The 144,179-nt window shown below is 46.5% G+C and overlaps 1 protein-coding gene across 1 annotated transcript; it reads left to right on the forward strand.

Moving 5' to 3' along the window:
* Positions 1-18,193: 18,193 nt before the first annotated feature.
* On the forward strand, positions 18,194-108,813 carry TMEM263 (transmembrane protein 263). Its single transcript, XM_086921823.1, has 3 exons — positions 18,194-18,404; positions 67,685-67,753; positions 106,632-108,813. The coding sequence occupies exons 2-3, from the start codon at positions 67,690-67,692 to the stop codon at positions 106,916-106,918; spliced, it is 351 nt and encodes a 116-aa protein (XP_086777949.1). The 5' UTR covers positions 18,194-18,404; positions 67,685-67,689; the 3' UTR covers positions 106,919-108,813.
* The last annotated feature ends 35,366 nt before the right edge of the window (positions 108,814-144,179 follow it).

Below are 144,179 nucleotides of genomic sequence, written 5' to 3' on the forward strand. Positions count from 1 at the left end.
GCAGTGCCGGTTCAGGGGTCAGGAAGTACAAAACAATTCCTAAATGTGTGCAAGTAAGAGATTTCTAAACACAGCGTGCCTCTAATTATCTACCACGGAGCAATATACTTTTTAAAAACAGTCTTAGGGGTTTGTGACAAGATATTACAAGTGCAGGGTAATTTTAAAAAACGAACTTAAAATGATTTCCAGCTCTCTTAGCAATATTGTAAATTAACCCAGTGTGGCTATGTGAGGTCAGCGCCAAGTGGAGTTAGAGTAGCTGCCACCAACTCCTTGAGAGATGTGCCCTCAGCTCTGTCCTTTCCCGTCCACTCTCCCTGCTTGGCTGGGATGTAGATGGCCCTGCGTCGTGCGATGGGTCAGGCAGGGTGGCACAGGCAGGAGTGGTGGTACTGGTGGTGGTGAAGGTGGTGGTGGTGGTGGCTGCACAGCTCACTATGGCAGGTGTTGCTGGAGTGACACAGGCCAAGGTTGTGGAGGCAGGGATGTCCTGTGAGCCTGATGGCCCTGGGAGTCTGCTTGGGCCCCTTCGTCCTCTGCACCGGAGCTGGCAATGGGATCGTCCCCAGAGAGTCTGTGCTGTGAGTGGGGTGACTGTTGCAGGCGGTTGCTGGTTTAGCCAGTCAAGTTGCGATCACCTGAGGGACAAGATTTTCATGATCAATGCTGTGGACAGGATATGTTTTTTGTGCCGACATTACATATCACTGTCCTCTCACTCACCCCAGCACCCTCCCTGTGGACATGGGGGCCTGTTGGGAGTCGTAGTGCTGGTCTCTCACACTCCCCACCCACCTCTCAACACACCCCACCACCCTACCTGTGGACATGGGGGCCTGTTGGGAGTCGTAGTGCTGGTCTCTCACACACCCCACCCACCACCACCCTCCCTGTGGACATGGGGGCCTGTTGGGAGTCGTAGTGCTAGTCTCTCACACACCCCACCCACTACCACCCTCCCTGTGGACATGGAGGCCTGTTGGGAGTCGTAGTGCTGGTCTCTCACACTCCCCACCCACCTCTCACACACACCCCACCAACCTCCCTGTGGACATGGGGCCTGTTGGGAGTTGTAGTGCTGGTCTCTCACACACCCCACCCACCATCACCCTCCCTGTGGACATGGGGGCCTGTTGGGAGTCGTAGTGCTGGTCTCTCACACACCCCACCCACCACCACCCTCCCTGTGGACATGGGGGCCTGTTGGGAGTTGTAGTAGTGACCTCTCACTCACCCCACCCACCTCTCACACACACCCCACCACCCTCCCTGTGGACATGGGGGCCTGTTGGGAGTCGTAGTGCTGGTCTCACACACCCCACCCACCACCACCCTCCCTGTGGACATGGGGGCCTGTTGGGAGTCGTAGTAGTAACCTCTCACTCACCCCACCCACCTCTCAACACACCCCACCACCCTCCCTGTGGACATGGGGGCCTGTTGGGAGTCGTAGTAGTGACCTCTCACTCACCCCACCCACCTCTCAACACACCCCACCACCCTCCCTGTGAACATGGGGGCCTGTTGGGAGTCGTAGTGCTGGTCTCTCACACTCCCCACCCACCTCACACACATACCCCACCACCCTCCCTGTGGACATGGGGGCCTGTTGGGAGTCGTAGTGCTGGTCTCACACACCCCACCCACCACAACCCTCCCTGTGGACATGGAGGCCTGTTAGGAGTTGTAGTGCTGGGTGGTTTGCCAACATGCATGGCTGGGAAGGTATGAGGCGACATTTGTGTTTGGTCATGGTGGGTGCATTTGGGCACAGGCCTTCACATTTTGGTGAGTATGTGACCCACATGCATGGATTGGGGCCTGGGAGATGTGTCTTCTCAGTTGTAGAAGGCAGAACATGTCGGTGTGATAGTGGTGCTTGGTTTGTACTTACCAGCCTCTTCTCCCTCTTCGATTCCTTCCAGGCTCTCTGGGTGCAGTATGCCCAGCACCTTTACCTCCCATTCTGCATACGGTATGGGCTCCGGGGGTGTGCCGCCACCAGTGTGGTGTGCCCGCAGGTGTTTTTTTGCATAGATGCCTTTGACCCTTGTTTTAAGGTCGTGCCACTGCCTCTGGATGTCGTACTTTGTTCGTGGCACGGTCCCTGACGCATTCACCCGATTGACTATCCTGTCCCACATGTAGTTTTTGCTTGCCAAGGTGGTCTGCTGGACTAGTGTGCCGAAAAGGTGGGGTTCGACACGGATGATTTCATCCACCATGACCTTCAACTCTGTGTCAGTGAATTTCTTTTTTTTTTTTTTGGTGCCATGGTGTGTGATGTTCAAGGTGTGGGTGGAGTGGGTTGGGATGTGCAGGTGTGTGGTGTGTAGGAATGGTGTGGTGGGTGTTTGTGTGGTGGGTGTGTTTGTGTGCAGGTTGTATGTGTACATTTTGTGTCTGCTGTTCGTCGTATTCAGCCTCTTGCTTGCAGCTATGCTGTGATGCAAAGGATTGTGGTAGTGGGTGGGAATCATTTTATTCTCTGTGTCGTGGTTGTGTCCCAATGGTTGTTGCCAGTCAGGTGCTAGGTGGGTGTGTTGACTTGTGTGGATTTTTAGGTGCTTGGGGGGTGCCATTGTGGCTTGTGATTGGTGTGGGTGTTTCAGGTGGGTGGGTGTCCTGTTTAGTGTGTTTTGTATTTACTTCCGCAGCCATTTTGGAATTGGTTTGACGGTAGGGATGGTGTTCGTGTTGTCCTTCTGCTGGGATGCTCCGTTTATCGTTGCATTGTTTCCGCTGCGGTCGTGGATGGAGGTGAGTTCCGTAGGACTGGCGGCGTTATCCTAATCGCGGGCACGGAGCCTCCGCAGGTATTGCGTGGCTGTGCCTGTTCCCGCGGTCATGTTCGTCCGCGGCGGACGGTGTTTCTTAGGTTCCATCCGCTTGCGGCGGTCTCAGGTGTACTCCGTCCGCCGCGGATGGAGTTTGATGTGGTCCGTCCGCCGCCGTCGGAGTTTCGTGACATTATTATCCTAATCGCAACGGCGGTTTATCCGCAGAGCGGTCGGGAGTATCTTGGCCGCGTCCTTGGTGGACGGGACCCATTTCTGTCCGCGGTCCTAATCGGCTCCTTAGTGTCTGAGGGGAAACTTCAACTGGCTACCTGAAGCATGCAAAGCAAGGGACTGGTGGCTATAGGACCCACAGGTTCTCTACAGAAATTGATTCCACAGGAAGACCCTGAGACTTTCCTCCCTAATTTCGAGAGAGCACCACGAGCGAGTTCATGACTCATTGAGACATGGACCCACTACCTCGCCCAATTAATAGTATGAGAGGCCAGGCAATTTATCAATCTGCCAATGCTAGAAGGAACACTCCCTATATGGACATCAAAAAGGTTATCCTTGACAAACTCTGGATTAATGAGGAAATGCAGTGGAAGCTATTCCGTAAAGAATGAGGAGCACCTGGAGATACTCCTAGAACCCATTCTTTAGAATGATGGAGCTGCCCATATCAATGCAAAGGTGGTTAAGACAACACTCCGGCCTTACATTGGAACATATAAATGGGGCTACCACTTTTTCTCTTGCGCAACCACCACAAAACGTTCTTGAGCCTGTAAAAGGGACAAAACTTATGCCTTGTACCCCTGTAAAGGTCCAAAGAATGCCACAGAAGAACTAAACAGGGTCAACCCACCCAAATGGAAATCCCACATCCTGCTGGTTCTCAATGTTATGAATGCGGTGAATGGGGACAAATCTCCCGGTTTTGTCGAAACAAGAAGATGGAGGAAGAACCCATGGAGATAAACTACCTACCCCAACCCATTCTTTTACGAAAGAACTTGGACTTATCAATTATGTGAGTCGACAAGTTAATCATAAATGATTTACAGCTTGGTTAGACTCAAGGTGTAGGCATTCCGTAATCAAGAGTGATCTGATTCTTCCCCACCAGGTTATTCCTAACAAACAACTATGGATTAGTTGTGTGCATGGAAACCAAACAACTTACCCCATAGCTAAAGTCAGTGTGAAAGGTATAAATGGACAGGAGACATGGGTGGAAGTTGGAGTTCTCTCTACCTTTCTACAAAAAGTGATTTTAGGTATTAATATTCCACAATTCCTTAAATTGCTCAAGGATGTACTATGAGAGGAGCAGACCTGGTTAAAATAATCTTTTTTACACACGAATATTGATGCATCAGAACCCTTTAATGAGCCTAAATACAAGAAACAGAGACATAAGCAAAATGCTTTAGTCGTACGAGAGAGAAGAGAATTAAACCAAAACTTTCGGGAAGCCCAACTAATTGATCATACACCTCAGTATGTCTGGCATAGGACCAGAGAAGCAGAAGGAAAGCTTCCCCAGGTATAGCCGTTGTTTCAGATAAAAAAAATCAAGTTTTTGTATTGTGTAGGAAAAAATGATAACTTTCCACATTTTTTGGTTCTAAATAGATTTAGGAATCAAATCTTATTTTTGGTCATTCTCGTGGAGGTGCATTTTGAGGCAGAAAATACAACTTAACCAATAGTAGAGGAATTGTATTGTCAATGGATTCTAGCACACATAAAACAAAAACTGCCAGGAATCTGAAATATGTTAAATGAAAACCTCTACCAATCCCCAAAGGTACCCTTAACAGAAAATGCCTATCATTGGGAAAACCTTTGAAATAGGCTTAGACCTAGCAGTAACATTAATCTGTTCCAGTAAAGGATATAGATATGTGTTAGTCCTTCTTGACCATGCCACCCAAAGCCATCCTTCTTAGAGAGAACAATACCAAGATTATAGCACTGGCCATAATTGAGATTATTTTCTAGGATGGGTGTCCCAACCCATTTGTCTTTTAATTAATTAATCAAATGTGCAAACAATTTAATACTAAAAACCTAAGGACATCAGTATACTACCTCAAAATGTATGGGTTAGTGGAAAGGTATAATAGGACCCTAAAACTGACCCTAAATAAAATGCATACAGGAGAAGGGGAAAGTTGGGACCAACTACTGCCCTTGCCCCTCTTCTTAATGTGAAATCAAAGACAAAGTAGCCTGAGTTGTTCTTCCTTCGAACTACTATTAGGGTGTAAACCACAAGCCTTACTCAAAATCACCAGGGAAGCATGGGAGAAAGTTCCCCAAGAGGAAAGAAACATGCTAGATTATACAGTTCAATTAATAGGCCCAGCTGGGTAAACTCTGTGAATTTACTCAAAGTAATTTGGAAAAAGCTCAGCAGAGACAGACATTTTTATAACAAAGGTAAAACGTGGAGTGAGTTAAAAGTCAGGGAGTGGGTGCTACTATTGCCACCCACCTCAGAGAACAAACTGAGTTCTGAGTGGCAAGGATTCTATCATATCATAGAAAGAATTGGCCAGGTTACCTACAAGTTTCAGCTCTCAAGCGGATGCACATACATCATGTCATATAAACTTGTTAACCACTACCAACACTACATAGATAAAGGTTAAAGACAGTACCCTTGAAGAGATTACTGTATGAGACATTTTAACCTCAGACCAAGAGGCTGGACTCCATCATTGTTTATTTCCTTTTCCAGAGTGACCTCCGACCTTTCCGGGAGAACCCACCTTACCACGTATGCCATTCATACTAAAAAGAGAACAGTGATAAAACAGTGCTTATATCGAATATCGGAGGCAAGGATGAAAACTATACAGGAGGAAATACAGCAAATGCTAAAACGTGGGGTAATTGAACCCTCGACCAGTGAATGGTACTCCCCTATTGTTCTTGTGCCTAAACCGGATGGAATTATCAATTTTTGTATTGACTTTTAGGCAGTGAATACGATGTCTAAATTTGATAATTACTCCTTACCAGGGATAAATGTACTGATTGACCAATTGGGAGAGGCCCAGCACATAACCACTACTGACATCACAAAAGGATAATGGCCAATTCCCCTGCGTCTGGAGGATAAGGAGAAAAACGCTTTTTTGACTACCTACGGGTTGTTCCAATTTACAGTCCATCCCTTTGGGCTGCATGGGTGACCTGCCACCTTGCAATGTTTAATGAATTATCTTCTTAAATTTCACAGCCATTATGCTTCCGGATACTCGGATGTCATTGTTATATTCGCTACCAATTACGGAGACCATGTTAAACATTTACAGGCTGTTATGTCAGACTTACAAACGCTGGTCCTAATCACATCAATGCAAAAAATCCAAATTTGCTCAAAACAAGGCCTGATATTTAGAATACATACTTAGTGGTGGGCTCATCGACCCCAAGAGGAAAAGGTAAAAGACATCACTAACATTTCCTTTTTCCTGAATAAAAAAGACAGGAGAGCCTTCCTAGGTCTCCTAGGTTATTATAGAACATTCATCCTGAGCATTGTAAAATATCTGCTCCACTAACAGATCTGCTGAAAAAGAATACATCAAAGGGGGCCTTTATACAACCCTCTATTGCAGTTCTCAATGCTTTTGACCAACTAAAAAAAAAATTGCTTCCAAGCCTATCCTACAGTCTCCAGACCTTACTAATTACTTTTCGCTCCAAACAGATGCTTCTGAGCAAGTTATCGAAGCTTGATTATCTCAAATAAATGATGTAGAGGAGGGGGAAAAAATCTGTTCCTTAGTCATTAGCCGTTCCCAGGGAGATGCTCTATCTTTTTACTGGCCTTCAAATGGGCGGTGGCAAAACGACAGTTTTATCTAGAGGAACGTCACTTCATTCTCTACAATGACCATGCCCCTCGACCTGGTTAAGCTGCAACAGGGGATCCAATGCCTGAGTTATCCGCTGTTTCCTGTCCCTTCAGCCCTTCCAGTTTGAGGTTCGGCATCTCCATGGCAAAGACCTGTGTAATGCAGACTTCCTCTTTAGGTATCCACTTTTCCCCAATCAAGAAAATCCATGGGGAGGGGATATGTGAGAGAACAGGAGGGTTAGAACGGGTAGAGACAGAGGGGGGGACTTACCGGCTATTCCTCTTCAAAGACATCTGACTTATAGGCGGAAACAATCAATTCAATTCAATTTAAAAATTCTTTATTTCGACCGTCCAGGTCATAAAAGAGTGCAGATTAAGACATTAAAAGGAGATATTTACAAAGCTGTTGCATGGAGACCATAGATTACATTATACACATATTGACCGTATTTACAATAAAAAAAATATCTTTCAATTTTTTTTAAAAACTTTTAGCATTAAATTAGAATTAATTTGCGCCTTTTAGTAGACATGGCTAGCAAAAACTTGGAAAGTGCAAATACGATAAAACTTGATGTGTTAGTCTTTAGAATTCTAAAAACATATAAACAACTTTTGAAACCTAGATTTCTACAGAGTGGTGCCAGCCAATACTTCCTAGATTTACTGTAAGCAGGGCAAAAAAAGAGCACATGTAGTTCATCCTCAGCAACACAGTTACATCCTGGACAGGACTTGCCGGCTAAGGCTGACCATTTGCTTGTAAAAGCTTTGAGTGGTAAAGTACCATATCTCCATTGAATAAAAAGCTACCTTGCTAAAATCGGAAAGACAATATCCATAAAATCCTCAAACATATTAGAATTTTTGAAGGCTAAAAAAGATTCAGTCAGGGTGCCAACATTAGAAACACAGACAGCAGAGTTCAATTTTTTGCCCTTAAGAATCCTGGTAAGGGACCTGCGCGATAACTCGAGATAGCCCCTTTTCGGGTTGTCCCACATGTCAGACAGACCCAAGCGCAAAAATTCATGCTTGACAAATGCCAACCAGGGAATTTTGTCAGTACTGTTAAGGCTCAATACCTGTTTCAGCTATTGCCTGTAGTATAGAAAATCTGTGGTTGTCCATAGCCTATGCCAGAACCTGAGGGGTTTTAATGCTAATTTGTCTTCCATAGGAAAAAGTCCCAAATCTATCCTTTGGGGTAGTACCGGGGTGCTTTGAGGAAGTGTCAACAGCCGTCTAATAAAATTTGTTTCCAGCCTGGCGATCTCAGAGCCACCAGAGTGACCCCACAACTCTCCGCTGTAGAGTGCTGCAGCTCTGGCTTGGGTCTTGTAAATCTCCAAGACTGGACTCACTGGCTTAAGTGTTGATGTATTTGAAACCTTAAAGATATCACCCATAAACTGTGACAATTTTAATCGAGATTTTACTTGTTGGGGTCCCCAGGAGAGGTTTTCATGCAATGTTACCCCAAGATATTGAAATGTCGTGACCCTTTCCAACCTTACATGACCCAGAGTCGGATTTGGTCGTGTAGATGCCGAAGGATTAAATATCATATATTTTGTTTTGTCGGCATTTATCTCGAGGCCACAAGATCGGCAAATGTCCCCAAACCCATTCAGCATCCATTGTATCCCCATAGGGGATTTGGAGAGCAGGAGGGTAACATCGGCAAACATAATCGCCGGGACCCTCCTGCCCGCCAACCTTGGGGCATCGTTGTTGGGGACACTGTCCAGATGTGAGATTACACCGTTAACATAGAGGCAAAACAGGGTCGGTGCTAAGACACAGCCCTATCTCACCCCTCTGTCAACTGGGAACCTAGATGACAGTGCCCCATTCCTTCCACATCTGACCGGGGCGAAGTTCCCATCATGGAGCCTTGTCAATACATTCAATATTTGGGACGGAACACCCAGCTCCTGGAAAACCCCCCACAGTTTCTCCCGTGGCACTAAGTCAAACGGTGACCGGAGGTCTACAAACACCATGTAGGGGCTGCCACCCTCGATCTTTGCTGTTTTCCAATACAGGAGAATAAGGCGAAAGATCTGATCCATGGTGGATGTGTTCCTCCTGAACCCCACCTGGAAGGGACTTAAAACCTCATGTTCCTCCATCCATCCCAAGAGATGGTCCAGAACAAGCCGTACAAATTTTTTTTTAGGAACATCGATAAGGCTAATCGGCCTGTAGTTGACTGGGAGCAGAGGGGAACCCTTCTTAAAGATTGGGACTCTCTCTGCTCCCAGCCAAGTACAGGGAACCTCCATACCTCTTAGAACTGCATTAAAAAGAATAAGCAGATAGGGGGCCCAGATCCTGGGTTCATGCCTGAATAGGTTCCCAGGGAGTTTATCAAGTCCTGGAGCCTTACCCACTGCGAGTCTCCCTATCACGTGGGACACCTCACCCAGGGTGAACTCTAAGGGATCGTGCTGTGGATTTAAAACTAGAAGACCGACCGTGTTATGCACGGTGGATTCATCAGAATATAAGGCTTTAAAATGGGATTCCCAGACTGAGGCATCGATATTGGGTTCTATTACGGATTTGGGTTCCTCCGAACCTATATTGACTAATGACCTAAATCTACATGCATCTCTTACTTCCAGGGCAGTGGTTAGATTATGCCACCTATCCCAGTCCCATTCACTTTTTGCATAGGCCATTACTTCTGTGTAATACAGCCTTAATTCACGGATTTTGTGTTTATTGGTCCCAGACTTGAGCGCCAAGATCAGCTGTCTTTGCCTTTCTGCAGGCAGAATTATACCAGGATGAGGCTGGTGTTCTCTTCTTCCTTGGGGGGACCAAGGGATTAAAAACTTCTCCTAAACCGGAGACTAGATCCACACGGATATGGCTTAGCTTCTCATTGAAGTCTGCAGACATAGGTTGGGTGATCAAAGTATCTACCTCCAGAAATTGGGGGAGGACCAAATCATACATTTTTGCCAGTTTCTCTTGGGAATCTACTATTTTGCCCCATTTTACCCCTCTTCTGTTATTTGAAAGTGTCATTCCTGTACCCAAGTCATCCGTCTCTAGAGTAGGGGTTTCTTGTGGTCCTGGGAAGACCATTTCCAGGCAAAGTGCATTATGGTCACTGTCAACCCTAGGGATCACTCTAAAGTGAATGACCTTTGACCACATCCTGGTCTTTACCATAATATAGTCAAGACGCAATTCATGGCCCTTTTTGTTAAAAGTGCACATCGATGGAGTATCAGACGGTGTGCGCCCATTACAGGCTCTCAAGGAATTATTTAAAATGAGGGACGTAATCTAAAAAGCCAGGGGAGACCACGATTTAGGACGTGGCGATTGGCACAGTGGAATACCCCAGTAGTCATCCTCACCCATGAGGGCGCCCTCTCTCGTTCCTAGGAGGGGCTCAAAGTGACAGTTGACATCTCCTGCCACCACAAGATGGCAGTCTTTAGGCAATGTGCCCAGAAAGTGGGATAAATCATCTATAGTGGGAGATTCCAGGTTCAAGCTAACTGGGCGTGAGTGTACATTCACAATAGCTAGTTTGTAAGAGTTTGGCCATTTAAGGAGTATACACTGAACATCTTCAGAGTACGTGACTTTAATCTCTGCTATGCAACCCAAATCGCAAGGCCACCTGACGGTCGTCCTTTCCCACCCCACCTGGCAGGTACATGGAATGTGGCAAATCCCTCTGTCGAGTGTTCATCCCTGGCCCAAATCTCCTGAAAGAGACAAATATCCTTATGGTCCACCAGGGAACCCTACTCTGAACAGTTTAACTTGTCGGATAGACCTGCCACATTCTAGGATAGTATTGTCATCATCTTTGGTGTCACTACTGGCTTTGGAAAAACAACGCTCCCCACCTGCACTCCATCCTCAAGAGAGCACTGTGTAAGACAGAACTGCACTCCCCAATCCCGCGAAACCCACTTCCATAGTAAGCCCCTGAATAGGTCTATGGGAATCTATCGGAAGACTAGAAGGAACACTGTTGGACGACTCTACCACTCCACTTGAGTCGATAGTGTGCCTAGATTGAATACTGGACACTGTGTCCATCTTGATATGTTGTAGTCAATCTACGGATTCCAGACTGCTAAACCTATTCTGCAGGGTTAAATAACTCTGAGCAAGCGGTTGACCATGCATACCCCTCTCCGCCCTGAGCCCACGACGGTGTGATACTAGGGATCATTCGCCTGCAGAGTCTAACAAGTCTGTTGCAGGATAGAAAAATGACAGAGGGTGGGGTTGAATAGTTGACCCAGTGCTGTTATGATTCCAGTTACAAATGTGCTCAACACTACGGGGATCCCTAAAGTTTACAAGGACACAGTCACCTGTGATGGTTTAGGGCTGCGGCCCACCCATGAAAGCCTACGTACCATCAGTATTTCACTGGTGATATACGAAGGTAGTGGTCTATTATAATTGCGATTCTCCTATTAACATGACCAGAGAATCTGGATTTTATTAAAGACACAGAGGCTGACATTATGCATTATCCTTTAATAAGCAACTCACACAGCCGCACTACATCATAAAGGATAAGGTTCTAGAGTTAACAGTGAACAAAGGATGTATCCAGGATATGATCTGCCTCTTTTAAAAGAATCGCAGCAGGAAAGAACTTCACCAACGGAGAGATCCAAGAAGAGCTTGAAGAACATCATGGAACAAACTCCAGTATCTCAATGGAAAGCTTCTCAATGGACAGCCGGTATAGCAGAATTGCCTGAAAGAAAGAAATGATTAAGAATCAAGAGCCTAGAGAGCTATAAAACCCCATCACAATTAGGCATAATAACAATTAGGCATAATAAAAGATTAACAACAATTGAAGTAATCGATAAGTTCAATATCATAAAGACACATTTAAAGTTGTAAAAGGGAGGAGGGAGGGATAATGTCAGCCTCCGTGTCTTTAATGAAATCCAGATTCTCTGGTCATGTTAATAGGAGAATCGCAATTTCATTACAAGACCGGTTAGAAATGTCTAAGCTTTTGATGTCAGATACTCTTATACAGGAGACTAGACACAAGAGAGTGGCGAGTTTGAAGGAGAGAAATTTTCTATTAAGGGAAGAGTTATCTGGCCAAGAACAAAAAAGGTCTAAAATACATTTGACATCCCAAAGGGTCTGATACTTAGGTCTAGGAGGTCTCCTTAGTCTTATACCCTTGAGGACTCTACAAATAATAGGATTTTTACCTACCGATTTACCGTTGATAGGGGAATGGCCCGCGGAGATTGCGGATCTAAAACAATTAATAGAACGATAAGAAAGGCCTCTGTCAAATTGTTCGACCAGAAAATTTACGATATTGACGACAGGAGCCTCCACGGGATCGAGACTCCTTTCCAGGCACCAATGAAACCATTTCTTCCAAATGTTGTTATACCTAAGGTGTGTTCCGGGTACCCAAGATTCTCCGAGAAGAGAGAGAGCTGTCGACGAAAGTTCAGACAATTTGTTAGATTGCCTGACACTTTCCAAGCAAGAAGGTTCAAATTCCCCTAGAGAATAAGATGATGATCTTCCCCGTCTGCGTTTGAGACCAGGCCTGGAGAGGCTGGGATCATAAAGGGAATGTCGCATGCTAGTTCCAGGGCTGTCGGGAACCAAGCTTGGGACAGCCAAAAAGGAGTAATTAGGATCAGAAGGCATTGTTCCAATCTGACTTTCTGGAGGACCCTCTGAATCATGGCGAAAGGAGGGAAGGCATAACCCAGGAAGTGAGACCATGGTTGAAGAAAGGCGTTCACAGCAAGCGCGCCCGGGTCTGGCATCCAACTGAAGTAGTTGGGAAGCTGGAAGGTAAGCCTGCTGGCAAATAAGTCCACGTCTATGGGACCCCAAAAGTGGAAGAGGGTATTGAAGACGTTCAGATCGAGTTTCCAGTCTGAGAAGTCTAGAAGGAATCTTGAATTCCAGTCTGTAGAAATGTTCGATTTCCCTGGAAGATATTCCGCCCTGAGGGAAATTTTGTGTTGCAGACAGAACATCCAAAGTTTCCTGGCAAGATTGGAGAGATCTGCAGATTTCGTTCCTCCAAGACAATTGATACAGGCCACAGCAGAAATGTTGTCCATTTTCAGAACAACAGACCTCCCTTGAATGGAGTGTTTGAAGCTCATAAGAGCGTATAAACCAGCTGTCAATTCCAGAAAGTTTATGTGTTGAGAAGATTCCGTCAGGGTCCAAACCCCACCGGTGTTCTGGTCTTCCAAACGTGCACCCCAGCCATGAAGACTGGCGTCTGATTCTAGGACAAAATCCGGGGATGAGCCAAAGATAGCTTTGCCATTCCAGGCGTCTAAGTTCTCCAGCTACCAAAAGAGCTCTGCTCTGGCATCTTGGTCCAGGGAGACAAGATCCCCATACCATAGACCTGAATTGAGTGCTTTTCTCTTTAATCTCTGAAGCGCATGGTAATTCAGAGGACCGGGGGAAATGGCCTGGATGGAAGAAGAAAGAAGCCCAAGAAGTCGGGCTAGTTCGCGGAGTGTTAGAGACTCTTGTTTCAAGACGGACCGGATCTCTTTCCGGATCTTGGCAATCTTCTTGGCAGGAAGGAGGAGAAGACACTTCACGGTGTCTAGGGTGAAGCCAAGGAAATCTATGGTATTGCAGGGAGAGAGAATGGATTCTTCTCTGTTGATGATGAATCCTAGACTCTCTATTAATTTCATGGAAGTTTTTAGATCTCTTAGGAGATCTGAGTAGGATTGGGACATGATAAGAATATCGACCAGGTAGATGATGAGACGGATACCCCTTTCTCTTAGAATTGTAACGATACACTTCATGATCTTGGTAAAACACCAAGGGGCAGAAGAGAGGCCAAAGGGAAGAGCTTGAAATTGGTAAAGGCGTTCTTTCCAAGCAAATTGAAGGAAAGCTTGATGCTCCTTGTACATAGGGATGGTGAAGTAGGCATCCTTCAGGTCTAACTTGAACAACCAATCTCCTTCGAGAAGGAGATCCCTTAGAAGGTGGATACCCTCCATTTTGAAGTGACGATAAACCAAAAATTTGTTGACTTCTCGAAGGTTTATTACCGGTCTCCACCCTTTGTCCTTTTTCTGGACAAGAAAAAGTGTGCTTATGAATCTTGCATTGGACCAAGGAACTTCCACTATTGCGCCCTTTTTTAGCATAGAAATAATTTCTTCCTCCATGATCTTTTCCTGATCCTGTGAAAGGACAAAGGGTTGGGGTAAGCGTGATTGGAAGGGGATCTCTAAAAAGTCTATTTTGAAGCCCATGACGGTTTCTAGAACCCATGGGTCTTGGGTGATTGAATTCCAAACATGATAAAACTGTTTTAGTCTGCCCCCTACTATGGGAGGAAAAGAAGAAGAAGGAGTAGTACTTACTGGTAGAATTGGAGGTGTTGGGAGTACCACGACCTCTGGAACCACGGTTTCTTGGACCCCTTCCTCTTTGGGGAAAGAAGGGTTGTCTAGGGGGGTAGAAGCCCCTTCCAGTTCCTCTGAATGATGAGTAGGGTCGTTGATTGCCTCGGCCGGAAGGGCGACCCCTTCTGCCGGCCTGACCAAAAAGGTTTATGTTAAACACTCGTCTCAGGTTGTTCTGAGCCCTGTCGAGGGCAGTGAAGGTAGGGACGTATTTACCAATCTCTTTGATTATATCCTCCCCGAAAAGAAGGTCTTTAGGGTTTTGGGAGGGTTCCTTCTCTGCCATATCTCCTAATTTTGGATTAATTTTGTTTAAAATGGACCTCCTTCTTTCAACGTTTAAACTGGAGTTAGCGTTGCCAAGGAGAACAAGCGCTCTTTGGCTCCATCCTCGAACGGATGTAATCTCCTGTTGAAGGAATTTCTTCAGTGAATTGCCAATAGGTGCAGGTGAGCTTGCAGTGGCGTCATCAGAATCCATGTCAGACATGGTGTAGAAAGAATTCAGAGGAAATTAGAATGATATTAATGAAGTAAGTAATAAAGACTCCTCCTCTCTTTCTCCTCCTTTTTTTTAAATTTTTTAAATAAGCTCAGAATCTAAAAAATACTCTTTTTTATGCAAGGTAAGGGTGGGTAGGTTATAGTAAGGGAAGTTGGAGTATTATTATCAGTATCTATTAGGGAAGTAATATTCCTATTCAAATCCTATTGGCTAAATAGCGTATTTTGATGTTAACAAAAGCATTTGTAATGAAATCAGAAGGTATCGCTAAAAATCGCGATGGGCAGGGTGTCTCCGATGGCTGAGGACAAAGGTGAGGGACAACCGAAAATTGGGAGTCCATGGGAGGGGGGTTGGAGTGGGATCGAGAAACCAGCGCCACCCACGAGTAGGGAATCAAGCTAGTGAGGCACAGGTCAGGAATAATAACGCAAGGTAGTCAGAAAACGGCTAAAAGGGCAGAGTTAAGGCGTCACAGGACGAAGAAAGAAGCATGAAGGCGTAGCAAGGCATCATATTGGCATTAAAACGTTCAGAAATTATAAATATACACGAAATATAAACCAAATTGCTTAAAATTAAGGAGAAATAAGAAGTAGTGACATCTGCTGGCGAGCCGCTTTAAAAAGAGGCAGATCATATCCTGGATACATCCTTTGTTCACTGTTAACTCTAGAACCTTATCCTTTATGATGTAGTGCGGCTGTGTGAGTTGCTTATTAAAGGATAATGCATAATGTAGCCTCCGGTCTTGTAATGAAATTAAGCCAATGGGTCACTTTATTTTTTAGGGACCTATATGATTCCTGACCAAAATTGCTTAATTCAGGAATACCTGTTAAGACCACCAAATATGGACTGGTTTCAGGGGGTAAATCAATTCTAGAGTCCACAAGAGCTGCTGCTACAGATAGAGTCTGTCCACTCTCTCTTGGTTTCACTGCGGTGGAAGGGTTGCACTTACTCAAATTATCAAGGTGAATGGGGCGGACATCAGAAGTTTGGGACAAAGATGGTTTACTAACATCTGGGGTAGTTGACGCAACAGAGGGGGGAGGGAGATTGTGTATTAGAGCACCGTCACACACAGAATTCATTGAGGCATTCCCCAGTTCCAGACCATTAGGCTTTGTTGTGACCGTAGAACCCCGTAAGTCCAGTTCCAATTGGGAAAGCCGGTGTTCAATGCGCCCAAGTCTATCTTCTATTGGAACAAGGGAAGATCTAAGTAAATCGCCCAGTTTTGTTAGCAGGGAGTCTTCAACTGCACTTGTGCCCGCCGGAAACTGAACCACATCCATTAAGTTTTGGCCGTTGCCCAGTCCAGTCGTTGTCAATGGCCCCAGGTTAGCCAGATCATTCGAATTGTGGCACCCCTTGTCTGTAAATGTTGTATCTCTATCACCCAACCCTTTAGCGCGCTTTTCTTTTCTTCCACCAGCAGTAGTTGCCAAAGTTCCTGTAAGCTGACCCCTAGTAGCCATAGTTTTATTCCTCAGTTCCTGAACAGCTATACTATTGCTGTACACCGTCAACCAGACCAATTGAGTACTTACTGCGAGCCCCCGTGGGGGGTGTATGTTCTCCCAAAATCGTAAGAGGGATGGCCCGGTCCGGTCTCTCCCGGTCTAGAACGGGCTAAAACGGGCCCGGGCTTCGCCCGGCACGTCCCGCGCCGCGGTGGGAGTGAGTGAATTTATATACACAGGAGGAGGATGGGCGGGAAGAGGCACACAGCGTTGAGCTCTAGAGGGCTGCTGGTCCTTGCAGTCCCAACACGGTTATCAGCCCGCAGGTAAAGCGCCAAGTAACAGCCCGCAGTTACACCAACAGTCCACTGCTGCGAGCGGCACCAATCAAGACCACTCACCACATTTTTGCTGGGTCTGAACCACTAGCCTTCCATGATCACCCTTACACTTCCAACCATGACTATCTTGATTACCTGTTCTGACTTAAGCTACTGTAACAGCTTTGCACCTGATAATTTACTATGTGTTTATTCCTGCATGAGCTTTGAAGAGACCTTAACAACATGTCAGTATGCTACAAATATAATAAATTATTACAGAAATAAAATGAATGTAAATTCCTCTTTACAAAGACTACTAATTAGTGACCGATCCAGGTTTGTACATTGTTATACTGACTATAATTAAAATGCAACAGTGTCTGTTAATTTTACCATTGGTGCAGCTGTACCTATTTGTGGAAGAAGCAAACTGTCTCTGTACACAAAGGAAAAAAATGAGAATGATTAGTTACCTCCTGGGAACTATACCCTCTGGACTGTACATGTATTTTTGCCTATTGGGCGAGATGGCATGTAGATTCCTAAAGGAATATAACTAGTCAAATAGATAATTATTCTATTTTTTTTACTCCGGCTAGAACGTTTTTTTTTGCTCCACCTAAGCTTAATTCACATTTTGTAAACTAGGTCGTCTGAAAGAAACATACTTTTTTACCCGCCAGCAGACACGTAGTGCAGATTGAGCACCATATGGAGAAAAAAAACATGTGTACTTGCTCCTTGGTTTGCATTTTTATAGAAACATATACAAGGGTAAATAAAATGATACATTTCAAAAGGTTTTAAGATAAAATAGAGCTGGATGGGCATACCCAAAGCCATCACTACTTATGGCAACATTACTGGTAGCTACAAGTGAGAAGGAATTATTAAGATCCGCTGAGCCGTCTGCTGCTTATAAGATCTAGGGCAGAGTCACAAACCATTTTTGACAGATACTGTTACATATCCTTGGTAATCAGGCAATGTTTGATGCAAACACCTTTTAGCACTGTATTTTGAAAGCCATAGATGCCAACAGACACGATTTAGACGGAAGACTCGCAATTTTTAAAGGCAAAACTGGCTTTATTTTAAGTTCTCACGATCCTTCAATATAATTCAATGGACGAAATAAATACTCCTGTTTCCAAAAGTTTTCTTTCATGTTTACATAAGTTGTCATGTATGGAAAGCAGACGTGTGGATCTGTAACTGTTGCAAGAATATCTGTACTGCATGGTTGTGATTGTGGTGTTTGGTAGTCTGCAGAGCTGTATGTTATAGAGTTGGGTTCTGTTTTTTTGTGTTCATTATGTTTTTCATTGTATCATGATATGGTGTCGTGCTGTGGATTTACTTTACAGATGTCAACAAGTGCTGCCACATTATTTACAACCAAAAGCATGTTATTTCTCTAAAGTTCCAATGAGAACCATAGTCACAAAGACAAGTAAAACACGGCAGTTGCAGCTTCAATTACTTAAGATATCAGTTAACCCAAAACTGTGGGAAAGAGCCTGTCTTAAAGTCTTTAAACAGCACTTCCTGCTTAGAGAAACACTGCCCTTTCGGTTTGCGCCTGCTTACTTCGTGCCAGACAAGACACGCTGTGCAGAAAGGGCGCCAGGTGCGACCCGAACAACAACCCCCACCTCACCAACCCTCCGTCACCCTCCAAGGAATTAACGGTAAAGCCTCTCTGAGACTCGCGCGCGCGCAATCGCGTATGAGGAGCACCACGAAGTTTGTGACGTCACTTCCCTCATAGCTGCGCCTATTGGCTAAGCTGCGGCCGTCGGAGCTCTACGATGATGCGTCGGACGCCACGTCGGCAACAGTCAGCATCCGAGTAAAGTCTGTGGACCGAACGCCGGGAGAGCCACGAACGCCACTGATACCAGGCGCCTTCACCAGTCCCTGAGGGAGAGCACCGCCGCTGCCCTTCTCTGCGGCCAAATCAGCAGTAGAGCCCTGGCGTCGCCGCAGGGAACTCTGGAAGGTGGGTATCATGCTCAGGCTAGTTGCTGGGGTTGTGGCCTGCTAAAGGGGTGGTCTGCACTTAACCCGTGCACAAAGTCTGTTGTCCCCTCGAAAGAGCGCGGACGTGGTGCAAGTGATCAACGCTCATTTTAGCTTCATCCTGGGGTTGCTTGCTGTACGGTCGTGCAGACTGCCAGCGATGCACGCAACCTACTCATCTGTAGTACATGTTATGCTCGTTGGCTGCTCAACTGCTATGATCCGGCGTCCATCCTGCACTGGTTGTTTAGGTAGCACTGCTGCCTGAATGTAGGTACTTTGTCATCTCGGCCTGCCTTTCGGGGTCTGATGGTGTTCTTTATCACTACTACCCGTCATGCATGATTCTTGCCCGTCAACACTTTAGAGTAAGAGAGTCCTACGAATACATTGATCGGGGCATTTAACTTGGAACGAGCCACATCTCGCACAGCATGTCCCTGTCCCTCCTGCCTCGCGGTTTTCTCTGTCTGCCTGTTGTAGCTGTAGAAACTGCACGTTCGCCCTGTTGTAGGTGTGCGCGCTTTAGAAGTCCTAGCACAGAAGGGATTGTGCGTGGCCATGGTGAAAGCCTCTGTCATGCCAGAAATGCTGATTTACACAGTTCATTTCTTGCCACGGTCCGAAGCTAGTCCGATGTTATGGACTGTATGGGTGAGCGCAGTCAGCAGGAGCTCTGAGATTTAATCTCCTTGCTCTGCTGCCACGTCACACCAGCACAAGGAGTCTTTACCATCTCCGTAAAACCGAAGGTGCTTTGTAAACAGCTGTATTTGACTTTCTGCCAACTCGACCTTTTCATACAAGCTACAAATGTGGTTTTTCTGTGACAGGCCAGACTTCACATGGAGTTGGAACACTTAAGAGGGACACGTTTACATATTGACAGATGTGTCCCTTCCAGCTGTGCCGTAACTTTGAAGTTGGTAGTAATCCTTTACTTTTTGTTTTGTTATCTCTGATAATTAAACATTATTTTTTTACTAGAAAAACGAAGCGAAGGACGATAGTCATGTTATAGGTATTTAATTAACCGTGAGGTCAGTCCTTAGCCCAAGCTTCTTGTATTTTTCCTGTGCTGCTGTTTGCCAACAGTTGTTTGTTTGGTGAAAATCCCCCATCTCTTCTTGTTTTTGTTGTGTGATCTGACATTATTGTTATATAAGCAATGTAAACATAACAGTCGGTTGGCTCTGTTCGGTTGCAGAAATGAGATACATTACCAGTGCTCAAATTCTTGTCTCCCTCCTCCAGCCCAGAAGCCATGTCCACAGGAACACATACCGGGCGCCAATTACACACCCCTGTAGGACTCCAGGGTGCAGACACTTCCTGTGTGTCTTTTGACATTGTGCGTTCTCCGGTTTCCCCCCTTTATTTTTTCAATTGTCGACGTTTGGATGGTATATCACCGTGTCTTTTAGGATGTAGCAACTTTTCTATTCGTTCTTGTGGACTGCTATTACATTCTAACAATTGTGTTGCATGCTACATTTTAACCTAAGAATCGCAGTAGCAAAATGCATCTAAACCACTTTTTTATAATGTATTTTTTCATTTGAACAAGTGTGTGTGTGTGTGTGTGTGTGTGTGTGTGTGTGTGTATGTATGTATGTATGTATATATATATATATATATATATATATATATATATATATATATATATATATATATATATATATATAATGTATTTGTGTTCCATGTCTTTTCTGAGATGTGGGAGATGGAGCGCCCTCTGCTTCAACTCTGGTAGAAGCAGGGAGTATGGGCAAGTGAGAAGGGAGGTGGAGCATAGTCTTCTTGATGGTTCATCTAGGCAGGCCCTTGGTTGTGTTGAGCCTTGTGTGCATGGGTCAGCAGCTTGAATTGGCATACTTTCTGTACAGGTGACAAGTGAAGTTGCCTGAGGTGGGGTGTGATGTGGGTTTGTCAGGGAAGGCTGAGGATGAGTCTGGCTGCAGCATTATGTATGGTCTATAGTCTGTCCCGAGTGTGCAGTGATTCCTAAGTAGAGGGCGTTGGTGTAGTCCAGTTGGCTGATGAGGACCTGTGTCATGTTTCCTCATGTGTAGGGGTAGCCACTTGAACAACTTGATTTACAACCACTCAGCGTCCACCGTGTACATGATTGTGTTTTCAGTTGTCCTGTAGACCTCATATCTGCACAACACAAACAACTTACAGGGGCACACATGATGGCATTTTTAGATCTGGCCACACCAAAAAAGTTTCCCCAGATCATGGTGCATAGACATAAGGAACAGGGCACAATTTGATATCAGATTAGACTCACTGTGGATCCAGTTTTAAAAGCTTGGTAATAATGAAACTTTAGATACAACATGTCAGTCATCGTGGAAGTATAGAAAATGTAGTTTCTAAATGGCTGGCTACCACTGTTGACCGTAGCCATGCTGGTGCAATTTTATAAGCATTGGTAACCAACAAGCATTGGGAAATTGAGACGGATTGGCTTTGCCAGTATTTGTTTTGTTTGCTGTAAATTGCCCTTTACTTACCTCCCTCCTGCCTATGCCAGTTCTTCAGCAACTTTGAGGTCCTCTGGTATGTGGACAATATTTTTCAGATGTTTTAGTTCTGTTCCTGTTTCCAAAGTCTATGACTTAACACTTGGGCGTATTGATACTTTGTTTTTGCTTTTAAATCACAACTTGCATTGCCAATTCCCCAATGCCTGTCAAACCCATTTGAAGGCCTGTTTATCTCTTGTAAAAGACACGCTTCATCAACCACATCCATTTTTGTTCAAAACCTTAATTAAAGGAGTGGACCTTCCACAAAGCAACAGTGTTTAAGTGAGTACAATTAGCATTGCTATTTACCAGATAACACATATTTCATTGGTGGGACATATTAATATATTGAAATTCAGTATGCTAGTAAATTATAGTTCTTTGTAGTAGGACAATTGTTAGAAATGGGATCTCTAGTTGGCTAAGGCTTGCTCCAAAGCCAGGCAGAGACCACCACTCTAGTCAGGGCGAGGGAGTTACACACCAAAGATAACCCCTGCTCACCCCCTTGGTAGCCTGGCATGAGCAGTCAGTCAATCAATCAATCAATCAAAGCATTTATATAGCGCACTACTCACCCGGAGGGTCTCAAGGCGCTAGGGGAGGGGGATCCGCTACTGCTCGAACAGCCAGGTTTTGAGCTGCTTTCTGAAGGCGAGGTGGTCCTGGGTCAGGCGTAGGTGGGTCGGGAGGGAGTTCCATGTTTTGGCGGCGAGGTAGGAGAAGGACCGTCCCCCTGTGGTGGCTCTTCGGATTCGGGGGATGGCGGCGAGGGCGTGGCCGGTCGATCGAAGCTGGCGTTTGGGAGTGTAGAAGTTGAGGCGGCTGTTGAGGTATCCTGGTCCTTGGTTGTGTAGGGCTTTGTGAGCGTGGGTGAGGAGACGGAAGGTGATTCTCTTGTTGACCCGGAGCCAGTGCAGGTCTCTCAGGTGTTCGGAGATGTGGCTGCGACGGGGGATGTCCAGGATGAGTCGTGCAGAGGCGTTCTGGATCCGCTGAAGTCTCTTCTGGAGTTTGACGGTGGTTCCGGCCTAGAGGGAGTTGCCGTAGTCTAGACGGCTGGTGACGAGGGCCTGGGTGACCGTCTTCCTGGTCTCGGTGGGGATCCACCGGAAGATCTTACGTAGCATGCGCAGGATGTTGAAGCACGACGAGGAGACGGCGTTGACTTGTCTGGTCATGGAGAGGGAGGAGTCCAGGATGAAGCCTAGGTTGCGTGCGTGGTCTGTTGGTTTGGGTGCGCTGCCTAGGGCAGGGGGGCCACCAGGAGTCGTCCCAGGCGGAGGGTGAGGATCCCAGGATGAGGACTTCCGTCTTGTCCAAGTTCAGTTTCAGGCGACTGTTCTGCATCCATTCGGCTACCTCTATCATCCCTTCGTGGAGGTTGGCTCTGGCGGTGGCGGGGTCGTTGGTGAGGGAGAGGATCAGCTGGGTGTCGTCGGCGTAGGAGATGATGTTGAGGTTGTGCTGGCGTGCGATGTCTGCGAGGGGGCTCATGTAGACGTTGAAGAGGGTTGGACTGAGCGAGGAGCCTTGAGGAACGCCGCAGATGACTTCGGTGGCTTCAGATCTGAACGGGGGGAGGCCAACTCTCTGTGTCCTTCCGGCGAGGAAGTAGATGATCCACTCCAGTGCCTTCTCCTGGATTCCGACGTTGCTGAGTCGCTTCACTAGTGTGCGGTGGCAGACAGTGTCGAAGGCCGCGGAGAGTTCTAGGAGGATGAGGGCTGCTGTTTCTCCGTTGTCAAGCAGGGCTCGGATGTCATCGGTGGCTGCCATCAGGGCGGTCTCGGTGCTGTGGTTGGCCCGGAAGCCAGACTTCGAGAGGTCGAGGGATCAGTTTGTCTCGAGGAAGGCGGCCAGCTGCTTGTTGACGGTCTTCTCGATGACTTTTGCAAGGAACGGGAGCAGCAAGATGGGGCGGTAGTTCTTGAGGTCGGTGGGGTCGGCTGATGGCTTCTTCAGTAGAGCACTGAGTTCGGCGTGTTTCCAGTCAGGCTTATCCCGGAGGCCACGTGTTAAGCATTTGCACACGCACACAGAAACAACATCCCAGGCACATCACAAAAGGAACTCCACACAAGGCTATATCAAAAATATCCTTTGTATTCTCATAACACATTAGAATAGTAAACACATAATATGCATGGTGCCACCTGGCACTGGGTCATGTATATAAGGGATTATTTACACCTTACAGGGCCCACTGGACCACTGTCAGAACCATCACAAAGCGAACTTAGTAAAAGTAAAACAGATCATAAACACACAACCAGTAACCACTGGTAATCACTGTACTTAGCATCAGCCTGTAACATAAACGACATTATGCACAGTATCACCTCAGGCGTGAATTGCATTCTGCGCCAACCTCGCCAGCATAAACACATTATGAAATCCTCTCATAAGTCTAAACACATTAGACCCTAACCTCCTAAGTATAACTCACATTAGGGGCATAAATCACACAGTGAAATATAATCTCACTCGCATAAACCATGATATGCAAAACAAACTCATAATCGTAAAGCACATTTAGAGGTGTCAAACCGGGTGCATAAAACATACTACATGAATAACATTTCCTAGTGCCAAAATACTTTTAGCACATAAATCTCATGGGGGCCTGGCAACCTACAAACCTAACAGTCGGACTGGCCATCTCAAAAAGGGGCTCAAATGCCTTATGTCCAACGGTCAGGGCGTGTTGCCAATGCAGCGGAAGTCAAGGGGGCACACTCTGCGCATGCCTAAACGTTGCAGCTGCCCACTTCTTGCTGGGCAGCTGTGAATATTAACAAGGAGGCCTAAACGGAGCAGCTGGCACTAGTTGCTGCGCAGCTGTCAAATCAAGATGTGGGCACTGGCACTCACTGTGCCCTTCAAACCCATGTGCCCAAGAACGTTGCAGCTGCCCTCTTGCAAGCGGGGCCGATGTGAAGAGTGGCCACACAACAGGGGAACATAATGAACCCTTCTGGGCCCTCTTAAAATGATTATGCCATCCTTTGAGCCACATTGGCTCTAAAAACAATTATGGCCACAACTAAGCGAAAGTACGGGCCCTACTGGGGCATTTAACCAAATATGGCCCACGTTGCAGTTGACCACTGGCAAGCGGGGCAACTGTGAACACCTCTGGAAAGGGGGCCCGGCACTACAGTGCACTCAGGACCCCCACAGGGCTTTTAAACAAACTTGCCCCCATGCTGGAGCCACACATGGCTCTTAACGTGATCAGGCACAACGGTGGAGCGGCCCTCAACTGCGGTAACGCTCTGGCCCCTGCACTTCGCCCAAATTGAGCCCCACTCATCAGGACTCATGGGTGCTGCTCCTCTCCTCACTTGCTGGCGCCCGTGGGGCTCTCCCTCTGCCATGGGATCCCTGCACAGGTAGGTGCCGTCCTCTTTACCCAGGCCCCACATCCTTTGACCCGGGGCTGCTGCACGGAGACTGCAAGGTGCCGGGCGTCTTCTCAGGCTGTGGGGGCGTGCGCAGGACTTCCTCCGCAAAACTGTAGGTCCCGCCTGCCGCCAGGCACAATGTCGCCTGACTTCCGGTTTTGCCATTGGGCCGCAGTGGTGAATTATTTTCGGTGCCAATGAGGGGTAGGCTCCCTCGTGCTTTAAAATATGAGGCAGGGTGAGCTCCTGCTATTAAAATAGGAGCGTAAGCGGGATGGGCACCCACAAGAAAAATAACGGCATAAGCTGGGTGGCCACCCGCTCGGCAGCATCTCGGGGGAATCCCTACGCCGGAGATTTCCTCTCTTCGTCAGGCAGCGCCGCACTGCCAAGCCCACGCATTACTCTTTCCTTGGGGAATTTAACATACAGCGCTCCCCAGGCGCTAGGAAAGTAAGAGGTGTAGCGCTCACAGGGCGCTAGGATGCAGGCAAGGTCCTGGGGGATAAAAAGCGAAGCGCTCCCAGGGTGCACAGGAAGCCAGAAGTCCCTAGGGACCAAGGGAAATGCAGGACATCAGAATATAGCGCTCCTAAGGCGCTTAAGTCCTGCTAGAGTCCAGGAGAGGTTCCAGGGGCAGAGCTGGGCCTAAGGGCCAGCACACAGGGCCCTCCAGCAGGGAGGCAGCCCCCATGGCTGTTCCTCCTGGGCCCCAGCAGCAGCCAGCGCCCCTCTGTCAGGAACAGAACAGGAACACTGAACAACATCATGAGGGTCACAGCCTCTATATTTATATGCCATTTTCATTTGTGTCACAGCACAGGGCTTGGGAGATGCCAGTCTGAACTGATTTAGAGGAGCTTTGGAGCACTTTGTTTTGCTCAGCTCCTCTCTCCTTTGTCAGGTGGGGGCCTCGGGATCAGACGCAACACAGGGGGTGGCATCAGCATTGTGGAGGGAAGGCACAATCCTATTCAGGTCCCAGGTGCAACTCCTCCCTCCCATCTAGATGCAGATCTCTCTATTCACCACTGGGCTGACTCCTGGAGCCACCCACACCATCCAGCGCCTGTCAATCACAAGCCAGACATGCAATTCACATCAGGCAGGCAGAAACACAGCACACAGAAATGCCAACTTCTAAAAGTTGCATTTCTTCACCAGTCACCATAAATCTGCACACACCATTGCGCAGCATTTATTCTCACAAGTTCATCCATACTAAACTCGCCCCTGCATCCTCCCATGGACACACATATCCCCCATGCATTCCTATGGGAGGGCAGGCTAATCTCACCACACGCACTCAGAGAGCTGACACACTTTACACTGGGCCACAGTGCTAAAGTGCGCAGAGGCCACAAATCACTACCTCTTTGTCAGAGCTTAAGGCAAAAAGTTCAGGGGTGAACCTGCCAAAAGGGCCAAGTCCAACAACAATTAACCCATTCGTTGCTAGGCCCCCTGTACTAAGCCTTTTTTTGGCTATTCAGGGTAGTTTGTGCTTAGGCCACTGTAACTTTTTGTCCACATATGGTATTCAAGCCAAATTTGTGTCCTTTTCTTCCAACGTCTTGAGGATTCTAAAGGTATCCAGGGTTTGTGGATTCTCCTGGAGTGGACCAAGAAATTAGTTAAAATGCCACTTTTTTCTCCTGGAAAAATAGGGGGAAAATGCTGTAGAAGAAAGATGATTAATGGAATAATTTTAAGGATCAGATTACTTTTTAATTGTTTTATGAGAAGTATTTGAATATATGTACTGTATTAGCATTTTAGATGTGTATACGTCTTATCCGTTTTGTAAGATTTTAATTAATCAAACAAAAAAAACTAAACTAGAAGAAAGTGTTTTTGTCCCTGCAAAAGGTGTCAACAAAGGGTTTGTGGTACTATATTCACCATCTTCCCAGCTTTCAGGAACAGGTAGACCTTTGTCAGAAAATAAAACTTCTCTACACAGTTTTGGCATTTTACTGGGACATATCCTTTTTTTTTGTTGCCCATTTTTTGTGGTTTTAACCCCCTTCCAGTAAGTGGTAGAAATAGGTGTGAAAGCAATAATGGATTTTGTGAAACTATACATTTCTGAAAAGTAGACACAATTCTGAATTCAGCCAGGGGTAATTTGTATAGATCCTGGGGAGGGGGGCAGAAAGACTGTCCAGTTTGGAGAGGGTGGGGACATAGGCATGCCCATTTTAGGCAGACCCTACATTTACATAAAAAAAAATCCCTGGTGCCTCGTGTGCTTTCTGCCCCCGGGAGATGGGGGGCAGGAGTGGGGGGAGAAATTACTGAATATGGCCAAAACATTTGAGGGGAGCATTTGCCCTTGCCCAAGGGGCCACTTCTCGACTTCCTCCTGTCTACTGGTAGACCCCTGCTTGGGGATCGCCCTCCTGCGACGATCCCCAAGCAGGGATACACTGGGAAAGGGTATCCCCTTTCCAACAATACCTCTCTCGTCTGCCTTCATGCTTGGGGGGGGCTGAGATAGTCCCACACGCATGTAGGCATTGAAACTGAAATGAGCAGATCAGCTCATTTCAGTTTCGGGGAAATTAGGTCAGCGCGCCGTGCACCCTGATAGACATTTCACTGAAACAATCCGAATTGCCTTGGGAGCTGGAGAAGCTCTTCCCCAGCTCCAAGGCTGTGTTGGACTAAAGGAAATCCCTCTGGTGACTGCACCAGGGGGATTTCCAGTGCCATGTGCATAGACCGCCGGGGGCTGTCCGATGCCTAGAAGCACCGCATCGCCGGACGGCTCCCGGACAGTATAACGCATGGAACAGGTTGAGGAGTTGGCTGGTAATCCTAAGATTTCCCATATGTATTTGCATGGTGTGTGTGTAGAAAAGCAATTGGGCCTAATCACATATTGCTTGTGATTGCTTTGTAAGTGAAAATGTTTGTAAATCTTTCAATCTCCTCAGGTTTGTATGTATTTGCTAAAGATTGTCGGTGTAGATCCCAGTACAATAGGTACTCTTACTTTCCTAAAAAGAAACTCCAAATAGACTGTTGATTTTGTACTCGTGTAACTCACTCTGCATCGGTGTAAAATTAATTAAAACACGTATGAAATAAATATTGCGGAAGTATCTTAATGTCACAGGATTTCACTATGCTCTCTGGCACTCTCCCCACTTGCACAATCCCTTCTGCTAATATGGACCATGCTTGAATACTCTTCATAATTATTATTTTATTGGTCTTTCATTCACAGTATTCTACTCAAGACATACGTTTAGCATAAAACACTAGTAATATCATAGAAAGACTAAATGGTGAGGAATGCCTCCTGAAGGTGGAACTATGATAGGTAGTGTTTTAAAGTCAAGAGGTGGAAAAACTCAGCTGTACTGGACTTTGCGGTGTGACCAGAGATTTTTTTGTATGTTCATTTCAGACAAATGGAAAATCGGTCATTTGTGTTTAAAAAAACAATGACCCATAGAGCTTGTACACAATTTAGTAGTCCAGTCATCAAGGCACCTACAGGTGTTGTGGGAAGGGGAAAATTACTCCTGTCTTTATGTTAATGTGGGAGGGAATCAGCCTACAGTAATTTCCTCTTAGCAAATGGCTTCAAGCTGTTATGTTAAGTTTTTATACAGCACACGTTCCCCATTGGTTTCTTGGCTCTGCGGCAATATCAGACACTGGGGCCTCTCCATGAAAGGCTTTTTTTAAAGATCCATCTCGTAAGAGTTTTCGATGAAGAGTGTAAACTCTGGTTTCTTGGGTAGCTGTAAAGGCAAGGAATTCTATAAGATAGTCATTTGCACTGAGACACTACATCCTCAAATTAATTTTTTCCTTGGTTTGGGAATAATCAAGATTGGAGGAGGAGGAGTAAATGCAGTTTATGGCCTTAACCCCTTCAGTGCTCATGACATAACCATCTGGTCATGAGCACATGCTCAGGAAATCCCTCTGCTGCAGACTGCAGAGAGATTGTCTTTTTATTTTGCCTGTGGAGGTGGGAACCTCCCCAGGCATTATTTGGTATTTCATTGCAATGACGATCGTGCGCAAGGCGAGCCATCATCATTGCAACGAAATTGAAACTGAAACTCAGTTTCAGTTTCTGTGCTTGTGGGGCTATCTCAGCCCCTTGAGCACCGAGGTAGGGTCATCCCCGAGCAGGGATCCACCCTCTAGTGCCAGGGAGGGGGGGAGCGGCCCCTTGGGCAAGGGCCTTTGCTCCCCCATCATATTTGTTTGTCCGCTACTGACTTTCTGCCCCCCCCCCCCCCCCCCCCCCCCTCCCCCATGGTGGCTGAAAGCCCACTAGAAACCAGGGATTACCTTTTTAGGTCTCGCGCTCTGCGTTGCACAGCGCAGTAGTGCTCGCGCAGGTGAGAGCCCTTTTGTCCGGGGTATGAAAAGGGACCCTGGAATCGCACACGCGCGTGCTTTTCCTTTTGGGTTCCGCTATTGGGCTTTGAGTGCATTTGGTTTTTTAACCTAGCACGCAAAAGGCGGGCGCATTGCTCCGCCCATGGCCTATTGGTGTCTATTACGCGCACCAAAGCCCATATGTTTTTAATTATTGTGCCAAGACATGGGCGTGATAATTGAAAACATATGGCTCGCAGTGGCGCGCGGGTGTTTTAAAAAATTTTTTTTTTTTTTTTACAAATCGATTTGCTTTTGCGATTACTATCAGTGCCACTTGCAGGGCTAAAGCCACACTGTCATTCTGTAACCATCGGCCTTATTTCACAAACTGCCTGCCTTATAGCAAACACTTCTAGCACACTGCACAAAGAGTAAAAAAAAAAAAACCTGAGAGAAAGCAAATAGTTCTTCTGTGAAAGTTTTAAAAAAAGAAGGTACTTTGGTGCCTAAGTGAAGCTGTAATAGTCAGCAGAACAGCGGCAGATTAAAAACAATTGCAAAGGTGGGATACAGGCTGGTTGCCGCTCTAAGTGCTCCCGTAAGCAATCCCTCTCCCCCAGAAGTGAAGGCAGCTAGCTTTTAAGATAATGACCCCGAAGAAGCACTCCGACAGAAGCTTTAATCTGCGCCTTTGCTGAGGATGGCATCACGGAGCTCAAAAAAGCCTCGTTTGTGCATGCTGCAGGCGCATGGCGCAAAGGCGTGAGTGCGCGCGCCCCTTGGCCTGTCTTTGTATTTTCTCCATTGCCCTATCCTTTAGGTTCTTATTTTTATTTACCACATCTGATTCGAGGCACTATTTTACAGAGACGTGGGTTTTGGTGGCAGAAAATGTGATCGACCCGATAAGAGGAATTTATCCCGTTTGTGAGTGCTCTTAACCTCAGATAAGCACGCTTCTTAATACACCTCTAATCTGGAAGTTGTCGCTCTCAATACTGTCTTTCGCATCTGAAAGTACCTACAAAGAAACAGTGACATTCCGACCTTCTTTATCTCCAGCCTGATGTGAGATTGTTGTTTTTCTCGGCAGTGATACCAAATCAATTGAAAGCAAGGTGTAATTAAAGGGGGAGGGGCGGAGGTGCTGCATCCTCGCGGATTCCCACAGCGGTCGATGGAGGCTGTGCATTTCTAAGCCAGACGTGCCTGTGTTGAAGCACTCACCGTAGAAGCGTGGCCCACGGACAAAAGTTTTTTTTTTTTTCCTGAAGTCTCACTCGCTCTCTATGCAGCCCAGACAGAATTTGTAAATCGTGCACTTAAAAAAAACGTATCCTGAACACAAGAGGCTTGTGCCTGGGCACGTAGGTATGTCTGTTTGGAGCAATCGTGCCACTTAATTTTTGCTGGGTGTGAGGAAAAGCTGGTTTTAGATTATCACACATGTCACAAAATGAGTCAAGTGCGTTCAGTAGGACTCTGGTAAATACTATGGCCCTTCTTACAAGTTGGGCGCGATATGGGACACAGACTGGTAGCTGATAAATAACAATGGTACGGGGTGCAATATCTAACAGGTGCAAATTTGCATGCCATTCGGCGGTCTGACCACGGAATAGGGTATTAATTTAACACGCTAAATGTGCTTGCTATCCCGTGTTCGTTGGTTCACACACCTGAAAAAAGTGTTCAGTTTGCACGATTTACGCAAGGTTTAACAAAATCACTGGGTGCCCAATTTGTGTCGATCTATGAATTGTAATTTGCGTGCAAGCAGGATTTTGCATCGAAATGGGTTTTACTACCCAATTAGTAATTATGGGCAATATTTTTTTCATGTCGGGCAGGTGGTTGGCATACATTGTGTATGCATTTCTCTAACGCAGTTTAGTGAACAGTTTGCTGTGGAGGCATTAACCCAAGACTGTTCTGCAGGCTAGTGACTGGAACTCACTAAGAACTCACATTTGTCACAAGCTTTGATCTAGAAGATTGGTGTGGTAAATAGAAAATGGAGAGTTTGTGCATTATCGGAAAAGCACAATTACATATATGGTCCAAACCCATGAATCATCATTTTGTGAAATACAGGAACGATTTCCCACAGCCTCTCATCCTCGTAACAACCTGATAAACGACAAAGCCCTGATGAGATTCCAGGAACTGGTTTCCTGGCATCGAAACACGTCTGCATATTCGAAGGAGTCAATAGGGTCATTTATAGTATAAACTAGCAATAGCTGGTTCTAAGAATATTTCATTTATTGACTGTACTCCTTGAACTTTCATTTTATTTATTTTTTGGAATGAAACCTACATGAATATATAATGTTTTGTTTTGTCTAAAAGTTTGTTTTGGGATGTATAATGTTAAAATTCACTTGCTTTAGTGTCTATATGTAGTCTTTTTATGTTTGTAAATTGCATTGTATAGTAGTGTAAATACATTAATGTAAAGTTGTCTGACTTTTTGTGCTAATGAGCTTTCATAAAGTCTTTAAAAAGAAAATATAAACAGATGGTATTAATAAAAATACCTGGTCAAATTAAAGAAGCTGTTGTTCGACCTTTATAAATAAGATTGTGTATAAACGAGGGTGGTGTAGGCATTTTGTGTGTTTTTTGCGTGCTTTCATTACTGGCGCACGGTTGTGTAGATCAGTGAATGGCATGCAGTGCCCTGGGCCTGTTTTGGGTCACCGGTCCTCAGTGCTGCCTGTATGGCCATCTCATTCAAGCTGCTCCCACTCCTCTACGACACCAGAACCGCAGGCACACACAACCGCACACATATACACAACCGCACACATATACACAACCGCACACATATACACAACCGCACACATATACACAACCGCACACATATACACAACCGCACACATATACACAACCGCACACACACAAATGCACGCGCACATGCACACACACACACACACACACAACCGCACACATACACAACCGCACACAACCGCACACATACACAACCGCACACATACACAACCGCACACATACACAACCGCACACATACACAACCGCACACATACACAACCGCACACATACACAACCGCACACATACACAACCGCACACATACACAACCGCACACACACAACCGCACACACACAACCCCACACCCAGTCCCCCACACCCAGTCCCCCCACACACAACCTGCCCACACAACCCCACAGACAACCCGAAACGCCCACAGACAACCCGAAACGCCCACAGACAACCCGAAACGCCCACACAGACCCACACACAACCACACAGACCCACACACAACCACACAGACCCCCGCACAACCACGCACACCCAGCCAACCGCACACCCAGCCAACCGCACACCCAGCCAACCACACACCCAGCCAACCGCACACCCAGCCAACCACCCACACACAACCAACCACCCACACACAACCACACAGTCCGTGCACGCTTTCACCAGGCACAGACACCATCAGTTGTCAGTGCACGCTTTCGCCAGGCACGCACACCCACCCCACCAACCGTCAGTGCACGCTTTCGCCAGGCACGCACACACACCCCACCATCCGTCAGTGCACGCTTTCGCCAGGCACGCACACACACCCCAGCAGCCATCAGTGCACGCTTTCGCCAGGTACGCACCACCGGCCGCCAGTGCACGCTTTCACCAGGTACGCACCACCGGCCGCCAGTGCACGCTTTCACCAGGTACGCACCACCGGCCGCCAGTGCACGCTTTCGCCAGGTACGCACCACCGGCCGCCAGTGCACGCTTTCGCCAGGTACGCACCACCAGCCGTCAGTGCACGCTTTCGCCAGGCACGCACTGCCAGTGCACGCTTTCGCCAGGCACGCACCACCAGCTGCCAGTGCACGCTTTCGCCAGGCACGCACCACCAGCTGCCGGTGCACGCTTTCGCCAGGTACGCACCACCAGCCGTCAGTACACGCTTTCACCAGGTACGCACCACCAGCCGTCGGGGCACGCTTTCACCAGGTACGCACCACCAGCCCTCGGGGCACGCTTTCACCAGGTACGCACCACCAGCCCTCGGGGCACGCTTTCACCAGGTACGCACCACCAGCCGTCGGGGCACGCTTTCACCAGGTACGCACCACCAGCCGTCGGGGCACGCTTCCACCAGGCACACACACCACCAGCCGTCGGGGCACGCTTCCACCAGGCACACACACCACCAGCCGTCGGGGCACGCTTCCACCAGGCACACACACCACCAGCCGTCGGGGCACGCTTCCACCAGGCACACACACCACCAGCCGTCAGGGCACGCTTCCACCAGGCACACACACCACCAGCCGTCGGGGCACACATCAATTGTTAACGCATCCACAATTAACTATTGTAGCAATCGCAGTATGGCGCACTTTACTTTTAAACATATTCATCTAAAGCGCAGCATGCCACCATTGCTACAAAAATAAATACATATATTTTTGGCCTACAATTTATAGACTTTTGTTGCAATTGGTGTTGCAATATTTAGCAGTGGCAATAGCTCAAACGTAATTACTGCGAGACCTATTGCATTGCAAATGCTTGTTATCGACGTTTGGGTGGGGGCTGCCTAAAAAGGGCATAGTAATGCCCCCATCCCCAGAGAAATGTAAGTCTTTCTATTCCCCCCCCCCCCCCCCCCCCACCTGCTCCTGCGGGGTGGGGTGGGGGGGGGGGAGAAAGCCCACTAGGAACCAGGGATTTTTTAAATTGAAGTTGGGGTGAGGGCTGCCCAAAAAGGGTACTGCAAAGCTCCCACCCCCCAGAGAAATGTCAATCTATCTGCCCTCCCGGGGGGGGGCAGAAAGCCCACTAGGTGCCAGTAATTAAACTGGCTTTTTTTATGCGTGGTGGGGGCATACCAATTCCTCCACCACCCAAAAACATAGCCACAGTCTTTTTGCCCCCCTAGGGTGCATATCGGTGGGCAAACCCCCTTCCCCCAGGGCGGTTTCAGCCCACTGGGCACAGACTTGTTTTTAGCAATGTGCCTACCTGTGGATTTTGGGCCCGATCGCAGCCGGCACCTATGGAAACCTATCAAACCTGTACATTTTTTTTAAACTAGACACCAAGGGGAATCCAGGATGAGGTGACTTCTCTGGCTCTCACCTGGTTGTTACCCAGAATCCCTTGCAAACCTCAAACTTTGTAAAAAAAAAAAAAAAACACATTTTCTTCACAATTCTGCGGTGGAAAGTTCTGGAATCTGTGTAGGCCGGCCTCAAAGTATTCAGAGAAAATTGGTACCTCACTTGTGTGGGTAGGCCTTTTTTTTGCAAAGTGCCTAGCTGTAGATTTTGAACTCTTGCCCTGCCAGAATGTAGAGAAATGTAGCAAACCTATACATTTTTGAAAACTTGACACCCAGGGGAATCCAGGATGGGGTGACTTGTCTGGCTATCACCAGGTTCTGTTACCCAGAATCCCTTGTAAACCTCAATTTGTTTAAAAAAAAAACACACATTTTCCTCACATTTCTGCAAAGTTCTGGAATCTGTGTGGATCCACAAATTTCCTCCCACCTGTGGCTCGGCGGCCATCTAGGGAAACCTACCAAACTCACACTTTTCTGGAAACTAGACACCGGGAGGAGTCTAGCGAGGTATGGCTTGCGTGGGCCCCCCAACATTCTCCTACCCAGAACTCCGTGCAAAACTTGTGTGGGTGTCCAATGCAGAATTGGCTAAAAACGTATTTGTAAAAAAATGTAGTGCTTAAAATTCTCAGTGCTATACCCTTATTCCCTATGTTTTGGGCTCCTCCCAGTCACAGGCCCTTGCCCCACCCACACAAGTGAGGTATCATTTTACTCCAGAGACTCAGGGGAATGCTGTGGGGTAGGACATTTGTGCCGGTACGGTGATTCCACATACAAATATGTGGAAAATGTGTATTCTTCAGCTAAATTTGGGGTTTGCATGGCATTCTGGGTAGGAAAACATTGAGGGATCCACGCAAGCCATACCTTATTAGACTCCCCCGGGCGTCTAGTTTTCAGAAATGTTTAGGTTTGGTACTATCCCAAGATGGCCACCAAACCCGTGTGCAAAATCTCTGGTGCCCCCCAAAACCAGGTAGTTTTGAAGTCTCCACAGTACGAATTGGGCAATGTCCTGTTGCAGCCACTGCCTACCCACACAAGTAAGGTACCATTTTTATCGGGAGACCTGGGGGAATGCTGGGTGGGAGGAAATGTGTGGATACATGCAGATTCCAGAACTTTCCCACACAGAAATTTGTGAAAAAAGTGATTATTTTTTTCCGGCGAAATTTGAGGTTTGCAGGGGATTCTGGGTAGGTTAATGTTGGGGGACCCACGAAGCCATACCTCGCTGGACTCCCCCGGGTGTCTAGTTTCCAGAAATGTGTGGGTTTGGTGGGTTTCCCTAGATGGCTGCCAAGCCCCAGGCCAAAAACTCCTGGAACCCCCCTTGTAAATCCAGGTTGGTTTGTGATAGGTAATTATGATGTTGCCTCAATAGGTTTTGGGCCCTTGCCTGTGGCGGTTACTTGACCCACCCACGCAAGTGACGTACCATTTTTCTCTGAAGATTTTGGAGGACTTTAAAGAGATGCCACTGTTTCCTCTGAAGACAAATACAAATCTCAGAGACAAATTTGTTCATTCAAATACAGATGACACAATGTCCACAGAGAAATGTGCAAAACCTTTTAGGTTAACCACCCATAGTGGGGCACCACAAATGTGGCACGTGCATCCACAGTAGAATGTTCAACATTTACATATAATAACACCACAATACAACACAATGTATAATTTGCAGTAAATTATGCCCATGTGGGAAAGCTTATGTAGGTAAAACAAATCAATAGGTCTGACAGCGTATTTGCCAACATGAATCACACATATGTTGCCGTAATATATCAGCACCACTGGTAGAACATTTTGTTGAAATAAAGCATAATATTGAAGACCTGAAATGGACTGTGCTAAGACAAATAGTCTCAAAATATGTTTATTACTCATCGTTCATTTCAGGTTGGCTTGGATGGTATTTTACCAATCCAAAGCTGTAATATTGTGCCTGGAGTGATAAATAACTTTGATAGAAAAGCAGGCATTTGAGGTGAGCAAGTTTGGAGTGTCGCTGATGTTGAGTGCTCTTACAGGAGCTGCCTTCCACCTAAACTTAAGAACTACCCAGAGTTCTCCTTCTTTTTTGCATAATTTATGCATCACTCTATGCCTGAAAGGGTTTTGTTTTGACTTAATACTGGGTGCTCCCTTGTGTATGGACAAAGCTATACCTCTCTGAAGAGCTCTAATTGGAGCGAAACACTGTGTCAGGGGTTGCTTTTAATCATTTCAGGTTGGCTTGAGTTGGTATTTCACTAATTCAAAGCTGTAATATTGTGCCTGGAGTGTTAAATGGCTTTTGTAATTTTACAGCTCGGCAAGGACAGCACTCTACTAGTCCTACGCTTAAAAACTTTGCTGTATAAATTGCAAAAAACTTTGATAGAAAAACAGACATTTGAGGTGAGCAGATCTAGAGTGTCGCTGGTGTTGAGAGTGCTCTTACAGGGGCTGCTTTCCACCTAAACTTGAGAACTACCCAGAGTTCTCTCCTTTTTGTGTGTGTGTGTAATATATATATATATAATATACGTTTTGGTTCATATAATTAAAGCCACTGTATTTATGCAATGCTCCAGCTTCCTCCATAATTATGGTTTTGCCGCACTTACCACATAATCGCCCATATTCGGCTGAATTCAACAAAAAAGTGATTCTTGCGTAAAAGGATCAGAAGGTACTAAAACATAACCACGTGTTTCCAGGCAGTAGCAGGCCTTTTATCACAGAGAGGAAGGTCAACTTTTAATAACTGAGTGCTGTATTTAGGTATCAAACTGACATGAATGAAGTAAAACTTTTCCCTTACAGTGCTCTGTAAAAAGGGCAAAATAGTTGAGTAATACCGCTTCAAAATTTGCCACATAATTTGCAGGTCCTTCCTGCATAACCTAGTTAGCCATACCACATTATTTGGTCCTCTGCTGCATAAGAGACTCTAGTTATAATTTGTCCCACAGGTGCGCTTATTGAGAGCGTCGCTATTTCATGTAAAAATTGTCTGAATTTGCTTTATGGTTTGAAACACCTTTAAACTGGAAATACAAGAAGATAAAAAAAGCACAATTTTTGTTTGAGCAATGCTCTTAACCCAGTAAAATCTTGTACAGAATACAAATATGTTCACATGTCAATATCCTGTACTAAACTTGACAGGTAGGATTTTGGATACAAAGATACGGTTCACAGTTTGAGTGATATAAGAAATGCCTAAAAAAGTAAATTGATAACATTACTGAACATTTCCTAAGAATTCTTTAAAAAATATACTATTGTTTTCAAATGTTTGCATTTTTAAGGAGTAATCTGGCCTTCGATGTTAGGCCATATGCCCTTCATATTAAATAGCGAGCAAACCCAGAAGAGTTAAACCTTTCAGTGTAGTCCCTAAGGGGAACTTCAGAAACCGCTTCCCTCACCTTGGAGCGGTCAAGAGGTAGTTCCTGCAACTCTAAGTCTGGCAGCACAACCAGAGGTTTCACTGAGAGTTGGATGCCAGGCAACCCTTGACGCCCATTACTACACAGGAATTTCCAGATTTCAAGATTAGCAAGGTCCATATGACCCTCATGTGGTCTGCAGGGTGGCCTTAATCACTAGACTCCAGGCATCCAGCTTCCCAACACAAATCGCTCCTCTGTGGTGTTTCCCAGGGATGGGGCCTCCTTACTTTTTGACACAGCAATTCTGGGGAGTCAGTTGTCTGACCCTACTTTACCAGTGCAGGAGCTTTCTCGGAGTACAGAACACCCCCTGCAACTCGGGAAGGTCAGAGAACCTCTATTCCTTTGCAGACCCATAGCAAATTCCTTCTTTTCTGGGCTGGCAGCAGCTGACACCTCAGTAAGTGATGGCAGACTCCCCTGACTAGATGCTGGAGGGTCTGTGTGCAATACAAGTTCTTCCTGTCCAGGACTGGCTACTCTAGTATTTTGAAACCATCAGTGTTTGGTAAAACCTCCACTCTTCTTTGGTCCTCTAGGTGAGCCTCTGTTATGAGGGTTCTTAGACTTTTTTAGTGCGATACCTGATAACAAGTTTGGTCAGCCTGCACAATTCTGAGTCTGTGGAGTTGATTCCTTAGAGGGAAGATCCTCTCCATCTTGTCGCTAAACCCCCCGGTGCAATCCAGTTTGAGAGGTGCATAAATGGCCAGCATGCTACTGTTTCAGGGATTCTGCGAAATCACAGAACTAAGCTTTTGATTATGGGACCTTAGTTGGCAGGGACTGAGTTATCCAACCACCTTAGTACCAACTAGCTGTAGTGTCTCACTTGCCTCCTACTCACTCACAGAGGAACAAGTGATTAGACACCCCAGAACACAACACTCCTGATCCTCTCTGGAATCGTGGTTGCAAGACACACCCTTTCGCTCACGCTCTTGTACTCCTCCCCAATAAGATCTGACAGACACAAGAAAAGTAAAAAAAGAAGAAAAAATATTTTAATTAACATGCTCTAGTAAGTAGAAACATGCCTAACACAAATACTATCAGCATTGCAAGTGGGCTGTGAAGCATAAAAAGAGCTGTCGTGATATACAACAGAGTAGCCAAACCTCCCTCCCCTTGTATAGAAGCAAAATGATTATATATTAGAAGATCTCTGGGTGTTAGCAGCAGACCCCGTACCTCCGCCTTCTAGATGGAAGATCTACATCACATGCGCTGTCATGCTCTTCTCCTTGGAAAGATCCCTCTCCAAATGTGTGCCACCCGTTTGTGTACCCCCATATGACCAAAGTACATGTGCCCATACAACCGCTGCATCTGCATACTTTGTCTAGTTGCTAGGGCCTTAACAAAACAGAATAACTAGGGGCATTGTTGTTCGACCTTGCCTATAATGTTCAGACTAAATCCTAGGAAAGAGAAGAGTGTAAAAAAACAGCATGTTCTATCAGAAAATTTCAGCGTAGCAGAAAGCAAAATAGGTTTGTTTAGTAATGTGTGCAAAGCAGAAGACAATCTTCAATGTGCTCATGCTAACATAGGGAAGACGACAATGCCCATATGGGCCACGTGACACTACATATCTTCGGACTTGTGACTTTTGCCAGGCACTTCTCAGGGGACAAGGCTCAGTGGTAATCTGTTCTGCGGTTGACTCCTCTTTGTTGAAAGACAGCAACTGACATGTCTCAGTTTGTAGAAGGGATTGAGTGTTGATAAGTACTTGCTAGAGCATTCTAGGTTCCCTCTCTAGACTGGACCAACAGCCCTTGTTGGCAAAGCTCTCGGCTTGACTGCTTTGTCTCTGCATGGGTCCCTGATCGCTCATTAACCTGCAATACATACATACATACTAGCTAAAATACAATCGAAAGGGCAAGAACACCACTTATGGGGGTGTTAGACCTGGCATCTTTGGCGTGGTTTCCCCTTTCTTTTTGACTCTGCCTCCTGTATTTTTGACTCTGTGCTGGATTTCATTTTTGCTGGTTTAGATGCTTTGGGCACTTAGCCACTGCTGATCAGTGTCAAAGTGCACTGAGTGTGCCAGGGCTGGGGACACAAATGCTACTAGTGGGCCTGCAGCACTAATTGTGCCACCCAAATGAGTAGCCCTAAAATGGTGTCTCAGGCCTGCCACCGCAGTCCCTGTGTGCAGTCTGTGAACTGCCATATCCTCCTGGTCCATGTCCCCAATGACCAGGCCTAACCCTTTCCTTTCTGTGCACATTGGTCACCCCTATGGAAGGCCCAAGGTACCTCTTTGTGCAGGGTGCAGTGTATGTGAAAGGTAGAGCATGTCCTAGTGCAGGTAACATTCTCTGGTAGTGAATGACAGCCATTTTCTTTTTTCATTATTGTAAGGCTACCTTGCCCATAGGCTATCATGGGGAATGCTGGCTACAGTGGCTACCAGCATATCTTCCCATAGGCGCAAGGTAGGAGGACATAAAAGTCTAGCATCCCTAAACTCAGAATTTAATAACACAACTTCTAGGAAAGGTGGTTTTTAAATCCTGTGTTTAAGAACAGCACTTTTAGAAAGTGGCTGTTCTCTTGTCTGACCTTTCTGTGTGCCTTGGCCTGTTTGTGAATTGACTGTCTGGTTTGAGAGTGACGGGTGCTGGGGAGCCCCCAGGAGGCTGGACGAGTCAGCCCTAGGCTGAATCATTGTAGCTGCATCTTAAGTGGTGGGATAGGATAGCACCTGGGCCTGAATAGGGCTGTGTCTGCCTTCCACAAGACTGGCTCCACCTTAGCTGGGCGCCTGACGACCCTGCCCCTCACTCTGAAAGGAAAGGAGAAGCCAGGAAAACAAAGTGCTCAAGGAACACCCAGAACTGGTTTGGACCGGGCTCAGAGCCCTCCTGCACAAAGGGAACAAAGACGTTTAGGGGTATAAGTATAGGACCCCAGACTACAGAAAATTAGAGCATCCTGGAATCAAGAAGGAACCTCTGCCAAGGAGAAAGCTGGCAGACTGAAGGAGACTGTCCTACTGTTGCTTTGCTGGACTGACCTGCCGTTGCTTTGTTGCCAAGGAGAGGGGAAGGACTTTGCTTTGTGCTGTGTCCCCTTGCTTGAAAGGAATCTCCAAGGGCCTGAAGAAGAGCTGGCTCCCTGTTGAGAAGTCCCAGGAACAAAAGAACTTCACCCCCAGCTTCCCTGAACTCTGCTGAGAGAGTTCTGTCCTTCCTAGAGTGCTTGGGCCAGTTGTGGTGCCTCTGTAAGTTGTACCTGTGTTGGGAAGCTGAAAACCAAGATTTTAAAGACTTTCTGAAGGTTTTAACCCATCGCTCGCTTGCAGAGCGATCCCCCGTCAGTGCGAGGAAATTCCCGCTGCTACGAAGGCCGAGATCGTCGCAGCGCCTGTTGCCGCTGCCAGTCGTCGCGTCCTTAGTTTGCGGGACGCACCAGTTCGGTGCAGGAAGATAACCATTACTGCGAATATCGTCGCAGAGCCTGTTGTCACTGGTTGAGATCGTCGCATCGCTTGCTTACGGACCGCCTCACGTCGCTGCGAGAGTCGTTGCAAAGCCATCGCATCGAGGGGCCGCGAGAAGAGATCGCCACTGAGCCGCGCACCGTCGCCGCCCCGAAGATTGTCGCCGCCCCGAAGATTGTCGCATCGTACCTTTTGCGAGCTGCTTCCACCGAAACCTGTGCACCGGAATCCATGCAAGGTATCGCATCCCTCAACATACAGACCAGAGTCACCGCAACACGCCCGCTGCGTCCAGCGGGGTTGTCTCATCGCCTCCCCAGGGTCTCGGGAGTGACGAATCGCTTGCTTTTCACCGCTACAGCTTTCACTTGGAACTTTTGTCGCATCTAAAGATACTGTTGGCTAAAACGTGACGCAACTGTGGATTATTTTAACGCAACCGTAAGAACTCATTTGAAACCATATTCTTGAACTGTGTATGTTGGATTTTTGTCGTTTTGGTTTTGTGTAGTTTAGATTAAAATCCCTATATTTTTCTAAACTGTTGTGTAGTCAGTTTGTGGTGTTTTCACTGTGTTACTGTGAGTGTTGTTATAAATACTTAGCACATTGCCTTTGATAAGCCTGACTGCTTGCGCCAAGCTACCAAGGGGGTGAGCAGGGGTTATCTGAAAGTGCATCCTTCTTACCCTGACTAGAAGCAAGGGTCCCTATTTGGACAGTTGTATTCTCCTCTGCCAACTAGAGATCCTCAGTTCTGATAGGGGGCATGGCCAGAACCTTTAGAGTGAAGGGCCAATAGGCATCTCTCCCAGCTTTTGCGGTAAAAATGTCTGTACCATTGCATTACAGCTGACTGTCGCTGCAGTCTGATTGGGGATGGAGGGAGCGTGGTACCCATCCTCAGTTTGGCTAGGGATACCTTTTTTAGCAAAGGTAGTCTTAACACTGCTTGCTAAAGATGGGAGCTCTTGTGGGCTTGAAAATTGTTAAGACCACGATGATGAAAACATAAAGTTGGTGTAAAAATCAAATGGGTCAGCCAGTATGATATTTTCAGGCTACACAAGGGCATTCTTTTGTGGCAATATTTCTTATTTCGTTAACACTAAACCTTCAATTAAAGTAGCTTTGCTTTGTGTGCGAGAACTAAATGCTGTTATGTTATTAGCCAATTGATAATAGTTGTTTGACTCTAAACTTTACTTATTGCTACTTTTTTAACTGAATATGAGAAACAATCAGCTGGTACTTCATTAAAGTGAGACGACTTAACTTCGCACCCAGGCCAAATTTCCTCTTCCAGAGGGGAACACCTTTGGCATTTAAAGTTTCTGTTTGGATCCCTGTATTCTGGCCGAATTCAATCCATTTTTTTAAGTGACCTTTATTTTTACAGCTTTTTCTTACTGCGAAACATGCGTTCACCATTTGATAAACACCATTTAGGTGGCAAAACTCTGAAATGGATCCCACTGCTTTGTGGATCCTTTGTATTCCAGATAGCCCTTATGTACAGCAACGTCCAGTGTGCAACAAGATGCCTAGTACGACATTGAAATAGATTTATGTAGGAGGTTGGAAACATTCTAGAGCGTTTATAGAGCGTGATCCTGCTGGTTTTCATTCCCTGGAAAAGCCTCGGGCTGCTGCCTCTACGTTTCCAGATAACATTTTGGACCCACCTTAGGAGAGATCCAGAAACTGGTGTGAAGAGCACTAGCCAGGTGAATCATAATTGACACAGTGTTACGCACGCACAAAATCTAAGGACAATCTATGTATAACAGGGTAAATTGCCTTTGAGTAAACCCTGATAATGGAATGCTTTGAATGTGTAGCCATGGGCTTCTTAAGTGTACTACTCTCTCCTCCTTTTTTTGAAGCTCTTTGTCTAAGATTTAAAAAAATGCAACCTTTTTTTCTTCCCCTCAAACATTTATGTATCCTTATAATTCTACCCTGAATTAAATGTTTTTTTCTTTTATTTTGATATAATATGAGACGTTTCCCCTTTCTAAATGTGGATATGGTAAGAAATATCCTTGTTTGCCATCTGATGTACCAATCGGAAGAAAATTGAGGTCATCCAAGTATAACGTTCCTAAGTTGCTTACTAGTATGGTGTAACCTCTTTAAGTAGCTATTTATGTTGAATGAAGACCACCAGAAACTCCTGAAAGAAATGCATACAGAGATATTAATGAATATTATAGTACAAACTAGTTAAAGAAAAGTATGGTGACAATATGGATAGATATTGGTCTGGAAATATGTGGACAGGATCCTTTTCCACCTCAGTTTACTGATTGTTTTTTTTTTGTGAGCACAAATATGCAGATTTTATATGGCACAAACAAATGGAACATGTTAGCAAGTTAAAATCTATATATAAATTAGTGTAGGGTAGAAAATATTAAGGGTTTGTTTTTTTGTTGAGGTTTCTTTTTTTGCATAACTTACTTTTTACTTTCGTTATTTAGGTGTATAGTATGTCGCTCAAAACGGTGGTAAACACTTTCTAAAATGCATGAAATAAACGGGGAATGATACTAAAGATGGACTTCGAAGACATCAAGTGTAGATTTAAAAAACATTCATGGATTGAGCATATCAATTTCTATTCAGAATTATTGCACAGCCAACATATGGGCCAACATTAGATAATTAAATTCTCTTGTTTAGATCTTCATTTCATGACACAAATGTGTATACTGTGAACAATTACATATATAATGAGAAACCCGAAACGAGGAGGCCTATTTCAGTAGAAATTAACTTCTCATATTATAAGATTATCTATTGAAGATTTGCAGAATAACCCTTTCTTCCCCTTATGACATTGTACCAACACATTTCTCTTTAAAGACCTTTATTCCCAATCTCTCAAATTTGGGAACACTTTTAAATCCGCTTTGTTCTTGCTGTGAAGCAAAATTACTGGCCATTTAAACTTGCTGATCCAAATTACAGCAATAAGAGCAATTGCAGAAATGGTGCAAGCATTAGCAAAACTAATAAGTCACACTTTTTCTTAAGGCGTGGATTTAGTAATAGTAGGGCTAATTGTGTGTTTTACCCCCCCTGCTGTATTTGAAGGCTGCCACGTGCCTCCATGTCTCTTTACTTTATGATCAAAATGCTGTAAATGCAACAGGAATGCAAAGCAAACAAGCATTGGAAATGCAATAGGACTCACCTTTAAGTTAAAGCCATTTGCTTTGCTATACAATACTATTAGCAAAGCAAATGGCTTTAACTTAATCAGGGCGAGACGTATTGCATTTTCAATGCTTATTTAATCCAGCCACTCTTCCTTCTTACTATGCCTGTCAATCGTACGAACATGCAGTAATAAAGGAAGACGACAATTAAAAAAAGGAGCAGTAATTAATGTAAAAAAGGAGCAGTAATTAATGCATGGATTTGATGAAAACCCTTTCTGTAATCGGCATTAAAGAGATTAAACAGTGTATCTCTGCACCCTTGATTGTATCTAGCACATTCCATGTGTCTTTCGACTGAAGGCTCGAACTGATAATCAGACTGAACATGGAATGTGGTGTCTCAGCTCTGACCCCCCCACCAACATGGCGCAGTTTACAGATGCGACTCGCGTGCGTATTTACAAGCCCATTGCGTTGTTGATGCGTCATTTTCTATAAGGGAAAAAGTGGCGTAAGGGTCTTGTAAATAAGCCCCTTGGGGACATTGGGTGACAGCCCTGGGTTGTTCTGCACTTTGGTAGTGTATATAACTCAGCAGCCAAGTGGGTGCTCCAAAGGGAAATATTCAAGTTTCATTTATCTACATCGATATTTATTGCAGCCAAGCATTTTAAATTTGTTGCACACGATTGGAGGAAGGAACACTTTTTTTGATACATAAAAGACAACCATGGCCTCTAAGGCTGCCCCAAGTTTACCCCCTCTTACCACGCCATTCCTTTTGTTATTGTTTCTTAATCGGACTTTACATATCCTATTGATCTACAAGACGCACGTACACCAGATAGCGAGAATGTTTTTTTTATATAGGGCAGCAGCTATTTCTAAGCGCTGCAAATGACACCATTGCCTGCTGTAATGCTCCCACTGCTGCAAACGTTTTGCCAAACTATTCCTACTCGTTATCGATAATTTGCGCTGTTTAGGGTACCTGAAATAATGCAATGGCAAAAAATTGTTTAAGAGTGCGCTAGTCCTAATCTTCTTTTTTTTTTTTTTTTTTTGGAGAACCTTTATTATTACTTCAAGCAATTACAAGTATGGGCCTACAGCCACCCCGGCCGGCCGCTAGTCAGAGCAACAATACAGCAGAGCAATGTGAAGAATTATAGCAGTGCGAAACCGGGGTCTCACAAACGTCCAGAACACGGCTAGTATTGAGGCGTACAGGTCCGAATACAGGATTGTAAAGGTTCATTTTATAATAAAGGAAAACTAAAAGTGAGTGCCATACATGGTCCGACAATAGCGAGCAAAAATCAGGATATCCGCAAATAGTGCAAGTACAAATGAAGCATTGGGGGGAAGGTAGACAAATCAGGATAAATGTAGGCACTAACCCGTTACGTAGCAAAGCTCAGCCCCACCCCTCAATACGAAACATATTGTAGGAGACCTGATGATCGACGACACTAGAAAAAGGAAAAAGACTAAAGGGCCATAGAAACAAATAACGGACAATTTGACAAACCCCATCCCCCCTACCCCCCACCCTGCACCCCTGCAGAAGGCCACGGCCTACCCCCCCTAGCAGCATGCCTGTCGCCCTAACGGAGACCCGAAATATAGTAAAGAAGAAAAGGAGAAAAAAGTGGAGGAGGGCCCTTGATCTTGCCACCCGGCCCCACCCTACACCCCTGCGCCCAGGAGACGTCCCAAAAGCAAGAACAGGATATACATGGAGAACGTCAATCATCGACCTAACCAGCCTTATAATCCCGTTCGAATGTCCCCAAAGCACCGTCAGCCAACAATAAGTTCACTAAACTCTGGACGGTGTCATCCCTGGCCTTTTCTATCAATGGAACCAACATACGTCCACTTGTCAATCGGTACACAGAGCGGTGTGGATGGTCCAAATGATCTGGGCGGACAGGGTCGAATCGCCGCTTCAGAGGACTGCAGCAACCCAAACGCATTCGAACATGTATGGCGGAAATCCGTTTGCGTCGACATTGACCCCGCGAACATCCCCAAGGCCAAACAGTCTCATCATCCAAGAAGAGAGAGTCACACAACCCGGCAAGCACCGAGACAGCACCGAGGCAGTCCAAAAAGTAGATTGGCGTTGTTTCCCCAGCCTCCAAGTAGACATGTGCCCCGAAGAGACATTCGCATGCACCACCAAGCTGTCCAGGGCGATAACAGGAGCCGGGCCTTTCAGCGGCTCCAGGAACCTAGATGTAGCTGGAGCACTCCGCATGGACACAGAAGCGGGCGCGTCGGCACTCCGTTGAGGTCGAACTGTGCCCGCGTGGAACGGCGGGACAACAATGGCGGCCATCCTGCTTACCAAGTCCCCGCCATTACAGATCAGAGTTTCGTGCATATTCGTTAGTGCAGCCAGAACATCTTCGGACGTGGGCTCCTTCTCGCGCCACCAGTCCCCTGATCTCATCCACCCGGCAGCTGTTTGACCTGGTTGTGGGCCACACAAGGAGGCGCCGGCCGCCATCTTAGCCGATCCGGCCACGTCTTCCTGCACCACACCTCAGGGACCGGGCCCCAAACCAGGGCGCTATAGGATTCACAACCGGGACTCAAGAAATGCAAGGCAGGCTCCCCGGAGAAGAGTCACCAAAGGGCTAAACAAAATCTCTGCCGCCCCCCGGGAGCCGCCCGCCGATTCCGGGGATAGTTCTTGATCATGCCCGGACACGGAACTGGAGAGAGGGGGCCAGATACTGTGCACCCCCCTCGACCCTGCTTTGCCACGCAGCCCCACGAGGCACTCCGTTAAGTGGACTGGGTCGTCACTGCCTCCATCGGCCCATCAATTCACCGGAGCCCTCCGGCCGGCTCCTCACCACCACCAGTGGCCGCTGTTGTCGCAGTCGCGGCCGGCTGCTCCTCTCAAGCGACACCCCGGTCCCAGCACCGCGAGGGCCTCAGAAGAGTCGGGGACATAACTCCGGGTCCACCGCACGCAGAAGTCTCAGAAGCAGACGGTAAGTAGTAGTTCTCCTTCGCCTACTTAAATACGCCATTACGCCTCAGGATAATAGCCAGGATGTATGTGCGGGGTGAAAGGGCTCACGGAGCCGAGCGTCTATGCGGCCATCTCGGTCGCTGGCTTGGCTCCTTCTCTGCTAGTCCTAATCCTAATACTCGAATGGTAGTTCATGAACAACAGCAGCTGCACAATCAAATGATTTTTTTTTTAATTGCGGCCGTGAAAGAATGAATGTGAAACCGTACAGACAAAAAAATGCGCGCACGTGTGCACATACCTACGCTCTTTAACGTAAACAAAGAAGGGGTCGGGCTGTCCATATGCATTTTTTGTCTGTACGCGATTGCGAGAACAGCCATCTTTGTCCATCTGGACGAGCGTGCATTCAGCTTTGGCTGAATTGATCGCAAACGGCTCTCGCATGGCGAGTGCAGCGCATGCGCGCTGCTAACGCCAGGCGAGACCTAATAAAGTGCAAGTGCGATTAGTGAATAGAACTCTGTTCTCTATAGTTTTTTTTTCTTTCTTTAAATAACCAATCAAAACAGAAAATAATCTAAATGTAAAATCCAATAATTTAAAATGTCTGGATGTACATATCATATGTAGATGTCCCATGGTGAAACTTTACTAGTTATATATAGGTCGATTTCTGTGTAACACAGTCCCCTTACATTTACCCCTCTCACCAGCAACAATGTTACCGCATTATTTACAAGATTCCGCTACCCTTTCCAAACTGCAATGTCGTCTAGTCCACACTGCATTAGCTATTGCTAAAAATTGTACAATAAGACAATGGAAATCCTCATCTCCGCCATCACAAGAGACTTGGCTAGCATCAATGATCCAATCTGCCTCACATGAGAGAGTCATTTATAATATTCAAGATCAAACCTATTTGTTTTTACAAGTATGGGCCCCTTTCCTACAGGTAAAAGATAGATCTGTTGCTCACCTTACTTCTTAGATTACTCCGTTCATTACACTGAATTGATCTTTGGGTACTGATAGTTTCTTGACTTATGACTATGCTGCATTCTATTCAATTAGTCAACTTTTTAATATTATATTTATACCTACTACCGATGTGATTCTGTATTCTTTATAATGCATTCCCTTTTAATATTTCAAATCAATTCTTTTAATGAAATATATAACTTATGTTTTACTAGCTAAACATTTGATCTTTTTCAGTTTTTAATGATTTGTTGTCAAATTAATGGTTTAATGCTTTAATATTTTATATTCACTATTTGACATTTAGTGATATCTGTATTTATTTTATATGTTTTGCCCCTAATTTCCTCCTTTTTTCCGCTATTCTATGGATTTTGATGCATTTGCTTTTATATTTATAATTGTATTCATTATTCTTTCTCTACTATTACGTATTTTAAGATATGCAATGTTATATATTCCTTGTACCCTATTTATGAAATGCTAATAAAAAATTATGACACAAAAAAATGTTGTCTGGAAAGTAAATACATCAGACAGCATACTGACTGCAGTCTAAAGGGATGCTTTGATTCTCATCACTGTAACCTAATCGGAGCACAAATGGAGCAATGTAACCATCCACAAAATGACATAGCTTTGATGGACAACCCACCTAAGCAATTGCAGACCATGGAACACGCACAAAAAACAGTGGATAAAGGGATTAACTTGACGTTCGCTCTGTCTTTAGGACTTCTACTTATAATTTTTGAAGAACTGCTAACCATAACTATTAGAAAACTGCACAGCCTGCCAGTATTAATTATGGTTAAAACTTAAAACCGCAACACAAAATGTTTTTAGATCAGTAGCACCTTTGACAGAGAATACGAAAGCTGTTTTTCTGCATAATGGAATCTTCATTGATGGTCATAAAGGTCAAAGTAATTCCCCATTGCATATGTGGATCCCAGAACACTTTAAATCAGTATTTGTTTGTTTGCTGGGTATATATCTAGAAGTCTACTATGCAAGACGACTCAATTTTTAACTGCACGGCAGCATTTGAAATGTACAAACCAGCATTTACAATGCAACGGTTTCGCTTTTGTAAAAGTTAGAGCTTTTGTCATTGATAATGACAAATTTTCTTGTATATGTTGTAGAATTCTGATGATTAAACGGCATCTAATTGATAATGACAATAACTTAATGTTTTTAATTGTGAGTAGTGAAGAGTTGTATTAGGGTTAGTAGTAGAGAGTGAGTATTAGAGAATGAGTAGTACAATAGTAGGGAATGCTGGTGATGAGAGTAGTAGAGTGAGTATTATAGAGTTATTATAGTTGTAGAGAGTGATTAGTATAGTGTGACAAGAGTATGAGAGTGAGTATTGGAGTAAGTAGTAGTGAGTAATAGTGAGTTGTTAGAGTGCGCGTACTAGAGGAGTAGAGTGTTTTAGAGTATTCTATTTAGACATAGAGTAATAAAGTTATTAATAGAGTGAGTAGTGATGTGTACAGTAGTGTAGTTATTAGGTATTTTTGTGAATAGTGTAGTGTGAGTACAGAGTAGTTGAGTAGGCAAATTGAGTGAGTTATAGAGTAATAGAGTTTTTAGAGAGTGAGTATTAAAGTGCGAGTAGTAATGTTTGAGTAGTTAGTGTATATTAAAGAGTAGTAAATAGTGAGTAGTGGAGTGATAAGTATAGTGTGTAGTATAGAGTATTAGTGAGTATATTAGTAGAGAGTATTAGAATGAGTAGTATAGAGTTAGAGTTGTAGATTGTGAGAAGCAGATAGTAGAGAGTTAGTAGTGTGTTTAGAGAGTTGTAAACATTTTTCAACAGAGTAAGTAGTAGAGAGTGACTAGGAGTTTGATTTGGCATTATTAGATATGTGTAGAGTATGTAGTAGAGTACTAGCGGTGTCTACCAACTCTTTTCACTGGGGGGATGCCGTCTACAATGCCAAGAAGACCGGCACCACCTAAATATGCTAAACTCGTCCTGGTTTAATTTTCTTGCACAGGGACACATTCAGCAGCACCTGCATGCTGTTTGCTTTCTGTCTGAGCAGCAAGGTGCAGCTGGCGAGGGGCCTTGTTTTTTTACATTTCAGCTGGGCCCTAAACAAAGGCCTAGTTTAATGGACCATCAGGCTTTCCTTTGTTCCAGTGTCCTAGTGGAAGCTATCTGGGCCTCATACCTAGATGAAAATGCAATGGAGGGGAAACAAAGGCACGCAGCTTGTTGTTACTTCACAAGTACTTAAGAGAAGCTGCTGTTGACTTTCTTCAGCCCGAGTACATACGAGATATGCATGCACTGTAAGAGTGGCAGAAGTGTTGTTCTGTCCCATTATTTACATAAATAGCAATGTACCACTATTTTGTTTTATTTATTTTATCATGCTACTTACCCCAACACAGGGTTCAGAGCACTTTACATCACACTTACACATTATACATTAATAACTCATATAAATGTGTACATCAATGCACAGGATGTGTTACATAAGACAGTGGATAGCAGGCAGAATCTTCCACAACTTGCCAGAGTCAATTACTTGGATATAACAAATACAAACGAACTATGTGTTTTGAGAAGTAAAACCCTAATTTTCGAGCATTCCGGTCAACAGCTTTTAATGGAGTCTGCCTGGTTGGTCAACCAGTTGGAAGCAGAAAAGAAGTCTCTTTGATAGTCATGGACTTGCCTCGGCTAGATTTTGTGAGAAGCGGTTGGGGTACTTATTCAAAGAATCGGAATTTCCCAAAACAAATGTACAACCACCAGGCCTCCCATTTATCACATACCCCCCCTCCCTTCTCGATTTTTATTTCATGCAAGGCATTAGGCAACGGCGTGTTTGACGAGTAACAAACACTCTGAAAGAAAGCGTTTCTACTTTGGCATGGCAAAACGGCTATCTTACTTAACCCCTTGTCCCCTCCCGCCATGGCACACAGTGTAAATGTGCCCCTGGCTCGTTGCTTCCTTAAGACATCATGCGTCAAAAGCCACCCGCCCTCTGCCAGGAACAGGCGCGCCGGTGCTTTCCTGGTAGAGACCACAGTGTGCCATTTATTGAGCAGTCACGGGACAAAGCACCTCCACGCAGTCTGCTAGAACCGCGCAAGCGTTTTTTCCTCAAATACATTTCTCACGAGGCACGCACAACAATACAAGGAGACAACAGAACACGGAGGCAAAGACGAAGACGGAAAACAGAGACGACCGCGACGAGACAAGCAAAGACGGAAATCAAACACGGAGACGACATGAGACTGGGTAGACGTACAAAGTGAAAAGAAAATTATAACAAAATGCTGCTTACCTGATCGCAAATAGAAAGTACTTCCTGGCAACTTAAATCTCGCAGCCCACTCCTGCAAAAGACACTTTCAAAAAGACCAAAACATGCAGGGAAAAAAAAAAATACTGCCCACCGCTGCATGACGTACGAAAAAGGGGCGGAGCTGGAAAATAAACACCAGAACGCCCATGAATCTACTCCAACATTTACTGGCACATCTCTCTTCCAATGGCTAGCCTCCATTTATGGAGCTAGCCAATGGAAGAGACAGGCGGGTTAAAGCCCCGTACTGAAGATCAAAAGATTTCGCCTGCGCGACACTACTGCGCAGTGAACGACAGGCGAAACCTAAAAAGAGTAAGGATGTCTATTATTAAGTAACACAATTCAGCCTGATAGGCTTTTGTTATGAAGCTGTGGAGAAAGATGCTATTTTTTTCCTGGTTGTGCGAGACTTCTCCTGGAACAGATCTACACCTTTTTTCAGCAGAATTCATTTTTTTTTTGTGTGTGCATTATCCGTTTCTTTGCATCTCATCTGCAAATACGTTCTGTCCCTGAAAATTTAACAAACTGTTTCTGTCAAAATGCCTTCCCTTTTCTTGAAGTGCCCATCCAGTGGCAGAAAAAAGGCAACATCAGACTCGTATAAGCTCTTTGTTGGTGTCTTTACCATCTATTTTTGTGAATTAAGGAATGTGAGATTTGCCTAAAAACTCTCTAAACGGACATTAAAAGACCGACCCAGAAATAATATGGATGTCTCCACTTGTTAACATAGAAGTATTTTACATATTTTCTCTAGTTTCGGGTGGGGGGGGGGGTTCTGTTAACCCTCCTCTTCCACTGGCCTGCTGTAGTTTCATTCACAGGTTGCTTCCACCCACCATAGCAATTGGCACCAAGTCCGGCCATTTACTGATCTCAACATGAGTGATGGCATTTCGGTCTTGCACAATATGCACATCCAGAGGGAAAGTAATTATTTTCAGTGCCAGGGACTACTTTCACAAAGTGTGCTTTTTATTAGGTTTGGCCTTAAGACAGCTTTAGCTTTTCTTGCCAGCCTCATGTCTTCCCCCAAAAAGTATTGCACACAAACTACATAAATATAGAGGGGCCCTAATCAACACCCTTTCTCCATTGGTCTGTTGACATGTCACTCAATTTATATACCCTCCCACCCCTGCAGAAAATGTTGATCAACAGACCTGCCCACTTCAGCCATTGGATGTCTTCACTTTGAGTGACTGCGTTTCACACATGTACACATACACCTTAAGAGTTTCTCAAAAATAGAAATTGTTACACCTGTACTTCCCCCATGACTGTTGGCACCTAAGCATAGTAGAATTAAAACTATTTTAATAATTTACGACAATTTTTATAAATTACAATGTTCTTTCCTTAACATGAATCATATTTGGTTTGGTGTACATTTTTAATCCTACTGAAAGAGCACAAGTCATTAGTGTAAATAAAAGGTATATGCAGGTTTTTAGGTTGAAACCACACCTCCCACAGGTTTGTGATTGACATTTTAACGACTTGAAAAAGGGCTTCTAGTAATTACTTGTGGAACTACATCACTCCTACTGAAATTTTGTACCAGCACGGTCAGTATGCATAAAAAAAATCCTCACCACTCTACCCAGCACCAAAGCTTACACCCACTGAAACATAAACCGCAAAAATAAGCTATCTAAATGTAGTTGTACTTATCAATGAATAAACGTTCCTATAAATAGTAGGGTGTAATCTCAACCTTTAAATGTATTGAAATCTGTAATTTAGCCGTATAATATTGTTAGTAAGAACCATCTTTGGTAAATTAATCCCATGGATAATTTGCACAAATTATTACAATAGCAAAAGTGTATTATCTATACAAAAGCCACACACCCTCCGCTTGGTGCAAGTCATTTCAAGCAGTTACTTCGGACTTGAGCCGGGTCCCTGTTAAGTGGAAGTGCAGCTTAATGTAAGAATTTCCGTTTGTTAGTTCAAAACATTAGTTGACACTGAAATTCTCACCTAACTACGTTACTTTAACCTTTTGTGTTGCATCAAATATCTTAATCTATTGACTTGCATTTTGCTTCTCCCTACCACAGCCCATAGCAGAATACAGTGGGCATTTTATTTGGACATAAATTTAGTTCCACTCAAAAGAGTTTGCCAACAATAAACAATACAATAGAAGGCACTAGACCTAAGCAGTGATTGCTACCTCCTGTATTTCCTAGGTTGTATTTAGAAGTGTTCCATACTAATCATGACACTTATTGAAAGTTGCAATACTGATTCATCAGCATATACCACCTTTGTCACATTTACGTATATTGAAATAAGAACAATTTATTAGAACAGCAAAAGTAGATATGCACATTTTTCTGTTGAAGCTGCATCCCCCTCAACTGTGTGGAGGACATTTGAAGTAATTACATCTTACTTAATAAGGACATTTAGTGACAACATGAGTAACTGCAGTTTTGTGACAGACTTGTTCAGCATTCGCTTCTGACTTCAGACAAACCTCTAGTAAGATTCTGAAGGACTGAAGTTTTGTTAAAGATGTCACTGTTTGTTCAGACTCGAAGAGGACATCTAATAATTACTTGTTACTAACTGTTGCAATGTGAAAGGCCAGATCAATTGGCTTTGCCAATACTAGTTTTATTCTCGCCCCCTTTATCCACATTTTTGAAAATGTATTTATTATTAATAATAATTCATTGTAGGAGGGCCTAGCAGCTCATCGACACTGCAACCTGATGCCTGTTGTGTTTAAATATCCCTTAGGCGTATGCTTCCCATGTGCGAAGAGCTGATAGACCTGTGACTGTTGCTAGTGTGGTGTGTACCATTGTCCAGAAAGCTTGTATCGGGGGGCATGTCCAAAACATATGTAGGAATGCGGCGCCTGGAGTGTGGCAGTGGGGGCATTCGAAGCATGAAGTCGGGTAAAATCGTTTAAGTTGTGCCGGTGTGAAGTAGGCACGGGGGAGTACATTAAATTGGACGTTCTTGAATCTTTGATTGAGGGACACTTTTTTTTATGATGTTCTAGGACTATTAGCCATTCCATGTCATGGAGGGCCCGGCCAAAGTCCTTCTTCCAGCGGAGCCGTAAGCGTGTTAGTGGTATGCATGTGGGTTCCATAATGGACTTATAGATCAATATAATGTGGTGTCTACCAGTCTCCAGGTGTAGTAGTGTATGCAACACCGGGTGTGTCTCGTGTTCTCCATCTCTAAGGCCCCATGTCCGTCTGCAGTCTGCCAACAGCTGTTGATGCAGCAGGAATTGGCCGGCCGAGAGCCCGCTTTCTTCGACTAAGCCTGCAAACGAGATCAGTTGACCATCAGTGAACAGGGCCTCCGCAAGCTGATGTTCGGTCCAGATCCTAAGCTCTCCCATGGTGTAAAAACCTGTGCCCCTTGGGGAGCCCTGCCAACGGCAGCAAGGGGGATTACAAAGGTGTGCCTTTGGACAGCCGGTGAATCCTCATGGCACAGGATCTAGCCACCTTGACTAGCAATGGATGAGCAGGGTTGGGTTTGGTCCCTGCTAGGAGTATTCAGGTGAGTTCTGGGATTGGTATCATACCGCCCTGAGTGTCTGTCTCCCCAATGTTGCGAAGTGCCATCCAACGTGATAGCCACTGTAGTTGCGCCGCCAAAACATAAGCTTCAAATGACTGGGCACTCATCCTGCCCTTATCTCGCGGCAGATGCAGGGCAGACAGTGCCACTCTGCACCGACCTTCCCCCAGATCAGGGATATTAGTAATGAGTTAAGCTCCTGGAAAAGACCTTGGTGGGATGACTGGGATATTTGTAAAGTAGTAAAGGAGTCGGGGTACCATAATCATTTTGGATAAGGCTGCCTGTCCAATGCGGGCCTACGGGAGGGTCCGCCAGAAATTAACATGGTTTTTTAGCCAAATGCATTGTCACTTATAATGCCAATAGCTTAAAATCGCTTACATGCGAGCCTCATTGTATTGCAAATGCTTGTTTAAGGGAGGCCTCAAAGCGGGTCTCTATCGTTTTGTTGTGCCCTGTTGCATGCTGTTCGTTTTTTTCCGGACTGCAGTGACAGCAGGCACATTGATGTGCGCTGCTCACACTGCTCTCTTCTCACTAGTAGTTACAGCATGATGTCATGCCAGGTGAGTGTTGTAGGTTAAAGTAAATCCTTTAAAGAGTCATTTTCTCTCTGGATTTCCCTTCTTTTTCTGAAAACTCAGGAGCAGCAACATTGTTGTGGTGTCACCAGGGCTTTTAGCGGAATTTTTTCAATATTATATATGTCATAGTTGCTGCTATTTATCTTATGCAAAATACTACCATTGACAAAGTCAATAATCCTGACTTGTTGTAGGCATGATGTTACTTGTCATATATCTGGATGCAATGACAGAAACCTCAAAATGCAAGTTGGGCGACACACTATGCTAAGAACAGATTTTTTTGTGTAAATGTTTGTAAGCCACGCCCTTAATTACATTGGCCACGCCCCTTTGAGACCCCACTTAGCCCCCAGTTTTTTCATCCCACTTAAAGCCCTGCCTAAATGATTTTCACAGTCAAGACTGTTAACCGTGGAGGAGCTTCGCGCGCATCCGAGATGGCCGCGTGAGCGCAGGGCTCCCGAGACCCTCGCCGCCTCCCACATATATCCTGATTATGAAGACAGGTTATTGGAGATGAAACTCAGCTGATAGACTAGCTGCTTTCAAAAATTGATTCGGACTTCGGGAACCGCTACGACAACCTGAACTTTTGAGGCCCACCCCATGGCGACGCCTGGGGCTAGAGTCGTTGAGACGCCCAGGCAGTAGTTCAACAACGGCCCGCGGGGCTCTGCTCGTTGCCTTGGAGTTAACTTTCGGTTTCGCTTCTGGGTCTTTGGCCTTATCCTTATCCTATCTCAAGATCGTTCTGGTTGCCCGAGGTCTAGCCGAACTCTGTGAATCCACTGTGTGCAAACGGTCGCAAGTGTCTGTGTGCTGAGCTTCAGCTGCTGATTGCGCCTGGTTTTGAAGATTCCGGTGGGTTGACCTCGAAGGGCCATTTTCACCAGGTCTCATGGGCCCATCGGGGGCACATTGCCCAACATGGCGGACCAAAGGTTCTCGCTAAGTTGCTGGCAAACCGCTTGATAAAAGTAATTAGTGACTTGATTCACCCGGATCAGTCCGGTTTCATCCCACACCGCAATACAGCACTTAACCTGAGGCGCTTGCACGGTGTTCTCGCGAGGGCGTCGACGCAGCGTGAGCCGGCCGTTTTGGCTTCCTTGGACCCTACGATGGCCTTTGATACGGTAGAGTGGCCGTACCTCTGGGCCGCTCTTGCGAAATTTGGTTCCGGTCCTGGTTTCATTGGCTGGGTGAAACTTTTGTATGAGGAGCCATTGGCGCAGGTGGTTGTGAATGGTCGCGTGTCAAAGCCTTTTGTTCTTGGGCGGGGTACGTGGCAGGGCTGTCCGTTGTCTCCACCTCTTTTCGCTCTTGCCCTGGAGCCTCTGGCTGCCTGGCTGCGATGGGAGCCTTCGATGAAGGGTATTCAGTGGACCCCGGAATTCGAGGATCGCATATCGCTCTATGCAGACGACATTTTGTTGTACCTCACGTCCCCTCGTAAGTCGTTGAATGTATTGTTTTGATGTGCTCACCTCGTTTGGAAGGAACTCTGGCCTTGGGATCAACTGGACCAAGTCCTGTGTGTATGTGCTTTCGGGTAAGTACCCCCCCCCCCCCCCCCTCACCCTATTTAACGCGCGGATGTCCCATCCAGGTGTCGCCGTCCGGGATTTAAGTACTTGGGGATTTTTATAACTTTAGATCCTGTGGCTCGTTATGATTGTAATCTGCTCCCTCCTCTTCAGAGGTTAAAATCTGACGTTGCGGGCTGGCTCAGGCTACCGCTTTCACCACTTGGGCAAGCAGCCCTTTTTCAAATGATGTCCTTACCGCGATTTCTATACGCGCTCCAGAATACGTTTGATGTTGTTCCGGCGAGTTATTTTCGGGAGGCGGAGAGTCTGCAGAGACGATTGATCTAGGATGGACGCTCACGTATTGCCCTCGCCAAGCTCACGCTTCCCTGGTACGACGGAGGTATATCGCTTCCGGATATCATGCGATATTATTGGGCCCCTCAGTTGGGAGCAATTAACCATGGAATGTATGGACCAGCCTCTAATCCTGCATTCGAGATGGATAAGTACTTGTTACCGGGTGGGGACTATAACAGGGCCCTTTATTCCAAAGCAGCGGGAAGGGAACTCTCGGGACCCACCAAGATAGCGGTACGAGTGTGGCATGATGCGAATGCGGCAACGGGCTGGAGGGATCGACTGACCTGTGCGACTCCGCTTTACGCGTCTGAAAGACTGGGTTGCCTGTGGAAGAGGAAAGGATTTGAAAAGTGAGATATGATTGGTATGAGTTGGGTGAGTGATCTGTGGGTCAAGAGTAAAATCAAGATCTTTGAAGCACTGAAGGTAGAGTATGAGCTGAGTGATAGGGAATTCTTCCGTTATGCTCAGATTACCCACGCATTCATTTCGGTTTTTCCTGAGGGCACTGACCTCCCCGAATACTCCCCACTTGCCTGATACGTGCCTGACAGCACTATTTCTTTGATATATAAGAAATTGATTAATAATCGAATGGATCTGTTGGTGCGGCTCAGGGAGGTTTGGACCAGCAACGGTTTAGAGTTGGATGATGAGGACTGGCAGTCGGCGCTGTCCTCTCCTAAAGAGGTCGTGATTCCGGCCCGTCTCCAACTCGTTCAACTTAAAATCCTACATCTGATATGTCACTGGCCCGGTCTTGATTCATATGGGTTATTCAGTGGATGGGTTATGTAAGCGTGGTTGTGGACTAGTTGGAACCTTCCTCCATATAATTTGGGAGTGTCCGGGGGTGGTGGTGTTCTGGAATCATGTACATGCTGTGATGGAAAGAGTCACGGGGTGGCATTATTGCCCGAAGCTAGGCGTTGCCTGTTGAATGTCTGGGAACCGAATGACTATGATGTGGCACAGACGCAGTGGGCGACCTTTGGGAATATGATTGCTAAGAGAGACATCGCGCAGTTGTGGAGCTCCCAGCGGCCGCCCACGGTTTTGGCATGGAAGGAGAACAATGACTAGTGTATGTTCAGGGAGAAGACTGTGTATGTGGCACGGGATAGACCCAGGAAATGGAATAAAATTTGGAGCCAGTGGAACTCCTACCGTGGAAATGTATGCACGCCTCCATTCGTGGAGACACCAAAGGTCCCCCCTTCTCCCTGATCCGGCATTCCAAGTCTAGTGTAGCTTTTATGATCACTGATTTTTGTTTCCTCGCTGACCCCCCCCCCCTTGCATCAATGATGTTTATATTATATTGTACTGCAGTTGCCCCCCTCCTTGAACACATGTCCGAATGTATTGTCTTATTGCCTTGTGTATAAGTTCTTTTTCGTTAATAAAATAAAAATTATAACAAGAAAACCAAAAAAAGCCTGTTAACCGTGGGCTGAAATAAGTTATGCACGACCTCTAATAGGTGCCCCTCGCAGCATCAGTCGTTCAGCGGGCGACAACTACCTTGCTACAGCAGACTCCAGAAGCTCGGAATAAAGATAACGTTTTATACATCCATAGGCACTTGTTCATAAAAGATGTCAGTAACCCAATTTAGGATATTGAACAGGCCTCGAGCAGCGCAGAAGCTTGAGCACGGGTTTCAAACTTGCGACCTCTCAATCACCACTTTATTTAAGGTAAAAAACAATAAGCTTACTAAACCAACCCTCCAGTACGCTGATAGTTTAACAGCAAGAAGAGAGCTTCAAGACAGAGCTCAGGCATATCATTATGATTGATTATTTGTTAAACCCAAGCATGGCGATATTTTAACTTTTAACTGTGTATTTAAACACTTGTGTACCACACTGAATAATCTTGATTCAAGTGTAATGATATGTTTTACAAAAGAAAATAAATGCATACACTCCTGAAAGGTAAAATAATGTTTTCGCTGACTTCTTGCACCAGGCAGTTGCTAACATTAGTAGCCGGTCATTTTGAGCTCTGTCCAAGAGACAGCCAGCTCTCTCTCTAAACTGTCTCTTGGACAGAGCTCAAAATAAGCAGCAACTAATGTTAATGTTATGTTAAAATAGGATTTATATAGCGCTCCGCTACTCCTAGGAGTGTCCCGGCGCTTTAAAACCCAAGGCAGAAAAGGGGAAAAGGCAGTGGATGACAGAACTACTGAACAAAAAGCCATGATTTAAGATCTTTCCTGAAAGCCAACAGATTAGTGTTCCTTCTCAAAGACAGCGGCAGGGTGTTCCACATCTGTGGCGCTAGACGTCTAAAGGAGCGGCCTCCTATGCGCGCTCTCCTGATACCTGGGACGAAAGCCAAGGCCAGAGAGGCTGACCTAAGTGATCTAGAAGTCTGGTAGAAAGTCAGTCGCCTTCTGATATACTTGGCACCCATGTCGTGCAGAGCCTTAAAGGCAAGTGTAAGAGCCTTAAACATAATTCGCTTTCGAATTGGGAGCCAGTGCAGAGTTTTCAGGAGATCAGAGGCTCGGGCTCTGTGATGAAGGCCAAAGATGGCCCGTGCAGCGGAATTTTGGACTATTTGCAAGCGTGACAAAAGGTATTCCGGGAGTCTTAGATAAAGCACGTTGGCATAGTCCAAACAAGAGCCAATTAATGCCTGAACAGTAGTTTTTCTATGGTCCTGAGGGAGCAAAGGGAGAAATTTCCTCAACATCTTAAGGAGACCGAAGCATTTACCTACTAGACAGAGGACCTGAGACTTCAGGGAGGGTTCATTGTTGATCTTTACTCCAAGGTTCTTGGCCATGGATGAAGCAGCCGAAGGAGGAAACATGGCTGAAGGCCACCAGGACTGCCATCTAGGGTCAGAAGGGCAGCCAAAGAAAAGAACCTCAGATTCATCAGAGTTGCACTTGAGGCTGTTAAGCTGGAACCAATTAAAAACCGCCCCAAGGCAACTTCTGATACTCTCCCCATTGAAGTCAGCCCCCCTTCCACAGGTAAAGAGGAGCTGGGTGTCATCAGTGTACGACACGATCAGGGCTCCAAACGACTCTGCCAGTGCCGCCAGGGAAGCCATATATATGTTGAAAAGGATAGGGCTCAATTCTGAGCCCTGAGGGACTCCTACCTCTAATGGCGGCACCACAGCAGAGAAAGAAGGGGCCCAGACCGTCTGACGTCGGCCAGCTAGAAAGGACTTAAACCAGCTGAACACCGTCCCCCGCAGACCGATCTCACTAAGCCTTGCGAGAAGGCCACTGTGGGGGACGGTGTCGAAAGCCGCCGACAGGTCCAGCATTACCAACATCGCTTTGCCCCCCACGTCCAAAACCTCCTTGATAGCCTCCGTTAATTCCAGCAACACAGTCTCCGTGCTCATGTTAGCATGGAAACCGGACTGAGAGCTATGCAGGATGTTGTTTGTCTCTAGGAAGTTGGAGAGGGAAAGTGAACATGCTTCTCCTCTACCTTGGCAAAAGCTGGCAGGAGGAGCTGTAATTGGCATGTACCAGAGGGTCCAAATTTGGTTTTTTCAAAAGCGGTATGATAAGGGCCTGCTTCCATTCCATGTTAGCAATATATATATGAAAACGTAATACTAATGTGTGTATAGCGGAGCTTTCGGTCAGCACTCTACATCTATTAGTCTGTTTAAATGTAATTCACCACAGTCTACATTATAGAGCAATGGGTGAGCCCACTTCGCTTGACCAAGTGGTGATATTATGACCCTGCACAACAACTATCTAAAATTTCTTTTACCTTAGTAGCAGGGCTGCTGTGCCAAACTCTGCTTTAATTTAGCTTTAACTTCGTGTTTATTTATTTAAGCAGTGAGGCATTTTTTTAAACATTCACATCACCTGTAGGCAAAGGCGTTTTGAATGTATTTATTATTTTTACACTTTTAATGTCTAATGCATTTTTTTGGTTACAAAAAGTCCTAATTTGTCAAGCCATACCAGTTGTCTTTGCCAATGCTTGCTCTTCCCGATAGTAGAGGTCTTGAAGAAAGTGCTTAACGATTACTTTAACTTGGTGCTTGGCTATTTTTGAATCTTTAAATCTCAATTTTTACCAAAGGAAGGCTTCGTTGAAACATGATCACTTGTTGATGCTGGACATCATAACCCCTTGAAAGGATCATTTTGGTTAGGCAACTCTGTAAGATTCTTTTGGCAGGCCATATAGGATGATGCACATAGGTCTGGCAATGCTGCCCTGCATAACCCCAAGATAAACTTGTATGTTAAGGTGTACCTTTTTAAATCATGTAGAGGTTAGAAATTGTTTTATTGGTAATTCAGTCGGTTTGCTGAGGTTATGGGCCCAATTTTGAACAAATTATGGTTGACTATTGGTCTGTTAACTGGTAATGCTGAACCATAGGTAAAACAAAGGGTTCTCAGATGGCCATATTTTCAGAAGACAAGTTTACATAATGTTTGACCTTGGGAAATCTAAAAGGCTTGGTATATCGAGTGAAATATTTTTTGTTTTGGCACCTAAAATAGACACACTTGATTAAGTAATTCACTGGAAAAACAATGTTTATTTGGTACACCTATCTGAATTAACAGTTTAGGACATGGTTACCCATTAGTGGCCTGGAAGGGCTAATCTGTAACACTCATTGCGTGCTAATCAAAGTTTATTCATTCCCGTGTTTGCTTAACAAATTATTACCATTTTATTTTGATTCTGCAGATTCAGTTGAAGCAAATGAAGGCTGTGCATGGGGAGCGATCTGCCAACCCTAAATCGGAGCATTGGCAACCGCAAAATACCTTGGGTGTGTACAAAACCCAGATTGCGATTCAGTTACAAATTACCAAATTGCAAAATGGGTTTCAGCGGACGTGCCAAATTGCTAATTGGATGAGCGTGTTTAGGTCGTCTCTTCCACCCCTGATTAAAGATGACCCCGGCCTAGCAAACCAGGCATATGTCAACTGGATCACTCAATCTCTAGACGTCACTCTTCCCAAAAAGAAAATCACGCTCAAACGCTCCCACAAAACTGCCCCGTGGTACACGGAGGCTCTTGGGGACAAGAAACGACTTTGCAGGAAATCAGAAAGACGTTGGCGATCTGATTACTCTACAGACAATAAAACCCTTTATCGAGAAGCCATCAGTGAATATAAAACACTGATAAAAGCGGCCCAGGCCACATACTTCTCTGAGAAAATTCTGCTTGCTAAATCTAAACCCAAGGAAATTTTCCAAATCATTAAAAAAACTAACAAAACTGTCCCCTAGCTTGCAGGCGGACAAGTCCACCACCCACTGCAATAATGTTGCCGAATTCTTCCATTAGAAAATAAGCTCCATCTACTCTGCCTTTCCCCCGAAAAACCCCACCCCCTTAGCCCCTCCTTTCTATCCCACAGCCTCCCCCTCCAGTCAACAGCTACCCACGCTGACTCACTTCCTTCCTTTGGATCTCGCTACCCTTGAACCCTTAGCTTGTAAAGTAAAATCCGGATCCCCGATGACCCAGCTCCGCCAGACATAATAATGGCAGCCTCGCAGACCTCCCTGCCCATCATAAGGGAGGTTTTAAATGCCTCCATCTCTTCTGGCACGGTCCCGACCGTATGGAAGCAGGCCATGGTCAGAGCTTTATTGAAAAAGCCTAATTTGGACTCCACTGACCTGAGTAACTATCGCCCCATATCCCTGCTCCCATGGGCAAGTAAGATCCTGGAGAAATATATAAATCAACAACTAATAAACTTCCTGGGGGATCACCACCTACTGGACCCCACCCAGACGGGCTTTAGACCGAAACACGGGACTGAGACCGCCCTCCTCATGGTTACTGAGGAAGCCAGAAAAATCCTGGATCAAGGAGGATCAGTGGCAGTGATCCTCCTTGATCTCAGCGCGGCCTTCGATACGGTCAGCCATGACACCCTGCTGCACCGTATGTCCCAGGTCGGGATTAAGGACAAACCCTGTCTTGGTTCCAGTCCTTCTTAGAGGACAGATCCTTCCGTGTGTTCGAGGGCGTGTCTGTGTCCACCAGCAGACCTTTGAAATGCGGAGTCCCCCAGGGCTCCTCTCTAAGCCCTGCACTTTTTAACCTGTACATGAGGCCGCTGGCTGATGTCGTCCGCCCATTTGGGATTAAGATCTTCTATGCGGACGACACGCAGCTGGTGGTCTCACTGACGCAGGAAGCCAACCCACCTGCACTGGGCGGGCTTAGAGAGTGCCTAGAGGAAGTGAAGACCTGGATGTCCCTATCGTCCCTAAAACTGAATGGGGACAAAACCGAGCTGATGCTCCTAGGCCCCCCCAGATCTCAGCCTCCCCGCCTCCCTGTGGCCGCCCAGTCTGGGTTCCCCGCCAACTCCTAAAAACAGTATCAAGAGTCTCGGAGTCTGGCTGGACAGATCCCTGTCCTTTAACGTACAAGCCACAAAACTCTCAGCCACATGCTTTGGCATCAGGATGCTAAAGAAAATTCTCCCTCTCCTTGGAAGCCAAACAAGCAGCCGTACAAGGCTTAATTCGGTCAACCCTTGATTTTAACAATGTACTCTACCTTGGTGCTCCTGAATTCACTCTGAGAAGGCTTCAGATAGTCCAGAACTGCGCAGCACGCATTTTACTCTACCTCCCCCGCACACAGTCAGTATGGGCCGGATTGGTATCCCTCCACTGGCTACCGGTGCGCCAGAGAGTTATGTTTAAAGCTATGTGCATAGCACACCAGGCCTTCTGGAACACTGGCCCCAGGATTACTCTGGACCTAATTACCCACTACACGCCCAACAGAAGCCTACGCTCTAGTCAGACTTTCCTTGCAATGGCTCCCAGAATAAAAAGATCCAGATCCGGAGGCAGGACGTTCTCCTATAATGCTTCCAGGGCCTGGAACACCCTTCCGTTGCATCTCAGAGCCAACCCCAATCTCTCGGCCTTCCGCAAACAGCTGAAAACCTTTTTATTTCATCCAGTCTAATTAACTCTCACTTCTCTCCCCTCCTGGGCCATTGTGCGGGTCCATGGTATTCCTAGCGCTTGGACGCCTCCGGGCAGCAATTGGCGCTCTACAAATGCACATCCAATCCAATTTGCGCTTCTTTAGGGTATACAATAATGGCTTGCTACCACAATTATGGTTGCAAACCATTGATAAGTTACTAACACCTCAAAGGAGTTGGTAATCGGTTACCAGCACCTCAAAGGAGGTCACTATTAGTACGCAATACTAATAATTCCTTTCCATTTGAAAAAAAATCGGGGCGTCCGTTGCACCCACATTTTACAGATTGAAATTTTGAATATCAGGCTCTTGGTGCTTTGTATAAAATGTGGGTAAACATTAATAATTGAGGAGAGAAGTGTAGCTTGGACCATACAAAATTGTAAGGTCTCGAAGTCCTAAAATCCCAAAACGATTTGTTAGTAATATAATGATGAATAGCCTAGTTATGCGCTCTTTCCAGCAATTCCAACAAGATCACTTTTTTGTGGATTTGCAAAAAAAAAACTTTCTATAACTGCATACAGGAACACAACGTTCTTGATCAGCTAAAAAATAAAACTTGTGTGATTCTCTGCCAATAAACAGATAAACAGTGGTGCATTTCTGAAACGCAATAGAAAGAAAATCTCGCTCCCTATAAGAACAAAGGGAAACTTGGGCTCAGCTGCAGTCCCGTACATTGTTTCTGAAAGTAAAGATTAATACATGTGAACTGCAGACATGGATGTATTTGTTAACTTGCTGGTTCAAATCCACCGGGACTGCCAAAGTAGTTCGTAATCATTTCGCGACTGATACCATAGGTATGTTTTTGGTCTACAGTTACACATCGCATGTCTAGCCCAAGAAACAATCCAGTCTCTGCTGAGCGCCATGTGATTGGCCGATACGATTTGTTAGACGGACTGCTGTGGATTTTAAGGTTTAGCCTGCCTTAGCACTATTTAAAACAGTAATTAGCTTAAATGCAGAATTCAGAAAGTATCTATTTCTTAGGAAACATAAATGGTGCACTTGTAGAGTCCAACTGGACTGTGTATGCCTTTGCGCCTCGTGAATACAGGGGTGAGGTCAAGTGTGCACTGCAGGGCTTGCAGGGGCTGTGCGTCTCGAAAGGGAAACGGGGCCATTCCTGCACACTGTCCAGTCAGATAGCTTTGTTATCCAGCACACGACCATCTGGCGCATGACACCGCCTGTGTCCTGCGCGCAATGCCCCGTGGACCCTCTTCAGGGGAGAGGTTTCTTGCCAGGGCATCAGCAGCATGCGCAGCGCCGGGCCTTGTTCACATCCCGGCCCTGCACTTGTTTACTTTCTTTTCATTGCGATTGTTGTCAAGGCAGCTTTTGCTGCTTGTCTACTTGGCGACTGACCTTGCCCGTGATTATTTCGCACTGGGACCAGAAATCATTCTTTACGAGTGCTGAGCATTGTTAGCGTTGGTCGTTGTCGAGAGATTGAGCTGTTGTCGCTGATAAGGCAAGTATGTTTTAGACCCTGTCTAATATTGTATCCATAACCCTCCACTCAAGCGCTGCAGCCCATCTTGGTGTAGATGCCTTTAATGAGATCTGGATTGTAACGCACTACTGAAGAAACCCAAGGAGGACCCCAACGACCTCAAGAACTTCCGGCCTATCGCCCTGCTCCCCTTCCTGGCGAAAGTCAAGAAGAAGATAGTCAACAGACTGCTGACCCGCTACCTCGAAGACCACAACCTCCTGGACCCTTCCCAATCTGGCTTCCGCAGCAACCACAGCACCGAGACTGCCCTCATCGCCGCCACTGACGACATCAAGATCCTTATGGACAAAGGAGAAACAGACGCACTCATCCTTCTGGACCTATCAGTAGCCTTCGACACAGTCTGCCACCGCACCCTAACAGCACGCCTCCATGACGCCAGAATCCAAGAGAAGGCCCTGGCCTGGACCATCTCCTTCCTCTCTGGCAGAACCCAGAGCGTCCGCCTCCCACCCTTCCACTCAATGACCACCGAGATCATCTGCGGCGTTCCACAGGGATCATCCCTCAGCCCTACGCTGTTCAATATCTACATGGCACAGCTCGCCCACGTCGCAAGACAACATAGCCTCAACATCATCTCCTACGCCGACGACACCCAGCTGATCATATCCCTCACCAAAGACCCCCCACACCGCCAAAGCCAACCTCCACAGAGGAATGAAGGCCGTCGCCGAATGGATGAAGGACAGCAGGCTGAAGCTGAATTCTGACAAGACGGAGGTACTCCTCCTCTGCCCCACCCCCTCAGCATGGGACAGCTCCTGGTGGCCAACATCGCTAGGAACAGACCCAAAACCCACCAACCACGCACGCAACCTGGGGGTCATCCTTGACTCCGCCCTCTCCATGACCAAGCAGGTCAACGCCGTCTCCGCTTCCTGCTTCCACACCCTCCGAATGTTCAGCAGGATCTTCAAATGGATCCCCTCTGACACGAGAAAAACCGTCACCCATGCCCTCATCACCAGCAGACTGGACTACGGGAATGCCCTCTACGCAGGAACAACAGCCAAGCTCCTGAGACTGCTCCAACGCATCCAGAACATCCCGGCACGACTGATCCTCGACGTCCCCCGAAGCGGCCACATCACACCACACCTGAGAGGCCTGCATTGGTCCCCCGTCAACAACAGGATCACCTTCAAACTCCTCATCCACGCACACAAAGCCCTACCCAACGCCGGACCAGCATATCTCAACGACCGACTCCGCTTCTACACCCCCACCAGCAGCCTCCGCTCTACCAACCTCGCCCGCGCCACAGTTCCACGCATCCGGAAAACCACCGCCGGCAGATACTTTTCCTACCTTGCCGCCAAGACCTGGAACACTCTCCCTACCAGCCTGGGAAAGACCCAGGACCTGCTGGCCTTCAGAAAACTTCTCAAGACCTGGCTTTTCAATCAGTAGCAGGCCCCCCCCACGACCCCCCCCCCCCCACCCTCACCCCAGCGCCTTGAGACTCAAGGGTATGTAGCGCGTGCTTACAAATGTAATGATTGATTGATACTTCAAAAGGTTTGTTTTACACCTCTACAGATTAGGTAGAATCCGTTTTGCTTCGTGTGTTGTGTATGGTATTGATACAAACATGGTGAAAAGTGCAGGCTGAGCAATGGGAACACCTCTGCATGCATCTCATCCTCCCGAATTGTTTTGATGGAAGTGTTCTCCTAATTTAAAGCAATGAAACATAACAGATGCTGCATATTTCGACCTGAATTATTAACAGTTTAATGTCCATTTAAACAGACTAAAGTCTTGATTTATTTAATTTGTGATTATCAGTAAAGTACTATGTCCATGTTTTCTTAAAAAGGAAACTTGCCTGCCTATTCCTTCCATATGAGCTGATTGATATGTCTTGTTAATGTTTGATGTAAATCGGTGTATAAATATTTTTCTCATTTTTTAAGGTACAATGAATCAAACAGAAAACAACGAAGAAGAAGTGCCGTCCTATATGTGCGATGAACCACCAGAAGGTAAAATTGTTCAGTTTGTTCGCCACACAAAAATGTCATGCTATTGTAATAGTGGGGCAAAAGCTTTAAGGGGGTATGTACACTATCTGGTTTGAATCTAAGAAAATGCTTCTAAAGTGTACTCTGATAAAAAAAAAAGATTTTTCCAAACCAAAATCTTTCTCTAATGTACAGATGTTAAATCTGGGGACGGACCTCCGTGCTTAATGTCCACCATGTATTTACTGCCAGTTTACCTACCCACAAGTACCCCTTTGAGCTCCAGTTTCAATCTTTCGCAGCTGCCTGATACACACCCTCTAGTCCTCCTTTTCGCTTTTCTGCGACTCCTCTGCGTTTCCGCCTAGATTCCGACCCTCCATTTTCCTCCAACCTGTCTCTGGGGAAAGTGTAATACCTGAATCATTCTTGACCTCTGTAAGACTAATCATGCACCAATTTTTTTATGTTTTCCTCGCTGCTCTTTGATTAGCCCTTTGCCTTCTTTGTCCCAATACAACCCATCTGTGGCTGGTCTCTCTGCCATTTGAGAGTTTTCCTCCTGTCTTGTCATGCGTGAACTATTTGTTCTCCATTCTGCTCCCAAATGACACATCCGGCCTCTGATACCCCCTACAGGTTGCCTGACTTTAACACAATCCCTAAGCAGATGCCTTTTTGGGAGTGACTTAGTTGGTTGCTGAGAAGTTCTCACCTTGCCAACAGTGTTTTTAAAGATTTATGTAGTACAATAATGTTATCTCAGCACTATAGATAAAGGATAGCAAAGTATTGCTATGAAATTGTAGCTTAAAAACCGTTCTGAATAATATGAAAATATGACTAGATTTACTACGCTCATATATTAGATTTAGATTAGATTAAAAATAGGTGTTATGTAGTACAGGAGGAGGACTGCACAACAAAGTATACTCACGATGGGTAGCCTGAAAAATACACAAATAAAATAAAAAATAAGGAGGATATTTCAGGAATCTGTACGCCAACATTGGGGCATAATAGTGTCAGTACAGTGGTGTTATTGAACTTTTTGATGCAATGATCATGTGACTGACGGCATATTTGGCACCTTTACTGTTCAGATCTTCTGTAGACCTGATAGCAAATAATTGCTTTGGTGTAGCCTGGAGGGGAGTAATGTCTGGTCACAGCTGTGAAGCAGTCTCTTGGCAGCACATTTTTAATCTCTTTCCCTATCATGAGCTGAAATTGAGTTATTTTGTCCAGAATTTTCCGTGATAGTGTGCTCACAGCCAAAATGTCAGTTGGATAGGTGAGTTTAATGGGTCGTAGGAAATTGGTAGGGATTCTCTCGTGTGTGATCAGTTTGAGATTACTTTGAGATGTCCAGGTTCGAGTGTTAACCTTGGCATGAGAAAGCAGAACAATGTCGGATAATTTCTGATTCACAAAGTAGTTTCTCCAGAGGCTGAATGTATAGATTGAACTAGTTGGTGGCTTGAATGGAACATTGTTGCACACCAGTGTGAGTGTGGCTCACTGGTTAGAGGCGGCAGACCCGAGAGCAGAGGACGGCCCGGGACCAGGGTTCGATTCCCGGCGCGGCAGGTTTCTGGACCAAGGTCAGCGGACTCGATAATTCTCTCGCCTCGGTGCCCACTCTGATCAGCGATCACACTCGGCAACTCTGGGCATTAGCTTGCCTCATCTTCACTAACGGCCCCACCAGACCGCCGGGGATGCCTGGTCTCACCCTGGAGATACCCATTAAGGGACCATCTCTCAGGGAAGCCAGGAAGGGTTTTGCAGCGGTCGAAGCGCCTTGGGACCCTACGGGTAAGTAGTGCGCTATATAAATGCCTATACATACATACATACATACAGTGTGGATACTTACCTATTGTGAGTGAATTTTAAGATGGCAAAAAAATTGAGGCTGAAGACAGATTGAGGAGGATTAGTAGATGTGAATCATCCTGGTCCATAATGCAGAGGGAATAAACCATTTGTTGGATAGCGGTCTCTATTCTGTTTTCAAGCCTAACTGACTTTTATGGGCCTCTAGTGACAGATTGCTGAGTAATCCATTAACCTACCTTTTTGGTATTGTTAAGAATGTTTGTGGCTAAGAGAGTGCCCTAGTCATGTTTGGGGCTTGAAAGGGAATTATAAGTAGACTTTAAGTCCAAGTGTCTCTTATTCAACGACCCTACCACCTAGTTGCAAGGACTCCTTACTTCGGATCCTAGAGAATGATTCCTTTTGAAAGGGGTAAACATCACTTTCTAACGTGACCTCTCACTGAAGGATTTCTTGCTGAGTGCAGAAGGTCACTTACCCTGTACTGGTATTCCTCCATTCTAGACACCGAAGACACAAGTAGGAGGCATGCCCGCTGCACATTTCTAGTGCTCAACTCCCCATTTCCCACCACTCTGCAAAACACATATTGCACCATTTACTCCAAGACATTAAACTGAATCGAAATTTGCCTAGCTTACGTAACGGTAAGTTTCAATTCTATTAAGGACACGGAGGCGAGGATTATGCTATATCTTCCTTCGCTTTATTAACATAAAGACTCCACAGCAGCTTAGGAAAAGATATAATAATAACAAAAAATGCTTTAAACATAAAGCATTGACGGAATGTTCAACAAATCAAACAACAACTCCCAAGAGTCTCTTTGTATAATGATAGTCCATAGTCCTTCCACTCTGTCCATCACCACTATAAAACCGGACTTCTCATCTTCTTCCTCCTCTTTCTTCGCGCAGATCACGCTTGAGCCTCATTGGTCCTGTTTAGCAACGTCGTTGCCTGTCGAAAAAGGAACAGCATCAGCGAGGTGGTCCAGGAATGCGATAATAAGGCAAGGAGCATTCAGTGACTAATACAGTACTGACAATGTAAAGGAAAACGCTTTACTTACTGCCATACGGGTGGGTAGAGACACCACTGTAGCCTGGGTGGGATAATCCTCGCCTCCGTGTCCTTAATAGAATTGAAACTTACCGTTACGTAAGCTAGGCAAATTTCGATTCTATGTCAGGACCGGAGGCTTCAGATTATGCTAGTTCAAAGCTTACTTACCACCAACTGGGCCAAATCCACCACCGGCTTAAAATAAAACCTCTTAAAGGTGGAATCCGAGGACCAATCCGCCGCTCGCATTAGGTCCTCCAAACGAGCACCCACCGAGAATGCCTTAGAGGCCATGGCCCCCCTGGCGGAGTGTGCTCCAAAGAGAGAAGTATTGATGCCCGCTTCTTGCATGACCCACCGCACCCACCGAGCAATAGTGGGAGAGGAGACCGCTTTGTGTGGCTTCCGCAGGGCAATCAACAACTGACGCTCGCCCGGAGGGCGCAAATCCAAGGTCAGGTCCTCATATGCTTTGAGGCATTGCACAACACACAACTTAGGAGTGTCAAGAAAAGCTGGATAAGAAATGGACCGCGACGACGTTTTAGTGCGTCGGCCCACGCTAAAAGTAACCCCATCCGGGGAAAAAATGCGTGCAGAGACATCCAGCGCGCGCACGTCAGAGACGCGTCTACAAGAAACCAAACATAACAACATGGCTAACTTCGCCGACAGCTCTTTAAGAGACAGATAGGAATTGGCCGGCCAAGACAAGCACAAATTCAGAACCAAATTGACGTCCCAAAGGACGGAGTACCTGGGTTCCGGAGGTAACGCGAGGCGGATAGCCCGCAAAAGCCGGCAAACAAAAGGATGTTCCCCTACTGGATGGCCATCGATGTTGTCGTGGCCTGCCGAAATCGCCGATCGAATAGCATTGATCGTTCTATATGCCAGGCCCTTGTCGGCTAAATGTGCCAGGAAATTCAGCACGGGAACGAGGCCTGCGACCAAGGGATCCAAATCCCTTTGTAAACACCAACGCATCCACTTAAGCCAAGCGGATCTGTAACGCTTCGTCGTACTATCGGCCCATGCTTTGGAGAGCAAGTGCTCAGCCGACCCCGAAAGGCCTGGGAGCGACCAGCGTCTCCTGAGAGCTTCCACGCCACTAGGCGGAGAGAGTTCTGCGTGACGAGGGGATGAGGTTCCTGATCCGGATTTGTCAGGAGCAGAGGAAACAGGGGGAGTAGGATTGGAAAATCCCAAGAAAGTTCCAGAAGAACCGGAAACCACACTTGAGACCTCCAGAGCGGTGTAACCAACACCAGCTCCGCTCCCTGGCGGCGTATTTGGGCCGCCGCTCGCATTATCATGGAGAACGGGGGAAACGCAAACGGTTGTTCCCGACTCCAATCCTGCAAAAACGCGTCCGTGGCCTCCGCTAGAGGGTCCGGCCTCCAGCTGAAAAAATGCGGCAGCTGGTGGTCGAGACGGGACGCAAAGAGGTCCACCGAGAAGGGACCCCAGAGGGTGTGCAGCCACCGGAAAACCTCCGGATCCAGTTTCCACTGGCTGGCGTCCCTGAGATGTCTGGAGTGCCAATCCGCCACTTGATTGCACTGACCCGGCAGATACTCCGCCGTCACCGCAATGTGACGAGACAGGCAATAATCCCAGAAGTCCTTCGCCAAGTCCGCCAAGGCGCGGGAACGAGGACCTCCTAGATGGTTCACATAACGAACCGCCGAAATATTGTCCATCCGTAACAGGACACAGGCCTTGACCGAATCCTTGGTCCAACAACGAACTGCGAAGGAGCCCGCCAGGAGCTCCAAACAATTGATATGCAATCGTTGTTCTTCTGAAGACCAGGCGCCGCCGGTGGAAAAATCCCCGCACCGGGCGCCCCAGCCCGACCTGCTGGCGTCTGACTCTATGATCAGGTCCGGAGCCGAACCGAAGATCGCCCGACCATTCCACGCCTCCATGTGAGACAGCCACCATGACATTTCCTCCTTCACTTCGTCCGTGAGGGGGACCCACTGATCGTAACTCATCCCACGGCGCAGATGCTGCGCCTTCAGGCGTTGGAGAGCCCTGTAGTGCAGTGGGCCTGGGAAAATCGCCTGGATGGAGGACGAGAGAAGACCCACCACCTTGGCGACATGGCGTAGGGACGTACGATCCCTCGCGATCGTCTGCCGAAGCAGGTGTCGTATTTTTGCGACCTTCCGACCCGGCAGGCTCAAGACCGCCTGCACAGAGTCCACCACGAAACCTAAAAAGGTGATCTGCTGAGTGGGAACCAAAACCGACTTGGAGCCGTTGATCACAAACCCCAGCCTCTGGAGCAGGCCGACAGCTTGTCGCAGCTGGCCCGTCAACACCACCGGACACTGCCCCATGAGGAGGATGTCGTCCAAGTATACTAGCATACGGACCCCCTGACTTCTGAGAAACTCCACTACCGGGTGGAGAACCTTCGTGAAGCACCACGGGGCCGAAGAAAGGCCGAACGGCAGAGCGGTGAATTTGAACACCTTGTCGACCCACAGGAATTGTAGGAAACGACGATGAGGGGGGTGGATGGGGACGACCAAGTAGGCGTCCTTGAGATCCAGTCTCACCATCCAATCCCGAGGGAGGAGTACGTCTCGAAGGAGGTGGATACCCTCCATTTTGAAATGACGATAGACCAACCACCCATTGAATTCCTTGAGATTGATCACAGGTCTCTTGCCCCCATCCGTCTTGTCCACTAAAAAGACGTTGCTGAGGAACCCGTGCGGGTGGCGCGTTGATAGACGGATGGCTCCCTTGCGCAGCAAGTCCGAGATCTCCCCGTCTATCAATCGCGCGTCGGACTCTGAAAAGACCATCGGGCGCGGGGGCCTCGCTTGCGTGGGCTGGTCGTAAAATTCTATATGGAAACCTCGTACAGTTTGTAAAACCCAAGCGTCGGCAGTGAGCAATTTCCACTCCTCGTAAAAGCTTGCCAGCCGCCCCCAAATAGGAACTTGATCCAAACAAAGTACACTTACCGGGGGCATTTCCTTGTCCGGAGTTCTTCTTGAACCCTTTGCCACCGAAGCGCTGCCCCCTGGTGGGGTAGAAGTTGGTATAGTTGGCAGAGGTCTGGTATTGACCTCTTCCGGAGCCTGCATCTCCTTGGCAGAGGACGCCGGAAGCCAAGATCGGGTCGACTCCCCGTCGTCATCCGTGTCCGGAGAGTCGTACACTGGAGAGGCGGGGGCCGTAGACACATCCCCCGAAGCACTAGGGTCCACCAAGGGCGCAGGGGGCACCGCCGTCGCCTTAGCCAGGAAGGCGTCTCAAAGACGCTCCAAGGCGCCCCTGTCCACACCTTGGGCCTCCGATGACGGCCCTTCCTTACAGGGCCTCTTCGGGGCGGGTGGCAACCCTCCGGATGTCCCCGGGAGATCGGGGGTCGGAGGCACATGCGCCGATGCCAGCTTCGCGCACTCTTCCACGATGCGGGCGGAAAGGCGGTCTTTCATGGGGCCTACCACCTCCGTCACGCAGCGGTAGACGGAATTGTCCACCGCCTGGTAGAACTCGTCGTCCTGCAGATAGGGGTAGGGTTCTTCCTCGTATTCCCCTTCCATCTTGGAACCAAGGACAAATGCGGGGCACCCTGAAGGGTGGCAGTCGAGATAGAACTCGAATATGGGCAGGCCAACCGGCTGCGATCACGTTTTTGGCCAACTGACGTGGCAGGTGGGCAGCACCAACCCCCAAGCGCGCAGACCCTCCTCGCCGGGACCGGGTCTTCGCACCCCTCAAGCGCGCTAAGCCACACTTTGAATAAAGAGGTGCACAAAGGACACCCGAAGGTGGTTCACGCGGTCAGAGCCGCAATACAGACCCCAACGGGGCGTCAAAAGCAGGGATTACAGACCCGGGGCACCAGGTGTCAGAGGGGTACGCAAGGGCTGGCTCCTGCGCAAGCATACTCCACGGCGCGGCTCCTGGCACTGCGGAGGCGCGCCGAAGGGTCGGCGAGACGACAGGCCGCCCCCTGGTGGTCTACGTACGCACCGCACACAATTTGGAAATAAGATCGCGTAGGAACGAAGAACGTTCCCGCGACCGGGGACTCTGTAAGGGAATAAACCATGCAATGAGTCCCCCCCCCAACGATCGTACACAATTCAATCAGTAACATCGAAAACGGAAAAAAAATGAAAAGCACTTATCTGGCTGCGGGAGCAGCGAAGAAAGAGGAGGAAGAAGATGAGAAGTCCGGTTTTATAGTGGTGATGGACAGAGTGGAAGGACTATGGACTATCATTATACAAAGAGACTCTTGGGAGTTGTTGTTTGATTTGTTGAACATTCCGTCAATGCTTTATGTTTAAAGCATTTTTTGTTATTATTATATCTTTTCCTAAGCTGCTGTGGAGTCTTTATGTTAATAAAGCGAAGGAAGATATAGCATAATCTGAAGCCTCCGGTCCTGACATAGAATTAGGGATTTTTCTAACACCTGCAACAAGGAAACTTATTAAGAGCTAGATCTACTGATGTGGATTGTAAAATCTGTTGACCACATCTGCATTTTTCTGGTTGCCGTTAATTGATCAGTGTGACGATACCCCCAGTATGCTGTGATTTTTGTCAGGAGTGTGGAGCTGGGCATCCTAGCTCTTGTTAGGTTACAACCATTTTGGTGAACTGAAAAACCCCCTGGATTCTAGGAAATCAATTGGTCCAAGTCCTCTGCATGAGGCCCAATACCTGAAAACATAATAAACAATAAATTGTAGACCCATTTTCACATTATTTCTTTTCAGAACTGATTGTACTGTATCAGTTGAGAAAATACTGGTAGTATGGGCATCTGTTTCACATATAAACTGTTCTTATTTATTATTATTATTTGTAAGGCGCATCGAATCTTCCCCAGGGGGATATCTCAGCGCCTATGAAAAAAACAAATTCTTTAAACAGCCAGGTCGGAAGCAATTTCTTAAACTGTGTCAGATTGGAACAGGCACAGATCTCGTCTGGGAGGCTATTCCAATGGAAGGGTGCTAGATGAGAGAAAGCATGTCCCCCCATTTTGACTTTTGATTCTCCGTGTGCAGAGCAAATTACGGTTACTTGATCCAAGCTGACGTACGGGGAAATACAGCACAAGTTTCTTCTTGAGGTAGGCAGGACCCGTCCCCGAAGAGACTTCAACACAGTACACGAGCTTGAATAATGCTCTTTTCCTACTAGGAAGGCAGTGCAATTAACGTAAGAGGTAATGATGGGGTACGTACCGGTTTACTTGAGGGCGAGACGGGCTGCTGTATTTTGAACTACCTGCAATCTTGATAATAGTTCTTTCTTGACATCAGAGGGATCCAAGGGACGATCTTTCTTAGCATCCCCATTATTCCGAAGCAGGTGACCGATATTGTCTTCACGTGCTCCTCCATGGAAAGTTTATTGCCAATTATGATGCCTAAATTCTGTGCCCGCTTTTTTGGTAAAGGGGCTTCCCCTAATTCAAGCGGACACCATTCAGGGGTACACAATTCCTCTACTGTACCACACAGAATCTCGGTTTTGTTGGAATTAAGCTGGAGGAAGTTCTTCCTCATCCATGCAGCTATTTTTAGCATACAGTTTTAAAACTTAGCTCTGGTCAATGCGGGGTCCGACTCCATGGGGACGATCATAGAGTGTCGGCCGCATACGAGAGAGTCTCAAACCCGCAGGTTCTAATAGTAGAGCCCAGCGGAGTCACATAGATGTTGAACAAGGTGGTACTTAAAATTGATTCCTTGCGGGACCCCCTTGTCCACTCTCGTGGTCTGTGACGCAAAGGAATACAGCTGGACACATTGTGTTCTGTCGGTCAAAAAAGTTTTATGTCAGAGGCATGGCCTTAAAATGGCTGCAATCTCTCGTAACTTATCCAAAAGGATTTGATGAGAAATGGGGTCAAAGGCTGCTGGCAAATCGAGGAGAGCTAGCATAGAGGGGGTCCCCTTATCCAGTGACATCCTTATGGTGTTGGTGACTTCTATCAGTGTGGACTCAGTGCTATAACCAGCATGGAATACCAACTGGGACGGATCCAGTAATTTATTTTGTTCTAAATAACCTAAGAGGTGTTGATTAATTAATGTCTCCATGATCTTTGAGGAACATGGGAGGAGAGATCGGTCTGTAATTTTGTAGATCTGAGGGATCTGAAAGAAACAGGTTAGTGTTAGATTCCTTACCTTAGAATATCCCCAGGCTTCAGACTGGATCCGTAAAGTTTTGCGTAGCAGTGCCTCTGCGCGTTGGTAGGCGTCGCCTGTGGCTCCACGTCCGTCGTCTGTCGTTGGCGCCCGGATGACGTCGTCAGAGTACTTAGACGCCGCCCTCGCGCGCTGACGTCAGTTCTTCTTTTTTCCGCGCTAGCACGCGCAGATCCGGAAGAGCAGACTAACTTTTTCGATCTTTTTTTGGATCCTTTTTCGAGTCCAGGTGCCGATAGGAATGCCCGGTTCAAACCCAGTGCCGATTGTAACCACCTGATGTCGGTTACCGACCCCCACCGTCGGTGCCTCTATTGCCTTTGGGTCGTGCCCAGACTGCCGGGCCTTGTCGAAGGCTTGTCAGGGGTCCCGTATGCACCTCGAGCTCCGGCAGTTGGCCCCGTACCGTTCACGGTCTCAGTCTAGGAGGAGGTCGAAGGACCGGTTGCGGGTCCACAGTCATCGCAGCTCGGTGAGTCAACACCATTCGTCGGGCTCCAAGTCCTCAGGTAAGAGGCACAAGAAGTCGAAGAGACGTCATCACTCTTCCGACTCGCCCAGACGCTCGCGCGATGCGGTCAGGGGTTCGGGCGACACCGCCCACGCGGCTCCTCTGCGGCCAGCTCCGTACCCCACGGTCCCTGGGCTGAACGCGACACCGGAGATCGGCCCGGCGCCGTCGACGACTTGGTTCCCGACGCCGCAGGGCCCCACTGGATCCAGGGACATCGTCCTCGGTCCAGATCTGGCGTCAGACGCTGAGAGAAGAGCGCTTCTATGATCTGGCCCCATCCTTTGCACCAGACTTTCAGGAGATGGGAGGCGAGGAGGATTGGGAGGGGTCTGAGTACCCTCTGGCACGCCATGGGAATGCCAGTCATATCAGGACTGGGCAGTTGAGCTAGGTGAGGCCAGTGGTCTGGACACTTTGCCAGACACTGGTTTTGTCTCCCCTCCTACAGAGGCTAAGGAGGAGGGGGCTGCTTACAGCGTGGTGTTGATGAGGGCGGCCAAGGCCTTGGCTCTTGAGCTACCCGTTGCGGCCGTGATGACTAACCTCCACACCGAGGTCCTCAAACCGCAGTCATGCTCTTCAGAGCGTCGTCTGCCGTTTTTACGAGGCCCTTACTGACGTTCTGTTGGGCACCTGGTCCAAGCCCGCTACAGGCCCCCCTGTAGATCGGAACATGGCCAGACGCCACCGCCCGGCCCCGGGCGACCCTAGTTTCCTGTCCACCCATCCGCCCCCGAGAGCCTGGTTATCCAGGCCTCTAACTCCCAGACCGCATTCCCGACTGCCCCTCCTGATCGGGAATCCAAAAGGTATGACCAGTTCGGTAAGAAGCTGTTCTCCTCACTTATTTTGGAGTTGCGGTCGGTCATCCCCGCTTGCCTTTTGGGCCGTTCGCGGACGTGCTGCCAGACTTCCTGGAGGAGGCCCGGGCAAAACTCGCTCAAGCCCTTGCGGAAGGGCGATATGCAGCACGGTACTCTTTTCGATGTGGGCTGGATACCACGGACTCACTAGGCAGGGCGATTTCCACGACCGTGGCGGTTCGCCGCCACGCCTGGGTGAGGTCCACCAACTTCTCGGCTGATGTCCAGAACACACTCGTGGACAATGCCGTTTGTTGGCCGTTGACTCTTTGGCGACAAGGCAGACCGCGCGCTTGAGCGTTTCAAGGACTCATGGGCTATGGGCAAGACCTTGGGCCTGTCGGGCCAGCGCCAGCAATCTTCTGCCTTTCGTGGCCAAGGAAGGGGCGCCCCTTCACGTCCTGCCAGCCACGGGCCGCAGACTAACATCCAGTGTGGTGGCGGATGTGGTAACTGCTGTTGCGGTGCCAGGGGACAGCGGCGAGGTCCAGTCCACATCCACCCCCGCAGCATCCGCCTCAAAGCCTTCCTAGTCTGAGCTTTCAGGCCCATTTGACGCCAGTGGAGGGCAGGGTTCGCCATCACCTCCTCCACTGGCGCACCATCACATCATAAAGAGGGCATTGAAGCCATGGAACAAGCGATTTTTAAAATTGAATCTAGAAGAACCAATGCAACTATTTTTGATGGAACTAGTATTCTTCACTTTATATCAAAGCTACTTCAAGCATGAAAATGAGTGGTACCTCCAGCTCGTAGGGACATCAATGGGCAATTGCGCAGCCCCAGTCTATCCAAATCTGTTCATGGGAGAATACGAACAGAAAAACATCTTGAAGAACCCCGATGGGTGCACCAACATAAAAATGTACGCCAGATACATAGATGATCTCTTCATCTTGTGGAACAATTCTAATGAAAGTCTAGAACAAGTACTAACTACTCTAAACACTGTGGATCAACGTATCCAATTCACGTGGGAAATTGATTCTAAATCAATCCCTTTCCTGGATGTTTCAATCGAACTGCATAATAACCACATCTCTACGGACATTCACCGCAAATCTACTGACCGGAATAATGTACTACATAATTCCAGTTTCCATCAGGGATCTCTAAAACAGCATCTTCCAAAATCTCAAAAGGTGAGAGTGAAACGCATAACCTCAGACCCCACGAAAGCAATTGCATGCATCAACAAAATGGGCATTAGATTTTGAGAGAGAGGATATCCTGAACACATTGTGGAGTCAGCTAAAACGCATACAAAGGCACTAAATCGGATTTCTCTATTACAACCCACTCCCAAACGTCAAAGCGAAAGAACTGTCATTGTGTCTAAATTTTCCAATGTAAGTGCAGACTTTAAAAAGGTTATATTAAAACATTGGCCTATATTAAGCCTAGAACCTGATTTTAATGGCATCTTTGACCATCAACCCATATTCGCCTATACCAGAGGTAAAAATCTAGGATAAATTCTCAAACGAACCGAACAAGCAGAAATTACATCCAGAGGAACAAGACCATGTGCAAATTGCAACATCATCATTCCAGGCAACAAGGTTGTGCACCCAATGAAAGGCCAAGAAATTCAGCTAAACGTTACAGCAACCTGTGACACCACAAATGTAATTTATTTTTCTGAAATGCCCGTGCGGCAAGGTGTATATAGGAAAGACAGAACGAAAACTGAAAGTCCGCCTCAATGAACACAAGTCCAACATAAGGACACGGAATTTGAAATCATCAGTAGCAGCACATTTTCTAGAAAAGAATCATAACATTTCCCAACTTAAATTCGTGGTGCTAGAAACCATACAGAGAGTAGAAGGTAGAGATAACAACAAACACTTACTTCGTCGTGAAAATTATTGGATTTATAGACTGAATGCAATCAAGCCACATGAATTAAATGACCGAATAGAATTTTCTTGTTATTTATAAACATCCTTGAGCACGACTCGGGCATGTATGTTCTGTGAATATTTTCCTGATTGTGATTATCTTTATTTTAATTTACTTTACACATCGTGCTAGCTCATCGTTAAATGGTTGATCAACACGTCCCAGTTATTTGCCTCAGTTCATTTTACTTCATTTACTTAATTTTATTATCGTCATCATTTTATTAAACTTGATGAACAACCGTTAATATTTTTCGCCGTACGTATCGGTCACAAAGCCATGATAATAGTCTGTTTTTTTAGGTCCATCATGTTCAGCACACGTCACCCTCCGTTGACGCTTACAGTCCGTTTTCTACCTTCATTTTTTTCAGGCCCGATCACGTGATCCTCACGTGACAGAGTGCCAACCAATAGACTCGTACTTAAACTTGCCACCGAGCTACGGAAACATACAGAATTCACACCAGATTCATTACATCCTTTTCGTGAGTATTTCACCAAGCTCTAAACGCGAAACGCTCCTCGTAATCTTTATAGACCTTACCTGTTCCGCATTTTTGGTATTCATTACGTATCTTTCATTTCATAGATATTTCAACACATCATTTCAGTAAGTCTCTTTTACCAGGTCACGGCGTATTTTTCACCGCATGTTCTATGCACCTTAAGCATGCTTATTTCTTTTACCACACATGACCAATGCACAGTCATATCACAGTGTTTTCACTAAGCAGAGGTATTTGATGAGGAGCTAACAGACTAAATATAGCTATGTTGTTTAGATTGTGGATATGCTCCCAGATGAAGGGCGGTGGTCCAAAATGCATTGGAGCCAATATTAATAATGTGTGACAATAACACAAGCAAATATAAAAAATGAAAAATTAGTTATAAACCAAATTAAGATGGAATAAATTGAATTTAACCACATCAATCGTGTTTATGGAACTTTTTCTATGATTTGAACAAAAGATTGCCTATTTTCAGAGTGCCCCTTGGGATGCAACCAATTTTCAATTGGATGCACTTCTTGAACTCCTACGGTCCAATCGTCACGTGGTCAGGAGACGATACCACGGGAGCACCTACCAACCATTTGAAACAAACTTAACTTACGAAGCACCCGCTGTGCACTTGTTCACTTTCAACCTGCACCATCACATCAGACAGGTGGGTGCTGCAATTCGTCCGAAGGGGCTAATACCTTCCCTTCGAGGCAACCCCTCCAGCCATGCCACCGCAGTACCACCGTGTGTCGGGGATCACTTGCAACTTCTGCAAGAGGAAGTTATGGCACTCTTGGCCAAGGGGGCCATCGAGCGCGTTCCTGGGCAAGAAGTAGGGTGTGGAAGGAGAAGTTCAAGATGCTGACTTTGGCTCAGGTCTTAGCTGCCTCAGACCACGAAGACTGGATGGTAGCTTTGGACTTGCAGGACGCATATTTTCACATCCCCACCAGCGATACCTGCGGTTCACAGTAGGCCAAGAGCACTTTCAGTTTACCGTGCTCCCCTTCGGCCTTACCAGCGCCCTATGGGTGTTCACGAAAGTGATGGCGGTGGTCGCAGCTCATCTGCGCAGATTAGGGGTGTCAGTCTTCCCCTTTCTTGACGACTGGTTGTTGAAGGCAGGCTCGCCTCTAGACAGTAGTCAGCCTCCTCCAGACTACGGCCGACCTCCTGCACCTGCTGGGGTTCTCCATCAATGTGCCGAAGTAAATGTAAATGTGTTTGTATTTATATAGCGCCTCCTACCCAGAGGTCTCGTAGCGCTGTATTCATACCGCTGTGTTACCCTTCCTGGCTTTCCTGTGAGATGGGGACTCCTGGGCACCCCCAAGGTGAAGCCAGGCCCGTTGTGGAGATTAGGCAAGCTATTGCCCAGAGTCAGAGTGGGACCCATGATTAGACCGGGCACCGAGGCCAGAATTATCAGGTCCGGGGAGATAGAGTCCAAGAGCCGCCGAGGCGGGAATCGAACCCTGGTCCCGGGCCAGACCTCTGCATCAGGGTCTGCCGCTCTAACCATTGAGCCACGCTTCTCACACCTGTGCCCCTCTCAGAAACTCCTCTTCATTGAAGAGGTTCTGGATTCGGCGCAGTTTCGGGTTTTATCCTCCCGAACAGCGGGTTCGGGATATTCAGGCTCTGATTCCGATCTTTTAGCCTTTATCCCGAGTCTCGGTCAGGTTGTCGCTGCGGCTTCTGGGGCTGATTGCCTCCTGCATCCTTCTGGTGCATCACACCAGATGGCGGATGCGGGCTCTGTAGTGGGATCTAAAGTTTCAGCGGGCCCAGCTTCAGGGCAACCTGTCCGGCCACGTCCTGATCTCGGAGGGCACTGCAAGACAGTTGCAGTGGTGGCTTATGGACCGCGATTGGGTCAGCGGCAGATCCCTCTCCCTACCCAACCGGAGCACGTAGTAGTGACGGATGCGTCCGTCCTGGGTTGGGGGAGGCCACATGGGAGAGGCCTCTGGTCTCCGGCGGAGTCCCAGCTCCACATCAACCTTCTGGCTTGCACTGAAAGCCTTCCTTCCCTCTGTACGGGGAAGTGTGGTGCAGGTGTTCACGGACAACACTACCGCCATGTGGTACTGCAACAAACAGGGTGGGGTCGTGGACCCTTCGTCAGGTGACTCTGCGCCTCTGGCAATGGCTGGAACACCCGGGCATCATTCTGGTGGTTCAACACCTGGCAGGTTCCCTGAAAGCCAGGGCGGACGAACTCAGCCGTCAGTGCATGATAGAACACAAATGGCGTCTGAACTCTGACGTGGCGCATGGTCTCTTTCAGCAGTGGGGAGAGCCTTGGTTAGATCTATTCGCCACAGAAGAGAACATGCAATGTCATCATTTCTCCGCGTTGAAATTCCCAAGGCGGCACTCGCTTGGAGACGCTTTTCATCGCGGTGGAGCTGCGGTCTATTGTACGCCTTTCCGCCTATACCACTTCTGCCCAGAGTGCTGAAGAAGATCAGGTGCGACCGGGCCCAAGTCATCCTTGTGGCTCCGCACTGGGCACGAAGATGCTGGTATCCCGAGCTACTCAGCATGTCAGTCGATCCCCCCCGATTCGTCTGCCTCCTCAGGAGGACCTTCTGTCGCAACAGCAGGGGATGGTCCTCCACCCGAACCTGTCTAGTCTCCACCTCCATGCGTGGAGATTGAGTGGCGACAGTTGAGGTCATTTGACTTGCCTTCTGAAGTCTGTGATGTCCTGCTGGCAGCCAGGCGTACCTCCACAAAATCGATATAAGCCTGCAGGTGGAACACATTTGTGGCATGGTGCACAGCAAAGGCTGTGGATCCCCTTTCTGCAACCCTTTCAGAGGTTCTCCTCTTTCTTCTTTCTCTTGCCCAGCAGGGCTCTGCTCTGGGCACTATCAAAGGCTACCTCTTTGCCATTTCAGCCTTCTTAAGGCTACCTGATCAGCCTTCTCTTTTCAAGTCCCCTGTTGTAAATAGATTCTTGAAGGGCATCACTCACATGTTTCCTCCTGTTCCTTTCGTGATGCCTCAGTGGGACTTGAACCGTGTTCTGACTTATTTGATATGCGCTCTCTTCGAGCCACTTCACTATTGCCCTCTGCATCTTCTTACTCTTAAGACTGCATTCCTGGTTACCATCACCTCTGCCAGGAGAGTGAGTGAGCTCCAGGCTCTATCTTCTCAACCTCCTTTCCTCTCTGTCCATCCGGACAAAGTTGTCTTGAGAAGGCGTCCTTCTTTCCTGCCCAAAGTAGTCACAGCCTTCCACACCGGGCAGTCCATCACCTTACCCACCTTCTTTCCGCCTCCGCATCCCTCGAAAGAGAGTCTCCACCCTCTGGATCCAAAACGTGCGCGCTCATTCTATCTGGACGCACACGCCAATTCCGGATGGACGACCAGCTCTTTGTTGGTTACGTGGGCGCTAATAAGGGACGGGCGGTGCACAAACAAACCATTTCTCGATGTTTTTTTTGTGTGCACAAAGGCTTGTTATTCACTGGCTAAAAAAGAGCCTCCTGTGGGGCTGCGTGCCGATTCCATTCGGGCCACGGCGGCTACTACTGCCCTGGGTCAGGGAGTCCCCTTTCAGGACATCTGTCATGCAGCTACGTTACTTCCCTTCGGTAAGGATATATCTGTAAGAAACAGTAGTTAGTGTTGGATTCCTTACCGCCCCACCCATCCTCCAAGTTCTGGGAAACGATATCTAGGGTTAAGGTTCTTCCTTTTGAGGGACTTAGTTTCATGGCACCAGTGTCTGTTTTTATCATGGCTCTGCGTTTCTGGCGCGTAAAAGCTGTGTATAAGAAATGACGTCAGCGCGCTCGGGCGGCGGCTAAGTACTCGGACGCCATCTCGGCGCCAATGATGCCGACGACGGACGCAGAGCCGCAGACTATGCCTACCGACGCGCAGGGGTACTGCTACGCAAAACTTTCCGGATCCAGTCTGACGCCTGGGGATATTCTAAGGTAAGGAATCTAACACTAACTACTGTTTCTTACAGATATATTGTTACCGAAGGTAAGTAACTTGTGCATTAGCTAGTGCCTTTTTTCAGCAATGGCTTAATTTGTGCGTCCTTCCACTTGCGAGGGAACGTGGCTGTGGCTAACAAGATATTACAGACTTCATTAAGCAAGTGGGACCGAGCCGGGGCAAGTTCTCAAATGAGGAAATTAATTTGAAAGGACATTTGTGTCATCCTGATAGCAATGTGGGCTTACAGACTTTATTAATGAATAAATGAACATTAGAACATTCAGATGGGCACAACTATTCAACTTGTGGCAATGGCAAAATAAATTTCCTGCATAGAGCACGAGTGAATCTCGCTGGGATGCCTACCTTTCCTGCCACTCAAATCTCCAAGAAAGAAGACCTACTCTTTTAATTGCACTTCTCTGCCAAAAAACTCTTGTTCAGCCAAAACACATGCCTTGTAAACCTAAGAATGACGTTGGAGCTTTCTTTGCACATACATTCCAGAAAGATTGCCTGGACGCACACAGTCAGTCACCAGGAAAATGCCGGAGGATGGGTGACTGATTTATCAAATCTTCGTTTTAAAAGTTTGCTTTTTCGTAACTTGTCAGTGATAGTAATGGATCAACATAAAGTTTTGATTCCTTGTGATCATAAACACAGTACATACGTGCAGATCAAAAAAGTGTATAAAAAACTAAATTTTAAAAATAATCATTTGGGAGCCAAAATGAAGTAATTCAACGTTTGAGAGATTAGCTTATTTACCTATGCATTTTACATCGTCTTTGTACTAAAATCACTTTGGTTGATGTAGCCTGTCTCAGGGGTATCCAAGGAGTGTTGAAGTAGTTCTTGGAATTTCTTTGACTGTATTTGGTTGATATATGCCTACTACAAGTCTTTATCGTCCTATTTTGATTGTCTGCACATTTCTCCTTGGTTCTAAAATTGCAGGGTCTCATCAAGACATTGACTTGTAGGCTTATTCAGTTGAATAATTGACTAACTTAGTAATGGCTCGTTTTTCATAAACATGGGTGACAAAGAAAGGTACCTTAGTTAAGTGTGGTGTAAATTCCAAGTAATTGATTTGTAGCACGGGGGGAACAGTTGTATCAATATAACAAAATTGCACGAGTTGAGCACGTAAGCTCTGCAAAAACCAATTACTGTATACTTTTTGTTTGACATGCCTTTGTTTTTTCGTACCTGATTTCTTAATGTGTGTTTAGAGCACAACCTCTCATCTCTGCGTATCGATGCTCTTCTGCCTTTACGGTCTACTACAAAGTTGTCTGGGTTAGATGGAAGAACTCTTAGCACCTCAGGAACCCACTCCGTGTTTGCATGATCGTTTACATACGTTTTATTGGTGCTCGTAAGTTACTAAAAGCTAGCTTTCAAAGTGGAGGGATGGTGGATCAGTGAACCGTCCTCTGGCATCTTCCTGATGATTGACTCGCTGTATGGCCAGGCAGTGTTGTTTGTGTACATGCAGCGAACAAGCTGCCATTGTACTTAGGAAGTGGTGCATGGCTTTTGGTCAAACCAGCTCTTTGTGGAAATGAAGCGTGATTGCCAGAAAATGTTCGGTTTCCTGATATTAGTGTATCGTAAGTGGTAGGGGTTCCAGCAATATTGATTTGTGCTGGTCTCAGAAAATTATTTTACTGTTTTTGAATCAGTTGATTGCTCAATACTTTGAGGATGAGCACAGCAAAATAGTTAGAATTTTTGCCAGTTCTCCACAATCTTGTGTTTTTTTTAAAGTTTCAATTCATTGTGTGCAGTGCAGAACCTAGTCATAGTATCAATAATATAGAACAAGCATTGGCATAGCCAATAGGTCTCGCCTTTGGGACCGTATAAGTTCCTAATAACAAGCAGATCATTGCCAGTAATAATGAAATCCTGTAACGTTACGGGACATGCTGATACCAGGATTTTTATAATCTAAGTGATTTGAATTTTTCATCAAAACTTGCAGCAACGGGGGCGTGGCCTGCAGCTAACCAAGATGGCCGCGACCTAGTGAGGCACCGAGGGCGAGACCGATTACCCTCACACATCCGGCCAGTTATCCGGCTTAAGCATTGCCCTGCGCTCTTAATATCTGTGACTGAGGTGAACCGGCATACAGCGATCCATCTCCGAGGCTTCTACGACCTCGGAGCAAGAAGCGGCATCGGAGGAAAGTTTGCGGCCTGCAGCTGCGTTGTACGCACCGGCCTCAATTTTGAAGATCCACCGGAGAAGCAAGAACCGAGGCGCCGAAAACAAGCGGTGCACCGGACGACTGATTAAGGCTGAGACTGCCGGCGGTTGGTGAGTGGTGCAGCTACCTCCCAGAGCGCCTTTCTCTGCCAGGCCTTGTTCCCGTCTCGCCGCCAGGGCGAAATAATATCCGGAACACGCCGCAATGGCGGCCCGCAGAGGCGCGGAGCCTAGGAATCCCCCACCAGTGCCAAAACTTAACTTTGCCCAAATTCACCTGTGTGTCATCGACTCCAAAATTGGCTCCACACTGGTTCAAGCGATTATCTACCACCCTGCCGACTTTTATGGCATGGCACCTCCTAGAACTGGTATGATTTTCTCCCGAAACGTGCCCCAGATACCCCCCTCTCCCTCGGCCGAGAACAATAAAACCGGGCAGACCTGTACTAGGCTGGGCACAGAACTGGATTTTAGGCCCTGCAGGTACTGAACTGCTGGCAATGTGGCTGGACTGACGCTGCTTGTGCCACAGGGCCTGACTTGGTTGCCCCCACGGCGCATCGGCTGCCCATCTCTTGGGACCTAAACTAGGTGGCAACCGAATCTGCGCTGGCTGGTGAGCCAGGGTATTTTGCCCTCCCCTCGGGTTGGATTATTGTAACGCCAACGGCGCGCACGTCAAATTTTCCTAGTGTGACCGAGAGCAGTGGCCATCGCTCCCTTCACAATGAGTGGCAGAGGCAATCGTGCGTCCCAACAAAGCAAGCTTGACAAATTTGCCTACGCTAAGGACTTTCCCCCACTGCCAGATCAAAAGGGAACTGGTGCTAAAGGCGCGTAGTAATCCCGCAATAACATTGGAGGACGACATGGCGGCCCTGTATCAGGTGCAAACCACGGTGGGTACGATTTCGACGGACGTGACGCTCCTGTGGGCAGACCTGCAAAAAATGTCGTCCAGGGTCACCGCGGTGGAACAGGTCATAACGTCACTCACCTCGGACACTGCGCTCCTGATTAAACGTGTCACGCAATTGGAGGAAGACAATAGGCGAATTGCGGGCAAGATGGACGAACAGGAAGGGTGCTCCCGCCGCAACAATATTCGTATAATTGGCCTTCCAGAATCGGAAGGGGGACCTGCCATGGACCTCTACGTGTAGGATCTCGTAAAAAACACACTACAACCTAAAGGTCTCTCAAATTTCTTCTCTGTGGAGCGGGCACACAGGGTACCAGCTGGACGCCCGCGCCCTGGGGCCCGACCAAGACCTGTCCTGGCACGCATATTTAATTTCAGAAACTGGGATGCCGTTCTACAGACGGCAAGAGTGGCACCACCCATACGGATCCAAAATTCGGAAATCTCATTTTTCCTGGACTATACAACGGCGGTGGCAGCGTGACGCAGGAGTTTCCTTGAGGTGAAAGACACTGAGATCCTGCGAACTGCCCTACTCCATGCTCTTCCCGCCACGCCTCAGAGTGGTGGCCGATTAAAAAAAGAAACCTGGTTCTTTGATACGCCGGAGGAAGCACACGACTGGCTCAAGGGGTGGCGTCAGGCGGAGGGTCCGGAAGGCAGAACAGAAGGCGTAGACAACAAGGGAAGACCGCTGAAGAACCCGAGCAGGAGTAGAGCGATGAGGCCGATGTGACCAAAGACTCTGGGGACTGACTCCTTCGGGCACAAGGGAAGTACCTACCTCTTTCCTCTGTTTAATGTATCTTACATTGCTGGTTGGGACTCGCCTCCCCTAATTATTGACAATAATATTGGTGATGAGGCGGGACTTTGGAACTGTTGGGATCTATCTGGTCCACCTTGGACTTTCACCCCCGTGCTCTCATAAGCAACAATGTTTTTTGATAGGGATAATGAGCACTCTGCTAAGTTGGGGTGGTGGGCAGTTTGAAGTCCGCAAGGCAGGGAGGAGGGTTGGAGGGGGGGGGTACTTTTTTTTTTTGTTGTATGTTCATGCGATGCATAGATCTGAAGTTGACTGCACAGTGTCATGGTTCACAGAAACTTGTCACTTTAATGCCACACAGGTCCACAATGGACCTGAACGTTTTCAGTCTGATGATGGGGGATGACTCGCATGCTGTTTTAAAGGGAGGATCTGATGTCGTAACCCCATCCCTATCTATACTCACCTGGAATGTTTGCGGCCTGGGGGACAAAATTAAACGAGGCCTGGTTCTACAATGCATGAATAGGGAAGGTGCGGCAGTGGGTCTCTCACAGGAAACACACCTCACTGGCTCGCCTACTAGGGCGATGGACAGGTGGGGTTTTAAGATGATGGCCCACTCCGAATTCACCTCCGGATCTAGAGGAGTTGGTATATTGGTGAAAAAGCAGTTTCCTTTACACATACAGTCCGTTAAATCTGACAATGCAATTGGATTTGCTGCTATACAAGCACAGTGGGAAGGGAAGCCTGTTAATATTGTCTCGGTCTATATACCGCCAGCCTTACAGGCGACTGCCCTTGCAGATCTTAGCGCATTTCTACTGGGGCTTCCGGAGGGTGGACTACTTATTGGGGGAGATTTCAATTTGGTGCCTGATAACCTAGTGGATAGATTCCCTCCCAGATCAAATGCATCAGGAGCATCACGGTTGGGGGGCTTCTTGGCAGCTATGGGACTTGTGGACCTTTTGGAGGAAGTATCATCCTCTGGAACGCCAGTTCACCTATCACTCTAGCGTGCATAATAGTCTCACTAGGCTTGATTATTTTCTGGGCTCGGTGGGTGTCCCCGGTACTGTTGTTGGTGTAGAAATCAGACCACGGGGCATCTCTAATCACTCCCCTCTGATGATTAGTTACGCACACCACCAGCTCAAACGGCGTCAGACCTATCCGATCCGTCCTGGCTACCTCCACAATCACAAGATCAGAAGGGAATTGAAGACTGGGACGAAACATTATTTTCAAGACAACACTGATTCCGTGACCTCTTCCATTACACTATGGGAGGCCTATAAGACCGTGATTAGAGGACAAGCAATAGCCTCCATTACGGCACATAAACGTGCAGGGTGAGCGGAACTGCTAGCTTTAGAAACGGCAGTAACTGATGCGGAGACGCAGCATACTGCTGACCTGACCCCTGCAGCGGCACACAGTTTGCAAGTAGCGCAGCGCCAACATAGAGCACACCTGACTGAGGGGGTCAAGCAACAATTGGCCCATACACGGCACAAAATTTATGAGGTTGGAGACAAGGCAGGCAAATTACTCGCGTGGCTGGACAGACTGGACAGACGGGACAGATGGATAGCACAGCTTGCGGTGGTGGGAGGGCGCCCTACTACGGATCCACATACAATAGTCCACATGCTAGCACAGCACTACATGACAGTATATTCCTCCACATCTACTGTCTCGGAGGAAGAGGCATACACCTACATCAAAGACCTTAAAATGCCCACATTATCCCCGGCAGAAGCACAAGCCTTAGACGAGGACCTCCCGACCAATGAGGTGTAGTTAGCTATTAAAGCACTACAGGCGGGTAAGGCGCTAGGGCCTAATGGTATACCAGTTGAATTATATAAACAGCTGACAGGCATGATTGCGCCACATCTGCTGAATATGTTTAAGGAAAGCCTAGAGGCTAGTGAACTTCCATTGGATCAACGCTATTGTCGCTACATTAAAACCTGGGAAGCCAGCTGACCAATGTACATCCTATCGCCCGATCTCCCTCATGAATGCCGAGGCTAAGATACTTGCTAAATTATTGGCGCTTCGTCTCTCGTCCCATCTACCCAAACTTATACATAAAGACCAGTCTGGCTTTATGCCTGGCAGGAACACGGCGCTCAATTTAAGGAGAGTACATAGTGTATTGGCACGCGCGGAATATCTCCAGGAACCGGCAGTAATACTCTCCCTGGACGCACATATGGCGTTTGACACTGTCCATTGGCCATTTTTATTTGCGGTGCTGCGCCATTTTGGGTTTGGCCCGAGGTTCTGTGCCTGGATCCGCCTATTGTGTGAGAAGCCCATGGCACATGTCACTGCTAACGGCCATATATCATCGGATTTCCCCTTGGCCAGAGGCACGCATCGGGGTTGCCCACTGTCCCCGCTGCTGTTTGCCCTAGTCTTGAAACCTTTGGCGGAATGGATAAGATGGGAGCCTACTATCAGGGGCCTCAATTGGACTGATGATTGGGAAGATAGGATATCGTCTGCATACATGGATATCCTATTATATTTCACCTCTCCCAAGCGCTCTATTAACACTCTTCTGGATGTCTGCACAGCCTATGGCCGAGCGTCTGGTTATTCGATTAACTGGTCAAAATTCACCATGTACATACTGCACGGGCCCACGCCGCGCTTACCGGACGGCTGCCCATTGCAGACTGCAGACGGTACATTTAAATATTTAGGGATATACATCACGGCTAACCCGGCCGACTTCCATTTACACAATTTGCAACCCCCCCCTTTGATCGTCTTAAGCGTGACATACGTCACTAGGAATCTCTACCACTGACTGCTGGGCAAGGCAGCGCTTTTCAAAATGATGGCTCTGCCCTTGTTTCTCTACATTCTAGAAAACACGCCGTACCCCGTGCATCCCACCTATTTTAAAACAATCACAGCGCAAGTCTCTGTGCTATTGTGGGGTCATAAGCCCACGCGTATAGCACAGGCCAAGCTAATACAAAGCTGGTACGATGGCGGCATAGCGCTCCCAGACATCGGTCTCTATTATTGGGCATCATAGTTAAAGGTTGTCAACCAGTGGCTGCATCTCCCGCAGTCTGAACCAGCTCTAACGGCAGACAGGGCACAGTTGTGATTGTCTGGTATGCTGGCTCCCTTCTATGATAAATCATTATCCCTCACAAAGTTTGGCCCACTGAAACACACACTCACCATATGGCATGCGGCACTGACCAGGTTGGGATGGCGGGGAGTAATGACACAGTTGCCGCCGTTATGGGACACTAAAACTGGGGAAGCTCAGGTACACCAGGGGCTTTGACCGCTGGGATGCTATAGGCATTTCAACAATTGGGGATCTATGGCAGAAGGGACGAGTGATACCCTTTGAGACACTGAGACAACAGTACGATTTGGTCCCATCAGAACACCTCCGGTATATGCAGATACGCCACGCCTTAACGACGACACCGACACCTGAAACGGACGCCCCGGAGGCGTCCCCTCTCGAGGACAGACTACTCACAGACTACATGCCATCAAAGGCGACATCAATGACGTATCGTTAGCTAATAAATAATTTACCTGACCCGACAGGGCCCTTACGGGAGAAATGGTCGCATGATTGTGGGGACATTGATGTTGTCAGAGTGGCAAGAGGCGATTGCGTCTCCGAAACAAGTGGGCATCTCCTCGCGTCTCCTCTTGGTGCAATTACGCATATTACATAGATCATATTACACTAGACACACACTGCATAAGATGAGACGAATAGCACACTGCCTGCGGGGTTGTGGTGAAGAAGGGACCTTCTATCACACCATATGGGACTGCCCGAGAATTGCAAACTATTGGGCACAAGTGATGCGAACCATGTCTCAGAGGGGGTTTCCATACTGCCAGACCCTAGACGTTGCCTTTTGAATAAATGGGAACCTAATGACCTCACACGTTCGGGACAGGGTTGGATGAGATGGGTATGCTGATGGCAAAGAGGAACATAGCGCAGAGATGGAGTGGGACGGAGTCGCCTACACTAGCGGCTTGGAAACATGATATGGATACAGCGATGATTTCAGAGCGAGCAGTGTTTTGCAATAGGGATTGTCCCAAAAAATGGAGTAAGATTTGGGGGGCATGGAATAAATATAGAGGGGACATTTGTGACTCACCCTCAGATGATGATAGTTCCAGCTCTGATTCCGATTGATGCATTGGAAATAACGAACGTGCTGGCAGCCTCTGCAGCGGCTGTTGGTTTCAGATATACTTGTATTTGTGACATAGCCATAATGGTTTCTGCTGAAAGAATACTGTGCTCAATTTGCTCTGTATCTTTACTGAACACTGTATCGCATTGTTTTGAAAATGCTATTAAAAATATGTAAAAAAAAAAAAACTTGCAGCAACGTTGCAACCAAGATCAACCAAAGCATAGTTGCTAAGATTTCAGTTTGTGTGACAATTTTATATTTCCTCTGCCCTTATGTATGACATTTTAGTGCCTTACGTGTGAGATTTTATCATGAGCGGATGAAGGGAGATTAATGCTGAGGCTCTTTTTACTACATACATATCCTGACCCAATCAGAGTGACTGCTGACATGATAGCCTGGCGGAAGGGCACCCACAGACCTAAAAGGACTGTTATGTGCCTCAATTGCAACCTACGCCACACACACTGCTCTCTTGTAGCAGATCCCTGTTCTGCCAAATCAACCCTGCATCTATTCCAGTAATACAGCGCCATCCCCTTTGACCCGAAACCAGCAATGCATTTGGAATGGGGACCAGTACCATTTTAAAGATGTGTAAAATCTGAGACAGTTGGCAGTCTAGGCAGAGACACGCGCATGGGCAGCAGGGATGGGGCAAATACCCCAACACTGCGGCCAACGCGTCAGCAGTGGAAGCTGGAGATGCTAGACACTTACAGTGGTTCACCTCTGCATGCTTAGTCAAAGCAAAACTTCTCTTTAGCACGACTACACTTCTGCTGTTTGAATGCTAGGTGGCATGGCTCCTCTTGAAAATGCTCAATTCATACATGAAGTGATCGGACTTGAAAAGAAGCAAAGATGATATTGCATCCTATTGTAACATAAACCACGTTTTAAGTTTGTGTGTGCTTTTAGTGGCTCAAACGCATTTTGGTGCAATTGTGAACTGTTATTTTTTAAATATATGCAACCGTTGACCAAATAAATGGACGTTTAAGAGGTTTCCAACCTCATAAGCTGCCACAGAGGTGGCGCAATTTAGATGTGAGATAGTGTTCGAGTGAGAGAGAATTTGTGAGCGAGAGTGTCTGTGTGTGTGTCTGTGTGTGTGTCTGTGTGTGTGTCTGTGTGTGTGTCTGTGTGTGTGTCTGTGTGTGTGTCTGTGTGTGTGTCTGTGTGTGTGTGTGTGTGTGTGTGTGTGTGTGTGTGTGAAAGTGTGTGTGTGTGGGTGTGTGTGTGTGTGTGTGTGTGTGTGGAAGTGTGTGTGTGTGTGTGTGTGTGTGAGAGAAAGTGTGTGTGTGTGTGTGTGTGGAAGTGTGCGTGCATGAGTTAGTGTGTGTGTGAGAGACCGCGAGCCAGAACAGCGCGTGCCAGAAGATAACAAGCGCGGCAAATGGAGAAATAAGTTGGGTGCCAGGAGAAGGGAGTGATTTAGGTCGAGGAAGAGGTTATGAGAGAGAGGGGGAGCAGGACTTGAGACCGCAAGTGATGCGCATGCTTGGGAGAGCAGTCTTCACTTTTCAAGCACTGCACTCCTGCTTGTGGCGTGCCGCTGCTCGCTTTCGCAAGGTGGATGCCGCCTCAAGCACAAGTGCAGTGCTTGAAAAGTGAAGACTGGTGCCTAAATGCCCTCCTAGAGCAGCGCATGCTCGCTGCCTAGGCGGGACTAAAAAAATCACAGGTAGTTGAAGCATTTATGCAACCTAAAGCTGCAGCACTGCACTTGGTTGTATTTTTGATAATATGACTAGGTGTGGCACTGCAGTCATGGTTTCTTTCTGTCTTCTTGCAGTGGTGGCGGAAATAGGTGTAAAACCCCTCGTAAAACACAAAAGCTATACTTTTCGAAAAGTAGAAAAAATTCTAAATTTAGTAAAGGGCAATTTTGTGGGTACTTCAGGATGTGGCATAATCCACTCAAACTGTAGAGTTCACTTAAAAAAGCTTGGATGTAAAAACTTCCGAACTGACAGAGCAGTGCCTTTAGTAGGACACAAAGCAAGCACTGCCTATTTGGGACAGAAAGGCAGTGCATTCCTCCTTGAAGGGTACACGGTTACCACATCTTCACATTGTTTAACCTTATTAATTTCAATGGCATTTTCGCCTTTGCCACTAAAGGGTAATACTTTTCTCAAATTCTAGAAAAGTCATTTTTGAAACACAACAACGTTAGCCATATTGAAATGTTTAGCATTTGAACAGTAATGACCAAAGCAGTCCTGGTGGTGTTTTGGAGTCTAGTACAATGTAATGCAGAAAATAATTTCAAATCTGCTACAAGTCCGCCTTTGTTTTTATAAAATGAATACAAATACTATGTGCACATAATTAACCTAAATTTATATTTTAGATGTATAAAGCTGGTTTAGATAATGTTGTTCGTGTTTTTATTGAGCTTATGATTGCCAAAGTGGTGTTGTGGAGTTATGATAGAAAGAAGATCACAATAAAGAAATTAAGTCTCCAAAATAAAGCCGAGGTTTCAATGGTTTGCAGAATGGAAGCAGGAGCGTTTGAGAACAAATATGAGTTCCAGCATCAAGCTACCGCGGTGATACTGAGGAACAATGTGGAATCTAGATCTAGAAGACCTCAGGCTCCATGTTGGATTGAACAAAATGAATGTCCTCCAAAGATAAGGAAGCCTAGATTGTGCCTGGCCTGAAGACAAGGCAAAGTGTCTAATAGGAAGCCAGTGAAGCGTATCAAGGGCCGATTAGGCCACGGATCGTTTTGTGCTGAGGACATAATATGGAGCTTCAAGAAAAAGAAAATTACTATAGTCCAGTTTACTAAGTATGGTGGACTGGGCTATCGGTGGACGAGAAGTTTTGCGGAGATAGGGAAGAAGAACCAACCACCTCTAAAGTATATTACATTCTTCAGTCTAAAATGTTTTGAGATTAGAGCAACACCACCAGATATGTAAAGCGCTGCCTCTCTGACCATGTTCACTCCCAGCATCTAGATCAGGTCTGAGAAACATAGGATTAACTCTGTCAGGAGAATAGTACTAGTTTTACATCTCTTGATATAATGTACGTCCTGTTTCCCACACAAAATGTGCTCTTATGAATGTCTCTCGTAAATCCCATTCTTCATAATCAATCTCTCAATTGAGGCTTCTTACTCATTTACAATGATATGAACTCTGCCCGGAGGGTCGGGGGTCAGTTATACAACTTGGTTATGACCCGCTTAGTTACACATATGTCTGGAGAAAACTTTTTTCTAGGACAGCTTTCTTATTGCTGCCTCTTAAATTAATGGATGAATTACTTATTGTTCTGTTTGAATATGGTGAAAGCACTCAGCCTTGTCCAAGCCAAAGTCTAATTTGAATTGTGCATAGGATTTTTGCTAAGCTTGCAGTTTGTTTACTTCTATAATAAAATCTACCCCAATATGCAAATTAGTCTGACCCTGTGCCTCATGGGAACATTCGCGTCCGAACTGCCAAGCCATGTCTTCCCTGGACCGAATCAGTCAGCTGGGGCTGAGTGCTTGCACTGTTCAACACTCCGTTCATCATCCCCTTTGGTTTTGCTTTGTTCGCCCTAAGTTCGCTGGTATGCCCAGACGTGGGTTCCTTGCTCACTTTGCCACTGGATTCAAGCTAGCCTGATGACGGCTGATTAGCCTGAAACTGGTCCCAGGATGCTTGCTTCTGATCCAGGGAAGACATGGCTTGGCAGCTCGGGCTGGACTGTTCCCAAGAGGCACAGGGTCAGACTGATTTGCATATGGCCATGTCTGAACTGGGGTGGCGGAGTGAGCTAAAGAATGATGATGGATAAAACCCAGATTAGTTGACTGGGGGTGAGTGCTTGCACTGTTCAACACTCCGTCCATCATCCCCTTTGGTTTTGCTTTATTTAGATTATCATCATCATGTTGCAGAGATTAGGGCTTGATAATGAGGGGTGCTCCCTACCGATTTAGGATCCAGGCTCAGGCTGAAACACTGAGGTGAAGAACTGAAGCTCAGAGGTATTTAACTGTGAAGTGAAAGCACTTGTCAACTCCATATTGGAGCGTGAGCACAATGTTTCTGAATGCTGTTAAATGGGAGAAAATGCAAATAGTTACCGTAATGATTACGTTAACTCTTCATTTTGATTTTGTCGTATTTCAAAGTGTCCCATCTACAAACACCAGGCCTCTTGATCCCAGTGGCCAGTAAACCCTGTGCCATATGTATAACTGAAAAAACCCAGCCATTTTTAGGTCTCGCCTACGTAGTGCGCTGCATAGGAAAAAGACCCATAGCCATCGATTCAGTTTGGCTGCCAAAAAAGTGCACGCATTGCCTTGCCTTTAATGGCAATGCGTGCACATTTGGCGATTCCCTTGCTGGAGCAAGGTTTGACATATGGTTCCTGCTCGCTACCGCAAGGGAACCCGGCGCAGGCCCCCCTCCTCTCTTCCCCCTCCCCCTGCTGCCTCGTCCTCTCATCGCCAGTGCGAGGCGAACGCTTGTCTTTTTGGATCCATTTCACAGGGACGCAACTAAATGAAAGCAGGAAAGAGGTTGTGAACCGTTCAAGTCTGGTTCAGTATTCAGGACGAAAGGTCCGCTATACAGGTACATCTGAGGAGATTATTCAGTAACATAAAAGTTTATATATTTTGGTTTCTATAATACCATGCAAACATTGATCATTTACATATTTTGCATAAGCAAATACGTCCCACCACATTAAAGCATAGTTCTCCGCTTATCTGTTTTGCTGCTACCCGCGACAGCTCATGCAATCACTACAAAAAAAGAAATGTACAGAAAGAAGCTCTGGATCAATCCTCTTCTGGCAATGGCTTGTCTAGTTAAGTCCCCTTCAGCCATTGCTCGTTTGTTTTTCCAAAGCTAACCAAAGCTTTTCCAAAGCTATCCGGTTAATAAAGTAGTTTATTTCACTCATCCCAAAGCCTTTCACCTGCCGCGAAATCTAAAATTAACAAAATGACAAAAAAGACAATTTAGACAAGGAGGTTCCACTTTCCTCAACATTACTAGAGGGTCCGAGACCCACTAGTATTGCTTTTTGCTGGTCTAAAATGACTAGAGCACACAGATGCTCTCCGCTCGTGCCATGCATCGGAACAAGTTTCTTCAAGATAGTCTATGAAGTACTGAATGAAAGGTCTGCCTAAGTACCAGTGACTCGAAATATCTATAAAGAAAAGGATATATTTACTGTGGAACACAGGAGGTGCACATACGGCTGCACTAATGATCACCATTATAACCTAGTATGGATATGTTTATTCAACCCATAAAAAAGAGCAAAGGTGCATATGGACATTCATGTATTCAAGAAGCACCCAAATATTTTCCATTTCAAAAAGCACAAATATTATCACCACATTCCAAGAACTCTGTCATAATTCTCTGGATCCCTGAGGCAGGCAGAGGACCGCACCAATGGGTTCTTTTGCAATGGTCTCTTTTTCAAAACCTGTTACAGCAAGGACTCACGAAGGTCATCTGCTAATGGTTTGAGGTACTGCACCTTTGTGAACAAATCACCAAGGTCATATACACAACTCAAGAGGACATACAGCAAGAGCTTGATTTAGCTGCATTCATTAGCACACTAAAAGCAGATTTATTGAGTTGGTCAGTGCTTGTCAAACACAAGCATTGTTTGCAGGAGTCAGCACAGTAAAGGCAAGCCAATTGGTTTTGCCTTTTATTTTTTAACACATTGCTACAGCATTGTTATGACCTCCACCTCTCTCGGGGAAATTTTTTTGGGGGAACACTGAAAGCAACTACAGAGGACACATCTCTGCTAGATTCCAGTACCACCCCAACAAGCAACTGATCATTGAATGCATAGATATGACAGAAGTCAGCACACTAATGTGCTATAAAATCGACCCAACTACCACTTATAAATCACGTGGCCATAAGAACTAAGAGCACAATCAATGGACTAAGCTGAGGTGAAATATTATGGGGACTCCAATATCTTACTTGCGCCTCCAAGTAAATCAAGATTTCAAACAATGTTTCTACAGATACCTTAGCTTCCTTTAAAGATTTCAAGCAACCAATGCCATAGCGCAGTCCCTTATAGTATATATTAAAGGATTAATTATTGGAGCCTTTTTCTTAACATTAAAGAAATTAGAGAATTACCAATGCAGTTGCTACACAACTCCTTAATTTCCTCCTTTGGAATTGTACCTCACAAACCCTAATTTACCTCCATTGGGTGCCTGTATGAAGTTAACACTTTTTTCTTTAAAGTAATGTGCTTGGCAATCTGAGCAATTTTCATGGACTTGGAGTACTCTTCCTTCAAAATAAACTCTGCACCAAACAATTCTATTACGTTGCAGATTAACCTAGCAAATATGAATCCTTTCAAAATTTTGCAGGCCGGCAGAAGCTCCTTCTCTGTAAATGTAGGATACTTGTAAAGCGCACAGCTGTCCATCACCTGGGCGTCCCGGCGCTGTATAACTCTGTGGAACCCTTCCTGGCTCTCCCTGTGAGATGCCCCTCCTGGGCACCCTCAAGATGAAGCTGGACATCCCAGTGTTGTAGGGGCCCTTGTGGAGATTAAGCAAGCTATTGCCCAGAGTTGCAGCGTGGGACCCCATGATTAGACTAGGTGCCGAGGCGAGAATTATCGAGTTCCCAGACAAATGAGCCCAAGACCCTGCCACGTCAGGAATTGAACCCTGGTCCCGGGCCAGACCTCTGCATCAGGGTCTGCTGCTCTAACCATTGAGCCACAATTCTCTCTGCCCTCTCTTCTCTGCCCAGATGTCCAAGCTCAGAACTCTTATTTCAGCAAGAATGTGAACTGTCAACCTCCTGGAAATCTGGATGTCACTAAATCGCTGCACTACCTTTGGACACCCCTAAACATGGACGACAGATTAATATTGTTTTGCTTAAAATATGATATATGCAACTATGCATCAATTTTCACACACTGCAACAGCTCATGCTTATGTGTGCAAATGTATACTGCATTATGTTTGAATTGTGTGTCCTCCCTATGACAAACTACATCCAACATTTTCAACCACACACTCCAAAATGGCGCTAAGAAACCACGCTAAAATCAGAGCGGATACTGGCTTTGCCAGGTGTGTATGAAGGGCCATTTAAAATTCAAGAAGGAAATGTAATTAATTACAATCTAAACTAATGCTGTAAATACAACAGCCAATGAAAATATGTAGTATTTAGTGGACCAAACACCAGTTTCATTGGTGATAAAAATCCACAAGGAGAAAACGTTTAAGAAACTGGTCACCAACAATTACCTCAGTTTTCAGTTGGTAATAAGTTAACTTAAAAAAAACTGAGGAAAGAAGCATCTGTACAGTTGGCGCTACCCAACGTGAAATGACAAACATCCCAATCTGAAAATGTAAGTGCAGGTTGACTGTCTTCATAGGTTTCCTGAAGAGCTCTGAATGTTTTATGCTCAAGTTGCCCCTATTCATTTTTAGGTCTCGCCTACGCAGCTGCATAGGAAAAAGACCTATAGCCATCGATTCAGTTTGGCTGCCAAAAACATGTACGCATTGCATTGCCTTCAATGGCAACGCGTGCATGTTTGGCGATTACCTTGCGGGAGCGACCGTTGACATATGGTCCCTGCTTGCTCCCACAAGGGAAACAGGCGCAGGCCCCCTCCTCTCTTCCCCTCCCTCCTCTTCAGCACGAGGCGCACGCTTGTCTTTTTGAATCCATTTCACATGGAAGCAACTAAATGAAAGAAGGAAAAAGGTTGTGAACCGTTTCTTCAAGTCAGATTCAGGATGAAAGGTCAGCTATACAGGTACATCTGAGGAGATTGTTCAGTAATATCAAAGTTGATATATTTTGCTTTCTAGAATACCATGCAAACATTCTCATTTAGCTGGACTTGATTAAGGAGTAAAAAAAAAAAAAAGTGAACGCGCACTAAGCAGAATTGGACAGTTTGAAGCATGTTACCTAAAAGAGTTCATGTCGTATTATGGTGGAAAATTTGGTCAATACTACCAGATACTGCCATTTCGAATGCATGTTCCAGGCATAATTGGTGATAGCTGATTTCAGGGATGCGAAGGCTGCCAGATCTTGCCTTGTAAGCTACCATGGCACAGCTGCCAGTTTTGATTAGCTACAGTTGCCTGCGAACAGACTTCTTTTACAACTAAACTTCAGACAGTAGTATAGGGGGATTTCACATTTTCTTGTATTTATTTATTTATTTATTTATTTATTTATTTATTTATTTATTTAGGCGATCACAATCCAATCGTGTAAGTTAATGTGTTTAGCCAGGGTTAAATAGACAGCATATTGCAGAATTTTGCTTTCACTCCTGAATCGTGTAACTTGACATGTTTATAGGGATAAGTAGGCAGATTAGGTTACAGATTTAGCTTTCACTTCAGTCTGTAAATTCAATTTAGATATTTTTCTCAAGTACTAAGGAGTTTTGTGCACCAACACTGGCTTACCAATTGTTTCAGGATAACCCACTCATGATTATAGTGCCTTCGAATTTAATCTGGTCGTTATTTCAGAATTTCAGGCGGGGACACAGGGTTGGGCACTAGTCAGATACTGTTACGAGGTCCCAGCCTGTGACTGAAAGCACAGTGAATGTGAAAGTCATTATTTTAAAACTTTATTACACAGCATATGACAGGCTGCCGAAAAATGTGCACACATTTACTCTTTTATGTTAACAAGATTAAAGACACTACATTTTTGGGGTTTTTCCAACCGTATCAATATGCTTTTATAGCTTTTTATTGCTCAAAATATGTAATTTCCGATTTTATCCCTTTGATAGGATGTCATTGCTTTGTTTTACCTGCGAAAGTGTCAAGCATTTGGCAGTTTAATATCCCTCACAAGTACACAGACACCATTAAAATGTTTCTTATAAGTATACTGAACACTTGACAGTTATGTTTAACCGAAGTTTCCAAACAGTTTATAGACACATATATTGTCTTCCACTGGTTTGAAGGGGCTCCGTACTTAGGTGACCACAACGTATCCTAAATCAAAGCATACTTTCTTTGAATATGTGCAAAGCAAGTATAATATAATGTCCAACTGTTTCTAAAACCTCGTTTTACAACTTTGTGATAGTGCAATTTGTATTTATCTGCACTACCACGTGTATACAGCAGAACACCTCCAGGTTTTGTGCTGGTGCTTCCCGCATTATTTTGTACCTTATTGCATTAGCAACTGATTATGCCAAAGACTGAGTGATGGTATAATCTCCTACTTGCACTTGCTATGCTATAAAATGTGCTTTTTAGGCTAGTGCAGGGTCAGGAATGAACAGATCAATGAGATCTTCTTCTGAGCAGCTGCAGTGCCTGCCTGCCCTCTGGTACTGAGAACTGCAGTCATGCCGTCTGTCTCCAGTTAGTGCCCATCCATTTCTGGTGCTTTGCAACAGTTTTAAGCTCTTCTTAGAGTTTCTCATGGCTCAAATGGATTCAATGCTTGTTTTGGCTCGCAAGAAAGTGTCACTCATAATTGTTGAAATGTCACTCCTAATTACTCTGAAATTATGAAAATGTCACACATAGTAATCTGAAACCTTGGCAGCTATGGTCACGGTTTTCAGTAAGTGAGGAACAAGACAGAAAGAGAGGGAATAATAGGAAGATGGGGGTTCGGGGGGGCAGCAGCCAGCACAGAAAAGAAGAGGACATTGTCCGTGTCTTCACTGGGCAGTAAGGAAGAGACAGTGCCCGTTTCCTTCTCTGCCCATCCCGAACGTCCACGAAAGCAAGCCAAGCCTTATCTGAAGGCCTTTGCTATTTCTGTCTTCCTGGGGGACAGTTTTGAAAAGGAAAAGTAGGGGAATGGAATCTTTTTAGATCTCGTCTTCGTGTCATTCTCCGCTAACTTCCCGTCAATATTTTCGCCATCTTTCTTTGCCAGCTCTCTTCTGCCTATACCTTTCATGGTCTGTCCCTACCTGCGCCTTAGTCCTTACTTACTCCATCCCTCCATGGTCTATACTCCAGGTCTCTATGCTTCTTCTCATCTTCACACTCTCCCTTCCTTATTCCCCACCGTCACCATCCTGTTCGAAGTCAACCTCCACTGCTTTTTCCGTTTTCTGTCTCCTGCCTGGATCTCTTTCCCTCTATCTTTCTGTATGTTTTGTCCTCCACCACAGGTGGAACGCAAGACATCTACATATTTTCCTGGCTCTACCACTACGTGTTTCTCCCAGGTCCCTACAAACAATTGACCTCCAAATCCCCCACGTTTGTCAACAGCACTTAAAGTATAGCTGTCAAGTCCTGTGTCGCAGCTTCCGTCGAACGTGGCTTTTTTAGCTTCCACCACCCAGCATTCTGGGACATGGAGTTTCCATTCTTCTACTCCGGTATGGTCTTAAAACCCCATGATACAAAGTGCTGTTGAATGAAAACCAGCATTGGCTGAAGGCGTCCACATGACCTGAGACCGCTCCGTTTCCCCAGGTCTGGTTTTGCTTAGCATGGGTTCAGTAGCTTAACGTTTAAGCGGACCGGTTGCAGAAGAAAAAAGGTAAGTTACTTTTAGCAATAGAAAGGACAGTTGTGCTGGTGGATATCATTGAGGGGATGGGAAGGGGCCCTTGTCCCCAGAGAAGTCGTTCGGAGAAACTGATATTACAGCGTTAAATTAAACTCCGATGTACTTAAGAGTGAGGGGAGGTTGGTTGCTTGTTTTCTGTCACACGAATGTGTCCTTTACCACCCGGCAAACAACATGCCCAGGAGAATATGTACTCAGCAGTTGATTTACACCGGTTCTATGAAAGAATGAGTGTCCTTGTTATGCATGCTTTACAGTCACTAAAGTTTCAGTTATTGTGGACCGAGGAGAGATTTTAAAAAATGACATTCTCTGCTCGGTTTTATTTTTACACATCAAGATAGAATCCCAAAAATGTCAAACTATTGTATCGCCCAAGCTATTACTGCCACCTAACCCAAATGACCTTCAATCTTTTTCCTCAACTGGACCTGCAGCCCTTTTCTAAGCCTGCACACTTACTGGACAAACAAAGCAGTTTTTTCCTCTTCGCCAATAATAACCAGCCCTCCAGCAACCTATATCTGTCCACTGGACCAAGGCTGCTGTGTCATAAAAATAAAAAATAAACTACTTCTGGTGCTGTAGGTTGCCACCAGCCACGAGTAAGAAATATAAAATTGCATAGCATCTCAGTTATCCTGCCTTAGTAACCCAAACCCTCCCCCTCAAACAAATGACAGGAGTGTGGGTGACCATCTCTAGAAACGACTAGGAAATCACACTTTTCATTTCAGCTAGCACTCCCTTTACTCACCACCCAAGCATTTGGACTAGTAGTGATGTGAACCACTGCTCCAATCTATTCCTCAAAGTTCCCAAGGAAAGGACTGCTGTCCCCCTCCACACAAGAGACCCTTAAGGCATAAAGCGAAGGAGCCTGAGACCAGCTTTGCTTTGGTACATCTCACAAAATCAATTTAACAGTATCACTTTACATACGAATATAAAGTCCCTGAAGATCAGGCTGATGAATCATTGTATCATCTAATTGCACCTCTAAAGACACTACTCCTCCCACTCTGCTACCAGCTACTTCACTGATGATCTACCATTCATTTACCACAGCCAGATCAAACACGTGACCAGTATTACTTACGGTCTATTGGTCACTTTCTCTTAGATCTACACGACCTCCATTAAACTTACTCATTAACTGGGCCAGAGATGCCTACTGATCCACCAGTTTTTTCTTCAACTGAACTTGACAATCTTTTGGCAATCCTGCTTGTTTATTGGACATTGCTACCTATGAAAGTACCAGTCGTTTCCTAACCTCTGCCTACCATTCCTGCGGCAAGCCTGACACCGCAGTATGCCATTGTTGCCATATCTTAATACCCTTTTTGGCTCCCCTTATGAACAAGCATTGGCATAGCCAATAGGTCTCGCCTTTGGGAACTTATAAGTGTTTAGTTATCCAGCACAATAACCTTGGTGCAACAACATCAACTGTTGCATGACTAAACACTTCTAAGGTCCCAAAGGTGAGACCTATTGGCTATGCTAATACTTGCTTTAAATGGAAGAAATGAAAAGTGCAGAAAATGGTTCCTTGTTTTGAAAACGTTTTCAGAACATTTTTCTGCGCATTAAATTTGTCCCATTAAAAAAAAAAGCAAAATGGTTGTATGTTTGTGTTGTACATGTAACCGGGCCACAGTTGGCAAAACGTATGTCCTGTGCTGCAAGTACCTACAACACAGGCTCCCAGTCACACACAAATCCCATTTGTGCGCTCACATGTTCATACACTCCCAAAGACCATGCTCTCACTGACTCACACTGTGCCTCTAATCAAATTATTGTGTTCAAATCATAGTATTTGGCTATATGGACATTAGGCTTCAATTCAATGAAGCTGGGTGTGGGAATGTCTGGAAAAATGTGCAAGTTGTTGAGCCTTCAGTAGCCCACAAAGGTTTTCACTGAACAATGTTGCTCTCACTACAGAAAAGGTTGGAGACCCCTGATGTAGATGTTTCACTGCAATCGCCTGACTGTAAACAGTAGTATGTCCAGGCTTTTCCCAAAGGCACTAAATACCAATTTTAAGTTTGCACTTAGGAAATATTATCCACTGACCCTTCTTTGCTGTAACATGAATTGTTTGTGGAAGGTATCTGAAGGGAAATATTTAGTGTTACCCCTGTAGAGAGTATTGTGCTTGTGCGATGTCCGTAAAACATGGGAATGACTGGATATGAGCTCATTTGAAAGTCTTTGTATTGATTTATGATGCATAGCTCCTTTGTGATGAATAAAGAATCTTTCTAGCAATTCAGATTTTGTTTTCGTAACTGCTCACTCACTACATTCCACCCTCTTTTGATTGAATCTCAGTCCATTGTCTACTATTAAGCATATCTGGGTGCACCAGAGTACACCTTAAAGAGACTACAGCTGGTACAAAACTGTGCCGCGCGTACTTTGCTGCAGATTCCTCGCAGATTGTCAGTAAAGGCGGCTCTGACCAATCTTCACTGGCTCCCAGTACGTAAGAGAGTCTTTTTTAAAGCAATGTGTATTGCCCATCAAGCTTTCTGGGATTCGGGTCCTCCAATCACCCGTGATCTTGTAAGCCAGTATCACCCAGGTAGAAATTTGCGCTCTAGTCAGGCCTTCATGGCAGCAGTCCCCAGAGTCAAAAGGTCTAGAACTGGCGGAAGGACGTACGCCTTTAACGCTGCCAAGTTCTGGAATTCCCTCCCGTTTCACCTGAGATCCAATCCTGATCTCGTTTCCTTCCGTAAACAATTAAAAACACACCTATTCAATTCTGTCTAAACTTAACTTAGCTTTCCTTCCCTCTTCTTCTGGTTCCCAACCTCTTATCCTTCACTGGTTCCTTTTAGCGCTTGGACGCCTCAGGGCAGCAATCGCGCTGTTATAAATTCACTTTCATTCATTCATTCATGTTTAGTATGTACTTTGTTCACGGACTTCACCTAGTTACCCAGTGTTTGCATTCCTATTGTTTATAGAGTTATTCACCCTTTTTAATGTCCATCTTTTTAATGTAACGGTAACCTTGACTTTACTATTTAGATTGAAAGCAACAAATATGCATTTATGGTATAGAAAATTATGATATTCTTCACAAGACTGAAAAAGTTTACCTTGTTCGACCCAGAAACACTTTAACCTTAATTTTAGCATTCTTTGACAAACCTTTTGATCTGCTGCGCATGATGTTTGGTTTTGTGTTTTTAAGATCAGATTTTTCACAGTATTTCAGGTGAATGTGTTGTCTGTCCTTTAAAGACTGGTCTTAATCTACATTGACTGGAGCTTTGTGTTTTTTTCGTCAGGTACGATGAAAGATCATCCACAGCCGCAGCCTGGAATGTTTTCTCGAGTAGCTGGTGGACTCTTTAGCGTTACCAAAGGGGCAGTGGGCGCTACCATTGGCGGTGTAGCCTGGATTGGAGGAAAAAGCTTTGAGGTGACCAAGACTGCTGTGACAGCAGTGCCTTCGATGGGCGTGAGCCTTGTTAAAGGAAGTGTTTCTGCAGTTGCTGGTGGCATGTCGGCTGTTGGATCTGCTGTTTCAAGTAAAGTCCCTTTGACAGGAAAAAAGAAAGACAAGTCTGACTGAAAGCTTGTCGGACATATTTGACCTGTTAACAGTCGTACTTGTGGCTTGTAATCTACAAAGATTTGGACTAGAACAAAGCCACACGTTTGAAGACCTGTATCTCTGAAGCCTTGTTCAAGCTGTTGAGTAATTTGCATTCATCATACAAGCACAGGAGAGGCTAATGAGTTAATTGTATGAAGGTACAGTTAATGTAAGTTCAGACTTGAAGTGCAGGTGAAATGTTTTGTTGCAACTCATTTGGTGAAGAATCAGGAGTTGAACTACAGTGCACGGTAAATGTTCATCTGCAGTCCTTCAAGATATTACTCTGACCTTCCGAGTCTTTACCCTTGTTCTTCTTTGCAGTAGTACCATGTATATGATGATGTCCAAACTACAATTCTCCATGAAATCTGTCACCATTTGCAAAGGGAAAATCTATGCAATTGTATCATGTGGGTCGTCGTTCCAAGTGTTTCCCTGGCTGTATGATGTGTTAAATTTTATTTTGTCTACAGACTGAAAAATGCTGTTGGACTATTTCGCCGAAGTAATAATTTCGCTCAGTTTCACTACATCGTTCTTCTGTTATGGCCATCAGTTATAGTTGCAGTCTTTTTAATCATGGATGCCTTAAATGTGTTACTTTTTTGAGTGATGCTAGGAGCTTTGCTGTACCTATGTCCAAAATTTCAATGTAGTCCTTTAAATAAATGTAAGACTTATTTTTGCTGTATACCGAAGTACGAGAGTGTTGTTAATTTTTCTGACTCATAGAGCAGCAATCTAGTAAAATGCTGGACAGGTGAGTCTGCTTTCCCCTGCAAATGTGACAGTTCTCATTATTACTTGTAATTACTTGTAATACTTCATCGGGAATTAGGCCTGTACTTACTGGAGTATTTTTCCACTGCACGGATTTCTTATGACTGGCAATAACCGTACTTCCGGAGTGGATTTTAATAAGATTATGCTTCTATGGGAGTTGTTCCTTAAATATACCAAGTAGAATACCACAGATGTCATTAGTTCTTTTCTTGTATATCAAACATTACCATAGCGTTGCTTGCATCACTTTCTATTATTTGTACCATTTCCAATTTAAGCAGCACATCTTATTTTTTAGTAAGTTGTTCTTGATTTCTTTTGGATGATCGTAAACTAGTACATTATTGAGACCTTTACAGTTCACAACAGAAATGTGTTGTGTGAGCCGAGACATAAGTTGACTCAGCAGACATAATTATAGTTTTTAAGTCCGCTTGAAAGTTCAGCCCATTGATGTGTATCAGAAAGTGTGCATGAAGAACAAGCTGACAGTTATTAGTGAAGAGGCGATTGAGGGCAGCAGACTACTTTTACTACTTTTGCAGAATTGCAACATCAGACTTTTCTTGTGGGCATGTAGTCTGTAAGTAGTTGCTCTAGTATGGTAACCCCTTTTATCCTTAAGCGTATGTTGCTGAAGTGTGTGCAGACATCGTACTGTTCACGTTGAATTTGAGTACGCACTTGGGGACGCATATGCAGTTGTTTTGGTCTCTAATAAAAGGCTTATAACGTAGCATTGGCAACATAAGCTTTTCCACTTGTATACACATTCATGTCCTTAAATTAAGTGCTTGTGTTTGACTGTTGTGATGGAACACCTAGTTATGAGTTTATATTTTGGGCTCATTTCGATGTATTTTAGATTTTTTTTCCCACTTTTTGTGCACACATACAATGTTCTTTTTTCAGTATTTAAATCTTTTTTTCTTGATAGAAAACATGTGTATTATATTTGATACTGCTATGTGAGCTCAAAAGATTACTGTATATATATATTTAGTAGTGTCCGATTTGACAGGCATACCAAAGCATTACCAATATTAGTCTGTAGTTTTCAATAAATTCTCTCCTGCCTCCCCAAATCGTCGATATTGTGTTTTCAGTTCTGCGCCTCTGTGTTTGCTTCAACCTTTGAGCACACACAATGAATTTTATAGGGGCAATCTTGGAAAATTAATATTTCCAATATATGTATTCCATTTTGACTTGCATGAGATTCTGATTGAGCATGCTGTAGCCCTGAATAAATGGTGCGAGTGCCTAACCTAACAGAGCAATGCAATCCACTCCCTCCTGAATAGGTTCACTAAATCATTAAGCAGTAAAAACCTTGGTCGTCTTCATGGCGCCCTTGTTAAGTATGTGAAGTGCCTTGTCGTTGGGTGAAACATTGACAAACTGTGTCCAAAATGTCACACAAACACTAGCCCCTAAGTATGTCGAGTGAAACTCAACACAAGTTGGTTTGAAATGACTATTTTGCTAAAAAAAAAAAGGCATAGCTAGGTCCTCTGGAACCTTCAGAGCCGGAGCCAGAAAAGAACCGAATTAACTGACACTAGTGCATTATGGAAAACTGGTGGTGCTGCCTCCATGAAAGGGTAGGATCTTTTTGCTTTTGAAAGGTGCGAGCTAGCTAATTAATTTTGGAAATAAAACTTGCCCGTTTTAGCCTACAAATATGACTCAGAATTAGTCTTTTCAAAGAGAAGGTGTGTTTTATATAATATGTAACACAATGTGTGAGTGTGCAAGTGATATATATACTGAAAAATTCATTCACACGTTGATGAAACAATTAAGTGCCTAGGACTTCAATAAGGATTCCAAGGAAGGTGAACTAGAATTACAGGGAAGTAGACGATCGTTCATACACGTTTTGGGACGCACAGCAGTAAATAATGGGGGTATTAAATAAATCCTTTATCGAAAAACTGGTTTTAAAATATTGTATTGTTTTTTATAAGATATGCCCTCCATGATCTTTCTAGCTGTCATGCACAGAACTGCTTAGTTGTTTCACCCAGAAATTAACAGGTGATAATGCAAAATTTTACCCCTTGCCTTCCCTACTAACTTCAACTCAGATGGTCTTTTTATTGCTTACGAAAACTGTTTGAGAGGAATAAAACAATTCAATGTCATACTTCCAATTCTGTCATTCTGTTACAGGACCACATACTCTGACTTTAAGTTGTGTGGATTTATTATAGGGCCAAAATTAATTGAATATAAACACCTCAATATCAGAGTATACAGATACATAAAGATCAATACAGAACCGAATCTACAAATATAAGTCATTCTGCAGAAAAGGCATAATATGATGAACTCCAAAATTAGAATGCCACAATGAATAGAAGCGGAGTCCGGTTCTCTTGTCGTTTGAGGGAAAAAAACAGATTATCTTTCACCACTCTACTCTAGATGAGTCCTACCTATTTTTCCCATCATCCTATCCCAAAGATGTCAGCACGTGTTGACTTCCTAAGAAGTACACCTGTCAAAATGGGTCTGATAGCTTAAAGCTATGGAGCTCGCTCGAAGATGCTCCTTCTCCACAGAAAGAAGTAGAAGTCCCCTGAATCTGTCACTGCACATCATACAAAAAGACAATGTTCAACCCACAATAAGTCACATGATAAACGTTTCCATTTACACCATCTTTCAGTAAGTTTACACAGAAGCTTTAATTCGACTCTTATTCCAGTGGCCTTGGTTCCCAGAAAGGCCGGACACGAAAGGCGACCTCGCTTTTTAAACTTCTTCAGAGACATTCCGGGTAGCTCCTTAAATCTAAGAATAACGCAGTCGAATTCCTGCACCTGCAGTAGGATGAGAACATACTGTCTTCGAACACAAAAAGTATTCATTTAATTACAATTCTTGAGCAATTAAGGAGAAGCGAAACTCAAAACAACTTGCAGTTTGGGTCTATAATGCAGGCAACATAAACTAGTCACAAATTACATTGCACAAGTATTATTTCATCCTGTAAATTATACACACAGGAATTATAGATTTCCTTTATTACATACAAAGTCTTACTTAAATGTGTACTCTACCTTTCAATGCTAATATAGCTTGAATAAATGCATCTTAATAATCATGAAACACTGCAAATAACAAAACTACATGTAAGTGCGTTTAAACCATGAGTATAGTGCACCCATACAATTTACAATGCTGTAAGCGCTCTATCACAGGTGTGTCCAAATCTCATTGGACAGTTTATGGGTGTAGATTCAGTCGGTGCATCCCGCCTATTGAATAACCTTTCTGGATTGAAGATGTGATCTACTGACTAGGTCACTGATGTTGAAGCCGGATTCATTAATCGTAGCTTTGGCATATGAGCAAAAGGTTAATCTGGGTATCTGTCTGTTCCTCAAATTGTGAACCAGCTAGTTTCTTCTGGGGCTATTTCTACAGTTTATAAAAAATGCCTTGAAGGAATAAACTGGTACAAAAGAGGGTGGTGATGGACGGAGCATCTGAATCAATCAATCAAACCCTCACACCTAGTCAAAAGATCTGGGTTTAATCCATCAGCGTTCTTTAGCCCACTCTGCCACCCCAGTTCAGACATGGCTATATGCAAATCAGTCTGACCCTGTGCCTCATGGGAACAGTCCAGCCCGAACTGCCAAGCCATGTCTTCCCTGGACCGGAAACTAGCTTCCGAGGACCGGTTTCTGGCATTCCAGCCGTCTTCAGCCCGGCTTGCTTGAATCCAGTGGCAAAGTGAGCAAGGGACTCACGTCTGACATACCCTGCCACACTTATGGTGGCCAAAAGCGGTACAAAAGGGGGTGGTGATGGACGGAGCATCTGGATCAATCAAGCACTCACACCCAGTCAAAAGATCTGGGTTTAATCCATCACCGTTCTTTAGCCCACTCTGCCACCCCAGTTCAGACATGGCTATATGCAAGTCAGTCTGACCCTGTGCCTCATGGAAACAGGGATGGATTATACCCAGATCTTTTGACTGGGTGTGAGTGTTTGAGAAAGCTCACCGGAAGGAGGACCCACCCCACCCAAGAATCAAAAAAATGAACTCCATTACAATGAAACAATACAAAGTCCAACTTGAAGGCTGGGCAGTACTCAAGGGGGACTGCCAGAAGGTTGAGGAACATCTTCAGCCGGAAACCAAGTGCCCCCTCCGCTCCCACCAAACCTACAAAAGATTGCATAGACCAAAAAGCACATTATCCTCAGTCATTAGCATCCAACAACTCCCCCTCCCCATCTGCGCCTGTCAGAGTCCTTGATAATGGTAGCCATGTTGGGGCAGAGGCTTTCCAGATTCCAGCCACCCCGAGGCCCGCGCCCTTGAGACCACACTCTGCTGCTTCTGAATGAGTGGGTAGGTGCTCAAGAGAGAGCTTCAGCACTCTGCAGGCTTCGGACAGGGAATGGATCTGATGCTGCTTCCCGTAGCGACAGAAAATGAGGCAAAATGGGTGGCCCCAGGCATAAGAGACATTCTGCGAACGAAGATGATCAGTGATTGGACGGAAGTCTCTTTGCTTCTGGAGAGTGCTAGCCGCCAAGTCCTTGAAGAGCTGCGGGGCTTTATCCCTGAAGTGGAGAGGTTGACTGGCGCGGTGCGCTTTGAGGATCTCTTCTTTCCCAGAGTAATTTTGGACGTGTATCCGGATGTCCGCAGGAGGATCGTTCAGTTGTCGCGGGGGACCAACACGATGGCAGCGGTCTATCTTGTCCGAGGACACCGCTGGGGTGCCCAAGACTGCACGGAAAAGGTCCTGCACATAACCCACAAGGTCTTCTCCTTCTGCCCCCGATGGGACTGCTCGGATGCGGATATTGTTCCTCCGTGACCTATTCTCCAGATCCCTCGGAGTGCGTGTGTTTGGAGATCCAGTTGTTGCTCTCGCAACTGCAGGACTTCTTGTTGGAGCGCTCCGATCTCCTCATCCCTCGCAGTGGCTTAGTCCTCTAGGGGAACAACCCCCAGCCCCCACACTCCCCACCCTCACCGCGTCAACATCTCTCCTGACCTCCCGGAGATCTGCTTTCCCTCTGGGAGGCGAACAGGGAGGTATCCCCTGCAAATTTCAAGACAGATCTGGCCTTATTCTTGCAGCAGTCATCGTGGAGCAATTGGTCTGAACCAGTCAGGAGTTGCGTAGGAGCAGGCCCGGTGTGGCTCCTCTGGTACATATACGACCAGCCGGCCTCTCTCACTGCCACAGCACTCTCACTGTTGGGGTGGTCACCAGCTTGCCCCCACCCTATATCGGGGAATCTGCGCAGCTCCCTTAGCAACTTCTGTCACACCTAGACTGCACCCAAAACCACAGCCCCCGAGCAGGCCGCCACCAAGAGACCGGCCTGCCAGAGCCCACGTCTAGCCCGTGATCATGGGCGCAGAGCAGCAACCGACAGCGGAGGCAATCACCAAGCACCTCGGAGTATCAGGGCAAGTCCTGCTCTCATCGGGAGGCCGGGTCCAGCGCTCTCAGTGGGCCCGTAGATGAGCGTGAATATCCTGGCCCGAACAGGCCACTGGTGGGCATCAGGGAAATGCACAGGAGCGGTGGAGATCTCCCACAGACCTGCAGCAGTGCTGGATGGAGGCTCCCTCCGGGGGTCCGTCAATGGCAACTGTAGGGGTCCGAAGTTCCAGCAAGGCCCTCAGGCGGGCTGTGAAGTTCCAAAAAGGCCCTCTGGCGGGCCGCGCATTAGGCCTGGTGTTTTCCCGCTCCCCTCACCGGGGCCCCAGGGCGTTCCGCAGTCCCACACTCTGCCACTGAAGGCTAATTGCGCTCCCCATGTGCTCTCTTCTCACCTTCGAGGGCCGGATCAGGAGGCCCAGCGAATCCCCCGGGCTCGCACGGACTCTAGGGCCGGCACGGCCACATCTCCGTCTCGGAGCAGAGACCAGCTCTCAACAGGGGCAGAGCGCAAGTGGCGAAGCTCGCCCCGAGACTGCCAGCGGTGAGGCGCCCATCAAGGGCCTGCCAGTGGAAGGGGGGCATTACTGCCGCCCCCGGCCGATCCCCAGCGAGCCATGCTTCGTGTCTGGTCCCGGCTCCAGAACTGCAGGCCGGCCGAGATCGCTCAAACAAGCGATTCGGGGCAAATGAAATAGATCGTAGCCCTCCGGCACTCGACCGCCAAGACGCCTTCGTTGGGCGATTAAAGCTGCGGATGTGCGATGTGCGAATGCTGTGGGCCTGGCGGGATTTGAGCTCAGGGAAAACACGTCCGCTCACACAGCCAACTTGGCCATGCCCCAGCTTGTGGTGCTTTGGGTCAAAGCATGTCTAGGTCATGAGAGCTGTGTCACAAAATGAGCCCCAATGCCTTTAAAGAATGTGAGGCCAAACTTTTCATGGCCTGTGATGTCTTGGGATCAAGGGTGTTTGTGCTCCAGATCCAAATCATAGTCCAGATTGTCTCTTTCCTCTGTCTTCAAAGGAGAGCAGGGGAGACACAGAAATAACGGAAGGCATGGTGATTATTCACTGAAGCACCACTACCTTTCTAAGGGCAGGTCATTACAATATTCAGTCACTTCCGAACCTTCTTTAAAACCAGAGAGGACGACGATCACTCCTCCCAGCGAGCATCTACCAGTGGAGTGAGCAAGCCGACAACCTCTAGTGCACTTTCTGTTGCCACATTATGCATATCCTGAGTTTCCAGCACTGTAAGCTGTACCTACCTTGTTGCTGCACACCATAATAGAGATGTTTAGGTATGCTTTGCTTTCCCATGCTTGGGCTTTTGGGGTTCTTTTTGGATTCCTAATGGCAAGTCCTCCCTCAGAGATGTTCGTACCCTTGGTTCTACTGAAACTCTTCTTGTGCTGTCAAGAAACGTACTGGTGCAGATGGCTTCAACTGTTGACATACCTATGTCCCCATCAGCACTTCCTCCTTGGACTATGAAATAGCCTGTACCTAAATCCAACTATATTGCGAAGATCAGAAGTGAATCCCAATCAATTATTTGACAGGTACAGGGAAGAACAAGTGGATACTTCTGCCACAGTTACCGGCAGACCATTCATGATATGTTTTTCTTGGACTACAACCCAATTCAGATACCGGACCCTCTTCGGTATGATATGTATGGCAGTGGCAAAGCACCCAGTCTGCTTCCGCCCCATCATCCGACAAAGTGAATTACTTGGCAGGTTAGTGGATGAATTCCCATTGGTAGAGATGGCTTTCCCATCAGGACCAATTCCCACAGAGGTGGTGTCATTTCATGCTGCTTTCAAGAAAGTGGACGTCCTCAAGCTACCTTTGCCTTCTGTTGAGACTAAGGCCATTATTTTAAGAAGTTCTGTTAGATTTGGGGGTATCTAGTTGGCAGAGGTAGGTACCTTTGACGAAATAGGGACCCTTTGTGTCTAGTCAGGGTAAGGGGTACACTCCTAAAATAATCCCTACTCATCCCCTTGGTAGCTTGGCACAAGCAGGCAGGCTTATCTCAGAGGCAGTGTGTAAAGCATTTGTGAACACATACAGTAACCCAGTGACAACACTACAGATGGACACCTCACAAGTTATTGTATAAAAATAAGTATTTTTATATAGACTTAATACAGTCCACAAACAACAAAAATCCACAATACTGTACTTTAAAAATGATAGAAATAGCTTAGTTCTCTTAAGATTTAAAATGCAACACTTTAAGTTCAATGTACCTTTGGATGCGTAACGCTATTCAACGAGTGTTGCAGGGAAGGTGATGTGTTAAATCCGTACACGCAAAAACAGTGATGCGTCGGGTCGCCACTAATGCGTAAGTGATGCGTCGCTTCTTCTCGGCGTGGGGAGGTGACAAGTCAGTTTCTTACTGCGCTTCCATGGTAATGTGGCCCGCAACGCTGTGATGCGATGAAGATCTGGTGCAATGAACAAAAATGGCGTCTTCTCTTTGATGCGACACGATGCGTGCACGCCCGACGGCCGTGCGGCGACTCAACGATTCTTCTGAGTCACGACAGGTCCTGCGACACGCTTCCCGGTGATGTGGCATCTGATGCGGCGTCGATCCTCTTCTCTGACGATGTGACAGCTGCAGCGGCGCCATGCTTTCCCAGCGATACGACGGCAGCTACACACTTCTCCGATGATGTGGCGGTATCGGGTGTGACGTGGATCCTCTTCTCCGGTGATACGAGGCGCTTTTGCGCGGTGAAGCGGCAGCATCGGCGACACACTTCTTCGTGAATCATGCTTCCAGCTCCTTGCGGCACCCAGTCCCTCAGAAAGCCCAACACAACTGCAGGCACTTCCAAAGAACTTTTGGGGAGCTGGTAGGTGAAGTCTATTATCCCCGAGACTTCAGCTGGAGGCAAGCTCTATCTCAAGCCCTTGGAGATACTTCACAAGTTGAATGAAAGTAGCACCAAGTCCTTTCTCCTCTCTCTGGCAGTCAGGCAACCACTGCAGGCCAATCCCTAACACTTAGGGATAGTTTCTCCTCAGTCTCTCTAGTTCCTCTTCTCAGCAAAGGTTTGTTCTTGTTTCCCAAAAGTGATCTAAAGTTCTGGGGTCTGGGTCCCCCTTTTTATACACAGTTTCGCTTTGTGCTCTGAAGGCAGAGAGGCCTTTGCCTAGTTCAAACCAGTTCTGGTCAGTCCTGGAGCACTTTTTTGACAAGACTCCTTTCCTTTCACAGTGCAGGACAGGGACTTCAGACACACCGCAGGAGGTGATGCTAGCATTGTGGAGGGAAGGCACAGCCCTATTCAGGTTCCAGGTGAAACTCCTCCCTCCCATCTGCATGCAGTTCTCTCTATTCAGCCCTGTGCTGAGTCACCCTGTCTCCTGGATTCCCCAGCCCCTGTCACTCAAACTCCAGACAAGGTATACACAACCTAGCAGAGACAGGCTTGGATGGTTAGACAAGAAAATACCTACTTTCTAAAAGTGGTATTTTCAAACACAATGTTAAAACCAACTTCCCCAAAAGATGTATTTTATCCTTCTGAGTTCAGGTATACTAAACTCGAATTTCTACCTAGTTCCCTGAGTCAGTTAGGATTGTAAGATGTTATAACCAAACTGCCCATTCTGGCCTAAGGGGAACAGGTAGCCTTGTGTTAGATCTTGGGGTCTCTAGTTGTCAATGGTTATCACCTTTGTCCAAATAGGGACCCTTACTTCTAAGTCAGGATAAGGGGATTCCCCTCCTTAATAACCCCTGCTCACCCCCTTGGTAGCTTGGCACGAGCAGACAGGCTTATCTCGGAGGCAGTGTGTTAAGCATTTGTGAATATACACAGTAATACAAAGATAACACTACAGATGGACACAACACAGGTTTTATAAAAATAAGTATTCTTTATATAGACTTAAACACGACCACAAACGACAAAAAAACCACAATACTACACTTAAGATTACTTAAAGATGATTAAAGTCTCTTAATTAAAGTTGTTGGTAAATGCGACAAAGTTCTCAACAAAGTACCTGGAAGCGTAACACAAAGTGAACAAAAGGGGAGATGCGTCGGTTCCGTGACCGGTGGGAAAGGTTGCGTCCTTCCTCAATGCTTGCGCATAGTAGGGGACTCGTCCTGAGCCTTACCGGTGCGGAGGTGATGCGTAGATTCTCGGCCTGCGGGCCCGTTGCGGTGCGCAAGATGGCGTCTTGATGCGATGATATGATCCAGTTGCGATGCGAGAAGATGGCACCCTTGATGCGGCGATGCGATGACGCCCTGGCAGCCTTGCGACGACTCTGTACTTTGGAGCCGTGACAGGCCCTGCAACGCGCTTCTCCGGTGATGCGATGGCGGCTCTCTCGATGGCGTCACGCTTCTCAGGTGATGCGACAGCAGGCAGCTTCGATGAACTGACCCTTCCAGGGAGATGTGGCGAAGGCTCGCTTCTCCGGCGTTGCGACTATTTCAGCTGCGGCGGCGACACTCTTCTTCTCGATGCGTCGCGCTTCTTCTCGATGCGCCGCGCTTCTAGCTCCCAGCGGCACGCAAGTGACTGGAGTCAGAATTCTCAGCAAGGAAATTCAGGAGGGAGCTGGAGGTGAAGTCTTTTGTCCCTGAGACTTCAGCAGGAGGCAAGCACAGTTCAAGCCCTTGGAGAATATTTTGTACATGAAAGTTCTTACAAAGTTACTTCTCCTTTCCCTTGGCAATGAAGCAACCACTGCAGGCCAACCCAGCAAACCGCACACTGGCAGAGGGGCAGTCCAAACTCCTGCAGCTTCCTTGGTTCTTCTCCTTGGCAGAAAGGTTTCTTGTTCCAGAAGTGATCTAATTTCTTGGTATCAGAGTCCAAAATCCTTTGTTCTCTGAAGGCAGAGAGGCCTCTGCCTAGTTCAAACCAGTACCTGAGAATTTTGTTGACATGATTTCTCCTTTCCTTTTGCAGGGCAGAGACATCAGCCGCCCCACAGGAGGTGGAGCCAGCACAGGGAAGGGAAGATACATCTCTGGAGCACTCTGATGACATGATTCCTCCATCTCCTTTCACAGTGCAGGGCAGAGACATCACACAAGCCACAGGAGGTGGAGCCAGCATTGTAGAGGGAAGGCCCAGCCCTATTCAGGTCCCAGGTACACTCCTCCCTCCCATCTGGATGTAAATCTCTCTATTCACCACTGGGCTGTCCCAGCCTGACTCCTGGAATTCCCCAGCCCCGTCACTCACAAACTAAGACAAGGAATACACAATCCAGCAGAGGCAGGCTCAAATGGTTAGGCAAGCAAATACCTGCTTTCTAAAATCGGTATTTGCAAACACAGAATATTGCAATAAACTTTACTAAAAGATTTATTTTATTATTCTGAGTTCAGGCATACTAAATTCGAATTTCTACTGTGTTAAGATTATTACATCCTTATAATCCTAACTGCCCATTCTGGCCTATGAGAACAGGTAGAGTTCAATAGTGAAAAACGAAAATTGCTGTAATTTACTATTAGAACAGGCTACACACACCAGAGCATGTCCTACCTTATACTTACAATGCACCCTGCCCTTGGGCCTACCATAGGGGTGTCTAATATGAAGCAAAGGGAAGGTTTAGGGACTGGCAAGTGGGTGCATTTGGCCAAGTCGACATGGGAGTGCTAGACTGCATATATGCCTGGCAATGGCAGGCCTGAGACATTTTACAAGCTGCTTCTGTGGGTGGCACAACCAGTGCTGCAAGTTCACTAGCAGCATTTGACAGCATTGTAGCTCCTAGTACAGTGAACATGTGCACTGGACTAGGAGCTGACAGGTAAATCAAATAACCCAATCATGGAATCCAATCAGTATATCGATTTAACATGGGGAGCGCTTGCACTGTGGCACTGATTAGCAGTGGCACAGTGCCCAAAGCAAAACTCCAGCAAAAGCATATCAAAACGGAGGAGGCAATCCGTCAACAATGGAAGGGAGACTCACTCACGCCAATGATGTCGGGTCTAACACCTTGCAATAGTGAAAAACGAAAATGGCTGTAATTCACTATCTGGACATCCCACACACATCAGGGCATGTCTTACCTTTTACTTACAATGCACCCTGCCCTTGGGCCTACCATAGGGGGTGACTAATATGCAGAAAAGGGAGGTTTTAGGGACTGGCAAGTGGGTGCACTTGGCCAGTCAGCATGGCAGTACCAGACTGCAGACAGGCTCTGCAATGGCAGACCCGAGACACATTTTACAGGCTGCTTCTGTGGGTGACACAACCAGTGCTGTAAGCCCACCAGCAGCATGTGGTTTACCATCCCTGGGCACACGCAGTGTGCTGTACTAGGGTCTGACAGGTAAACCAAATCAGCCAATCATGGTGTCACTAATCCATACATCAATTATGCACTTCAGCACTAATCAGCAGTGGTAAAGTGCCCAGTCTCATAAAACAGCCAAAACCAGGTTAGAAAAAGTACAGGAGTCAGGCAAAATGCTCAGGGATGACCCTGCAAAAAGGGCCACGTCCAACAAGTTCTATAACGGACTTCTGCCTTTTCTGAGCCTTTACTATCCTCTGGAAGATTAAGCAAGCTATTGCCCAGTGTCACATGGTGCCGGCAGCAGGTTAGCCCCGCACCATGTGACTCTGGGCAATAGTTTGCTTAATCTTCCAGAGGGACTCCAGCGCCGGGACACCACCTCGGAGGTAGTTGTGCGCTTTACAAATACTGGTATTTCATTTTTAATGAGGCACCAACTGACACAGTCACATCTGCATGAGAGTGGAGCCATACTACTGCTTCAGCAGTAAATAAATTAATTGCCACTTGTGACATCCTGACCTCTGCGGATCCGATATTTCTGGCTAGTCCACCCATCTCCAGAAAACGTGGATGTGCAGGGCTCCTCGTGTATTAAGTGAAATCTGGGGTCTTTCTCATAGGCGCCAACAGATGGAGTAAAAGAAAAAAATACATTTGGGGACCTGATTCAGAAGGTCTTTTTATCTGACAGCGTAGCACTCCGATCCCTAAATACAGCTTGCTTGGTAGAGGAGATATAATCACATCCTATGGAAAATGCACATGTGCTAATCCCGTAGCTGCCTATCTATTTTGCATACTACCTTGCTGAGGTAGTTTAGGATTGGTAGAATGCCTCTAGACAAGTAATCATAGCAAGTCTTCACTCAGGCAATTCTGTGGCTAGTGCTATGGGCTGATCTCTAGCGGAGTCACGCTTGGCTTAGGCCAACTGGCTTCTTTTGTAACATCCAGTCAGCCCATAGCAGCATGCATTTTGATGGGGCACATCTTTTTAGGGACAAGGCAGATGTCGCACTGGAGTGTTTCTAGATGAGCAGAGCGACAACCCGAACTCTTGGTCTTCAGTTCCAAGCAAAAGACTGGCATTGGTTTTGACAACTTTCAAGGATTTTCCAATGTTTTTAGCTTTTGCCAACAGCAACCTTTATAGCTTCCACAGAAGCAGCTTCTTAGACAGTATAGAAGCAAGGGCCATCAGATCAGTTGGCCTTCCTCCTCCTTCCCCGCTGCACCACCCAGAAAGCTGTTTTTCTGTTTTCCAGTGGCATCTGAACCTTGCGTTAATCTTTTTGATGGGTGCCCCTTTCGAGCAGTCAGTTAAGGGTTTCTGATAGAGGCTTCTAAATGCAGTTTCTTCACCTTTTGAATACTTCCACAGGTGTCAGACTACATCTGGAAACCTTTGAGCAGTACCTCTGCACACTGTAGGGTTGCGCCATGCCGCTTTTCTCTGTGGCTGTTCCACTCTGAGAATGATGTCCTGCATTCCCCGGGGCCAAGTCATGACCCTAAGGCAGGCTGTGACTGTGTGTCGATAAATCTGAAGGCCATTCACGACCATGAGGCGAAACTCTTCGTCAGCAGGCAATGGTAGGCTCTATGTCGGGTCTGGTCCAGGTCCAAATATTGGTCTCGATCTCAGTCTGGAGGTTGGTCCTGAGGTTGATAATTGTCATGCTCCAAATCCTCTGATAAGTCAAAGAAAAAAGCATAATAAATCCAAGTGGGAATCTGCACCTTCCCAGCACTCTCTTGTACATGTGAGAAGACGCAAGGGTGTGAAGTGGCTACCGAAGTCAGTCGATGTCCGAGCCAATGCCGCTACTTATCCTAGCACAACCAGAGTTTCAGGGTCATCTGTAGCACCAAGGCAGGTCCAAGAGTTCTGCAAAGCTATGCTCTGACTTAGTATCCCTTCCAACTACCTCTGGCCCACCTTCAGACTCTTGGAGCTGAGAGGTTCTCATTATGTGATACTGCTGGTGGGTTCACCCTCGGCACCAGTTGGACCTTCTGAGCCCACAACTAGGCTCCTAATAGCACTGTTGCTAACATCACCTTTGACTCCTCTCCGGTACATCAATGCCAGAGGACCAGGCACTACCTATTGTGCACTACAACTCAACGCTGCCCCTATCTCAACCGACAGACCAGGACATTCCCTCCATTGTGGGTACGGTCTTAATAGACTCCTTTTGCCTTTTATCTGGCAGCAAACAAGCAGTCCAGTTCTGTCCCATATGCACAAATGTAATCTTTGGGTACTTAACCAACAGGTCACCCGAATCTTCCAACCTGCACTCCGCCCTTGATAAGTACACAGGCCCCTACCTCCACACCCTCACAGAGGTGGGAGCCTTTCACACCTGCTCCCACCGTAGCACAATTTTCTAAAACCGGTACTTCGGATGGACCTCACGCACTGTCCCTGAATGGCAATATCATTATTGGCATTGAAAACTGCACCACTCGGGTAAAGTAAAACCAACACTTTTTTGCACCCTCACTGCACTGCGATTTCGAAAAATGTAAGTATTGTGTGTGACCAAGTTGACCTCGAACTCTTTTCGCAGATTAGTGATTTAACTTTATTGCTTTTCTGCTTCTTCCCTGTTTTTTCCTACAGGCGTGTTTATAATTGTAATACCAGGCAATATATATGTTAAGTCCTGATGATGATCCCATTATAATTTGAGCACGGGATCGAAACGCCGTCGACTTTGTTCAGTAGACATACAGCTTAACTTGTGAATATTACTGTGTATGGACTACTCTGGGTATCACTGTCAATTCTGATGCAAAGCAGTACCCAGCTCTGCTCACTTCTTCTTGCCTGAAGTAAACTGCTCTCTCTTTCATATCCTTTCCTCTAATCTTCCTCTATTTCTCCAGTACAGCACAGGCTTGTGCTTTACTTCACACGAATATGTTTGTTGTGAAATTGTATTACAAACTTTAAATGCTTGTTACATTTAACAAATAAATTCCTTGCCCGGCTGGGTATAGGAAAAGAAGATATAGATTCCGATTGTGGTCTATATAACATTGATTTTGCATATTGATCTAGGCTTAGAACCCTTGTTTGTTAAAATACCTAATTCAACCGAGGCCACACTTGGTGTTCATGAGCCTCAGCCTTTGCCTGCTCCATCTGAGGCACTCAATGTCCCAGTTCTGCAGGATAGGCATCGTACGCTGAATTCGACAATGAGAGTGTAGGAGACTAGTTTGGACAACCCTATCATGAAGGAAAGTGGAATGAAGATATCCAGGATGCCAATGGTCTCAACACCTCTCCTGATACTCGCCTAGTCTCACCTCCAAGCCCTGCCACTAAAGAAAGTGCATCCTTCGCAATGGGTATGTGGAGGGTTCTCGATCTCCAGCTCCCCAACTTGGAGGTCAAAACTGATGTGCTAACTGAAGATCCCCAACCAAGGCAGACCAATGCTGAGCCCTTGTTGCCATTTAATTTGGCTGTCACCGACACTCTTTTAAGGGCCTTATCGCCTTGCTCTGTCACCCCCCCCGCACTGCATCGCCAGTTTGTGTGGAGCGATTTACCTGCCGCGGAGACACTGTTTTCCTAACTCCACACTCTTCCCCATAGAGCTTAGTGGTATAAGCTTCATCCAGCAGGATACATCCGAATGCCTTCCTGACTAATTCTCCGGATAGGGTATGTTAAAGGCTGCAGATCTTTTAGAAGGAGGCTATTTTCTTCCGCAATTTGGCTCTCTAGTCAGTAAATGTCAGCTGCCTTTTAGGTCACTATTCCTATGCCCTCTGGGACTCTGTAGCTCAAGTTCTCACAGGGATGCTGAAAGAGATTAGCTCCATACTGACCTGAGCCATACAAGGAGTGATGCTGCAAAGTTTACTTTCCGTTGTTGCCTGGAGACCACAGCTTCCACTGTGCAAGCCATTGGCACTAGCATCGGCATTCGTTGCCACTCTTGGTTGAGATTTACGGGTTTCTCCAGCAGTGTACAGTGGTCCCTTATAGAGGAGTTTAAAAAATAAGGGACTGAGAGCTGAGTTTAAATGAGGTGCTGCACACAGACTCCCGAAGGGGACTGAGAATCAGAGGGGTGTGAAGTTCCTAGATGGACGTGAGTGGAAAGGGAGGTCTTTCTTCGTGATGCCCTCACACACCCGGGAGTATGTCATTTTTCATCATTCGGTCTTGCTCTTCATCGGGCCTGCGCTGCAATGCCTGACGGGCTCCCGTAAACGGGGCTCTTTGTCGGAGATCTTTTGAAGAAGCTGTTGGGTGCGTGCGTGTGTGAGGGCTGGGTAGTGCACAGGTGGTGAGGTAAAATAGGTTAGGAGCAGTCTTACTCTGGTCTGATTTATTGGTTTAGGTAGCTCGAACCTTGGTGTGAGGGCAGGGTAGTGCACAGGTGGTGAGGTAAAATAGGTTTGGAGCAGTTCTAGTCTGGTCTGATTTATTGGTTTAGGTAGCTCGAGCCTGATTTAAGGGCTGCCAAGGTGGAGTGGGTCACGGGGCCCGGAGCTAAGGGTAGGATGAAAGCAAGTCGTCAGCTTCCTACACCTTAGAAACATGACGCGGTCTGCCTACCCCGTCAGCCTTAGGCTTGGGTTCTAGGGGTCTACTATTCACCCCAGTACATGCCTACCAGGGTACACCCTGCCGTTTCTGGGTACAAGCCATAATAATTGCATAACCAGATGGTAGTGCACCACTCACATTTTAGTTTTTTCTGGTCCTGACGAAGTGCCACTAGACCCGTTGGGGGCTAAAGAGGCACGAAACATGTTGACCCACTCCACCTTGGCCGCCCGTGAGGAACAATAAATCCACGTAAGGACCCACACACTGTCTTTTAATCAGGCTCGATCTAACTAAACCAATCAAAAGATCTCCGACAAAGAGCCCCGTTTATGGGAGCCCATCAGGCATTGCAGCACCGGCCCGACTAAGAGCAAGGCCCAATGATGAAGCATGATATCCTCTGGGGTGTGTGAGGGCATCACGAAGAAAGACCTCCATTTCCCCTCACGTCCATCTAGGAACTGCACACCCCTCTGAGTCGCAGTCCCCTTATAGACCTGCCCTTTGACATGAATCATCTTTTTGGGGATGAGACAGACCCTGCTATGGAGCATTTGAAAGAAAGTAGTGCCATAGCATAATTTCTGGGTTTGTCTGTCCTGCCGCGATGACTGCACCAGCTACTGCCTAGTAGCCCTATTATCGGGTAGGTGTTTCTGCAAATTGTACAGAAGTGATGTTCCACTACCCTTTCTTGCGACTCTGCCACACCTGCCACCACCCCTGGAATCGCCGGAGGACCATCTGTTAGTCTTATGGCAGGAAGTGAAAGCCCTTTTGGCCATAAGGGCTATGGAGAGGGTGTCTGCATTGGATGTAGATATTAAATCTCAAACAAATGTCACGTGGGGCTCATTTAAAAGGAATAACTTATCCATGAGTTAATGGGCTCTGCCTCATTTTAACATAATGCCGTACAGCATAATTCTGAGGAAACATTACTGCAAAAAGGTAGCATGGAAAACACACTCCTGGACGAAGTAAGAATTTCTGTTATACTTTTATTCATACATACACAGTCTGGCGCGAAATATGTGACTGTAGAGCAGGCTATGCAATGCTCACAAAGTGATCATAGTTACATAAAATAATACACAGAGAGACTATTTAGTCCCCAAAGGTTGTATAACCTCATTACCTCAGGGAGACCAGGAAGTTCCAATAAATTTAGAATCCCTTCTTGTTACTTGTAGATGTCAACCAATTCAGGGTTTGTCGATGTTTCGACTCCAAATTATTACTAGGGTCTCCTCAGGACTTTGTCATCCAACCATCACCACTGCACACGTAGAAACAAAGAGTGGAAAACCGAAGTACCAGAACTGTGACTGTTTCCGTGGAAAATAACAAGTAAGCACCACCTCTGCAGTTACTCTACACCCTCGCATATGTTGGATAGCATCAACAATCTATCTTCATATATTCTATGACTGTATCAAAAGTAAGAAATTACACATTTCACAAACTGTTATCCAACAGCTAGGGCGGTCGACCTCGAATCTGGGGACCTGGGTTCGAGTCTTGGCAATGATGCTGAACATCCTGTGATTCTGGGCAAATAACTTAATCTCCCCATGCCTAACAAAACAAGCATTTGCAATGCAATAGGTCTCGCATTAGGAAAGTTTGAGCTATTGGTACTGTAAATGACACATTTTTTATTTATGTGTTGGTTTGGAAAATAGTGAATTGAATAGCTTTGTCATTTACAATGCCAATAGTTTTAACTTTCGCAAATGTGACACCTATAGCATTTGTAATGTAATATGTGTTGTATTTACGTGACTTATATGTATTGATATTACAAATAAAAATGGCTTTTATTTTTTTAATTAATACTTAAAAGTTATTGTAATTTATAATGGCAATAGCTTTTGTAAATAACTTTTGTGAAGATTATGTTCATTGTATTTTATTGTAATAAAAATCCAAGAACAGAAGTGAACTATTAACATATTTTTGTGACATTTGTAATGAAGCTTGAAACATTGAGAGAACATATTTGAACCAGTTGTTGAATGGTTGCAAAGATTGATGCTGTGGTGGCGCGGAGTGATGTTGTGGTGGCGACAAGTGATGCAGTGGCGTTCAGTGATGCTGTGGTAGCACATAGTGATGTTGTGGTACCCCTGAGTGATGCTCTGGTGGCGCTGAGTGATGCTGTGATGATCCGATAGATAGATAGTGAGTGCGATAGATAGATAGAGTGAGGGTGATAGAGAGATAGACAGATAGAAGGGTGATAGATAGACAGATAGATAAAGTGTTTTTATGTTGCATTGAGTAGAGTGTAAATATGAGGCATGTAATTATATGGCACTGAGTGGTAATATGGGGAGTGTATATTGTATTCAGTAGAGTGTAATTGTGTGCCGTGTAATTATGTGGCACTGAGTGGTATTTGGAGTGTATGTTGCATTGAATGTAGTGTAATTATGTAGCGTGTAATTATGTGGCACTGAGTGGTAATATGGGGAGTGTGTGTTGCATTCAGTAGAGTGTAATTATGTGGTGTGTAATTATGTGGCACTGAGTGGTATTGTGTGGAGTGTGTGTTGCATTCAGTAGAGTAATTATGTGGTGTGTAATTATGTGGCATTGAGTTGTATTTGGAGTGTATGTTGCATATAACTATGTGATTAAGGAACAGTGAGCAACCCAAAATACCCTTGAGGGCTTGGGTGAGTAAGTACAAAGGTATAGGTGCCTTCAAGGGGATTTGTTTAACAAAATATAATTAAACATGATTCAACTAACTCTTTAGGACAGGTCAATGGTCCTTATTCTTGAAAGGACCATTGACTTGTCCTAAAGAGTTAGTTGAATCACGTTTAATTATATTTTGTTAAACAAATCCTTTCTGCATATAACTATGTGGCACTGAGTGGTATTTGGAGTGTATGTTGCATTGAGTGCATTGTAATTATGTGGCGTGTAATTATGTGGCACTGAGTGTTATTTGGAGTGTATGTTGCGTTGAGCGCAGTGTAATTATGAAGCATATAATTATGTGGCACTGAGTGGTATTGTGTGGAGTGTCTGTTGCATTGAGTGCAGTGTAATTATGTGGCGTGTAATTATGTGGCACTGAGTGGTATTTGGAGTGTATGTTGCATTGAGTGCAGTGTAAATATGTGGCGTGTAATTATGTGGCACTGAGTGGTATTTGGAATGTACGTTGCATTGAGTGCAGAGTAATTATGTGGAGTTTAATTATGTGGCACTGAGTGGTATTTGGAATGTATGTTGCATTCAGTGCAGTGTAATTGTGTGGCGTGTAATTATGTGGCACTGAGTGGTATTTGGAGTGTATGTTGCGTTGAGAGCAGTGTAATTATGTAGCATATAATTATGTGGCACTGAGTGGTATTGTGTGGAGTGTATGTTGTATTTAGTAGAGTGTAATTATGTGGTGTATAATTATGTAGCACTGAGTGGTATTTGGAGTGTATGTTGCATTGTGTAGAGTGTAATTATGTTGCACATAACTATGTGGCACTGGGAGTTATTTGGAGTGTATATGAGGCATGTAATTATATGGCACTGAGTGGTAATATGGGGAGTGTATATTGTATTCAGTAGAGTGTAATTGTGTGCCGTGTAATTATGTGGCACTGAGTGGTATTTGGAGTGTATGTTGCATTGAGTGCTGTGTAATTATGTAGCATATAATTATGTGGCACTGAGTGGTATTGTGGGGAGTGTGTGTTGCATTCAGTAGAGTGTAATTATGTGTTGTTTAATTATGTGGCTCTGAGTGGAATTTGGAGTGTATGTTGCATTGAGTGCAGTGTAATTATGTGGGGTGTAATTATGTGGCACAATGGTATTTGGAGTGTATGTTGCGTTGAGCGCAGTGTAATTATGAAGCATATAATTATGTGGCACTGAGTGGTATTGTGTGGAGTGTCTGTTGCATTGAGTGCAGTGTAATTATGTGGCGTGTAATTATGTGGAACTGAGTGGTATTTGGAGTGTATGTTGAGTTGAGTGCAGTGTAATTATGTAGCATATAATTATGTGGCACTGAGTGGTATTGTGTGGAGTGTATGTTGTATTCAGTAGAGTGTAATTATGTGGCACTGAGTAGTATTTGGAGTGTATGTTGCATTGTTTGCAGTGTAATTATGTTCCATATAACTATGTGACACAGAGGTATTTGGAGTGTATGTTGCATTGAGTGCTGTGTAATTATGTAGCATATAATTATGTGGCACTGAGTGGTATTGTGTGGAGTGTGTGTTGCATTCAGTAGAGTGTAATTATGTGTTGTTTAATTATGTGGCTCTGAGTGGAATTTGGAGTGCATGTTGCATTGAGTGCAGTGTAATTATGTAGCATATAATTATGTGGCACTGAGTGGTATTGTGTGGAGTGTGTGTTGCATTCAGTAGAGTGTAATTATGTGGCATGTAATTATGTGGTACTGAGTGGTATTTGGAGTGTATGTTGCATTGAGTGCTGTGTAATTATGTGGCGCTTAACTATGTGGCACTGAGTGTTATTTGGAGTGTATATTGCATTGAGTGCAGTGTAATTATGTGGGGTGTAATTATGTGGCACAATGGTATTTGGAGTGTATGCTGCGTTGAGCGCAGTGTAATTATGAAGCATATAATTATGTGGCACTGAGTGGTATTGTGTGGAGTGAGTGTTGCACTCAGTAGAGTGTAATTATGTGGTGTTTAATTATGTGGCACTGAGTGGAATTTGGAGTGTATGTTGCATTGAGTGCAGTGTAATTATGTAGCATATAATTATGTGGCACTGAGTGGTATTGTGTGGAGTGTGTGTTGCATTCAGTAGAGTGTAATTATGTGGTGTTTAATTATGTGGCACTGAGTGGAATTTGGAGTGTGTTGCATTGAGTGCAGTGTAATTATGTAGCATATAATTATGTGGCACTGAGTGGTATTGTGTGGAGTGTGTGTTGCATTCAGTAGAGTGTAATTATGTAGCGTGTAATTATGTGGTACAGAGTGGTATTTTGAGTGTATGTTGCATTGAGTGCTCTGTAAATATGTGGCGTGTAATTAGGTGGTACTGAGTGGTATTTAGAAAGTATGTTGCATTGAGTGCAGTGTAATTATGTGGCATGTAATTATGTGGCACTGAGTGGTATTTGGAATGTATGTTGCATTGAATGCAGTGTAATTATGTGGCGTGCAATTATCTGGCACTGAGTGGTATTTGGAGTGTATGTTCCATTGCAGAGTGTGTGAGGGTGCTGAGTACGGGGGAATGGTGGCATTCTGCGCTTTAGATGAGTATGTTTAAAAGTAAAGTGTGCCATACTGCGATTGGTACAATAGTTAATTGTGGATGCGTTAACAATTGATGTGTGCACTGATGGCTGCTGGTGTGTGTGCCTGTAGAAATGGTGCACTGATGGCTGGTGGTGTGTGTGGGCCTGGCCGGCTGGTGGTGTGTATGCCTGGTGGAAGCGTGCACTGATTGCTGGTGGTGTGTGCGCCTGGTGTAAGCGTGCCCTGACGACTGATGGTGTCTGTGCCCGGTGAAAGTATGCACTGACGGCCAGTGGTGTGTATGCCTGGTGAAAACGTGCACTGATGGCTGGTGGTGTGTGTGTGTGTGCCTTTTGAAAGCATGCACTGATGGCTGGTGCTGTGTGTGCGCCTGGCCGTCCGGTGCTGTGTGTGCCTGGTGAAAGCGCGCACTGACGGCTGGTGGTGTGTGTGCCTGCTTAAAGCGTGCACTGACATCTGGTGGTGTGTGCCTGGAGGAATCGTGCACTGACGGCTGGTGGTGTGTATGCCTGGTGAAAGTGTGCACTGATGGCTGGTGGTGTGTGTATGCCTGGTGAAAGCGTGCACTGACGGCCGGTGGTGTGTATGCCTGGTGAAAGTGTGCACTGATGGCTGGTGGTGTGTGTGTATGCCTGGTGAAAGCGTGCATTGATGGCTGGTGGTGTGTGTGTGTTCGCCTGGTGAAAGCGTGCACTGATGGCTGGTGGTGTGTGTGTGCCTGGGGAAAGGGTGCACTGATGGCTGGTGGTGTGTGTGTGTATGCCTGGTGAAAGTCAAGTCAGTCAAGTCAGATAATTTATATAGCGCACTACATACCCAAAGGGTCTCAAGGCGCTTAGGAAGGGGAGGAGAGGAGAGCTGGGGGAGCGACCGTGATGGAAGCGTGCACTGATGTCTGGTGGTGTGTGTGTGTGCCTGGTGAAAGTGTGCACTGATGGCTGGTGATGTGTGTTTGCCTGTTGAAAGCATGCACTGATGGCTGGTGGTGTGTGTGTGCCTCTGATGGCCGGTGGTGTGTATGCCTGGTGAATGCGTGCACTGATGGCTGATGGTGTCTGTGCCTGGTGAGAGTGTGCACTGACGGCCGGTGGTGTGTATGCCTGGGGAAAGCGTGCACTGATGGAGGGTGGTGTGTGCGTGCGTGCCTGGTGAAAGTGTGCACTGACGGCCGGTGGTGTGTATGCCTGGTGAAAGCTTGCACTGATGGCTGGTGGTATGTGTGTGTGCCTGGTGAAAGTATGCACTGACGGCTGGTGGTGTGTGTCTGGTGGAAGCGTGCACTGATGACTGATGGTATCTGTGCCCGGTGAAAGTGGGCACTGACGGCCGGTGGTGTGTATGCCTGGTAAAAGCGTGCACTGATGGCTGGTGGTGTGTGTGTGTGTGCGGGTTGAAAGCATGCAATGATGGCTGGTGGTGTGTGTGTGCTTGTCCGGCTTGTGGTGTGTGTGCCTGGTGGAAGCGTGCACTGATGGCTGGTAGTGTGTGCCTGGTGAAAGCGTGCACTGACAGCTGGTGGTGTGTGTGTGTCTGGTGAAAGCGTGCACTACCGTTTGCTGGTGTGTGCCTGGTGGAAGCGTACACTGACGGCTGGTGGTGTTTGTGCCCGGTGAAAGCGTGCACTGATGACTGATGGTGTCTGTGCCTGGTGAGAGTGTGCACTGATGGCCGGTGGTGTGTATGCCTGGTGAAAGCGTGCACTGACGACCGGTGGTGTGTATGCCTGGTGAAAGCGTGCACTGATGGCTGGTGGTGTGTGTGTGTGCCTGGTGAAACCGTGCACTGACGGCGGTGGTGTGTATGCCTGGTGAATGCGGGCACTGATGGCTGATGGTGTCTGTGCCTGGTGAGAGTGTGCACTGAGGGCCGGTGGTGTGTATCCCTGGTGAAAGCGTGCACTGATGGCTTGTGGTGTGTGTGCGCCTGGTGAAAGCGTGTAATGACGGCCGGTGGTGTGTATGCCTGGTGAATGCGCGCACTGATGGCTGGTGGGGGGTGTGTGTGTGTGTGTGTGTGTCTCTCTGGTGAATGCGTGCACTGATGGCTGGTGGTGTGTGTGTGCCTGGTGAATGCGTGCACTGATGGCTGGTGGTGTGTGTGTGTGCCTGGTGAATGCGTGCACTGATGGCTGGTGGTGTGTGTGCCTGGTGAATGCGTGCACTGATGGCTGGTGGTGTGTGTGTGCCTGGTGAATGCGTGCACTGATGGCTGGTGGTGTGTGTGTGCCTGGTGAAAGAGTGCACTGATGGCTGGTGGTGTGTGTTTGCCTGGTGAAGGATAGAAGGAAGCACTATGGACTGTGTGTGAAATCCAAGAAAGAGTTCAGAATGCAAAGGCAGAGGGCAGCTCGGGTTACAAGCTGCCTTTGAAGAAGATCATATTTACAACAAGGGGTGGTGAGGGACAGAGTCTCTGAATTAAGCAGAAAGCTCTCACCCAGTCAAGAGATCAGGGCTAGATCCAACACCGTTTTTTAGCTCACTGCACCATCCCAGTTTCAGAACCTGGCTGTATGCAAATTAGTCTGTTCCTGTCCCAGTGAATGATGGGAAAAGGGCAACCCAAAGTACAAAAGCCAATTCTTACACTGGGAAGGAAACAAGCTCCCGGGGACCGGTTTCTGGCATTACAGCCGTCTTCGGCCCGGTTTGCTTGAATCCTGATGGTGCAATGAGCAAGGGTCTCACATCTGAGAATACCCTTCCACGCTTAGGGTGGACAAAAATATTTACAACGAGGGGTGGTGAGGGACAGAGTCTCTGAATTAAGCAGAAAGCTCTCACCCAGTCAAGAGATCAGGGCTAGATCCAACACCGTTTTTTAGCTCACTGCACCATCCCAGTTTCAGAACCTGGCTGTATGCAAATTAGTCTGTTCCTGTCCCAGTGCATGATGGGAAAAGGGCAAACCAAACTACAAAAGCCAATTCTTACACTGGGAAGGAAACAAGCTCCCGGGGACCGGTTTCTGGCATTACAGCCGTCTTCGGCCCGGTTTGCTTGAATCCTGATGGTGCAATGAGCAAGGGTCTCACATCTGAGAATACCCTTCCACGCTTAGGGTGGACACAAATATTTACAACAAGGGGTGGTGAGGGACAGAGTCTCTGAATTAAGCAGAAAGCTCTCACCCAGTCAAGAGATCAGGGCTAGATCCAACACCGTTTTTTAGCTCACTGCACCATCCCAGTTTCAGAACCTGGCTGTATGCAAATTAGTCTGTTCCTGTCCCAGTGCATGATGGGAAAAGGGCAAACCAAACTACAAAAGCCAATTCTTACACTGGGAAGGAAACAAGCTCCCGGGGACCGGTTTCTGGCATTACAGCCGTCTTCGGCCCGGTTTGCTTGAATCCTGATGGTGCAATGAGCCACTCTGTTCATCACCACCCCCTTTTCTAAATCGTTTTTGGCCACTATAGGTGTGGCAGGGTATACTCAGACATGAGTCCCTTTCTCACTGCTCCATCAGGATTCAAGCAAGCCGGGCCGAAGAAGGCTGAAATGCCAGAAACCGGTCCCCGGTAGCTTGTCTCCTTTCTGGTGAAGAATTGGCTTGGTAGTTTAGTCTGCCCTGTTCCCATGATGCACTGGGCCAGGGACAGACTGATTTGCATATAGCCAGGTTCTGAGCTGGGATGGGGCAGTGAGATAAATAACGGTGATGGATCAAGCCCTGATCTTTGGACTGGGTAAGAGTGGTCTGTTTAACTCAGACACTCTGTTCATCACCACCCCCTTTTCTAAATCGTTTTTGGCCACTATAGGTGTGGCAGGGTATACTCAGACATGAGTCCCTTTCTCACTGCTCCATCAGGATTCAAGCAAGCCGGGCCGAAGAAGGCTGAAATGCCAGAAACCGGTCCCCGGTAGCTTGTCTCCTTTCTGGTGAAGAATTGGCTTGGTAGTTTAGTCTGCCCTGTTCCCATGATGCACTGGGCCAGGGACAGACTGATTTGCATATAGCCAGGTACTGAGCTGGGATGGGGCAGTGAGATAAATAACGGTGATGGATCAAGCCCTGATCTTTGGACTGGGTAAGAGTGGTCTGTTTAACTCAGACACTCTGTTCATCACCACCCCCTTTTCTAAATCGTTTGAAGAAGATCAGGCAGCACTGGGCAACCATGCCAGCATTCCAAGGAGCAGACGTCGTTCACGTTAGAAGTGTGATGCCCTGAGGACATATGGCACTGTGAGGAGCCTGGAAGACACACGTAGACGCTAAGTGCCTGAGGAGATAAGGAGCGGAAGGAATTCCTTTGAAGTGTGATGCCGAGGCTCGGGAGAAAAGCGCGTGCACGGGCACATGCACTGTGCCTCCCAAAGCCCTTGGTTTTAAGAGTTGGTTTCAACACAATAGTTTTGAGTAATAAATTACTCGACCTAAAAAGGCTCCAGCATAAGTAATTGCCTTTATTTCGAGGCCAAACAGGTTTATGGTTGTGATGCTGCGTCACAAATCTGCGCATGCGCTCTTTCGCTGAGGCAGAGTCCTTGATTGGTAAGTTTAATGAAAAGACCCTTGATTCAAGGGCTTAAAGACTGGAATAAGTATGAATGTACTCAGAGAGACATGTCCAGACTGCCACGCTTTGAGCGGCATGGACGGAACCGCTTTTGTGACCTTGCACATGCGCAGCCCGACCGAGAGCTGCCAGGGGCCCCTGCTGTTGTGGACAGTGGTCGTCTGAGCGCGAGGAGCCAGCCTTCTCAGCGCTCAGATCGCCTATCGAAACTCGAGGGTGACCTTGTTAACAGGTGATCTTGTTTGCATAACCATGCCGCGCAAACAGGTTGCGCTTTTCACAATATGTTCTAATCTCGTTGGCGTCACGTGAATACAAGAGGGAACGTTAATTAGGTCACATTAAAAAGAAAAAAAAGTACAAAAAAGGAAGAGGGTTGAGTATGGAGGGGGGTACAGAAAAAGTAAGACGCCACTTGATAAGATGATACATTCAATGAAGAAACAAACATTATTTAAGCGGAAGGATAGCCAATGAGCCTGTGTCTGAAGAAAGATGTGACAACAACTTAGTAAGAATGACAAAAGTAACTTTGAAGGAGAAAAAGGCCCGGTTATGCACTGGGCATGTAAACATGTCTTAAAGTGAGCGTTTCTGCTGGTAAAAGGGCCAGGTTTAAATGAAAAGACCCTTGATTCAGGGGCTTAAAGACTGGAATAAGTATGAATGTACTCGGAGAGACACGTCCAGACTGCCACGCTTTGAGCGGCACGGACAGAACTGCTTTTGTGACCTTGCGCATGCGCAGCCCGACCGAGAGCTGCCAGGGGCCCCCGCTGTTGTGAACAATGGTCGTCTGAGCGCGAGGAGCCAGCCTTCTCAGCGCTCAGATCGCCTATCGAAACTCGAGGGTGACCTTGTTAACAGGTGATCTTGTTAGCATAACCCTGCCGCGCAAACAGGTCGCGCATTTCACAATATGTTCTAATCTCGTTGGCGTCACGTGAATACAAGAGGGAACGTTAATTAGGTCACATTAAAAAGAAAAAAAAGTACAAAAAAGGAAGAGGGTTGAGTATGGAGGGGGGACGGAAAAAGTAAGACGCCACTTGATAAGATGATACATTCAATGAAGAAACAAACATTATTTAAGCAGAAGGATAGCCAATGAGCTTGTGTCTGAAGAAAGATGTCACAACAACTTAGTAAGGATGACAAAAGTAACTTTGAAGGAGAAAAAGGCCCGGTTATGCACTGGGCATGTAAACATGTCTAAAAGTGAGCGTTTCTGCTGGTAAAAGGGCCAGGTTTCTTCAGGAGCAAAAAGCTGCGGTAGATATTTCACAAAATTACAGGAATATGTGTGGAATACCCGGGATGGTAGGTAATAGTACTGTACCGCTGCATTTCCTAGATCTTCTGGGGATGTTTTCTTAATGGTTTAAAGCAGAAAAATGAAAGAAGGGACAGAGAGGAGGAAAGGTGGAAGGGAACACCGCCTGGAGGAAGCTGGCTGGGGAGGGGGAGGGGGAGGAGAAATCCAAGTAAGGCTGTGTGCGGGGAGAGAGAGGGGAGGTGCTGGAGCTGGGGAACAGATGGCCGTGAAAGTTTATGGCCCAAAAGCGTGTGCCTGTGGCCATGTGAACTCGAAGAAAACCGCACCAAAAAACCCTTGGTTTGAAGAGTATTTTGAGCACTTGAATTCTCTCCATTTTCCATTCCTTCGGAATGGAAAAGGCGAGACCTAAAAAATGAATGTGTCCTCATGTAATGCAACTGGTGCTATGTAAAGCGCTCTGATTCCCGATTCGGGTCAAGTTCGCGCTATATAAAATGTAAAAAAAAAAAACGTTCATGCACTTCGCCACTGTGCAGAAGAACTATGGGAATCAGTGCTTCGGCAAAACAAGGGCACTCCAATATCCCCTTTATCAACCTCAAGATTCAAATCCAATAAACATGCAATCAAAACCTGAAGTGTAGTTCGTAGTTTCAGCCGCACCTTCCTACTGTATCTGCAACTGAAGAAGCGAGGAGCATGGAGCTCTCCCTCTCGTGAGTATGCACATGTTTTTTGGGAAGATTTCAGTTCTGTAGATTGCTTTACAAATAAGTGTGGCAACCAACCTTTTTTTTGTGTCCCCCTTTTCTCCTTGCCTCTAGTGATATTGAATGGCTCAATTATTTACAAGGCGATAGAAACTATTTATAACGTCGTGGCAGCATTGTGGACTTTTTGAATAATTGAGCTGTGAGTCTTGGGGTTTAACCTTTGAAATCACTGGTCACATATAAAGTAAAGTAAAGTAACTGAGCTTATAAAGCACCTGGTTACACTACCCAGTGTGTCCCCGCGTTGTACCGCTGAGGAACCCATCCTGGCCTGTTCCTGTGAGGCGCCCACTCATGGGCACCCCAAGGTGAAGCCAGGCATCCTTAGCAATTAGGGCCAGTGTGGAGATTAAGCAAGCTATTGCCCAGAGTTGCAGAGTGGGACCCATGATTAGAGTAGGCACCGTAGCGAGAATTATCAGGTCTGCAGACATTGAGCCCAAGACCCTGCCGCGACGGGAATTGAAGCCTGGTCACGGGTCAGATCTCTACCACAGGGTCTGCCGCTCTAACCAGTGAGCCACACTTCTTCACAATGGGACTGCTATCAAGTCAACAGTAAGCACTTTAATTAAGAAATGGATTGCTCCTGGTTTTCCTAACCAGGATGTTTCCAGTATATATTCACTATGCTTTTGAAGTAGTGACAATCACATAGGGCTCTCACATTTAGAGTAGCCATCCGTGTGGATACATGTAAATAAGATACTTTGGACCACCGGACTACACTTTGGGTTTTGATTCATGTCCCGATAATAATTTAAGGTCGAACCTTGTGGTTGACACCTACAAATAACATGAAAAGATTTTGAATTTATTGGAACTTCCCTATATCTCTTACCCCACAGTCAAGTTAAATTGAATTACGTTAAAATAAGATAGAGGCCTTTAACTCCTGGATGAGGTCTCCTCCCTTTTAAAGGATTCCCAGGCAACATTTTGTTAAGATTTATATACTTATGTACCCGTGACCCATGGGCATAAAAGGTAGTCCTTGTAGATATATGAATGTGCATTGCACATGGGTCATGGTTGGTACTCCAGCTACTTCTTGGTGCTAAAGAGACTGAGGCCACCATCCTATTTAGGCCTGCACCTTCTCAATGCCTTGCTTTGTTACGGCAAGTTCAGGATGTTCACTCTGGCCCAGGTCTTGACTGTCCTAGACCATGAAAACTGGATGGTAGTGTTGGACGTGCAGTACACCTATTTTCTGTGGTTAATGGTGCAGCAGGAGCATTTTCAGTTCCCTGTGCTCCCCTATGGTTTCACCATTGCCCCTTGGGCATTCACCAAAAATGTTGTTGGTGGCAGCACATCTTCGGAGGTCACGGCTTCCAGTCTTCCCCTAACTCAACAACTGGAGGTTCAAGGCAGGCTTGACCTGGGCAGTCGTCACCCACCTCCAGACTACGGCAAACCTCTTCACGTCCTTGGTGTTCACTATTGACATGCCGAAGCTACACCCGACTCCTCTGACTCTCCCTTTCATCTTAGCCATTCTGGATATGGTCTGGTTTCATACCTTTCCTCTGAAAAGGAGAGCCCAGGACATTCATGCCATGATCCAGCTCTTTCAGCCTCTTTCTTGTATTTCAGTCAGGTTGACTGAGGCTGCTGCAACTGATGACCTCTTGCATCCGGGTGGTCAAGCACACCTGGTGACCTATGCCAGCTCTGCAGTGGGTTCTGAAGTCTCACAAGGCCCTACATCAAGGGGATCTCTATGACTATATCCCAATTTCGGGTGACTGCCAAAGACCTGCAGTGGTAGTTCTACAGCAGTTGGGTCATTGGCAAACCTCTTCCTCACCCACCCAGTGGTGACCCATTCCTCGCATCTGGGTTGGTGTGGCCACCTGGGAGAGGTGGAGATCAGAGGTCTCTGGATGAGCCCTGCCTCCACATCACCATTTTATACCGTTTGGCTTTAAAAGCCTCCCAGCTCTCCATTCTATTCTATTAACCTGCTGTATTATTTTTTATTTTTTTTATTTTTATTTATCTAAACTTGTATTGCGCACAGCTACCCTCAATGGGTTTCCCGGCGCCAGGGACAGACAAGAGAAGAAAGCAAGCAAAAAGCCCAAACAGAACAGACAGTGCAGAAGGATCAATTAAACAAAAGAGTCTTTAATTTTTTCCGAAATGAGAGGAGATCAGTCTCGGCTTTCAGAGCTGGCGGAAGAGCATTCCACATCCTTGGACCAAGATAGGAAAACGAGCGGCTGCACATTTTGGCCAATTTAATTCTAGGGACCAAGAGATTGCCACTGGTGGAGGATCTTAAAGTGTGACCAGGCTCATAGACTTGAACCAGGTTCTGCAGGTATTTAGGAGCAGAGCCCTGCCGAATTTTGAAAAGAAGACATAAGGTTTTAAATTGTACGCGGTTCGGGACCTTAAGCCAATGAAGGTCACACAGAGCCTTGGCTGCAGAAGATCTCCGGGGTACATTACACAATAAACGAGCTGATGAGTTTTGCACCACCTGGAGTTTGTTTATTGTGGCCTTATCGGCCCCAAGATAAAGCATATTCCCATAGTCGATGCGGGAGATCACAAGAGCCTGGACGACAGTTCTCCGAGTAGAGCAAGGTAACATCCATAAGATCTTCTGCAACCATCTTAAGATGGAGAAACAGATTGCAGCGACCTTTGTTACCTGCTGTCTCATTGAGAGCTTATCGTCAATAAGAAAGTCGAGGTTGCGGACTACGGGGGTTGGATTCGGCAGAGGACCCATGTCGCAGGGCCAATGTCGAGGGCCCGCAGATCTTTATTTTTGCTCAAAATAACAACCTCGGTCTTATCACCGTTGAGCTTGAGCAGATGGTCATGCATCCAGGCAGCAACCCGTGATAGGCCAGACTTCAAAGCAGAGACCTGGTGGCCCTCACTGCTAGAGAGAACACTATCTGCGTGTCGTCAGCATACGAATAGATTGTTAGGCCGGCGTCCTCCACGATGGTGGCAAGGGGTCTGATATAGATATTAAACAGCAAAGGGCTGAGAATCGACCCCTGGGAGACGCCGTATGCTGATGAGTAGACAGCAGATTCAGCTTCTGTCGAAAATACCTAAAAGGTGCGTCCGCTTAAAAAGGAGGCAATCCAGGCCAGCGCAGATCCAGCAACACCAAGGGAGCGGAGAGAGTCAAGAAGGATGGAATGAGACACAGTATCGAACGCTGCACTCAAATCCAAAAGGATGAGTGCAAAGGTCTCCCCGCAATCGATACCGTGCCGAAGCCTCTCCGTCACCCCAAGGAGTGCGGATTCAGTGGAATAATGTGCGCGAAACCCGGATTGGGACGGATGGAGATATCCCACATTTTCGACAAACGAATTAAGCTGGGTGTTCACATGTCATTCTAAAATTTTAGAACATGCAGGCAGCAGGGATATGGGCCTAAAATTTGCTAGGTTTGTGATGTCAGCGCCGGTCTTCTTCAACAAGGGAACGACCATGGCATGTTTCCACTCCTGTGCCAATGTAGACTTTATAAGAGAGGTATTCAAAAGTCTCATCAGGACTCTCCGTGGCTCGAGGTCCAACAGTTTTAAAATTTTCATAGGGACAGGGTCCCGAGGGGAGCCTGACCTGATACTATTTAGGCACAATAAAAAGGTAGTGTCATCAAACAAAGACCAGTCGTTGATGATCGTTGAAGGGAGGGGAGGACTCCCAGAAGTAACCACCAGTGAGGACTCAGCAGATGGGGGGGGAGGTAGACAAAAATTCATGAATACATTCCACCTTAGAAATAAAGAAATCAGCAATGGCATCACACTGTGGTTTGTCCAAAGCCGGAGGAGAAGGTACCGTGTCTGTTCCTGTTAGCTTCTTTATCATTGTAAAAAGAGTCCGCGGACAATTCTGGGCTTGAGTGATCGTAGATGCCGAAAAGTGGCCTTGGCCAGTTTACAGTTAACATAATATCTTTTTAGTGCCTCTTTATAAGCTGCCTTACTGGGGATTGAATAGAAACGCCTCCATTTTCTTTCTAATGCCTTGCACTTGGCTCGTTGTGATTTTAGCTCCTCTGAGAACCAAGGTGCGGGAGGATAAAGAGACCTGTGATTCTTAGATATGGGATGGAGAAGTGAGGTTACAGCATCCCTTAGCCACTGGGACACCGCAGCATTAGATTCTAATCCAGATTTTTCCAAAGCCGGGATAGATTCAGAAAGATGTTGATTAAATGCCACCATATTAAGCTTGTCCCACCGATAAGAAAGCTTGCTCTTACCAGCACAAGGCTTAGCATTAGATGAACGAAGAGGTAACACAAAATATACCGCAAAATGGTCAGTCCATTCTAGTGGGCGGGCCCTTTGGGAGCAGTCATAGGGCAAGTTATAAATGATTGGGTCTAACAGGTGACCTGCTGAATGGGTAGCCCCAGAGTTTCGAAGTGAAAGATTGAAGACTTTGAGATCTGACAGTAACGACTGACTGAGGGTACCTTCAGCGTCCTCAAGATGGATGTTGAGGTCACCAAGAATGGTGAAATTAGCCGATTTACGTAATATAGGGGATATAATATCGGCCAAAGACGATATCCAAGGGCCAGCATTGCCCGGAGGGCAATATATTAGAAGACCAGTAAGCGTTAGTTGAGGACCGATCGTTAATTTAAATAGAGCGGCCTCACATCCAGGGAGGGAAAAAGACTCCAACCCACATTGGTAGATGGATTTAAAAATAATAGCGATCGAGAGGAGGAGCTACGCGGGCATCCAAGATGGTCGCGTGAGCAGAGAGCTCCCGAGACCCGCGCCGCCCTTCTTTATCTATCCTGCAGATATCCTGGTCACTTCGACGGGCTTTTGGAGTGCTACTCTCACTGATGCGGTCGATCCTTTTTTGGTCGAAATCGGACCTCGGGGACCATTTCTCTATCGTCTCCAACTTTCTGGCCTAACCCCAGACGCAACCGGGGTCTCAACTGCCTATTATGGCCGAGCTGTAATGCAACAACAACGGCTGCCTGGCATCTGGCCCACCGGTGGTGTGCCACTTTCACTTTCGGTTTCCGGCCCTCTCGTCTCTGACTCCTTGGGAGCTCCTACTTTGTCTTGGCCTGCCACTCTCACGGTGGACGCTTTCCTTCTTTTGGGCTGGCAAGGAGACCCGTGGCATCCTCTCGTAAAACTACTCTTTTGAGTTTTGGGACTTGTCACCGTCCCGCTGCACTTGGGTGTCTCCGGCCGACGCTGAATGCAACATGGCAACAAAACCTGAGGCGGAGAAACGCAGGAAGACTGTTACTCGGGGGGGGGGGGTCGATCCAGTCCAATATGATCGAGCGCTACACCCAGCGGAGAGGCTCCCCAGGTGTCACCAGTGTTGGCTTGGAAGACCAGAGGACCGACATGTCGTCTTCCTCTGAGGTGTCTCTTCAAGACCTTTTGGCCGCCATTTCTGGACTCAAGGCCGATATGAGTCAGCAATACGAAGCCATCGTGTCCAAGATAGACACAGTGGCGGTGGATGTTACTCTTATTCGAGCCGACCTGGCCAAGACGAACGAGAGGGTGAAGGCATTGGACTTAAAGGCATCGAGTTTGGTGACGGACATGGCGGAGGCACAATCCGAGATAGGAAATCTGCGTTCCTCACACGACCTCTTGCTAAAACGCATGGAAGACTACGATAATAGGGCCAGGAGGAACAACATACGCTTGGTCGGAGTGCCGGAAACCAATGATGCTGCCTCGATCGATCTACTGGTCGAGGAACTTATTGTCGCTAAACTCGCTCCTGCAGGACTCAGCAAGTTCTTTGCCGTAGAGCGCGCCTATCGCTTCCCAGGGGGTCAGGTCAAGCCAGGAGGCCCGCCGAGGCCTATCATCGCTAGACTGTTTCACTATCGGGACAGAGACGCTATCCTACAGGCCGCTCGTAAACACGGCCCGTTGAAGTACGATAATAACTCTGTCTCTATCTATCCTGATTTTACTCCCCAAGTGCAACGACAACGATCTGGGTTCCTCGGAGTGAAGCGTCGTCTGAGAGATCTGGGACTGAAATACGCCATGCTGTTTCCAGCTCGCTTGCGGATTGAGTTCAGAGAACGAGCTTATTTTTTCGATCAGCCGGACCGTGCTGGTGACTGGTTGGACTCGTTGCCGAAAGAGGACACGGAGAGCGGAGGCCCTGGTGGTGCGGAAGGTGGTGCAACGGCCCAGGTTTAACGTGGGCCCCCAGAGGTCCGACTTGAGACTATGAACTCTAAAGAGTAACTTTATTGTATGCTTTATGATTATGCCCGTGGTGGTGCGGGTGATTTCTCCATTCCTCCTCGGGGGGTTCTTTGTGTAGATCAGATGGGGCGACAGGCACACTGCAGTTTGGGGTGGCTTTTTAGTCAGCAGGGGTGCAGGGTGGGGGGCGTTGTAATGGGTTCTTGGTTGGGGGGTGGTTTTCGGGGTCTTGGTTGTGTTTCATGTTTTCTGTTATTTTCCCTTTTTCATGGTATGTCACTGATTGCAAATATTCCGGATTCGTGGTTGTGGGGGGGGGGGGGTTGGATCGGGTCGCTTTCTCTGGGATGGGGGGGTGAGATGCAGGTTCTTTCTTGGAACGTCAACGGCTTGGGTGACAGAATTAAACGTGGCATTGTGTTACAGTTTCTGAGGCGCCATGCCCCTGATGTTGTCTTCCTTCAAGAGACGCACTTGATCGGTAATGCCTGTAAGGCTCTTGACCGTCGGGGCTATCGACTGGTCGCCCACGCTGGTTTCACCTCCGGGTCCCGGGGAGTGGGTATAATGGTGAAATCCTCCCTTGCTCTTGAGATTGATGATGTTATCCTGGATGATCGGGGGCGGTATGCTGCTGTCTCCGGGAGATGGGAGGGTAAGCCAATTGTATTAGTGGCTGTGTATATTCCCCTGGGACTGCAGGCTACCACTTACGCCAATCTTGGCAAGACTCTTCTTGGTCTCCCTGACGGTCTACTGGTCATGGGTGGTGACTTTAACTCTGTTATGTCTGGCGAATGTGATCGGCTGCCCCCTAGAGTTTTGCCGCAATCCCAGATGTGGCTCTGTGAGATGGCCGAGACTTTTGGTCTGGTGGATTTTTGGCGTTCGCTGCACCCTGCCCTGATGCAGTGTACCTTCCACTCTGGTGCACATGGCAGCCTCTCTCATATAGATTACTTCTTTATGCTGGCTTCTACTCTATCCTTGGTCCGGGAGGTTCGTCATCTCCCCCGGGGCATCTCGGACCATTCCCCCTTGATGATTAGGATTTCTGTGGGTGATCTGCTTGGTAACAGAGTTCCCCCTGTTCCCCCCTGGCATTTCCGGAACCCCCGGCTCCGCTCAGATATGGTGAAGGCTATTGACTGTTACTTTGATGAAAATGTGGGTTCGGTCACCTCCCCTACGGTTCTCTGGGAGGCCTTTAAAACTGTTATTCGGGGATCTGCACTTTCTCTCATTGCTGCTGAGCGGAGGGCTAAGAGGGAGGTCGTTCTGGCCCTTGAGACTGAAATCACGGCGCTTGAAAGTGGGCTGGGTGGGGACGACACGCCTGCGCTGTTACACACTCTGGAACTGAAACAGGCAGAATACAAAGCTTGTGTTACCGATGCTGCTAAGTTGATGCGAGCGAATCAATTGGGCCGGCTGTATGATGTGGGTGATAAGGCCAGCAAACTCCTGGCATGGCTGGATAAGTCTGAAAGAGCGAGTCGTGTTGTGCCCGTTATTGTTCGCGAATCTGGTGAGAGTGTGTCTGATCCCGGCGAGATTGTTGATTGCTTTGTTGACCACTTCCGGAAGGTTTATACCCCGGTGAGTGATCGTGATGAGCCTGATTCCAGGCTGTTGTTGCGTGATATAGCTCTTCCTTCTGTCTCGGAAGAAGAGGGCCTTGCTCTGGAGGCTCCCTTTACGGTAGATGAGATTGCCCTTGCCATCCGATCTTTACGTTCAGGTAAGGCGATGGGCCCAAATGGTTTGCCCATTGAACTTTACAAACTTTGCCCGGACAAGATGGCTGCCCATCTGCGCAACATGTTTCTTGATGCATCCGAGGCTGGGATCCTTCCACTCGAACAGCGCCTAGCTACTATAGTGGTCATTTATAAGGATGGCAAGCCTCGTGATCGCTGCACCTCCTACCGCCCCATTTCTCTGCTAAACGCGGAACCTAAAATCCTGGCCAAGGTTCTGGCCAATCGGCTGTTGAAGGTGATTTGTGACTTGATCCATCCGGATCAATCCGGTTTCATACCGCACAGAAACACGGCCCTTAACCTGCGTAGG

This window comes from Lissotriton vulgaris, chromosome 1_1, assembly GCF_964263255.1.
Source record: "Lissotriton vulgaris chromosome 1_1, aLisVul1.2, whole genome shotgun sequence".
NCBI classification, from domain to species: domain Eukaryota; kingdom Metazoa; phylum Chordata; class Amphibia; order Caudata; family Salamandridae; genus Lissotriton; species Lissotriton vulgaris.

Coding starts and splice junctions, on each gene's coding strand:
- TMEM263 (XM_086921823.1), top strand. CDS start 67,690: ATGAATCAAACAGAAAACAACGAAGAAGAAGTGCCGTCCTATATGTGC. Junction 67,754..106,631: donor GTGCGATGAACCACCAGAAG/GTAAAATTGTTC, acceptor TTTTTTCGTCAG/GTACGATGAAAGATCATCCA.